At 60.8% G+C, this 136,352-nt stretch overlaps 8 protein-coding genes across 12 annotated transcripts; 4 read left to right on the top strand and 4 right to left on the bottom strand.

Annotated features, from left to right (window-relative positions):
- Positions 1–12,593: 12,593 nt before the first annotated feature.
- Positions 12,594–21,701, bottom strand: CCNE1 (cyclin E1). Its single transcript, XM_081107009.1, has 12 exons — positions 21,485–21,701; positions 20,970–21,017; positions 20,783–20,870; positions 20,503–20,571; positions 16,177–16,322; positions 15,957–16,092; positions 15,129–15,275; positions 14,422–14,517; positions 14,150–14,284; positions 13,935–14,046; positions 13,698–13,855; positions 12,594–13,519 (listed from the first exon to the last, which is right to left on the bottom strand). Exons 2-12 carry the CDS (start codon positions 20,990–20,992, stop codon positions 13,397–13,399), a joined length of 1,233 nt encoding a protein of 410 aa, XP_080963135.1. The 5' UTR covers positions 20,993–21,017; positions 21,485–21,701; the 3' UTR covers positions 12,594–13,396.
- A 24,375-nt stretch (positions 21,702–46,076) lies between these two features.
- LOC308530398 (protein C19orf12 homolog) lies at positions 46,077–51,675 on the top strand. Of its 3 annotated transcripts, XR_013996841.1 has the most exons (4): positions 46,083–46,163; positions 48,750–48,925; positions 49,631–50,714; positions 50,764–51,675. XR_013996841.1 is itself a non-coding variant. In XM_081107010.1 (3 exons), the coding sequence occupies exons 2-3, from the start codon at positions 48,766–48,768 to the stop codon at positions 49,894–49,896; spliced, it is 426 nt and encodes a 141-aa protein (XP_080963136.1). In that variant the 5' UTR covers positions 46,077–46,163; positions 48,750–48,765; the 3' UTR covers positions 49,897–51,675. The 3 variants fall into 3 exon arrangements, 2 of the variants coding, with proteins under 2 accessions (XP_080963136.1, XP_080963137.1); XM_081107010.1 differs by having other exon boundaries at positions 46,077–46,163; positions 49,631–51,675; XM_081107011.1 differs by lacking the exon at positions 46,083–46,163 and adding an exon at positions 46,416–46,458 and having other exon boundaries at positions 49,631–51,675.
- A 6,596-nt stretch (positions 51,676–58,271) lies between these two features.
- Positions 58,272–59,595, top strand: LOC308531397 (protein C19orf12 homolog; the record flags this gene model as incomplete). The annotated part of the gene is made up of 2 exons (XM_081108339.1): positions 58,272–58,569; positions 59,330–59,595. The coding sequence occupies 2 exons, from the start codon at positions 58,272–58,274 to the stop codon at positions 59,593–59,595; spliced, it is 564 nt and encodes a 187-aa protein (XP_080964465.1).
- A 1,923-nt stretch (positions 59,596–61,518) lies between these two features.
- On the top strand, positions 61,519–70,276 carry LOC308531159 (protein C19orf12 homolog). Of its 2 annotated transcripts, XM_081108031.1 has the most exons (4): positions 61,519–61,635; positions 66,016–66,185; positions 67,672–67,886; positions 68,602–70,276. In XM_081108031.1, the coding sequence occupies exons 3-4, from the start codon at positions 67,688–67,690 to the stop codon at positions 68,850–68,852; spliced, it is 450 nt and encodes a 149-aa protein (XP_080964157.1). In that variant the 5' UTR covers positions 61,519–61,635; positions 66,016–66,185; positions 67,672–67,687; the 3' UTR covers positions 68,853–70,276. The 2 variants fall into 2 exon arrangements, with proteins under 2 accessions (XP_080964157.1, XP_080964158.1); XM_081108032.1 differs by lacking the exon at positions 61,519–61,635 and having other exon boundaries at positions 65,990–66,185.
- A 1,906-nt stretch (positions 70,277–72,182) lies between these two features.
- Positions 72,183–78,015, top strand: LOC308531160 (protein C19orf12 homolog). The gene is made up of 3 exons (XM_081108033.1): positions 72,183–72,415; positions 76,846–77,018; positions 77,631–78,015. Exons 2-3 carry the CDS (start codon positions 76,862–76,864, stop codon positions 77,894–77,896), a joined length of 423 nt encoding a protein of 140 aa, XP_080964159.1. The 5' UTR covers positions 72,183–72,415; positions 76,846–76,861; the 3' UTR covers positions 77,897–78,015.
- A 3,830-nt stretch (positions 78,016–81,845) lies between these two features.
- On the bottom strand, positions 81,846–86,552 carry PLEKHF1 (pleckstrin homology and FYVE domain containing 1; the record flags this gene model as incomplete). Its single annotated transcript, XM_081108440.1, has 2 exons — positions 86,428–86,552; positions 81,846–82,715 (listed from the first exon to the last, which is right to left on the bottom strand). Exon 2 carries the CDS (start codon positions 82,704–82,706, stop codon positions 81,846–81,848), a length of 861 nt encoding a protein of 286 aa, XP_080964566.1. The 5' UTR covers positions 82,707–82,715; positions 86,428–86,552.
- A 4,357-nt stretch (positions 86,553–90,909) lies between these two features.
- Positions 90,910–98,477, bottom strand: POP4 (POP4 homolog, ribonuclease P/MRP subunit). 2 transcript variants are annotated; one of them, XM_081108512.1, is made up of 7 exons: positions 98,244–98,477; positions 95,698–95,750; positions 94,307–94,530; positions 93,055–93,132; positions 92,861–92,922; positions 92,218–92,319; positions 90,910–91,354 (listed from the first exon to the last, which is right to left on the bottom strand). In XM_081108512.1, the coding sequence occupies exons 1-7, from the start codon at positions 98,287–98,289 to the stop codon at positions 91,218–91,220; spliced, it is 702 nt and encodes a 233-aa protein (XP_080964638.1). In that variant the 5' UTR covers positions 98,290–98,477; the 3' UTR covers positions 90,910–91,217. The 2 variants fall into 2 exon arrangements, with proteins under 2 accessions (XP_080964638.1, XP_080964639.1); XM_081108513.1 differs by having other exon boundaries at positions 90,917–91,896; positions 98,244–98,462.
- Positions 98,478–108,038: 9,561 nt separating this feature from the next.
- On the bottom strand, positions 108,039–116,595 carry VSTM2B (V-set and transmembrane domain containing 2B). Its single transcript, XM_081107859.1, has 5 exons — positions 116,286–116,595; positions 115,641–115,825; positions 114,752–114,781; positions 113,054–113,516; positions 108,039–108,771 (listed from the first exon to the last, which is right to left on the bottom strand). The coding sequence occupies exons 1-5, from the start codon at positions 116,365–116,367 to the stop codon at positions 108,683–108,685; spliced, it is 849 nt and encodes a 282-aa protein (XP_080963985.1). The 5' UTR covers positions 116,368–116,595; the 3' UTR covers positions 108,039–108,682.
- Positions 116,596–136,352: the final 19,757 nt, after the last annotated feature.

The raw sequence follows: 136,352 nt of genomic DNA on the forward strand, positions 1-136,352 counted from the left end.
GAAAGCAGCCGCTCGGCAAAGTATTCTAAGCTCACAGTGCAGGCCATATGGCATTTCAAAGAACAGAAGTTGAAAGTACAGTACATATTTATCCCTCCACAGACAGCATTAAAGGGGTGGCAGTATTTTATTAAAGCCTCTATGTGCATGTGTGTGTGTGTGTGTGTGTGTGTGTGTGTGTGAAAAGCAAGCGGAAATATACTCGATGCGCAGAAAAAAGAAATGACACAGATTTATTTCACCTCTCTGCCAACCCACCCCATAGCAACAGTGAAAACGTGGTCTATGTAAACTTGAGAAAACAAGAAATATTTTAGCGAGTCGTCTGCACTCAGGGCTATTGCCAAGTCTCTCTCTCCTTTTTTTGAAACAAGAACCGTCTCCTGGGTGTCAGGCCTGCAGGCGGAGGGGAAGGAGTGGCCGCCTGCCTTGCGGCGTCCTGGACCTGGGATTTGGAGGACTTATCGTAGGAGTCTGTGGATTCTGTCCTTAGCTAGCATCCCGCCCCCCACCCCCTCTTGGGAAGAGCCCCAACCTGTTCCTGGGAAGCTCCTTTCTGTCTCTCTGTCCAGGCGACTCTGGGGTCATCGGTGGCCAAGGCTGGCCAATCAGAGCCCGGCCACCTGCTCACTGGTCTTGTGACTGGTTCAGGGGTGGTCACATGACCCAAGACAGACCAATGAGGCTCAGCCCTGAGACTTTTGCTGGCATGACTGGGAAGGAGACTCTCCTTTCCCAAAGTGCTGGCTGGGCTGGGAGCGTGGAGCACAGGGCCAACCTAGTCTTGAGCAGAAACCTAGTAACAGGAGAGTCTAGGGCAGTGCCAGGTTTTCTCGGACACGTGGTGCCCTGTTCAGTGATGTCAGACTTAACCTCTCCGTTTGGATTTTCCTCTGCACCCTCTGCTCCACCCGGGTTTCAGGGGCCAACAGAGTCATGTTGGTGGGGATGTTGGCAGGAGAGAGTTCTTGGCTGCCCAGGGTCATTCCTCTGAGGCTCTGCGCTGGTCCCGGCCAAGGAACTCCCATCTGACCAGCCCTCCCACACGAACTGACGTGGGGCGTCTAACACTTGGGTAGAAACCTTTGCCTACGAGAGTCCTCCTGCTTGAAGAACCCGGGGTCAGGGCAATCAGAGCAAATAAAAGTGACGGTGGGGATTCAAAGAGAGAGAGAGCCACAGAAGGAAGGTGAGTTTCAAACCGACATCCCTCCTGAACACCGACGCAAAACCCGGCACAACATGTTAGCAAATCAAACGCCAAAATATATAAAAGCGGGCGTTATCTCGGGAATTCTGGGTTCGTTTAAAATGCAAAAGTCAATGAATTCGCCGTTACTATAACCCAACAAAGGAGAAATACCACCGGTCATCTCAATGGACCTGGAGGAAACAGGAAGGCAGGAAGCGCAGGGGAGGGTCCGGCCGGGACAGATCAGGGGGAAGGAGTGCGCAGGGGAGTCCGCCCAGGTCACGGCCACTCGGACAAGGGCCTAGCGCGCGCGGGTGCGCTCCCGGCGGGCCTGCGTGGGGGACCCGCACCGGCGCGGGAGCTGAAACGAGGGAGCGGACGGTGCGCGACACCCGCGCTGGGGGGCGGGACGCCGAGGACACCCGACAGGAAGAGCGGCCGGGGAAGCCGGGGGCGCGCCCGGGAGAGGGCGAGGCCCCGCCCAGAAGGCACAGGCACCAGGGCGCGAACGTGCCCTCGCGCGAACATCCGCGGAGTCCGGCTCCGGCTCCGGGACGCGGACGAGCGCGGCCCGCCTACCTGGCTCCTGCGGCTCCACCGCACGCGGGACTGGCAGGCGGGACCACGCCGGCCACGCCCCCGAGGCCGACCGGCCACAGCGCGTGCGCAGGGAAGGCCCCGCCCACAGCCCGGCTCCACCCACTTCCAGGCCCCGCCCTTTCCGCGGGGCGCACGCGGCGGCGGGGCGGGGCCGGGGCCGGAGGGCGGGGCCGGGCAGCGTCACGTGGGTAAACACGCGCACGTGGAGCCGAGGCCGAGCGCGGAGGGAGGGAGGGCGGCGCCGGCCGGGCTGGCGGAGGAGGCTGCTGGCTGCACCGCGCGGCCGCGCCCGCCCCGCAGGCCCGGGGAGAGCGGCTGGGGGGCGGCGGCCCGGCGAGGACCCCGTGCGCCCGCGGAGCCTCAGCCCCCCTCTGTCTGAGCCACCCCTGCAAGGCCGCCCGTGAGGTCGGGCCCAGCCCCGCGGCCGAGCCTAAGGCTCGTAATCAACCTGAGACCCATCGATGCGGCGCGCGTTGCGGACGGCGGAGGCAGGATCGGCGAGGAAATGCGCCCAGAGCCACGTGGCCAGGAAGGGCCGCGCGCCAGGTCCGAACCCCGCAGCCTGGCGCCTCCCTGCGGGGCTGGGGTCCTGCTCGGGCGTCCCGCCCCCGCCCCTTGAGGCTGGGCCTGGCCTGGGACCCGCAGGAAGGGCCTCCATTACCGGATCGTGCCGAGGGGTGACAGGGTGCCCGCCTCCAGCGGAGGCTTAGGGGCGGCGCTCTCCGAGGAGTCGCGACAGCTTCCGCCGGGCGTGACGGTCTTGGGGCTGGAGGGCCCCAGGCCCAGGGTCGCCGCTCGCGGACGGCCCCTCCTCCGGGACCCACCTGTCTCTTCCCGGAGCCCGGGTTCGTCATCGGCCCCAGCAGCGGGGCGGCGCCCGGGGCACTCAGGCCCCTTCTCCCGGCGGACTTCTCCCCAGGCCGCCCTCCCTCCTCCACTTCCTCCTCTTCCTCCTCCTCCGGCCGCCGCGTGACCGGGAGGCGCCGCAGCGGGCGCGGCGGGGCGGTCCGGGAGGATGGGGCCCGATGCGAGGCTCAGGGAAGCGGGGCCCTGGGCCCGGGAGCGGCGCTGCCCGGCTCCCGGGAAAGGTCGCTCTTTCCGGGCCCAGGTGGCCAGGCCGCCCTAGAGACGCAGCCCCCAGAGAGCGGTACCCCAGCCCCGACCCTCATGGGACTTGGGGGTTCGCACGAGCTGGTTAAAGGGGTTCATCACGCTTGGGCGTCTCGTGCAGTGCGCCCTGGGCCATTCCCACCCTCGTGACCTCGGGCATGTTCCTGAACCTCGCGCCTCGGTTTCCTCTTCTCTAAAGCGGGGTGTGGGATTGGACGGCCAGGCTGCGACTGGACACCAGCGCCGCGTGTGCACCACAGCTGGGGGCGCGGGCGGGGCGGGGACCTCCCCTTCCTGCCGCCTGAACCCAGCCCAACCCCTGGCCCCAGGTGCTTCCCCGGCTCTATTTTATGGACTTTCCAGCAGGTACCTTCCAAAGCGACCTCTCTGATGCAGAACACAGGCCCAAGGTGGCCCCCAGCTGCTCCCGCCTCCTGTTAGCGCCTCCCAGCTCACCTACCTGCTGGCCAGCCTCAGCCCCCCTTCCCCCACCCCCACCCCCCCACTAGTGGCCACACCTTTTGGGAACCTCAGCACCCTAGTTCCCTAAAAAGGACAAGCCGCCCAGAGGGGTCGTCTGGGGGGCAAGTAGAGGCTCTGTGTGTGAGGAGCGTCCTGACCTGTCCTCGCCCAGAGCAGGCTGGGAGATGCCTGTGTGCGTCTTGGGAAGAGAAGGGTGGCAGCTGGCACCCAGGGAGACCTGGGAGACAGCAGAGAGGGAACTTGGGGGCTACGGGTGAGGCAGACCTCATGGGGAGCTGCCCCCACACTTGGGCTCCAGGTCCTGTGCTCATGGGGGGACCTGCCTTCAGGTGTCTGCGTGGCTGCCCCGCCCCCAGATGCATGTTCTCTGGACCTGACTTGTTTTTAACCATTTCCCAAGGGCTTGGCATAGAGGCTCTGGGCAAACTTGGGGGGTAGGAATGCATGGGCCAGCCCGACCAGCATGGCTTGGTGCTGGTGGTTGAGCATCGATCTAGGAACCAGGAGGTCAGTCACGGTTCGATTCCCGGTCAGGGCACAGGCCCGAGTTGCGGGCCAATCTCCAGTGTGGGGTGTGCAGGAGGCAGCGGATCGGTGAGTCTCTCTCATCATCAATGTTTCTCTCTCTTCCTCTCTGAAACCAATAAATACATTTTTTAAAAAGAAAGGAAAAGAAATGAATGGCCTATCGGAGCTCCTGGGGCTGATGGGGGTTTGGGGGTTTCAGGAGCCCCCCGAGCTCCCTCCCGCCCGCCCCCTGCCCAGGGCATGCAGGCAGCCTCTCACCCCACTCCTGTGGGTCATGCTCCCCGAGGCCTCGCCCCAACCCTCCCCATTGCATGCGTGACAGCTTGGCCATGGCACCCGAAACACTTCCAGGCACACACCCTGAGCGGCCTGGCTGCTCCCACCAGCACAACAGACGGGGTGCGAACGCTCAGGAGGGGAGCACGCAGGCCGAACGCGCCCGAGACGCAGCGCAACATCTGCCCAGAGAAAAGGGGAGGCCGGCATCGCCAGCCTGTTATTTTTACTCTGTGGTGCGAGGGCCATCTGTGCGGTTCCAGCTCGCCCGCAGGAAACCGGGGTTTGCAGATGAAATCCAAACGCGGGGCTGCCTGGCAGGCGGCGGGGCTGCGGCTTCTCCGGGGGCCGGGGCGGCGCTGGTCTTTCTGGCAGCGAGTGCGCCAGGGTCCAGCAGCTGTTCGGACAAGTGAGCCCCAGGGCCTCCCATGGGCCAGGGTCTCTGCCAAGTCTCCTCGGCCGGCTCACCAGGGCTGCCAGCAGGGGCCTGGCCCACCCGCTGCGCCACAGTCGCAGATCCGTCCTCAGGATGTGCCCGTGGCCCCCACTTCCAGCTGCAGGAAATTCCAGAGCGGCCCTCTGAGGGCTGCAGTGGCAATGGCCCCCCGGGGGCCCCTCTAGAATCTTCCCACAGACCGCGGGCTGGTGGGGGCGCATGTTGGTGTGAATAGGGCAGCGGGGTCATCGAAACCCGGTCCGAAGGCCCTTTCTGGGGTGCGGTCTGGTGGCTGTCCTCAGCGGGGGGCCTCCCCACAAGCCGCCGACCAGCGAGGTTCACGCCCCAGCCGTTCCTGACAAGGCCCCGTGTTGTGGGGCGGGAGGAGGCGACAGGTGTGGGCAAATGGCCCGTGACTGTTTCCGTCATCGCTGTGTCCCCGACACACACACCCTGGTCCACCTCATGCCAAGTAATAACCCAATAGTAATGGCGGGTGTGGGAGAGCCCACCGCCTGCTTTTCTTTTCTTTCTTCAAGGAGAACCCGCAGGTGAGGAGTGTGATTTGAGGTGCACCGGAGGGGTCCTTGGCTCTGAAATACTGCTGGACACACGCACACACACCACACACCACACACCACACACCACACACCACACACACACATGCACACACACACCACACACCACACACACACACACACACATCACACACCATACACATCACATGCACACACACACCACGCACATCACACACACATCACACACCACACACCACATGCACATCACACATACCACATACATCACACACACACACACACACACGGCTGTGACTCGACCCCACGGGACACGTGCCATGCCTGAGCACCGAGGCTGGGATTATTGGAAAGCAGAGTGGAGGAGGCTGAGGCCTGGGCCTGGGGACCCAGCGACTGGCCACTGCCTGCTGCTGGCATTGTCGGGCAGCCAGGGCACAGAGATGCCAGGCCGCGACCCAAACTCGGGCTCCCGGGCCTTGCGGGCTGCAGGCTGCCACGGGGCCTGGCAGCACGGGCACAGAGACCTTGTCTTTTTTTCATTTTTAACAGAAACAAAGGCTGGGATCAAGAGCATCCGTGGCACGTTCAGTGCCCACCACGCAGGTGCCCGGGTTAGGACACAGCCACGTCATGAATAATGCCTGCCCTCCTGCCGCTTTTGTGCTGCCCATGAATTCGTCATTGGTGACGGCATCCAGCCAGCCATGAGGAGCCGTCGCTCCGGTGCCCTGACGGACGGACTTAAGGAGCAGCACAGATCGGCCCTGCCACCTGGGAGCCCCTTCTGTGCTGCAGCTTGCCTCCCTCCTCCTGCCTCGGGGTCCTGGGTCACAGGGAGACGGTGTTCTGGCCGCTCAGCGCAGGGCCCACCCCGGGGAGAACGCAGCCGTCCCCAGGCTGAGGCTCCCAGGGAGCCCAGCGTCCCTCCCCCAGGGCCAGGGCCAGGGCCACCGGCGCCCAGGCTGCAGCCTTTGGGTGGGGACCATTTGGGGGGCAGAGCAGCCCTAGAATCCTGGAACCGCATCTGCCCCACCTCTGGCCTCGCCTAGCCGGGCAGAGGGTCAAAGGTCACCCCCCGGGGGGTCCCTGGAGGAGCAGGGGGAGGTGGGCAGCCGTCAGACGCCCCCAGGCTTGCAGTCCCCCTGCCTGCCAGTCTCATGGGCGCCATCCCTCCGGCTTCTAGAGAAACGAAACCTTCTCATGACAGGAAGCAGGGGCGTTCCTAGAGTGAGGCTGCTGCCCCGCACACCCAGCACCTGTCTCCTCACCACCTGGAAGAGGGGGTTTGCAGAGAAACAGAAACCAGCCCTGTAACGGGGGCGAAGGGGGGAAGGGGAGGCAGCTGGGCTCTCCCGGGGCACGCTGACTCACTCCACCCAGCGGCCATCCTGCCCACAGACTGATGGGGAAACTGAGGCTCAGGGTCATAACTGCTGAGCTGAAAGCCCCACAGACCCCCCCAGTTCAGATACACAGACCCCGTGGGAGCTGGGGGGGGGGGGGGCGCGTCTCCAGGCCGGAGCTTTGTCCGGCGTGTGAACTGTGGTCAGGTACCCTGCCTGCCGGGAAAATGTGCTCCTCGGCCACTGCTCTTGACGCCTTCCTTTCTTCTTTTATATGTTGTTACTGATGTCACAGAGGAAGGGAGAGGGAGAGAGAGAAGCATCAGTGATGAGAGAGAGTCATGGGTTGGCTGCCTCCTGCACACCCTCCACTGGGGATGGAGTTCGCAACCCAGGCCTGTGCCCTGACCTGGAATTGAACCCTGACCTCCTGGTTCATAGGTCGACGCTCAGCCACGGAGCCCCGCTGGCCGGTCAACGCCTTCCTTTTCTTGATCTCACCTGTGTCTTCAGGGACAAGGAACGTGTGTCTCTGAAGAAGCTGGGCACACCTGCGCCCCATCCTCGCGGGCCCTGGACAGAGCCGGGACCTGATGGGGACGCTGGGTCTCTGCCCGGGGTGGGCCCTGCCCTCCTGCTGCCAGAGCTGGGAGACATGTCCCTGCGTGAGCTCCCCCACGGGGTAAAGGTGGGAGCAAGTGCAAGTCCCCTTGGCCTGGCCGGTGTGGCTCGGTTGGTTGTGCGCCATCCCATGCACCCACCGAAAGGTCGCTGGTTCGATTCTTGGTCAGGGCACAGATCCAGGTTGCGGGTTCGATCCCAGTACTGGAGGCAACTGATCCATGTTTCTCTCTCCCATTGATGTTTCTCTCTTCCTCTCTCGCTCTAAAAAACAAACAAACAAACAAATAAATAAATAAAATTAAACAGATTGCATACCGCATAGAAATCTCTAAGGCATAGGCCACGGACGCACGTTTTTGGGCAAACTGCACGTTATTTAAATCATCATGATGCACTTTAGGTGTTGTTTTTCAATAATTATAACGTTTTTATTTACAAAAACAAAGTTCCTAGTACTTTTTTAACGGATGGTACTGCGTAAAACATTTTCCTCTATGAAGAGGGGCCAAACAAAATTTACATAAGTGTCTAGATCCGCTCCTTTTTCCACGGGCGTGAAAACGAGAACACTCGTGAGCGGTCCTTAACAGATGGCACGTGAAACACGAGGAAACTCCTGAGCGGTACGAAATGTGCTAAAAATAAATCAGTAAAACCCCTTTGCAGCCCAAACCCCGGCAGCGCCAACCCGCAGCCCCGCGGGCAGCCTTTACTTCGCCCTACGGGGACCCCACTCCGCACACCAGACAGCCTCGGGGACGGACAGACGAACGGAGGGCACACTTCAGGGGACGCTCCTCAGACCCGGTCATCATCGCACACAGAGAGACACAGAACCTTCTGGAAGACTCCAGCTGTGGGTGCTGGAAGATGTTAACTCTGGATTTCTGGGGCTTTTCCTTCGAAGGTGGTGCGGGCCTTGCCGGCGGGCTCACCCGCCCTGGCGAGTGGCTTGCGCGTCCAGCTCCGTCCGGTGTCGCATCGGAGCCCGGGCCCCTGAAAGTCCGCTCCTCCTCAAGATCCTCCCAGGAATCCGAATGCGATGGTGGGTGGCGACTTTCCTCTCTAAAGAGGGCCTGGCCCGTTCCTGTTGGTGGCTTGTTCTCCATCTTACTGTGGCCTTTGGCAGGTAGGAGCCTGTGTTCTCCTGGAAGAATAAGAAGTTTAATGGGAGTGGCTCCCACGTGAGAACCAACCCAGCCACCCATCCAGTCACGGAGCCCGTCTTTAATGAGCACCTGCTACTCGCCAGGCCCTGAATTCCGGGCTGAGCGAGGAAACCCGTCGGCAGGCACTCAAAAAAAAAGCGACCACAGGAGTGGGTCCGTGTGGGCATTGAAAAGCGCCGAGCGGGAGCCGTGGCTGCAGCAGGCGTTCTGTCCATCCGCGCGTGCGTTCGTGAGCGCAGCGAGCAGAACTGCGGAGCAGCCGCACTGCTCCCCCTCCAACGCCGAGAGCCGTCTCCGGGGATTCTCAGTTTCTGTGTGTTCGTCCTCGTCGTCTGACTTCTTATAGCAAACGGTGCTTCGCTTTCATAATCAGAGAAAAGCCAACCAAGTCACACCGCCGCCCTGTTCCTGGGGAGAGAGAGGGGTGGCGACGCCAAGCACCAGAGCAGGTGGGGGGTGGGACGGCCCTCCCCCGCTGGGAGCGGAAATCTGCACGGTTTGGGGAAGTAGCTGAGCACACGTGGCAAAGGTGCGGGGGCAGCTGCCCGCTGACGGGGGAATGAGCCACACCTGCGCACACGTGTCCGTGGCAGCCCCGTGGGCCGGCGTGGAGAGATTATATACATTGTGGTTCATTCTCCCAGAGAAAGCTCTACAGCAATTTAGGACAATCCCCCTCCCCACCAAGTGCACCAACGGGGAAATATTTTTTTAAATATATTTTCATTGATTTCAGAGAGGAAGGGAGAGGGAGAGAGAGAGAAACATCAGTGATGAGAGAGAATCAGGGATCGGCTGCCTCCTGCATGCCCCCCGCTGGGGATGGAGCCCTAAACCCGGGCATGTGCCCTTGACCGGAATCGAACCCAGGACCCTTCTGATAGCAGGCTGATGCTCTATCCACTGAGCCACACCAGCCAGGGCACCAGGGGAAATATTGAAAACAATGTTGAAAGAGAAGAAAAAGTGGTGGGAGGATGGGCCAGGTTTGAGTGCATTTATGTGAATTTTTCAAATGTTCTGACAATTGATTGCTTGATAAAAGTGTAGAAATGCATGTGGGGGCGGCACACCCTGACCTGGGGGAGGGGGTGGGGGGGGTCTCTGAGGAGGAGAGAGCCTGGGGGCTCCCCCGGGTCTGTAACATTGTATCTCTTCTCAAAAGTGCCCTGCAGCCATGCGCCCAGCACCCCCCTCCCACAACCACTGGCACCTCAGACCCACCTTCCGCTTGATGGTGGAAGCCCTTGGGACGAGGTCTCTGTGTCCCCTTCCGCCTGGGGTCCTCCCTCCCCCGCCCATTGTGACCGCCTCCTCCGGCTGCTCTGCTGCTCGCCCTTCCCCGCCACCACCCTCACCGCCTCCAGCTCCGTGCCCCAGGCCCACCTTCGCCGCGCCCCCCCCCCCCCCCCCCCCGCCACCACCACCACCTGAGGTGCAGGTGGAGGCCTCGGGGAGGCCGCGCATGTGAGCAGGAGGGAACCTCAGACTTGACCCTCACGGCAGTCAGATGCTGCACAAGTTTGGGAGTCGATCAGGAAAATGATTTAAAAGCGGGCAGACCTCAGGAGACGCGTGGATAAAAAGCCGTGGCACACGGACACCCTGGAACAGGATGCAGCCGTGAGAAAGGAGATCGCGTTCCCTCTGAGGCAGCAGGGAGGCCAGGGAGAGCCTCGGGCTCCGTGAAACCAGCTGGTCGGGGACAGGCAAGGGTCCCATGATCACACGTGTGGAATCTAAGGAACAGAATAAACGGATGCTCGGAGTGGATCCAGGGAAGCAGGGAACAGAGTGCGGAACCTCAGAGGGAAGGTGGGAGGGAGAGTGGGTGGGAGTGATCAACCAAAGATCGTGCATGCATCTATGCATGGCCCGTGGCACGGACAGTGGGGTGCTGAGGGCCTGGGGGGCGGGGGGGGGGGGGCTGGAGGGAGCCAATGGGGGAGGAGGGGCACATATGTAATACTTCCAACAATAAAGATTTTTTTAAAAACACCCCCCCCCCCCAGTAAAATAAAATAAAAGCGGGCGGAGGGAGTGTGCATTCAGTAAAGGATGCCGTTGCCCCGTCTGAGGCTCCGGGAAACGGCTGGGAGCTGGGAACCTGAGCACCTTCGAGGCTCCGGAGTCCAACTTGGAATCGGACGAGGCAGGGAAAACGGACGCTCGCAGCCCACAGAATGCAACTGGCTGTGGGCGCAGGCACTGGACTGTCCGCAGCAAACTGCGTGGAAGACTCTGTTGTCACTGGCGGGTCAGCGACCGCGCGGTGCCATGCAGGCTCCTAAGGCTGCTCCTCCTGGCCGCCCGCCGGCAGGCCGCCTCGCGGGACAGAGGGCCGCGTGGCCTGGATGGCGCGTGGGATCAAACGGGACAATTCTTCCCGAAGCTGAGTCCGCGGCGGCAATTGCGACCCGTGATCAGCGAATGAGAGGGTAGCGGCAGGGCTGGAGACGGTCTTCCCACAACGTCCAGGGTAGGAATGTGACTGGCATTTCAGACTGCGGGGGGCGAACGCCGGCCGGGTGAGCCCGACGCGATGCGATCGGATTAGCTTGTCCCTTCCCGTCGCCGCCCAGAGCCGAGGCCCAGTTTGGCCGGAATAAACCCCGACCTGGTGTGCGTGTGGGTCAGAGCACAGACGTGACCTCGGGAGCTCCAGACCCGAAAGGGTCCCCCGGCTGGAGGTGTGGCCCCCAGACTGAGTCCACACGAACCTCAGCAGCCCGTTGCCCACCTGGTATGAGGACCCCCCTGGGCCGGTGAGGGGTCCACACGGGAAGACGCCATCGGTAACCCTCAATGTCAACGCCGCCTCCGGAGGGCAGGTCTCTCCGCGGGCACGGGCAGACGTGAGAGCGGCTCTGGTGGGTCGAGGTGGCGCCCCGCGCTGAGGGCGGTGCGTCGTCATGGCGGGACCAGCTGTCGTCTGTTTCTCGGTCGCTAACACCAGGCAGACACACCGGGGGCCACGGGCCTCCTCCAGCGGTCCTTCTGCTCAGGCCGCGGCCTCGGAGCACCGGTCCGCCCAGGAGGACCCCACCTGCCCTTCCACCGTGTCCGTCCCGGGTGCCTGGCCTCAGCGGGTCTAGCTGAATCGCAGACAAAAATGACTTGGCAGACGGACAGAGAGCCGATCAGCGAGGGGCCCCGTCTGTACTGACCACGAGCCATGGAGGGAGCTCCTTGGGGAGGGAAACCCTGCTCACCGTGGCCCTCGGGTTTCTGGCCGAGCCACAGAAAGTATCTTTTTCTTTCTTGTTAATCCTCACCCAAGGATATTTTTCTATTGTTTTTTAGAGAGTGAAAGGGAGGGGGAGAGAGGGAAATGCCCATGTGAGAGAGACATGGATTGGTTGCCTTTCGCACGCGCCCCTACCAGGCCGAGGATGGAGCCTGTAACTGAGGAATGTGCACTTGACAAAATTGAACCCACGGCCCTTCAGTCCCTGGGCCGACGCTCTAACCATTGAGCAACCAGCCAGGGTGAGTCACAGGCAATACGGATTCCTCCAAATTCACTTCCCACCAGGACGTACCCTTCACTAGCAGATTCAGAGTCGCCTGTAGCACTGCTGTCGTTTAAAAAGACGGACTTCCAGAAACGCAGCATTCCAGCCACTTGAGCCACCCGGCTCTCAGCTCGGCACTCAGGGAGACCCACAACCTGAGGCTGCCAGGTGACCTGGAAATTAACCTTCACCCCAAACCTGCTTTCCGACCCCTGTGACCTCCCTCATGTCAAGCTCCCAAACTTGTAAGAAAACTTTGAAAATAGGAAAGGTTTTGGTGCCATCTTTTTGCATAGAAAATGCCCAATGGAAATGAACCACTTTTAGGATTTTTTGCAAGTCACCCGCAAGCGATCGTGCTAAAATTTCAGCTGAAATGGCCTGGCCAGCGTGGCTCAGTGGTTAAGCCTCAACCTATGAACCAGGAGGTCAGGGTTCAATTCCCGGTCTGGGCACATGCCCGGGTTGCGGGCTCCATCCCCATTGGGGGGCGTGCAAGAGGCAGCCGGTCCATGATTCTCTCTCATTATTGTTTCTCTCTCTCTCCCTCTCCTCTCTGAAATCAATAAAAATTTAAAAAAATTTTTTCACCTGAAATGGAAGAATTGCTGTCGGGGTGTCATTCACAGTCACACAGCGTTGCCTGGAAATTTGGACAGTTTTATCAGGAAATGGCATTAAACTTGTCTCCAACTTCCTTCAAATATGACACATTGGAAATAGCTGTTTTTCCTTCTACCTCGGGCAGATTTTTTACAAAATGAGATAAAAATACCACGTTGGAAACAAGTTGATTTATTTGCTCATTCACCCTCCCTTTTACGAACCCATTCACACGCCAAAGCCTGGTGAGAAAGGAAGACAGTTGTTGAGGCCGCCACGTCGAGCCGGTCAGCACGCGTGACGTGAGCCGCTAAGATCTCCAGACAGAGCCCCTTCAGGCGGGGCAGGCGCGAGCCGGGCACTGTGGGAGGGGGCCGCGAGGCGCTCGGGGCCAGGGGCGGCGTGCGAGGGCGCCCGGAGCTCTGTCGGCGGAAAGCCTGGAGCTCCCCGAAGCGCGAAGTCAGCACCGAGAGCTCGGCGGCCGCGTTCAGTGTTGGCTTCTGAGGCCAATGAGCAGACACAGCGCGTGGAGCCAGCTGTCTCAAAGACAGTGTTACCTTTATTAAAAACGGGCAGACGTAGCAGCACTTAGAACAAGTTCATAAAAGGCATTGTACATTGTCAACTGATAGAGAGCGTGGAGGGCGGGCCCCCGCGAGGCTGGCCGTGGCCCCCATCACGACGCGCCCCGCCCGCCCCTCAGCACCGAGCGCCCCGGACCGGAGGCCGCGCTCCTCAGCTTGGCCCTGGGGTCTGGGAGAGTCAGTCAAGGCTAGCAGCGCCCTCCTAGCAGCATCGAGCGGTCGTGTCTGGAGGTGGCTGGTGAACTTGACCCACTTATCACACAATCGAGGCCTCGAGACGACACTCCCGTCCAGTCCGTCCTCAGGAGCCCTGCTTGCGCCTGAAGCTGGGGCGGCCTCCGGGGCGCGGACGGGCAGGCACTTGGGCACCACTGTCTTTGGTGAGGAGGCTGGTGGGTCACTCCGTCTCCGGCTCGCCGCTCTGCTTCTTGCCGCTGGGCGGGGGGGTGAGGAGGCCGGACGGGAGGGGAGAAACCCTATTCTGTTCCGACAACATGGCTTTCTTGGCTTGTGCTTTGTCCTGCAGACAAGAGCAGAGTGTTACCACGGGAGCAAGTGTCTCTGGACGCCACGACTGTGTCCTGTGGGGGCGAGTGAGGGAAATAGCAAAGAACCAACTAGAAGCCTGTGCGGCGCAGCGCTCAGCGCAGGGCCTGCCGAGCGACTCCCTCCTCAGGGGGGAAGGGCGGGCGACTGACCAGCAGGTCCAGGCTGTTCAGGTGGGTCTGGATGTTGTGGGCGTCCTCGGGGGGCACGCCCCGGAACTGCTTCAGCTTCGAGCTCCCTGCCTCCCTGATGACCATGGCGAAGGGGACCATCCACTTGACGCACTTCTCGATGTCGCACCACTGGTACCCTGCGGAGGACACGCAGCACGTCAGGCGCCCAGGCCGCGGCTGGCCCCTCCGCCCCCGAGCGCCCAGGGGAAGGCGCACCTGAGACCTTCTGCATCAGCTCAGAGGAGGAGAAGTGGTACAGGGCGGACGCGGCCAGGACGCCGTAGGGGAACTCTAAGCAGCCCACGTCCAGCACGCAGAGGTCCAGGAGCTGCGGGGAGAGAGCATTGAGCAGGTAGCCACACGCCTCTGCGGGCCACGGACAGCTGGGGGCCGGGGGGTGGGGGGCAGGCACCCCAGGCCGCGGCACCGACCTCTGCAATCTGGATGAAGACGTGCTGGGGATACTGAGGCAGGAGCACCTCGTACATGTCGTTCAGGTAGGCCACCTGCATGTACACGTTCAGCCAGGACACGATGGTCAGGGGACTTAGCTGCCACTTGAGAGCCTGAGGGAAGAGGAAGGAAGACATTTCTGCCCATTTTTCCTCCGAGGAGCTGACCATGCAGCCGACCCCGGCCACTGGGTCCCGCGGAGGGGCGCCGGCAGACGCACTGGCCGGGGCGGGGTGCTGTGTGCGCCCACCTTCATGATGATCAGCTCCATGGTGAGGATGTCGTCTCCCGAGCAGGCCCCGTCTGTGACGTACGCGAACTGGTGCAGCTTCGGAGGGTAGATTTCCTAAAGGAAGCAGCAGCCACTAGCAACAAGCCCCTCTCTGCCGGTTCAACTCTTAATGAGCGACCGAAGTCATTCTCAGTGTGCCGGCAGGGAAGGAGGGGCTGCACGGCAGGGAAGGAGGGGGTGCCGGCAGGGAAGGAGGGGGTGCCGGCAGGGAAGGAGGGGGTGCACTCCTGGGATAAATGCAGAGCCACTTCGGGGGTTCACACTGCGTTAACGGGAAAGAAATGAAACACCCACCCTCACCAACCAGTCAATCAACCCATCAAACTTCGCGCTGGGAAGAGTCGGAAGCGTTCATCGTGCCCAATACTTTGAGCAGCAGCTTTGGAAGCTGGGCCCGTCCACTCTGTCCTCACACCCCGACTGCAATCCTCTGCGGTCAGGGCTAACCCCTCCGCTTATCGGACTGCGTGACCCTGAGCATGTCACGCGCGCACCGCTTCTCGCCCTTCCTGGTTCATTTTTAGGGTGTGTGTGGGGCTCAGCTTTACCAGGCCTCACGTGGGGAAATGTGGGGTGTGCACGCAGACAAACAGTGGGCCTCGCCCCAATCTCGGGGGCTCTAGGGGCCGCGTGAGCCCCGCCCCCGGCGCCCGCAGACCACGCACCTCCAGCTTGGCGGCGATGAATAAGGACGAGATGCCGATGAGCTGCAGCAGCGTCTTGACGATGTCGTGCTGCGTGGCCATGTAGCGGTCGAAGAAGTCCTGCGCCAGGTAGAACGTCTCCCTGTGCAGCTTGTACACCTCGCACACCTGCCGGGACAGGGCGTTCACACCGGCTGCTGAGGGAGCAGGAAGGACGGACGGAGGGAGACGTCTGCTTCCCTGAAAGGACCCCGCTCGCCCTCAGCTCAGGCGCAGGAAGGGGACGCGGAGGAGCGAGCTGCCATCGGCAAGAAGCTCGGAGCGCGCCCAGGCCGCCAGCAGCCTGTCACAGTCCCGACTTGACAGCACCGCTATTTCCTCACAGCGGGCGAGCTCGGTCAGCCGAGGGCACGTTTGGGTCAAGTCTACACGTCCCGCCCCGGCCGGAGCTCAGCTGGTTGGAGCGTCACCCCCACACACCAGGGCGGGTCCCAGGCAGGGCACATACAAGAACCAACCAATGGACGTATAAGCAAGCGAATAACACGTCCATGTCTCTCCCTCTCTCTCTCTCGAAATCAGTAATACATTTAAAGACAGAAAATAAAAATAAAAAATAAGAAACACTACGAATGTCCACGCTCTCCTGCAGAAGAGGCAGAGCTCTGGACAGCGGAGTGAAGACTCCAGGCTGCGGTTAGGCTCCCGCTCGGACAGACGGTCTCAACTACAAACGCGGACAGTGCCAGCCTCGCCTCCTCCCAGCCTCGGAGCCTCGGCCTGTGCCAGCGGACGGAGGCCCGGGCTGGGAGGCCCGCACAGAGGCCCCGCCGGCCGGCGGCGGCTCACCTCCATCAGCCAGTCCAGGAGGATGGCGCGCATCTTCGGCTGCAGGAGAGGGTGCCGCTGCAGCAGGTGCTGGTCCCGGAGGTACATCTGCTCCTTGTTTAACATGATTCTCCAGACCTCCTCTCGGTTGGCCCAGCTACAGGACACACACAGTGAGGACAGACGGGTCAGTGGGCACCCGCCGCGCCGCGTGGGCCGGGGGCGCAGGGCAGGCACTCACTTCAGCAGAGGCAGGGGCGAGGCTCTGGGGGGCCTGGCGCCGGGGGGCTTGTGTGCGGAGATGGGGTACACCAGTTCATTGTCGTCCTTGTCCGGCGTGGGGATCAGGGAGCACGGGTTCTCACAGGCTGCGCTGCCGGGCCAGGGCTGGGAAGGAGAGGCATGTTGTAAGCACTGGCTGGGCCGCTACTTCCACAGGCGGGGAGTGTGGACGCGCCAGGAGCCCACACGTCTCCCCCCGGGACGGCGAAGGAGACACGCCCGCTAGGGCCCCAGCGTTCTGTTCCCTCGGCACAGCCTGGGAGCCTGTGGACACGAAGTCCGCGTCTGGGAAAGTGAGCAGGTCAGCAGCATCTTATCCTCCGACCATCCTTCTCACACGAGGTCTGAGCAGCGAAATGATGCAGGAGGCATGAGACACAACAGATGCCTTACGTTTTCACCAACGAAAAGCACAGACCCACGTGCAGCGAGCAAGGCGCTGGGCATGGCCACTGCAGGGCACTGTGGCCACTCAGCCAGGAGTCAGAGGTTTGTTTTTTTAAGCAAGTACAACTCAGCTACGAACACTTCTTAGAAGGGGAAGGGAGTTTCCGATGAACATTTTGACAAGACCACCCCCTTTCACAAGCATAGACAAGAAGTGTAAATCGCCATCTACAATTAAAGTCTCCCCGTTTTCAAGCACAACGTCACCTCAAACGTGGCATCTCCATGGGCTGCAGGGCCCACGCACAGTAAGTCACGGGGACCTTGCTTTCCTCAACTCAAAGCAGAGCACAAAGCTACCTGCCCAGCTAGACCCAGTCCAGCCGCGGTCGCAGGTCACACTGAGAAGCCCGCGGAGGTGGGTGGGGCCCAGGGACCCCGCAGACCCAACTCCTGCCCCAGGCCGTGCACTGGGGAGCGAGACCCAAATAAGGGGAAGTGAAGACGCCATCATTAGACCCCAAACAACAGGCGCTGCTTTGAAAGATGCCAGAACTGAATTTTACTCAGCTTTCGATATCTGAAAATACTCAGGTCATCTGCCATTGAGGGAATTTTCTTTTTAAAACTGTCATCCTATTCTCAAAAAGCCTACGACTGATTAAAAATGTTTGTTAAATGTCTTGGGGTGACACTGGTTAGTAACTTCACGTAAATTTCAGGCGTACAACGTTCTGACACCTGCCTGCCCATGCGCGCTCCCTACCCAAAGGCTAGATCCGTGGTCGGCAAACTCACTAGTCCACAGAGCCAAGTATCAACAGCACTTCTTCAAAACAGACTTGCCCAGGCCAAAAACCGACTTCTGCGCATGGGCCACGAAGTTTCAATCGCACTGTACGTGCGCCTGCACGTGGTATTTTGTGGAAAAGCCACACTCAAGGGGCCAAAGAGCCGCATGTGGCTCGCGAGCCAGTTTGCTGACCACGGGTCTAGATCCTCCCACTGCCGGTCAGGGCCTGTGTTTGCCCCTCACACTTGTCCTGCTCCCCACCCTCCCCCTCTGGTAGCCCCCATTCTGCTGTCTGTACACGACTGATTTCCTCACTCATGAGGTGGCGATTTTGTTGAAGATCCTGCAGGTGACGATGCTGCGGGCACGGAGGCCTCGGGAAGCCTGACCCTCCTGGTGTTCAAGGCCGAGACTGTTAACGTCGACCAGAGGGAGAGACACCCGAGGTGCCTGTAAGTGAACGTGGAGCGTGCGCTCCCGGTCTCCCCGTCACAGCCCACCCGCTGGCCGCTTTCACAGGAAGCCAGAGCACTTTCAGGGCAGAGCCCTTCTCCCCCAGGGGCACAGACAGGCATGCAGATGCACTGCGGCCTTGCCACAGCCCCCGAGGCCACCCCTCTCCCGCCGGCTCCAGGGTGCTGGGGGTCTTTCCTTCGCTCAGAAAGGGTTTGGCTGCTCTTCCTCCAGGAATGAATTTGAGGTCCGAAGGCAGGAGCTGGGAGCCGCCCCCACCCCGGTGCTGGAGCAGCCGAGAGCGGGCCTTTGGACATGAACCGGCAACAGTTTCCGACCTGCAGCTCAAACTGGTGACAAGCGGACACACGGCTCGCAAAGGTGGCCTCTGCGGGAGGCAGGGCCGGGAGCAGAAAGCGGTCTGCCCTGAAACGCCAGCACCTTCCCGGCCGCAGGAGGCAGCCCAGTCTGATGCAGGAAGGAAGGGGAGCACACGGGCCGCTCCTGACGGCTCCAGCTCCTAACGGCTCCAGCACCCGACTCCTTGGGCCGCTTTCAATTAAGAACAGAACTCCCGGTGCAGAATCATGTTCTGAGAACAGCCAGAAAGCCCGGGTTCCACTTCCATACCAGTCGCTTCACGTGCAAAAGATCAAACATCAGAATGGACACGTGAAGTGGACTTAGGCAGAGTCCACTGTCATCAGGCCACGGTGGGAGTGGGCGGTTCCCGTGGCCCCAGGAAGCGGTTGCCCGGAGTTTAAGGTGATGGCACAAGTAGCTCGAGGCTGTTGTCCTGGGCTGACCTAGGACACCCTGTGATTCTGTGTAATTCATGGGCAAAAGGTTCTGTGTTACCCAAAAACTCCAGCTGCGTAAATCGACCCCGAGAAATAGCGAGACATCGATTGCTCCTAAGTAGCCGGATAACTTTCAAGCTATCTACTCTCCAAAATGTGCACAAACTCGTTATCATTCATCTCTGGACAAGCATGAAAATGCCTTCTGGTGAGAAATAATATGGCGATTCACAGAGCACAACTCCCAGCTCCCCGCAGCGGGCACAGGCCACCGCTCCGCATCGGCACCCAGGCACCGCCCAGGGGCCTTCAGAGCAGAAATCCTCTGCAACTCCAGGCAGCCGGCTGCAGCCTCAGCTGAGAATCCCCATCCGAGCAAAGCACCATCCTGAGCCCACCAGGCAGAGACCCGCATCGCAGAGCCACACAGGTCCCCACGCCCGCCCTGCTGGTGTGCTCAGTGCTTAGAGGTTTGGCGCAGGAACCGGAGGGTCTCGGGCTCCATTCCGGTCAAGGGCACGTGCCTGGGTTGCAGGTTCCCGGGGCCACGCAGAGGCAACCAATGGATGTGGCCCTCTCACATCAACGTTTCTCTCTCCTCCTCACCCCTCCCTTCCACTCTCTCTAAAATCAATGGGGAAAATACCCTCCAGTGAGGATTAACCAAAAAAGAACCCAAACAAACAAAACACACACAACATGCCAACTTGCCTGAAGATTTAAGGGGAGAAAAAGGGAAGAACTTGGGATGCACTGTGTTACTTCCTGTCCTAAAATGAACTATTTCTTCTCCTGATAGAGAAGGATGTCTTCCACCCCTGGTTCACTATTCAGTGGAGTCGGCCCAAAAATGCTCACTCCCGGGCTCCTGTGCTGGGGCACTGTGAGGGCACTTTGCAGGCCGGCGCTCTCCCACGCCCAGCTGCTGGCCCAGGAGTGACGCGCTGCCCCCGGCTCACCTGGCCAGGCCCCCTGCCCTCGGCTCAGGTGGGGTTCCCGCTCAGCTTGTACCTGCGGAGGGGGTGTGTGGAGACAGGCAGCTCCCCCGGCTGCAGCCAGAACTACAGTCCGCAGCCATCTCTGAGGCGGAGAGATAATCCACGCCTGTTCTGCCAGGAACTTCTGATATTATAGTGATATCATGCGCGTGCAGGCCATTTGGCGGGAAGTCCGCGAAGGAGGGGCGAGAGACACGGGCCAGTCAGTAAGAAGTGTGTGTGGAGACACACTTACTCCACACGGCGTTCCCCTAACCCGCTGGCCTCCGCGGCCAGGCCGAGCCCCGGGCTGCAGTGACCACGACTGGCAACGGCTAGGTGGGCTGGAAGACCTTCCAGAAGGAAGGTCACAGGTTAAACCTGACCTACAGACAGACAGAGACAGACAGACAGAAGGGGCCGGGAGGGCCTCAAGCCCCAGGAGGCGCAAGCACAGTGCGAATGGGAAGAAGCCATTGATGGACCCACGCAGACCATCATCACAGCCACCCAGAGAGGGAGTCAGGAGCCCTCCCCGGGGCACGGGCCCACAGACCAGCCGAGGCCCACCCGCCCCTGCTGCACAGGACTGGGGGAGGCTGTGTCCTCAGGGCAGAAAGGGCGGACTGGGTCACTCCACGTCCATCCTGGTTCTTCCACACGCGCACCATGAGGAACACAAGCCCCCCCCCCCCCGAAACTGAGGCCGCAGAGGCCCGTGTCCCCGACAGCAGGCACTGCTCAGCCCCAGGAGGCGGCCACCGCGAAAGCCTGCGGCCACCGCGAAAGCCTCCGGCCAGCGGCAGGACGGCACGAGACCCACGCACCCGGCCGGGCAGGCGGCCCCGGGAGGCCCCGGCAGCGTGGGAACCTACCTGATCGCCACACGGGCCCCGCACGGTCCTGTCGATCTTGGCAATTTCTTCATCTGGATCCTGCAGAAACTACCGGGGCGACCCCCACCCCCAAGGAGACAGGCGAACAGCCCGGAGACAAAACACACAGAGAGAAGGGAAAGGGAGCCGGTGAGGTTGTGAGCTTCTGCACCCGCCGACCGCCCTGGGGGCACCCCCCTCTCCACACACACAGGGCAGGGCCCAGACCGGCCCCCAGGTGGGAGGGGCCGGCGCCCCCACCTGCCCCCTTTGTGCTCACCACGGCCACATTGGCCTTCCTCTTCCTGGAGTGCGCCGAGGCGTCGGGGCCGCTCTCCTCCTTCACGGTGTCCGGCTCCTGGGCATCCCTGCGAGGCCGGCCAGGGGCAGAGTGAGGGCCAGCCGTCCCCAGTGCCGCCCCCTCCCCCACCGCCGCGCCCCCCTCCCGCAGTGGCCGGGCCACTCACCTCTCCCGGCTCTCCCTCGGCATGGCGGGGCTCGGGCGGACCTCAGGCCTGGGGGGCGCGAAGCGGGCAGCGGGGTGAGGACGGCCCGCGGAGGGGGCCGGGGCCAGGGCCGGCGGCGTGCCCCGGACACCCCTCCCCCTCCCTCGCGGCAGACACGGCGGCGGGAGCCTCCCGGGCCGGCCGGGAAAATGGCCGATGGGCCGGGGTGGCTTGTCACCCGTGGCGCCCCCAACAGCCCGCGGATACCGGGTCCGAACTCGGGGTGGGGGGGGGCCCGACGCCCCCCGAAAGCTCTGCCGGCCCATCGCCGCCCTCGGGGCCCGGGCTGCCTCAGTCTCCCCCTGGACACCTCCCCCGGCCCTCCCGGAGCCACCCTGCCCGGGCACCCCGCGCTGACGCCCCCCGGGACCCGGCGACCCGGCCGCGCCCCACCCCCACCCCACCCCGCCGGGCGCGGCCGGCCGGACCCGGGCGCCCTCGCCCGCCGCGCCCTCCGCCGCCGCGCGGGGCCTCACCCGAAGCGGGTCCGCGACAGGCCGGCGGCACGCGCCGAGGCCGCAGGCGGCGGGCGGAGGGCGGGCGGGAGGCCGGCAGCGGGGCGGCGGCGGGCGAGCGCGCGGCGGTGGCGGGATCCGCGCCTGCCCCCTACACCGCGCTGGCGGTCGAGCCGGCTGCTCCTGCGCCCGGCGGAGAGCGGGACATTTAAAAATCTCTGCGCGCGGAACCGGCCCCCGGCCCGCCCTCGCGCCCTCCCGCCACCCTCCGCCCCGCCCCGCCGGCTCCGGGCCGGCCCAGCGCCGCCGTCCGCACCGCCCTCCGCGGCGCCGACTGGCCGAGAGGCCCGACCGTCGAGGGGCGTGGCCGGCACGAGGCGGGGCCGGAGGCGGGGCCAGTGCGGTGGGGGCGGGGCTAAGCGGGGGGCCTGCGCGGAGGGGCGGGGCCTGCGCGGAGGGGCGGGGCCTCGTGACAGGGCCTGCGCGCCGGGGGGGCGGGGCCCAGTGACAGGGCCTGCGCGGGGCGGGACGCGGGAGGCCGGCTGGCGCGCGCGGCGGAGGGCGGAGCCCCGCCGGGTGGACGCGGCCAGAAGCCGCGTGGCCGGCGCGGGGGGGATGTAAACACGGCGGGTGGCGGGGGTTCGGGCCCGGCTGCAGTCCCGCCGGGTCGGCCCGTGGTTGGGGCCCGGGTCCGGTCCGCGAACGACCCGCCGTCCGCCCATCCATCCATCCGCCGGCCCTGCGCGCGCACTGTCCCTCCTTGCACGTCCTCCCCGCCCCCGAGACGCAGGGTTCCGGGCCCGGAATTGGGGCGGGGATGTGCCCAAGGTCACCGCGCCAGGTCGCTGGGCCTGGAGCCAAGGCCTCCCGCAGGCCTCGGGGTCGGGACCCCCTGAGGATCCGCTCTTCTTCCCGGACAGACCTCCGCCCACCCCTGCACGCGCCCATCCACCCATCCATTCATTGCACGGATCGTCCCGCACCTCCACGTGCGCCCCTGTCCCAGCAGCTGCGCAGCTGGAGGCCGCGCTGCCCGGTGGGCGTCCACGTGGCCCGCCCTAGCGGAAAGCATCGCGAGCGCTTCCATCAGCCTCCGGATCCCGGGTCCCATGCACACTCCCCGCCGGCCTCCAGGAATCCCGGGAGCTGGCACAGCCCCTCAGCCCCCGCGCCCCCCCTCCGCTTTCCCACCCCCGGCCCTGGGGCTTGCTGCCCCAGCTCCGGCCCAGGGCTCCCCCTCCTTCCGGAGAACTAGGAGGTTTCAGGGACCATTGACTCTCCAGCACCCGGCTCGCCAGGCGGTCTCCCCCCTCATGGCCCTGCTCTGGTTCCCCCACTCCCTATGCCTCTTGCCCCTTGGCTGTAGCCTTGTTGGGTGTCCCTCTCCCTACCTTGTCTGGCTCGTTCACCGTGGTGTCCCCCAGATCTTGGCATAGTGCCTGGAGGAAGGGAAACGCATAAATCCTATTTGTGAGGGAATGCCTGGAAAAACATACGCGGGTCAAACTTTCGAGGAGCTTACAAGTTAGGGAGAGAGTTAAGTCTAGATTTGAACGACCCTTTCACAGGGGTCGCCGAAGACTATCGGAAAACACATATATCATTACATATTGTTTTTGTGATTAATCACTATCCTTTCATTATGTTCAATTTGTAACAATGAAAATACATCCTGCATATCCGATATTTACAGGACGATTCATAACAGTAGCAACATTACAGTTATGAAGCAGCAACGAAAATAATTTTATGGTTGGGGGTCACCACAGCATGAGGAACTGTATTAAAGGGTCGCGGCATTAGGAAGATTGAGAACCACTGGCCTAGAAGAAGCTAGCAGAAGGCTCCTGAGCCCGCTAAGCCCCTCCTGAAGAGTCTCCGTCCTGTGTCGCTCACCCCCCTGCAGTCGCCTGGAAGTCTGAGCCTGGGTCTTGAAGACTAACTTGTGCCACCCCCAGGAGCCCCCTGCTAGCAGGTGGTTGACCTTTCAGGAGCTCTGAGGTCAAGGCTGCTGAGGTGACCTGCTCGGGTTGGCTTAGCTGGGCATGGGACCCAGGCCCCTAACCTCCTAGCCCTGTGCCCTTTAGTAATGACGGTAACAGGCATCATAAATCAGAATTCCAAGATGGCAGCGTTGGACTAATCCTTCAAAGGGTTATCTCACCTACATAATCCTATAACGCTGAGACCAGGATTGTCCTATTTCGAGAAGGTGATTAAGCCAAGGTAATTAAGTGAGGTAACGCAGATGCACCACTGAGGACGGTGCCCGGCACCGAGTAGATGCGCAATAAATGACAGTTATTGGAACAACGGTAGACACGAGTTTTCCTCGGTGGTTGTGGCCGTTGACGCTCGCGCCAGCAGAGAATGAGAGTTCCGGGTGTTTCATATCCTAGCCGGTGTGTCCATCCACTGGGATAACGGAGAAATGAACATGGAATATTCATGCAAGGGGACGCTATGCGAGAAGAAGAAGAAAAACCGCAGAATCAGGCAGCAAGGGGACGAACCTTACAGACATAATGTGGAGGGAGAAGCCGGACACCAAAGCGCATTACTGTGTGGTTCCATTCGATTAAAGTTTCATAAAAAGCAAAGCTGTGGCCACAGTGGTCAGACAGTAGTTCCCTCTGGGTGGTGTTAATGACTGGGAGGGGACCAGGGGACTTCTGGGTACTGCACATGCTTGCGTGTTTTTTTTTAGATATATATTTTTATTGATTTCAGAGAGGAAGGAAGAGAGAGAGAGAGAGAGAGAGAGAGAGAAACATCAATGATGAGAGAGAATCATGGATCGGCTGCCTCCTGCACGCCCCACACTGGGGATCAAGCCCGCAACCTGGGCATCTGTCCTGACCTGGATTTGAACCGTGACCTTCTGGTTCATAGATCGATGCTCAACCACTGAGCCCCGCTGGCCGGGCCATGCTTTATTTCTTGATCTGAGTGGTAGTGACAAGGATGTGTAGATGCATACAGATTCATTGAGCTATCCACGCCAGCTTTGTGCACTTCACTTAGGGTACGTTATACTTCAATAAGCAACTCCATTTTCTTTCCAAAAATATAATTAAAGCAAAGTAAAGCCAGACTTTACTAACCCCTACCCACTTGGGAGCTGGCAGTCAGAGCGATAAGGGCCGAGATGGGAAAATACTGGGGACGTGACTTCACATGGAGTTGGGGCATCCAACCTACTCCTGGGTGCCAAGAAGTCTGCCTGGAGGAAGGAAGGTTGGAAGGACGAACCGGTTTGGTAGAGGCAAAAGAAAAGGTATGTCTGAAGCAGCAGAAACAGCTCCTCAAAGGCTTGGAGTAGCCTGGCCGGTGTAGCTCAGTGCTTGAGCGTTGACCCAGAAACCAAGAGGTCACTGGTACGATTTCTCGTCAGAGCACATGACCAGGTTGCTGGCTTGATCCCTGGTGGGGGACGTGCAGGAGGCAGCCGATCGATGTTTCTCTCTCATCTTTGATGTTTCTCTCTTTCCCTCTCCCTTCCTCTCTGACATCAATTAAAATATATATATTTTTAAAAAGACTTGGAGTATTCCGAAGTTACCAATGGCCACTCGTCCGGGCAGCTCACCTGCGGGTTGTGAGTGCCCAGGCACTGGCTTAGCGTGGAGGGGGACGTGGACCGGACTGGAGGTGGCAAACCGGCTGCTGGCGGGAGGGCAGCACCGTGGCCATGAGATGTTGGGAAAGTTCCTTAACCTCTTGGTGCCCCAATTTTTTCACCTGTAAAACAGGGTGATCCGCCTTGACCAGTTTGGCTCAATGGATAGAGCGTCGGCCTGCAGACTGAAGGGTCCCAGGTTCGATTCCGGTCAAGGGCATGTACCTCGGTTGTGGGCACATCCCCAGTAGGAGGTGTGCAGGAGGCAGCTGATCGATGCGTCTCTCTCATCGATGTCTCTAACTCTCTATCCCACTCTCTTCCTCTCTGTAAAAAATCAATGAAATATATATTTTAAAAAAAAAAAAAAAAACAAAAACCCACAGGGTGATCCACCCTCCAGGGTTGCTCTAGGAGCACCCATAATGCATTTGCCATAGCATCTAGCACAGAGTAAGTGCTCAATGTGTATTAACAATTATTCATAAAATTCAGGGGCATTTGCTTAGCTTTATACATGACTCAGGCCCCGAGGATGGTGGACGGGTCAGGACAGAAGCCAGGACACCAGACTTAAGGAGAAGTCAGCTCATCAGAGAATGCTTCCCAGGTAGGATTCCTTAACAAGGGACCCCAGACAGACTTAGGCACTCTAACCACTGAGCCTAACCAGCCAGGGCCAGCCAATACTCCTTCAGAGGCTCTGGTCAACTTAGAAAACTCCAGTGAAGCCCTAGCTGGTTTGGCTCAGTGGATAGAACGTCGGCCTGCGGACCAACGAGTCCAGGGTTTGATTCCCATCAAGGGCCCTCAGTTGCAGGCTCCTCCCTGACCTGGGCCCTGATCTGGGCTCGTACAGGAGACAACCCATCGATGTGTCTCTCTCACATCCATATTTCTCTCTCTGTCTCTCCCTCTCTCTTCCACTCCCCCTAAAAATCAATGGAAAGCCAGCCTCAGGTGAGGATTAACAAAGAACAACAAAAACTCCAGTGAAGCCCTGCGGTGTGGCTCAGGGGTTGAGCATCAACCTATGAACCAGGAGGTCAGGGTTCCATTGGCGTCAGGGTTCCATTCCCATCAGGGCACAGGCCCAGGTTGTGGGCTCCACCCCCAGTAGGGGGCGTGCAGGAGGCAGCCGATCCATGATTCTCTCTCATCATGAATGTTTCTCTCTCGCGCTCCCTCTCCCTTCCTCTCTGAAATCAATAAAAATATAATTTAAAAAAACTCCAGTGAAAGTTGAAATTGACCTTTAAAGTTAGCAGATGATAGAGCCATGGCTGACATGTATGGATTCGGTGCTAAACTCAGGGTTGTGGGGAACAGAGGCTAAATTGAAGACACTTCAAGGAGCTGGGGGGTGTCACTAGGTGGGGGGGCAGCTCTGCAGCAACACGGTACCCCTGCAGCCTGGGCTAAGACGCAAGAGGGCCCCCCTTTTGCTTAAATGTCCCTATTCTGGGTTTTCTGGAACCAGGCACAGCTAGGAGACATGCAGGTGCAGGGGCGAGGGGGTGGGGGTCTGAGAGAGGAGACCTTGCCACCACCCTGCTGGGCAGGGACTCCTGCTTCCCTTTAGGCACCTTGATGGGCAGGGGGTCTTGGCCAATCAGAGCACCACATTCCTGAACCTCGCAATTGGTTCAGGGGAAGACACGTGACCCGAGCTGGGCCAATGAACATCCTCCGGTCTGCTAAGCGGGCAGAGAAGTGGGCCTGGTAGCAGGACGCCATCTTGCCGCTCAGGGTGATGGGAAGCCGGCTTCTGATTGGTTGGGTTCCACTCAGGCTCAGGACTGGAGTCCTGCCACGAAGTTCCCGGATGCTGGAGCCAGTGACTGGTCTCCTCGTGTGTCCCGGGCCTGTCGGGCTGGGTTTCTCAGGACTTGCAACCAACAGGGTCATGAGTGAGTGACAGCGGGGCGACCCTCCACCTTGGACCTGCAGGCCCCGTGGGCGCAGCAGAAACAGCCTCCTTGGCGGCTTGGCGTTGCCTGGCGGGTGTCGCTCCTCCATGCCCCGGCTTCCCGACCTCCCCCGCGCCAGCCTCCATCACCCGGGGGACCCAGGAGCCCCCGCGGCCCACACCCTCGGGACACGTGGGCGCAGCAGGACTGGGACTGCAGAGCTGTCACTGCGGCCTGGAGGTGCCAACACAGCCCCCGCCCCGCAGGCAGGTGCCGGCCGCTCTCCCCCAGGGCAGGCCGCTTCCTGCCCCCTCACCTCCCGGTCAGGCTGGAGAGGGGCGGTCGCAGCCCGAGGCCACCCCGCGACCCCGAGGGCCCTTGTGCCGAGCGTGCCGAGCCCTGGGGTGTCAGCCACCCCCCAGGCGGCCTGTGGTCTGTGCCAGGGCTCAGGCTGGGGTGCAGGGGCCCTCAGGGTGGCCTGGGAGAGAGGCCTCCTGCGGCCTGTGGAGCACGGCTTCGGGGAGCCGGGCTGGAGGGAGGGGAGCCGGGGAGGGGGGGGGGGAGTCGGGGGGACTCGGCCTGGTGGGAGCTGGATGGCTCTTGGGAGTGACATGAACTCGGCTTGGGGAGCAGGTTGGGCGGCACCCAGAGGCCAGTTTCCGACCCTCCTGTCCCCCTCGGGGCTGAGGTCCTGGGCGCTCGGGTCTGAAGGAGCAGGTGCTGCTGCGGGGGACACTCTCCCCGACTCCCTCCATCACGTGCACCGACACCCCGACGGCCTCACGGACACAGCGTCACCCGCTGCTAGGGTTCCGCTGTTTGCTTTTCCTGCTCTTTCCACTCACACACTCTCACATTCACACTCAGACTCACACACACTCACATTCACATTCAGACTCACACACACTCACATTCACACTCAGACTCACACACATTCACACTCAGACTCACACACACACATTCACACTCAGACTCACACACACTCACATTCACACTCAGACTCACACACACATTCACACTCAGACTCACACTCACATTCACACTCAGACTCACACACACACTCACATTCACACTCAGACTCACACACACACTCACATTCACACTCAGACTCACACACACTCACATTCACACTCAGACTCACACACACACTCACATTCACACTCAGACTCACACTCACATTCACACTCAGACTCACACACACTCACATTCACACTCAGACTCACACACACACTCACATTCACACTCAGACTCACACACACTCACATTCACACTCAGACTCACACTCACATTCACACTCAGACTCACACACACATTCACACTCAGACTCACACTCACTCACATTCACACACACACTCTCACACATTCACACAATTCACTCACATACACACTCTCTCAAACACACTTTTTGCTGTGCACTTGCAGACATCAGGACATGTCACCCCCAAATTCTCCTACGTGTGCTCCCCAAGAGGAGAGGCGTTCTCGATGAACAGTGCGTCTGCACGGCAGGTCCTCACGATGACCCTGCACCATTTGCCGCCTCACCCACACCCAGGGGCCCCGCTGGCCCGGCTGTTACAGGGTCCGACCAATCCCTGCTTTGGGCCTCTTTCACTGCAGCAGCCCCGCCCCCGCCCCGCCCCCGCCCCCCGCCCTGGGCTTTGGACACATCCCGCCCAGTTATCTCCAGGACATGCTTTGCTCTGGATTTGCCTGGGAGTTGCAATTCTTTTGCTTTCTTCCTCCTCCTCCTCCTCTTCCTCCTCCTCCTCCTCTTCCTCCTCCTCCTCCTCTTCCTCCTCCTCCTCCTCTTCTTCCTCCACCTCCTCTTCTTCTTCTTCTTGTTTTTAAAACAGCTTTATTGAGATACAATATGCATACCAGATAGTTCACCCAATAAAAGTGAGCAATTCAGCCCGGCCAGTAGCGCAGTGGTTAGAGCATCAGCCCATGCATGAAAGATCTCGGGTTCGATTCCTGGTCAAGGGCACGTACCTGGGTCACAGTTTCAATCCTTGGCCCCGGTCGGGGCGCTTGCGGGAGGCAATTGATCTCTCTCTCTCTGTCTCCCATTTCTCCTTCCCTTGCACTCTCTCTGAAAATCAATGGAAAGAATACCCAGGGTGAGGATTCACAAAAAGGAAAATACTCATAAAGTGAGCAATTCAATGGCTTTTGGTAAATTCACAGATAAGCACACCCTCGGCCCGATGCCTTCACAACACGCCCATGGCCTCGGAAGGAGAGCTGTTAACTCTCACCCACTGAGCCGCCCTCCCCAGCCCGAAGCCACCACTAATCTCCCTTCCCGTCTCCCCAGCTCATCCTGATCTGGGTTATCAGACGCCTGGGATCACGTAGCCGGGCTGCTGCGTTCCTTCCTGCGACTGAGCGATATTCCAGGGTCCCCTGCGCCATGGTGTGCTTATCCATGTGTCCAGTGGGGGCATCGGTGTGTTTCCACCGTCTGGTGACCAGGGATAATGCTGCTGTGAACACGTGGGTACACGTGTCAAGGACATATGCTTTCATTTCTCTCAGGTCCCTGCTTAGGAGTGGATCTGCGGGGTCACATGGCAGTTCTATGGTTAATCCTCTCCCTGCTTGTAACTTCTCTCTCCCAACCCCACACCCATGACCTGGTCAGCTGCAGGAGAGCAAGTTTCTTTCTTAAAAATATATGTGTTTATTGATTTCAGAGAGGAAGAGGGAGAGAGAGAGAGAAACATCAATGATGAGAGAGAATCATGGATCAGCTGCCTCCTGCACGCCTCCCACTGGGGATGGAGCCCGAAACCCGAGCCTGTGCCCTGACTGGGAATTGAACCGTGACCTTCTGGTTCATAGGTCAACGCTCCACCACCCAGCCACGCCCTCCAGGCAGGAGAGCAGATTTCAGTACCTGCCCTGAGCGTGTTGGCACTGCACCCACACCAAAGGAGCCCAATACATGTTCATTAGATGGATGGGCTCTAGGACCCTCCCCGTTTGGCCCATTTTGGAAAGAATCATCATGGTTCCCGGATTCAGGGGGCTGGTACCCACCTGGGGGAAGTCCCACTAGGCTGGTGACTCTCCCTTCCAGGGACCCCTACCTGTGGTGGCAAGCAGGGGAGCCTGCAGATGGCAGTGACAGAGCTGAGCTTCCTGGGGCCCTGCCCTCTGTTAGCTGACCATCCTTCCATCCATCCATCCTTCCATCCATCTATCCATCCATCTTTCCATCCATCTCCCCTTCCTTCCCTCCCTTCCTTCCTTCCTTCCTTCCTTCCTTCCTTCCTTCCTTCTTTCCTTCCTTCTTTCCTTCCTTCTTTCCATCCATCCATCCATCCATCCATCCATCCATCCATCTTTCCCTTCTTTCCTTCCTTCCTCCCTCCCTCCCTCCCTCCCTCCCTCCCTCCCTCCCTCCCTTCCTTCTTTCCTTCCTTCCATCTAGGCTCCCCACAGGCTCCCCCGCCTCACCATCCTGCCTGCATGGTCTTGGGCCTCACCTTCTCTTTCTCCCCACCCCCTCCCTGCTCTGCTCTCTTTCTCATCTCCTCCCCTTTCTCCTATCATCTTCCCCATCCTCTGTACAGCAAGTGGCACACAGTAGGTGCACAGTAGATATCTGTTGGCTGATTCAATTTATAACATTACCCTCTTGTTGGAAAAGAGCTGGAGATGCCCCTCCCAACCTCCCCAACATCTTCATCCCCAAAATTCCTGACCCAGAGCAGCTTGGCACCAAGTGTCAGCTGGCCCATTCTCCTTCACTTGTTTCATCTGTTCACCCACTCATCCACCCACCCATCTATTCGTCTACCTGTCTGTCTGTCTATCCACCCATCCATCCACCCATTCATTCATCCATCCACCCATTTATCTATCTATCTATCTATCTATCTATCTATCTATCTATCTATCCATCCATCCATCCATCCATCCATCCATCCATCCATGCACCCATCTATCAATCCATCCATCTATCCAGCCACCCACCCACCCATCATTCCTTCCTTCCATCCATCCATCCTTCCATCGAATGGGCATGGACTGGCCCTGGATGGGTGACGCAGTAGACAGGGCGGTGGCTGGAGGAATGAGACACCCAGCTGTATGTGACATGGGGACTGTAGATTCAGGCGCTGGCAGGAAGTGAAGTGGGCAGAGTGTAGGACAGCAAGGCATGGTGCCAGCACAGGTATGGAACCTCTTAACCCCCTCAGCTGCCATCGCAACGCACCTCCTCAGCCTGCTCACCGTCTGCCGCTGCCAGTCTGCGCATCCAGCCTGGAGCTGCCAGCAGGAAGCTCAGCCAAGGGAGTGAGGTCGTGTGGTTGGGCAGGAGGGAGGGCACTATGGAGGGCTTCCAAGAAGAGGAGACATTTGAATGGGTCCTGAGGCCGGAGGAAAGTCCACCGCCCAGGGCAGGGGGCCTGTCAAGGAGATGGAGCCAACACATGGTGCGGCTCATGTGCTCTGGGGCCTTATTTCCTGTCCCCCTCCCCCCACCCTTCAACGCAAGGCCAAAGGACAGCAACTACCATTCCTCTCCCCTCTCTCCAGAGCCCAGTGGGACTGTGGAGACACACACGTGTGCACACGTAAGCACACACACACACACACACACACACACACATGAATGGGAACCCTGGGCATCGGTCTCGTCTGTGTGTTCACTACTGCAGCCTGGCACCCAGGGTGGGAGCTCAGTGAATGCGGGTTGAGTGGACAAAGGATAGGAGAATGGTGCCTTTTGCATCGAGTGAGTCAATGAGTGAGTGAATAAGTGAATGAGTGAATGCATGAGTGGTGAATGAAAGAATGAGTGAATGAGTGGATAAGTGAGTAGATGAATTAATGAATTAAGTGAGTGAATGAATGAGTGAATGACAGGGACAAAGGAGCCGGACTTCAGCATGGTCGGGTTGGGTGGACTGCCGTCAGGATGGTGGGAGCAAACACCAGCTTATGCTGCTTTTCCTGTCTTTTAAAAGGATTATTAATTTTTAATTACAGACGCATGCGTGATGCATCCTGCGGGTGAGAAGAATGTGGACCTTACTGATAAGCTGAACGTCCCCTTCTCTCGGCTCCAGACCCCTCATTCCAGAGGTGACGTGGCTGCCGGTGTGGAGAGCTCCGGTCCACAGCTTTCTCTGCATATTTCACATACTTGTGCGTGCGCGCTTGTGCGTGCGTGTGTGTGTGCGCGCGCGCCCCTGTGTGTGCCTGGTCACAGTGTACAGCATAGTCTCGTAAGGTTAAGAATATACAACATTGTGTGTGTTGTTTGTTCCTTAACTTATTTTAACTTTTTAGAAAACAACAACAAACATATCTTTATTGATGTCAGAGAGGAAGGAAGAGAGAGAGAGAAACATCAATGATGAGAGAGAATCAGGGACCGGCTGCCTCCTGCAGGCCTCCACCTGGGGATCGAGCCCACAACCCAGGTGTGTGCCCTGACCGGGAATTGAACTGTAACCTCCTGGTTCATAGGTCGACGCTCAACCACTGAGCCATACCAGCCGGGCTAAACTTGCTTTCTTTTTCAGGAATAACGTTGCCCGGAGCTGCCCCCACGCGAGAGCTCCCCCCACACCTCTCCCTCGCTGCTCTGTGGCCCCACATGCAGGGCTCCTTCTAGCCATGCCCCCGCTGTCCCTGAGCTGGTGCCCCGTGTCCACTCCTGTGCCCCGGGTCATTGCCGGCTCAGAGAGGGGGTGATGGTGCCGATCATAAGTGCGTCCCTGCTGCCTCACTACCACCCGCCCGTCCTGGGCAACTCGTGTCCTGAGGCCAGGAGCAGGCCCTGGAGACCCAGGAGGCTGCCCAGGACAAGCGGGCATCAGCGCGAAAGACCCTCTCCCCAGAGGAGGGGTCCCCTGCCCAGGCCTGGACTCAGCCTGGGGTGCTTCCCCAGGACCCACTAGGCCCCCGGCCCCCGGCCCCCGGCAAGGCCTGGAGTAATGCTGGCGGCCTGGTCCTGCTCATGGGCTCCCAGGCCACCCGGCGTTTGCACAGGTGCTGGCCTGGTCCCAGGTGAGGATGGAGCGGGGAGGGATGCCTAGAGCGACTCTAGGACCACAGAGACCAGGCACAGCAGGGTGGATGGTCACGTGGCCCTCCTGCCAGCGTCCGGGCAGCCTGGGGGCCAGCTCCCCACCCCCTCCCCGCATGGCCCAGCCGCCACCAGCCCCAGCCCTGCGCGCCTCCTGTCCTCTGCCCTCGCTCCCCCAGCGCCGGGCATCGCCTCTAACTCCTGTGGGTGCGCCACGCGCAGCTCCTCCTCTGGCAAGCGGCAAGCTGGGCACAGGTGCCGCCGACCGTCATTCCACCCTCCCCGCCTGTCTCCGCCGCCGGCACCTGCACGGCCCCATCAGAGGCCCGCCGATGCCAGGGCTGGGCTGTGTGGGCTGCCCTGCGCGAGCCACCTGCATGCCGTGCCGGGGGGCCACGGGGGACATTCCCAGCACAAAGACCGTGCGGGGAGAGCGAGGAGAACCGCGCCACAAACGTCAGAAGCGATCAAAACGTCCTTCCCATCCAGTCCCGGCCTCACAACTGAGAGCAGGTGTGCGCACAATGGCGTCCGCCGGGAGGGGTTGCTACAGAACTCCGCTCCCGCTCCTTCCAGGGACAATTCAGAGCAGCACTTTCTGGAAATTGTCATCATTGTCTGGGAAGGAAAGCTCATTTATCCTGAATATGGAGAACAACCACCACAGAGCAACCCTGTCCTGGTCACTGATCCCCAGACCTGCACGGCGGGGTCCTGAGCGCCCGCGAGGATGCCTGGTGGGCTGAGGTCAGCGCAGCAGGAGGCGTTTAACTCCCTGGGGGCCAGGGCCAGCGGCCACTGTGAGAGGGCTCTGGGCAAGGAAAGACCCCGATCTTCTCTGGGAGGAGGTGGGGGTGGCTGCAGTGACGTGTGTGGGGAGGGTGAGGTGCAGGTAACCAGCAGGGGGAGGTGGTTGGCAAGGCCTTGGAGGCTGTGCTCCTCATTCATTCATCCACTCATTCATCCATCCATCCATCTATCCATCCACCCATTCATTCATCCATCCATTCATTCATTTGTCCATCCATCCATCCATCCATCCATCCATCCATCCATCCATCCATTCATTTATTCATCCATCCATCCATCCATCCATCCATCCATCCATCCATTCATTTATCCATCCATCCATCCATCCATCCATCCATCCATCCATCCATCCATTCATTTATTCATCCATCCATCCATCCATCCATCCATCCATCCATCCATCCATTCATTCATTTGTCCATCCATCCATCCACCCATCCATCCATCCATCCATCCATCCACCCATTCATTCATCCATCCATTCATTCATTTGTCCATCCATCCATCCATCCATCCATCCATCCATCCATCCATCCATTCATTTATTCATCCATCCATCCATCCATCCATCCATCCATCCATCCATTTATCCACCCATTCATTCATTCACTCATTCATTCATTCGATGTGAAGGGCCCCTCTCCCCGAGGCCCTGTGGGCACATCCACACTGAAATCTGTTCCCGTGGGGAGAAGCAGGCAATCAACAAGGGGCGAAGGGAAAGGGGGATCACAGTGTCTGGAGGGGCAATGGTAAGGCCCCCGGGGAGGTGAAAGGGGTGCTAAGCAGCTCCCAAGAGGAGCAGCTGGGAGGGCCCAGCCTTGGGGGGGGGAGTGCATTCCCGCTGAGCTAAGTGGGAGGCCTGGGGGTGAACAAGCCGCTTGTTTCCAGATAAGAGCACAGGCCAGTGCGGCTGCGCCCAGCGAGGAGGGGCGAGAGCAGGGGCCGAGCTGGGCCACGAAGGCGCCAGCCTGAGACAACCTAAGGGCATGAGGAGGCACTGGATGGGTGTTTTTTAAAAATATGTGTTTATTGATTTCAGAGAGGAAGGGGGAGGGAGAGAGAAACATCAGTGATGAGAGAGAAGCATGGACCGGCGGCCTCCTGCACGCCCCCCACTGGGGATCGAGCCCAAAACCCGGGCCTGTGCCCTGACCAGGAATTGAACCATGACCTCCTGGCTCATAGGTCGATGCTCAGCCCCTGAGCCCCGCTGTCAAGACTAAAAGGGATTTAAACATCATTTTGGCAGCTCTGCTCAGCTCACACGGGCTGAGCGTGGAGAGGTGCAGGGAGCACAGGGGAGGAAGCCCGGGCCTGGCCCTCCATCTCACCCCGCCAGGGCGGGGGCACCTCCCGGCACCGGACAGAAGCCCGCACGGGCGACACAGGCGTGGGGACAAGGCCGGCAGCAGCCCTGCCTGCCACAAGGAAGGAGGCCGACAGCTCCCACCTCTTTCCTGGAATGTCAGGAATCTGGGGCAGAAGGCGCTGAGGCGGTCCCTGCAGCTACTGCCTCCTCCTTCCCACCTGCAAAATGGGGCCGTGCCCTCCCTCCCGGGTGCCCCGAGGCTGCGGCCGACCCCACGCTGCCACGTGTGCCCAGCGGAGCTGGGAGAGGCCAGGGCGGGCCGAGCTGCTCTTCCCATTACTATGACACAGAACTCTGGGGAAAGGAGTGGATCTGCAGCCCGCAGGGCGCCCCTGCCTGGGGGAGGCTGGGGCCCGGTTAGGAGCCTCTGGCAGCCTCCCGCCCGCCCGGCAGAGGCTCTGGAAGCGCCGGGAGCAGCGCTGCGTGGGCCAGGAAGTCTTTGATTACCTACATCTGTTTTTATGGAAACTTCTGGGAGGCTGGGGGGAGAGGAAGTATAAACAGCAGCTTGTTGGTGGGGAACGGCCGGCTCCCGCGTGCCCGCCGCCCGCCGGTCTGCGGCAGGAGCCAGGAAAGGACATGAGCGGCGAGCGGGACGGGCCACAGAGCGGCATCGGGCCTTACGCCCCTCGGTTCTGCGCCGGAAAGAAAATATCCCCCTTAAGTGCGAATTAATTGGCTCCGTAATGGGTGCTTGGCGCTGCCGCGGCCTCAGGGCGGGGGAGGGAGCAGGAGCCAGAGGCCACGTGCAGGATGGGGGTCCCCGCAGGACCCTCCGCTGACGGATGGCGTCCTGCTGCTGGCCCCTGATGCAGGAGGCTGGTCCTCGTCAAGCACTGGGATGGGGGCACCCACTCTTTAAAAAAATAAAATATATATATATATATATATATATATATATATATATATATATATATATATATATTGATTTCAGAAAGGAAGGGAGAGGGAGAGAGAAACATCAATGATGAGAGAGAATCATGGACTGGCTGCCTCCTGCACGCCCCACGCTGGGGATGGAGCCTACAACCCAGGCTGTGCCCTGACCGGGAATTGAACCGTGACCTCCTGGTTCCTCCTGGTTCCTGGGTCGATGCTCAGCCACGGAGCCAGGCCGGGCAGGCGCATTTAGGGCGGTTCTTTTCCCGCGGTGCCGGTTCGGAACCCAGGAGACCCGGAGGGGGCGCGGCTGCTGGTCCTCACCCCCCTTCCTGAGTTTATGGAGCATCAGGTTTGAGAAAAGGGGGAAGGAAAGCTGTGCTTTCCCACGCGAATTCCCCCCGAACCCCGAACCAGGGCGACTGAGAACCAGCAGACGAAGCAGAGAAGGTGCGGGCCCCTCCCAGGCCCTCTCCCTCCCGGGGGAGCGCGGGCCGTGGGGTTCGCTCCGCCACCCGAGCAGCAGGTACAACAGGCTGGCCGCCGCCGTGTTGGGGAAACAGCACGCATCCCGGGCCGGCTCTGCTGCCATCTGCACGCGCGACACTGTTTCTCATACCAGCTGACGGCGCCGCTCGCACAGGCAGGCTGCGGGCTCTGTTGATGCACGCGAGCGAGCGCGGCTCTGGTATTTGTGTTAAAATAGCATTTGAAAACTCGACAATATTGCTGCTTCTTCCTTCCTGGATCCTTTGCCACTTGACAAGCTGGGGAGCAGCGTATGTCTCCCAAGGGCTAAGTTTTCGAGGGGGGCCTGGGGGGGAGGGGGCGGCAGGGGGGGGACAGGCCAGCCGGCACGGCCCGGGGCAGGGCCTAGCGGGTGCTTCCAAGGCGCCCAGCTCACGGGCACCTGGGCAGACCTGCGGTGAGTCAGGGGCATTTCTAACCTGGAGGAAACGACACGGTGTGGTGGGTCTTCAGAAAGCTCCACCTGCTGCGTGTAAAGGCCTCTCGTTCTGGCTTTCTTCCCTTTTCGATGTCAAAATCCCCTTTGCCCGGCCGGTGGGGCTCAGCGGGTGGGCATCGACCTAGGAACCAGGAGGTCAGGGTTCAATTCCCGGTCAGGGCACAGGCTCCATCCCCAGTGGGGGGTGTGCAGGAGGCAATCGATCCGTGATTCTCTATCATCATTGTTTCTCTCTCTTCCTCTCAGAAATCAATAAAAAATAGATTTATAAATGTTTCCTTTCTTTGGCGGTTGAAGGGACCATGGCTGGGAGGATGTTCTTCTAGATTAGCTTTCCTGAGAAACATCGCAAGTTCTCTAGTTGGGCTTTTTGGGGGGCGGGGGTGGTTTTACTCGTCTATGAAACCCACATATCGGGGGCCACTGTGCAAAGCTGGGGGTGCTGAACCCCTCTGCTGGGTCCCACACTCCGCCGCGGCAGGCGGGGCTGAGATCTGGGGTGGGGGTCCTCGCCGTGGGGGGCTCGGGGCGGGCGGGGCTGAGATCTGGGGTGGGGGTCCTCGCCGTGGGGGGCTCGGGGCGGGCGGGGCGCCTGCTGCCGGCTGGCATGCTCACGCGGCCACGCTGCAGGGATCCGGGCAGCCGCCACAGATGGTGGAGGGAGCGGCGTTCAAACCGGAGGCTGTTTTGGGAACACGTTAGAGATGGACGCGCCTCTCCTGGCCCCGCCGACCGTGGCCGGGTGAGGTTTCTCCCAAAAAAGATCAAGGAGAAGAAGCAGCGGCCTGTTTGGGGCCAGGACTGGGGCGGGGGCGCTGGGCAGCCTGGCACGGCTCCTCCTGTCCCCCCTGGGGCCTGAGACGGCCCAGGGCCCGGAACGCAGCCCCCTCTCCGGCTCCCACACCCTCGGCCTCCTGAGCCCTCCGGCTCAGACACGCAGCCCACCGCCCGCCCTGGCCGCTGTGCCTCCTCCCGCAGGGGGGGAGGCTCCTGACACCTGTGACTGAGGCTCGGCCAAACCCAACCACATACATCTCCGCTCACAGCGACCAGAGCCATGCTATGCAGCCCGTGCCGACTTCATGCTCAGCACTTCCCTGTGCGGCCCGGCGAATCCCCCCAGGGGCGCTCCGTTGTCCCCACTTCACAGGCGGGTAAACTGAGGCACAGAGACATTAAGCAACCTGCCTGAGGCCACACAGCTGGGCCGTGGGGTTTGAGTCCAGGCAGAGGGGTCCAGAGTCAGTCTCTAGCTCCTACAGCAAAGCGCAGCCGCCCCCGCAAACCTCCAACGTTTTTCCCAGCCAACAAGCCCTCCCTCCCCCTCCCCCCAGCACCAGTGGGGTGCCTGCACCCATGCTCTCCAGCCTGGGCCCAGGGACAGAGCAGGGGTCCTGTGGGTCTTCATGGGTGGAGATGGGCTCTGAGGGGTTTAACTACAATTTTTGCAAAATGGGGCACCAAGTGGGGCCCCCGTGAGGGAGGGTGAGCGCATCACAGGAGTGACTGCAGACCGTCTGGCCAACGGCACCCACAGCTCCCGTCACCCCAAAGTGGGGGAGCGGGGAGAGGCCCACCCAGAGGCCTGGGGTCCCGTTTCCTTCTTCTTTAAAAAAAATATTTTTATTGATTTCAGAGAGGAAGGGAGGGGGACGGAGAGGGAGAAACATCCATGATGAGAGAGAATCATGGACTGGCTGCCTCCTGCACGCCCCACATGGGGATCGAGCTGGCAACCCCAGCCTGTGCCCTGACCGGGAATTGAACCCTGACCTCCTGGCTCCTAGGTCGTCGCTCCACCCCTGGGCCACGACGGCCGGGCCCTGTTTTCTTCTTGAAGATGCTGGGGGCAGGCTCCGGGGGATGGAGACCCTCCCTGAACCAAGGCCTGGCAGGCCCGCTCTGCAGCGGCCTCTGGTCCGGGCGCCCTCTGATGGTCAGCGGCGGTAGTGCAGCCCGGCTCCGCCCTGGGCCAGCGCCAGGGGAAGAAGGGCCTTCCGCCGGGCAGAGGAGGGCCAGGGGCAGAGGTGGGCACCTGCCCTCATCATGGCTTCCCTGGGCTGCCCACCGAATACCCAAGCCCCTGCCCGGCTCACCCCGGCGCCCTCTGGGTTAGCGACAGTGGGGGCCATGACACAGGCCCGGCCGGGCAGGCCTTTACAGTTTTCAGACGCTGAGCGGGGACCAGACCCCGGAGATTCCAGAACACTGGTATTCAGGGAAGGGAAGGCCTCCCCGCCCCGGCCCCGGGCAGGAGGGCGCCGGGCAGGCGGGAGGGAACTGGCCGGTCAGGCTGAGCTGGGTTCCTCATGCAAATCTGACCCTGGGCTGCCTTATCTGTGAAGTGGGCCCTGGGTTCCTCATGCAAATCCGAGCCTCAGCTGCCTTATCTGTGAAATGGGCCCTTGGTTCCTCATGCAAATCCGAGCCTCACTGTCTTATCTGTGAAATGGGCCCTTGGTTCCTCATGCAAATCCGAGCCTCACTGTCTTATCTGTGAAATGGGCCCTTGGTTCCTCATGCAAATCCGAGCCTCAGCTGCCTTATCTGTGAAATGGGCCCTTGGTTCCTCATGCAAATCCGAGCCTCAGCTGCCTTATCTGTGAAGTGGGCGCGTTGGTGACCGCGGAGATCACCGCTTTGTGTGTGTGGCCTCAGATTCCAGGGACCCTTGCCGCAGGGTGATGCTGGCCACGCACCCACTGGGCTGGAAAGGGGAGACTGCTCCGGTGGGCACAGGGGGGCAGGGGGCCACGTGGGGGAAGGCCCCCACAGGGGGCAGCCTGGGACTCCCCAGAGCTTCACCCCGGCGCCCCAGGCCCCCGCCCACAGTGCCCACCGCCTCCCTCGCGTGCCCCCTGAGGGCCAGCGCCTCTAGCTGCTTCAAGCAAATGGTTTGGGAGTGGACGGTGCCCAGCTGCCCCGGGGGTGACATCCTGCTCGCAAGGCCCAGAGGCAGGGCAGGCTCAGGGCTGGGGGCGTGGGGGCGGCCTGCTGGGGGCGCTCCGGCCACCCCGCCGCTCACTGCCCGCCCTCCCAGCCGCTCAGAACAGCTATTCTGCCACCTTCCATGCTGCTCCAGAGAACAGCAACCCAAAACAAACACCCAGCTCAGCAAACAGACTTTCGACAGCTTGAACATAAAAAAAGCCGCCAACACATGTTGCATCGCAGCAACCCCTCCCCGCGTCCCCACCGTGCTCCGTGGGGGGCTCCCCGCTGTGGTGGGGTGTGGGGGTCTCTGTCCTCGGAGGCCCCGCCTGCCCAGTGGCAGCCCAGCCGGCCTGGCTCCTGGTGGTCTGACACCTGCCCTGCCCGCCCAGTGGGGCCTGGGTGCCACCCTGGCGGGGTCCCAGCCAGAGCCGGGGGCTGGCAGGTGAGGTGGGGACGCCGCCCGCAGTGCCCTGGAGGCCGGGAGGGGGCTGGGGCCAGGCTGGTGGGCGTCCTGGGGCAGATCCTGGGGTGACAAAGGCTGCCCCTGAAGCACGCCGGGCGGAGAGCAAGCTTATTGATTTCATAGGTTTATTCTTTTGACCGGTCCGATAACCATTACCGCTCACGGTTTGGTCTGGGGGGGAGGGAGGTCTGATGAATCTATCAGGTTTATTTCTGGGGCAGATATTCACGGGAAAGGGCTCCCCTGGAACCCAGGCTGAAGGCGACGGAGGGGTTAGCGGGGCCCCTTCGCCTCCTGCAGGCGGGCGCACGGTTCTCAGTTCTCAGAAACCCCGCGTCCCTTCAGATGCCGGCACCCGAGGAGGACAGCTGGAAGCCTGCGTTTGGACCAACTTTCCCTCAACGCCCAGACAGACCTGAAGGGCTTAGAAGAGGGAGGGAGGGAGGGAGGGAGGCTCAATGACCCCCACCCCCACCCCCAAATGTCTGGGCGAGTTGAGAGGACCAGCCTGCTGGCCAGCCCGGCGTAACTTGTTCGCTTCTGTGAATCCTGTTTGGCTCCTGATGGTGCGAGCGACGGCACCAGGCCCAGCTGGCGGGCGCGGGGAGAGATGCTGAATTTTTAGCAGCTCGTGTCTATTTTGAGCGTCTCGGGGTATCTTTAGCTTCCCCGCAAACGGATCCATCAGAAGGCCGACCATGAAATCATCAGAAGTGAAAACACGGAGCAGAAATCTGAGGCCCCGACCAAGCTGTGCCACGAACCCCCTCCCAGCCCAGGCCCGACCGCAGCAAGGAGGAGGGCGGGGCGGACGGGGCAGTGGCCTGGCCTGGGGGACCTGGGAGGGGGTCTGTGGGAGGATGTGGATGAGGACGAGGATGTTGGAGAGCGGGCGGGAGGGGTCACGGCCGGGCCGGCCTCGCTGAGGAAGGCGGGTTGGGCCTCGGCTTCTCTGGACTCTGAGGGCCGAGGTCCTGTTCCTTGAGGCCCCGCCCAGCGGAGGCCCTGAGGCTGGAGGTCGGAGGGACTCATGTGCTGGGCCCACTCCTGACCCAGCCGGTCCGTTCCCACGGAGACCACGATTGTCCTGGAACCTGCTGTGCATCCAGGCGCCGGTGAAGCAGAGCAGACCTGCTCCTCACACTCGGTGTCCCCATAACGCTGACGAATCCCCAAAGACGACTATTTACATATGCAACGGGCCCTGTGCTGGCTTTGGGGGTGACACACCCTTTCAAATGGTGCTCAGTCGCTGCCCTCCACAATCCATCCATCCATCCATCCATCCCCCATCCATCCATCCCCCATCCATCCATCCATCCCCCATCCATCCATCCATCCCCCATCCATCCATTTACTATCCATCCATCCATCATCCATTCATCTATCCATCCATCCATCATCCATCCATTTATCCATCCATCCATCACCTACCCATCCATCCATCTGTCACCTATCCATCTATCCATCATCCATCCATCCATCCCCCACCCATCCATCTATCATCCATCCATCATTCATTCATCCATCCACCCATTTATCAATCCATCTATCCACCCACCTATTTGTCCATCCCTCCATCCATCCATCCATCCATCCCTCCATCCCTCCCTCCCTCTTCCATCCATCCATCCACCCACTATCTGTATCACCATCCTACTATCATATCACCCCGTTGGACTTTCTCCCATTCCCATAGGTTATCTGAATGACTTCCTTATCTCCCTGGCCGCCTCTCTCCGGCAGGGCCCTGTCTGTGGTTCCTGCTCAGATCTGTGGTGGGGCCGGGCCGGTGCCTGTGGCAGGAGCTCTGTAGGCATCCGTGGAATGAAGGCGAACGAAGGAAAGACTCGCTGCAGAGACGGGCCTTGCTGAGCACGTGGCTGAGACCGGGAGCCCAGCGCCAGGCCGTGGGGCCTGCACGGGACGCGGTGGCCGCCCACACCCTGTCGCCCCCGAAAGTGTTCCGTTCCGATGGCCACGCTGAGAACAGCCGCGTTCCCTGAGGTCCAAGCATGGGTGGGAGCCATTTCCAAAACGTGTTGTCATTGCAGTTGCCTCAGTTCGCCCACTTTCTGGGCCCCTGGGGCCCCGTCTCGCTTCCCCATCCTGGTCCCGGAGACCACCTTGCACGTAAGCTCCCTTTGCCCACTTTGTTCCTCCGGCTCTGCTTTGGGGAAAGACCCAGGTCATGCCAGTGTCTCCAAACTCCGACTTCCCCGGAAACAACCCGAAGTGGAGCCCGGCCGGCGTGGCTCAGTGGTTGGCTGCCACGGTTCCATGCCCGGTCAGGGCACAGGCCAGGCTGGTGGGCTCCGTCCCTGTGGGGGGCGGGCAGGAGGCAGCCCATCCATGATTCTCTCATCGTTGATGTCTCTCTCTCTCCCTCTCCCTTCCTCTCTGAAATCAATAAATTGTCCCCCCCTCCGCGGGGGACACCGGTGCCCCACGGGGCCCCCGCAGCATGACGTCACCGCAGCAGGACCGCGGAGACCGGGACGACCGCGGGGCGGGGCCCCCAAGCCAGATGCTGGGTGTGAACATAGAGCGGTGCCGGCCGTGGCTCTGATCTCGGGCCTCCGGCGCCCCCTGGCGGCAGCGTCCCTGCCGGTCCCCGCGCAGCAGCAGCAGCAGCAGCAGAGCCTGGGACGTGCCCTGGGGCAAACCCGCTAGTTCCTTTCTCAGGCCTTTCTCCCAGGAGCCGCCCTCAGGCCTCTGAGTCCCGGAGGATGAACCTTAAGAAAGCAGCCCGTCTTGTGCCTGGTTTCCCTCCAGCAAACCATCCTGGCGCTTCTGTGTGGCCCGTGGAGGCAGCCGGCAGCCCGGCCGGTGTGGCGCAATGGTTGGGTGTCGACCTAGGAACCAGGAGGTCACGGGTTGGATTCCCAGGGCACAGGCCCGGGTTGCAGGGTCGATCCCCAGTGGGGGGCGTGCAGGAGGCAGCCGACCCATGATTCTCTCTCATCATTGATGCTTCTCTCTCTCTCTCTTCCTCTCTCTTCCTCTCTGAAATTGATAAAAATACATTAAAAAAAAAAAGAGGTAGCAGGCCGAGCCCAGGTTTCCATGGGGCGTGCTCACTCCCACAGGTGGCCACAAAGGAGGGGGGCAGGCCAGTGTCCAAACGGGCGTGTGCAGGGGAGACAGGGGGCTGAGTGGTGCTCGGGGACGGGCGTGGGGACACAGGCCTGCACAGCTGCCCCCGCTAGTGATTTCGGTGCACCGAGCGTTACTGTCCGACCCGCCCCCTAATGAACCGCCGCCGTGGCCTCGGTGCGGGCTGAGCTCCGTGTGGGCGGGTGAGGTTTCAGACTCTGGTCACGGCGGCTCAGTCATCTGAGAAGACGTCCGGTTTTTTGTTTTGTTTTTTAAAATATATTTTTATTGATTTCAGAGAAGAAGGGAGAGGGAGAGACAGAAACATTAGTGATGAGAGAGAATCATGGATCAGCCGCCTCCTGGGGATGGGCCCGCAACCCTGGCCTGTGCCCTGACCGGTCAGCTCACACCCTGCGATGTGTACGAGAACCATTATTTCTATTTATTCTTAATTTTTTGTTGATCCTCACCTGAGGATATTTTTCAGTTGATTTTAGAGAGAGTGGAAGGGAGGGGGAGAGACAGAGAGAGAGAAACATCGATGTGAGAGAGACACATGGGCTGGTTGCCTCCCGCCTACGCCCTGACCAGGGCAGGGGATGGAGCCTGCAACCGAGGTACATGCCCTTGACCAGAATCGAACCCGGGACCCTTCAGCCCACAGGCCGAGGCTCTATCCACTGAGCCACACTGGACAGGGCAACGAGAACAATTGAGACCCCACGCATGGCCTCCTGGGAGCTCCAGCACAGCCCCAGGGCACCAGCATTTTCACTGCCTTTTCCCCAATGAGGAAACCGAGGCTGGGGAACGAATGACTCCCCCAGGGCCACCGGGCCGGTCGGGGCTGTGCGGCGCTGTGCGCTGGGGACCCACGCAGGAGGCCCCGCCGCCGCGGGAGGGTGCGGTGCCACGTGTCACAGCGTTTCGTGGCCTCAGACCCCACGGGCTGAAGGGGCGCGGGATTCTCACCGCCCTCCTTCCCCAGAGCCGCCCAGAAGCCTCCCGGGTCCTGGTCCCCTCTGCCTGTCTCCAGGGAAGGAGGGAGCCGCCGTGACTTCATGGGCCGCCAGGGGGCGCTGCCCGCAGAGAAACCGAACCTCTCCCAGGCCCAAGCGTGGGCTCCCATCTCCTCCCCACCCCGGAGCTGGGCTCACCCTAACCTGGGCTAGGGCGCAGCCTCAGTCACCCCAGCTCTAGCTAAAGCTCCCGGTCAGGGGCGCATGGGGTTTGTCCCTGCAGACGGGGGAGCCCTGGCTCATGCTTCAGGCCCTCCCTGTAGGGGGACAGGGGAGGCGGAGAGGGGAGGACAGGGGAACAGAAGTATAAGTGATGACAGGACAGTTTCGGGCAGTCTTGTGGTTGTGCACACGCCCCGGAGTGCACTGTCGCTCCCGGCCACACGCCTGCCCAGCGTGTCACTGTGCCGACCTCCGCAGGCCTCTGTAGCGCGGTGGGAAGTACTAGTATTTGTGGGTCTACGCCTACCAGTGCACAGAACAGGTCAAGTAAAACTATGATGTAAAAGGTGCTCCAAAGGCAGGGCCAGGGTGCAAGTTATGTGGTTACATTGTTGCTGACGTCACTGGGTGGTGAGTTATGTTGTTACATTGTTGCTGACATCACTGGGTGGTTAGTTATGTTGTTATATTGTTGCTGACATCACTGGGGGGTTAGTTATGTTGTTACATTGTTGCTGGCATCACTGGGTGGTTAGCTATGTTGTTACATTGTTGCTGACATCACTGGGCGATTAGTTATGTTGTTACATTGTTGCTGGCGTCACTGGGTGGTTAGTTATGTTGTTACATTGTTGCTGGCGTCACTGTGTAGTTAGGCCTAAACCAGCTCGAACTGAACAGGTGCAGACGTGGTTTTCCTGTCATGATTCCCTAAGCGGACAATGTACCGCTACTCACTCAGCACTTAGTGGTATTTGTATTACAAACAATCTCTAACTGGGGGATTTGGGGATCTGCGGGGCCCTGTTACCCACACTCCTCAGGCCCTTTGCATCCTCCAGGCTCCCCACAGCCGCTTGGTCCTGGAGCCCCAGGAGTAAAGCTGCCCTTGGCCTGTCCACGCCCCTGCCCCCCCAAACCCGCGCCCAGGCCCGGAGGCCCTGCCATTAGACTCTGGCCTGGGAGTCACCAAACACTAACTCGGCCCCTCACCTCCCAGGCCCTGTGCTCTGGCGCGCGGGGCTGGGAGGAGGTGGGTCCCTAGGCCGAGGGCCACAGACAGGGGCTCCGTGATGGGCGGGTGGAGGGCAGGGGTGCCCTCGGGGCCACACAGCAGACCGGGGGCGGGGCCGGTCGGAGGGGTCCTCCCGAGAGGCCGGCGACCAGGGACCCGAGCGCGGTCGCTGCGCCCCAGGACCCGGTCCCGCGGCTCCGCGTCCGTGGCGGCTCCGCGTCCGTGGCGGCTCCGCGTCCGTGGCGGCTCCGCGTCCGTGGCGGCTCCGTGTTCCGTGGCGACCCGGAAGGTCCCGGCGCCCGAGCCGGAAGGCGGGAGGGCGGGGCCTGTGCGGAGCTCGCGGTCGGGGTGACCCTCGGGCCGAGTCCGCGGGCGGCGGCGGTGACGCGGCGGCCCCCGCAGGTGAGCGCCGCGCGGGCGGGGAGCGGGGAGCGGGGAGCCGGGAGCGGGGAGCGGGGAGCGGGGAGCGGGGGGTGGGGGGCGCGCGTGTCCGGGGCCCGCGGAGCGACCTGCACCGGCGGCGGCCCCGGCGGCTCATTCATCCTCCGGATGGAGACGCGGAGCGCGGGGCGTGCGGTCCGCCCGGAGGAAGCGGAAGCCGAGCGCGGGTGGCCCCGGGCGCCTGACCCCGGCCGCACGCACCGCCCCGCGGGGCCCCGGCGCCAGGCCCGTCACTCGCCGCGCGGCCCGGGAAGCGGTGCGTGACCTCCCGGGGGCCCGGTGCCGGCGCGCCCTCCCCGCCCCCCGGTGCCGCGTCCCCGCCCGTCCCCGCCGCGGGCGTGTCCTGCCGCCGGGCCGGGGCGTCGGGGCGGGCGTTCGGGGAGCCGCTCAGTCCGGGCGGCACCTGCGAACCGGCGCGCACCTGGCCTGCCCGGGGGAGGAGGCTCTGGGCGGGGGGTTGGGGGGACCCGGGGGGGGGTCTGTCCGCGATGTAGGAGGGGGTTCCTCTTGGTCGGGCCTGGGGGCAGCGTTAGCCTTTAAAGGGTGGCCGGAGGCGCACAGGCAGGCGGGGCGCAGCGGGCAGCTCCGGCCTCGGTTGCGGGGAGGCGGGTGGGCGGCCGGCCCTCCCTTCCGATTTGGCAGCGGAGACGGGCTCAGGTGCCTGTGCGCTCCCCGATTGGAATGCCAGCAGCTGCTCCCCTAGAAAGAAAAGGCCGTTCGAAGGCAGAGGCCACAGCGCGGGTCCGAGATGAGGAGAACGGATATCGGGGGTGGGGGGCACTGCTCCGGGCGGCACCCCAGACCGTGTTGCGAGGAGGGGACGGGGCAGGGGCGTCTCCGAGGCGGGAGGGAAGAGTCCACGGTGCAGAGGAGCTGACCCCGTGACCCGGTCTCCGGCGTGTTGGCCTTTTCAGTCCCTGCTCATCCGCCAGGAGTCACCCCTGCTAACTCTGCACACAGCTCTCTGGGACGCAGGGGGGTCAGGAGGGGTTTGGGGGTCCGGGACTCCTGGGAGTGGAGCGGGCCCAGCGCCCCCCACCCCCCGCCCTCCGCCCCGCCCACATACACACCCACCAGTGCCTGGGCCAGCGCCCCAGGGCCCGCCCTCCGCTGCCTCAATCCCCACTTGGCAGACTGACTCCTCTGGCTGATGCTGTTTTGCAATTTGACTCGAGGGGACGCTGGGGTCCCGGGTCAGGCCCTTCAGTCTTGCCCCCCCGGGTGCGGCTGGAGACCCTGGGCTCGCTGTGAAGGCAGCTCCCCCCACCAGGCTGGGGAGCTACCGTGACCTTCAGTGACCTGTGTGTGCCCTTGGGGGCCGTGATCTGGGGAATGTCAGGGCCCAGCCTGCGTGGTTGAGTGCTTGAGGGTCGATCCATGAACCAGGAGGTCAGGGTTCGATTCCCGGTGAGGGCACAGGCCCGGGTTGTGGGCTCCATCCCATGTGGGGGGCATGCAGGAGGCAGCAGATCCGTGATTCTCTGTCATCATGGATGTTTCTCTCTCTCTCCCTCTCCCTTCCTCTCTGAAGTCCATGTAAAACATATAAATATAAAATATATAAAGAAGGGTCCCAGGCACTGGCCTGCGGGGCCGCAGCTCTCCCGGGACAGCGAGAAGGGCCGAAACCCTGCCTGTGGGTGGGGCAGCTCCCAGTTCCCCCCGGGACCAGGAGGACAGTTGCACAGAGGAGACGGGTCCGGGTTGCCCGCGGTTCAGAAAACCCTCATCAACCCCAAGACATGGAGCGAGAGGCTGCCCTGTGCCCTCGGGCTCCTTACAGCTGCCAGCATGAGTCAGCCCCCCCCCCCCCGCCCCCCAAGGGGTGGGGGAGGGAGGTGCTGGGCTTGGCTTGGCTGCAGCTCAAGCTGGAAATAGCTCAGCTTTGATTTACTTCCCAGCCCTGCCAGGCGGGGGCGCTCCATCCCCAGGACCCTGGGCAGAGCCTGCCCCGCCCTGCCATGTCCCACCTGCCGGCTTGGCCAACAGTTCCTGACCCCCAGAGACTTGCTGTAACGTGGTTCCCAAAGTGGAGTCCTGCTCCGTACGATCCACGCGTCCTCGGGTCCTTGGGATTGTGTGATTCTTTTATTCTCTGGCTGTTGTGTGTTTCTGCCGCCTCCCGGCCCACAAATGGGGGTGGGTTGCCTTTCACGGTGGTGGATTTTTATTTTTTTATTATTTTTCTTTTTCTTGATTTCAGGGAGGAAAGGAGAGGGAGGGAGAGAGAGAGAGATCAGTGATGAGAGAATCATTGATGGGCTGCCTCCTGCACTCCCCACACTGAGGATCGAGCCCATAACCAGGGCCTGTGCCCTGACTGGGAATCGAACCCCGACCTCCTCAACCACTGAGCCACACCAGCCGGGCCTGTTTGCTTATTGACTACCGGAAGCCCCGCTTTCTCGGTGACAGAGGACTTGTCACGTGACGATGCTGTCCTCTCGCCCACCGCAGAGCTGGGGTCCTGGAGCAGGGGGTCCGCCCTGGATACGGGGACGAGCGAGCTTTGGGCGGGAGCTGACGCGTGGGACCCTCCCTCCGCAGGTCGGTGTGGCACGCGATGCCCCTGATGGTGGAGGAGGCCATGAAGCTGCTGTGCTCCCTCTCGGAGGCGAGGAAGATGAAGGCGGCCGTCAAGCACGCGGGGCGGGGCGCCCTGGTCACCGGTGCCGTGGCCTTCGTCGGGGGCCTGGTCGGGGGCCCACCGGGACTGGCCGTTGGTGAGTGCAGTGCCCCGTGGGGTGGGGGACAGAGGCCCTGAGTCCCCAGGGGCCTCACAGGAGCCTGTCACCCGCGTGAGGGGCTGGCGAGCTGAGCCTGAGACTCGGCCTTTGTGTACAGACGTGTCCAGAGGGACACACGTGTCTGTGTCTCAGAAGCGCAGGGCGCCCTCCGGTGGCTCCGCGCCTGTGGACTGGAAGGCGCCCTGCCCCGGGGTGTGCCCTGTGTCCCCTGGGCAGGCCAGGTCCTGTCTTCACTGCAGGGTCAGGAGGGAGCTGGGATTCCAGGACTCTGGCCGCTCAGAGAGCGCCCGGCCCGACCCCAGTCCCCAGTCCCCAGTCTGTGCAGGAGAAGCGCCCACGATTGCCCACATACACCTGCCCCTGGTCTCACCCCTGCTCCCATCTGAGGACCAGTTTCTGCCAATGAGGGAGGTTGGGCTGGTTCCATGGTCCCTTAGAGGTCGCGTGAGTTGCTCCCTCTAGTCTGGGAGCAGCAGGTTCCCGGGTGACCCCACCGCGGGCTTGACCCGGACCACGGGCTGTTACCTGGACCACAGGCTGGGCCTGAACCACGGTCTGTGACCTGGACCACAAACTGTGGCCTGAGCCATGGGCTGCCACCTGAATCCTGTGACGTGCTCCCAGCGAGCTCCGAGCCGGCACTGTGAACAGCCTGACTCACCAAACCTTCCTGTCCCCCAGGGGGCGCCGTCGGGGGGCTCCTAGGGGCCTGGATGACCAGCGGGCAGTTTAAGCCGGTCCCTCAGATCCTCATGGAGCTGCCGCCCGCCGAGCAGGAGAAGCTGCTCAACCAGGTCACGGCCATCGTCAGGCACCTGGAGTGGACGGACGCCGTGCAGCTCACCATGCTGGTCATGGGCAGCGAGGCCCTGCAGGAGCGGCTGCTGGCGCTGCTTGTCGGCTACGTCACCAAGGAGCTGCAGGCCGAGGTGCAGTACGGAGACTAGGCTCGGGCGCGGGCACCGAGCTCGGGGAGCGCCTGGGGGCCCTGTGCTGGGGCCTGTTCTGGAAAATGCTGATGAAGCCGCCGTGGGCGCGGCCCGTGGGGAGCTGCTGCCTGGCCGAGGCGCCTGTGGCTGACGCGGGGACAGGTTCTGCGTCCACTCTCCTGACGCGGAGGCAGAGGGCTCAGCCGCTCGGCTGTGAGGGTGACTGCTGTCCGGGCGCCGCTGGCAGGACGGGGACCCTCCGGGCCCAGGGTCTCAGGGCCTGGCCGCCGGCCCTGCTGGAATCATGCGGCCCCCGGAGAGCGCCCCTGCCCCCCTCGTCCCTTCCCAGGAGCCTCATGGGGGATGAGGGGGGCACCAAGGGCACCGGCCCAGCAGCCCAGCCTGACTCCCCCTCCGGGTCCCGCTGGTGAGGCCGCTGCTGCAGGAAGAGGGGCTCCTGGTGAAGTGGGGGGTCGGGAGGACCTCGAAGAAGTGACCGCCCTCAGGTCCCCACTCACTGTCCTGCCTTCAGAGCTGCAGCTCCCCGTCTGCAGAGCCCACACGGTTTCTGAACAGCCTTCCCCTCCGATTCCTGGAAAGATCTCTGATCCGGGAGGCGGGCACACCCAACGCCAGGGACAAAGGAAGGCAGGGGGTGGGTGACTGTAAACATGGAAGGAAGCTGGGCATTTCCTGCCTGAGGCCACCTTTCCAAGCTGCTCCCTCTCCCAGAGCCTCCAGGGGGCGCTGCTCCCCCTCCCAGAGCCTCCAGGGGGCGCTGCTCCCCCTCCCAGAGCCACCAGGGGACGCTGCTCCACTCCCAGAGCCTCCAGGGGGCGCTGCTCCACTCCCAGGGGGTGCTGCTCCCCCTCCTTGTGCCTCCAGGGGGCGCTGCTCCCCCTCCTTGTGCCTCCAGGGGGTGCTGCTCCCCCTCCCTGTGCCTCCAGGGGGCGCTGCTCCACAGCTCTGGGTGTGTGTGTGGGGGCGGGGGGGGGTGCCCTCCTGCCCAGGATGGTCAGACCCCGCACCTCCATGTGCACAGAAAACTGGGGAGTGGATTGAACCCCAGGTGCCTCAGGAAGGACGGAGCCTTTGGTCTCACAGACACTGCCCTCCAGCAGCCTGGGCCCAGGGTGGCCGCCTGCCTCCATCCCTTCTGTGCTGCTCCAGGGCTGGGCAGGGTGGCCCATCTGGATGGTTCTCCTATCAGACAAGGTGACGGGGTTACCCATGTGGGGTGGCCCTCTGCCAGGCCCAGGGGCACAGGGGTCAGAGGTCCCACACCAATGGCCCCTAAAGCTTCCCCCCCACCCCCCTCAGCCAGCCTGCCTTTCCTCTGGGAAACAGTGTGGGGAGGAGAGGGCCCCACCCTTGACCCCGGGGGCTGGAGGCCCCACGTGTACTGAGCTGACGCCCATAACAAGCCGGGTCCTGGGTACTGGCAGTGGCTTTGGGCCCAGAGCCCCCCTCGGCAATGAAGGTACTTACCTGGCCCCCCTCAAGCGTGCTCAGTGCCTGAGCTTATTTCCTTGTAAAAGACCTTCACTTATTTATTTTTGAAAAGGCCTCCCCAGGCTGGTACAAATCAGGTACAAGCATAAGAGGGCTCCCTCCTCCGCTGCCCCCTGCCCCGCCCCTCTTGTCAATCAATGTCCTGTGCATCCACTCGGTTTAAACATGGTCTTTGAAAATGATTCCTTTCCCTTTATTTGTCAATGCCGATTGCCAAAGACTTGGAAAAACACAGGCGAGTATATATAATAAAAAGTGCTACGGATTCCAGCACTCAGACAACCACCATGGAACGTGGTATATTTTGTGCACATCTGGTAATGCCGTGTGTGTGTGTGAGTGTGAGTGTGTGTGTGTGTGTGTGTGTGTGTGTGTGTGTGTTTCTATCGCGTTTGCACCCTTGCTGTTTAGGCCACTGTGAACCCTTTCATGGATGAACGCTGGGGCTGTGACCCGGAATTCCCGCCCGCTTTAGGGAGATCCCTCAAAGTGAAGCTGCTGGGTTAAGAAGTGGCAGTATTTTTACTATATATTTTTTTTTTATTGATTTCAGAGAGGAAGGGAGAGGGAGAGAGAGAAACATCAATGATGAGAGAGAATCATGGATCAGCTGCCTCCTTCACGCCCCACACTGGGGATCGAGCCTACAAACCCGGGCCTGTGCCCCGGTGAGCCACGCTGTCCGGGCCATTTTCGCATTTTAAGAATGTGGGTCATTTAAAGCTGGATACAGGGCATCGCTGTGGCAGCCGGAGGGGCAGGATAAGCTGAGAAAGAACTGCGGGCAGACGAGGCCCCCGCTCCCCCTGCCGCCTGGGTACCCCGGGCAGGCCGGGTCTGGGAAAGCCTCCTGCTGGAGTGGGAGCCCCTGGCAGGGCCCGCAGCCCACGCTCCAGGGACTGGAACTTCCCCTGCTTTTTGCCCAGAGAGTCTGGCTCTGTCCGCCCACCCCGTGCTCCCGGGGCCTGCCTTTCTGCTGTCAGCGCTGGAACATTCTGGAACTGGCTCCTCGATGTGAGGGTGGGGTGGGAGCCAGCAGGAGATGGGTTCTAGGAGGGACTCAGAACAGGGCTCTGGTCCCTGCCCGGACCCGGCCGCCTGCAGACCTCGCTCCTGCCCCAATGACTGCTGCCCCGGACCAGGGACCAGGCGGGGGAGACCCTGGGTGTGGTGAGCTGGCACGGCCATGGCATACTCAGCCCCAGGGCACCTTATGTGCCGCACCAGCTCAGCCTAGTTCAGAGACCCTGAGAGGGGGCGGTGAAGGATTAGAAAAGACAGACAAGAGAAGAAAGCTGGGTCTGGGTGGGACGCTGCTCCCGATGGAGAGACAGCGCCATGGGCTACAAGCCGTGTCTTTATTTTATAGCAGATGCCACAAGGCAAAGTCAGGGCGTGGCCAAGATGTTTACAACATTCTCGTGGTTTCAATCCTACTCAACTACGTGCACCTGAACTCTATCAAGCCCACCTCACTCAGGCATGTGGGGCCACGCGTTTGGACCATACGGTCAAGCTCACAACCACAGCTGTTGGCTATAATTGTGCTGGGAGGGCCCTGCCCTCCAAGCTGGGACTCGCACGTGGCCATGAGAGGCCTGTGCCCTCTCCTCAGTCCGAGGCTTGAACCTGTCCGAACGCTGTGGCCGCTCCCCACACCTGGGGAGGGACTGAGACCTGGAGGCCGTGGCTGGGACTGAGCACCCCTTGCCCAGCACCAGGCAGGGTGAAGGGACCGGCTGCCTGGCCTCCTTGCTGGGAGGACACCCCATGTGGCTTCAGGAAGTTGCCCCTCACACCCTGATCTGTCTGCCCAGAGCCCTCTGTCCAGGCAAAACCAGCCAGGACCAGTTTATGTGGCCCAGCGAGGCCCAGGCTTGTACACAAACCAGTCGTTGGACGCACCTCTGCCACCTCCTGTAGTAGAGCTCGGGAAGTATGTCTCAGCGCTGTGGCTGCTGCAATGGTGTGAGCACACTCCACCATGACATGCTTCCTCCGCACACCAGGAAGTAGCAACGCCCGCCTGAACTAACTCCTAGAGCCACATGCATAGTACCCCAGCCTTTCAGCCATTGGCCGCCTATAGCAACGTGCCTCCCTCTGATTGGTCGCCTATAGCAACGTGTCTTCCTCTGATTGGTCGCCTATAGCAACGTGTCTCCCTCTGATTGGTCGCCTATAGCAACATGCCTCCCTCTGATTGGTCACCTATAGCAACGTGCCTCCCTCTGATTGGTCGCCTATAGCAACGTGTCTCCCTCTGATTGGTCGCCTATAGCAACGTGCCTCCCTCTGATTGGTCGCCTATAGCAACGTGCCTCCCTCTGATTGGTCGCCTATAGCAACGTGCCTCCCTCTGATTGGTCGCCTATAGCAACGTGTCTCCCTCTGATTGGTCGCCTATAGCAACGTGCCTCCCTCTGATTGGTCCCCTCATGCTATATATACCCCTGTAGTTCCTCAATAAAACGGATCTGCGTCAATGAACCTGGTCCCCGGAGTCGTGCATGCAGACGCCCTAGCGTGTTGGGGCTCCGTCGTCCTCACCCCCGAGGGATCCCCTGCTTCAACCCCCCCCCACACACACACACACCTGGTCGGTCCGTCTGCCCCGTGAGGAAGGCCTCACAGGCCCTGGGAACCTTGCTCTCTAACCCCCCCTCCCCTAGTGGTGGCTGCCTTCGAGCAGCAGGCTGAGCCTCTCCGCCTGGAGCCAGGCCCCACCTGCTGAGTCAGGGACACACTCTAGGGGGACATTTGAGACCCGGCTATTTTTAGGCGGCTGACCGGGCCGTGTGCCGCATGCAGACCTCGCTGGTGCTGGGGACAGCCCTGCTGGGACCATCGCTGACCCTGCCCTCGGCGCATTAGCCAAGTGCACATTAATGGGAATTTCATCTCTGAGCCCTGACCAATCAAGTCAGATTTCAGAATGAGGGGCAGGAAATAAAACCGAAAGGGAATACCCATTCCGTGTGCTGTGGCCCAGGGTTCCCGCGGGAGGAGCACCCTTCCCGCAGCCGTCAATCTCCTGGCCGATCCAGTTCCGAGTGTTCCTTTCATTCCTGCGACATCGTTGACAGCATTTCTAACAGGTGGGTCAGACAGGTGTGGGCGAGGGGGGTGCCACCGTCCAAGTGCTCTCCCTACCCCTCTCTAACCCCTCTAACTCCCACCCTACCCCGCGGAAGGGCCATCTCTCAGCCTCGCCCTGCCCTGGGCTTCCCAGAAGGCCCGCCCCCACAGGAAGAACAGGAATCTATCTACATAAAAGGCTAAGCTGTCAGCCAGAGAGGCCCAGGCTCATGCTGCTGTGGCCGAGGTACAGTTCTGTGGTTCATGTTAGTTACCGTATAGTTACTGTGGAATTAGTGCCACCTAATGTATGTTACCAAAAAATAAATATATCTAACCCCCCACCCCCCCAAAAAAGGCTAATGTGCTAAGTGCCCATTCAGGCAATGACATCACGTAGCAACGCCCAGCTTCCTCTCCCTAGCAACGACTAGCCTCCTTGCAGTGTCTTCAGCCCTGGCACACGGCTTGCTTTATAGCCAAGTGTGCAAACATTTCACACTTTTTAAAATATATATCTTATTGATTTTTTTTACAGAGAGGAAGGGAGAGGGATAGAGAGTTAGAAACATCGATGAGAGAGAAACATCAATCAGCTGCCTCCTGCACACTCCCCACTGGGCATGTGCCTGCAACCAAGGTACATGCCCTTGGCCAAAATCGAACCTGGGACCCTTGAGTCCACAGGCCGATGCTCTATCCGCTGAGCCAAACCAGTTAGGGCAAACATTTCACACTTTAACCAAATGTCTGTGAAGCATTTTCCCTGCCTCATCTCGTTTGATCCTCACAGAAATCCTGGAGTAGGCAGATAGGAGACTCAGTGGAATCCTATTTTCTTTCATTAGCCAGAAAACAAAGATTTAGAAAGCTTAGAAACTTGACCCGACTGAAAAGAAGTAAGAAATGGTGGACGTTGACAATAACTTCAGGCTTTCTCACTGCACAGAATATAGTCAGACACGGCTGCAGTTAAATATTTTACCCTTTGTTCTCCCTGTGTGATCTACAATAATAATCTGCTTTGTGTTGATATTTACTGCTGTGTTGCTGACAAATACATGAAAGAGAAGTTGGGGTGCTTTGCTGGGCTGGGAAAACTTTAGCTAAATCAGAAAGCAGGTCTAATTAAGCAAGTTTATTATCTACACTAATAAAAGACAAAGATGCTAATTGACTGTACCTTCGCTATGCCCTAAGCCATGCCCACCAGCCAATCAGAGCGACCTTATGCAAATTAACCCAACCAAGATGGTGGCCGGCAGCCACGGAGCTGGAGCAAGCAGGAGGTTTGGTTGCCCTAGTGATAGAGGAAGCCAAGCTTCCAGCCTGCCCTGAGCCAGCTGTGGCCTCTGCTCATGGCAACAAAGTTTCAATTATAGAAGACAAATAAATCCAGATACCTGCTTCCAGCCAGCCTCCTCTTGGAGCTTGGGTGGCTGGGGGTTGTGGCCAGCCTGCAAACAGCCATCAGCCCCTCACCGAGGCTGACCACACCCTCATGGGGTGAGGGTCCCCACTGGGGGGCTTAGCCAGCCTGAAAACGGCCCTCAGCCCCTCACCCAGACTGGCCAGGCACCCCAGCAGGACCCCCCACTTTGAAGGGGCTGTGGCCAGCCTGCAAACTGCCCTCAGCCCCTCACCCAGAATGGCCAGGCACCCCAGGGGGGACCCCCCACCCTGAAGGGGCTGTGGCTAGCCTGAAAACGGCCCTCAGCCCCTCACCCAGGCTGACCACACCCTCATGGGGTGAGGGTCCCCACTGGGGCTTTGCCAGCCTGCAAACTGCCATCAGCCCCTCACCCAGGCTGGCCAGGCACCCCAGGGGGGACCCCCACCCTGAAGGGTTTGTGGCCAGCCTGCAAACAGCCATCAGCCCCTCACCCAGGCTGGCCAGGCACCACAGTGGGGATCCCCACCCTGAAGGGGCTGTGGCCAGCCTGCAAACAGCCATCAGCCACTCACCCAGGCTGGCCAGACACTCCTATATAATAAAAGGTTAATATGCAAATTGACCCTAACAGCAGAACGACTGGGAATGATTGGTCACTATGACACACACTGACCACCAGGGGGCAGATGCTCAATGCAGGAGCTGCCCCCTGGTGGTCAGTGTGCTCCCACAGGGGGAGCTCTGCTCAGCCACAAGCCAGGCTGATGGCTTCCAGTACAGCGGTGGTGGTGGGAGCCTCTCCTGCCTCCTCAGCAGCGCTAAGGTTGTCTGACTGCAGCTTAGGCCTGCTCCCCACTGGCAAGTGGACATCCCCCAAGGACTCCTGGGCTGCCAGAGGGATGTCTGACTGCCAGCTTAGGCCCAATCCCCCAGGCAGCAGACCTAAGCCAGCAGGTGGTCATCCCCTGAGGGGTCCCAGACTGCAAGAGGGCACAGGCCGAGCTCAGGGACCGCCCCCCCCCCGCCCCCGAGTGCACAAATTTTTGTGCACCGGGCCTCTAGTCCTATATAATAAAACCCTAATATGCTAAGTGTCCAGTTGACCAGTCGTCCATTCAACCAATCAAAGCGTGATATGCTAATGATATGCTAAGGCTGCTCAACCGCTCACTATGACGTGCACTGACCACCAGGGGCAGACAGTTGACCAGTTGCTATGACATGCACTGACCACCAGAGGGCAGATGCTCCAACCAGCAGGTTAGCTTGCTGCTGGGGTCCAGCTGATGGGGACTGAACAAGATGGGCCGGACACACCTGGGAGCCCTCCTGCAGTCCTCCCCGGCTGGCCAATCACCCACATCCCTCCCTGGCCTCACACTGTAGATCGTACACCGATGGGGTCCCTCGGCCTGTCCTGCACCCTCTTGCAATCCTAGACCCCTTGGGGGATGTCAGAGAGCCAGTTTTGGCCAGATCCTGCAGGCCAGGCCGAGGGACCCTATTGGTGCATGAATTCATGCACCGGGCCTCTAGTATATATATATATATAAAAGGCTCAGTCTCGCAAATGGGCAGTACATATAAAGCTCTCGCTGGTGCAAATCGCGCGCCTGTGTTTCCGTCTGTCATTGTCGATTGTAAAATTGGTTGACAGTTCTATTATAGAGAAAGGGCAAATAGTGATATTAAAATATTTCTTCTAATTAATTTCCTTTCAACGTGCACAATCCGTGCACTGGGCGACTAGTAAGGAAAATAAGCCACAGGTACTGCCAATGCGAGCTCACAGCTCACGGGGCACAGGGCACAGTGGGACGCGCATTGCGAGTGTTATCTCCCTTAATCCTCACCGACACCACTGGCAGGGCCCCCTCCATCCTCGGAGTCACTGCCCAGGGTTCAAGCAGAGTGACGGGCAAGCCCAGCTCTAAACTACCCACAGGCTGCAGGCTGCTCTTCTCTATTTATGCATTTATTTTTAAAGATATATTCCCACGGATTTCAGAGAAGAAGGGATAGGGAGAGAGAGAGAGAAACATCAGTGATGAGAGAGAATCACGGACAGCTGCCTCCTGCACGCCCCCTAGTGGGGGTGGAGCCTGCAACCCAGGCATGTGCCCCGACCGGGAATCGAACTGTGACCACCTGGTTCCTAGGTCGACGCTCAACCCCTGAGGCATGCTGGCTGGGCTGTTTGCTTATTGACTAACTGCATCCCTGCTTTCTCGATGACTTTTCACATGACGGTGCTGTCCTCTCGCCCACGGCAGAGCTGGGGTCCTCCTGGAGCAGGGGGTCCACCCTGGACACTGGGAAGAGCGAGCTTTGTGTGGGAGCACTGACGCATGGGAACCCTCCCTCCCGCAGATCCAAGAGGCAGGAGATGTCCCGTAGGTTGAAGGACACCATGAAGTCCTCCGAGACGTCCCTGACAGAGGAGGAGACCATGGACTCATCCGAAATGTCCCTGACGGAGGAGGAGACCACGGACTCATCCGAGACGTCCCTGACGGAGGAGGAGGAGACCACGAAGTCGTCTGAGGCGTCCCTGACGGAGGAGGAGGCCATGAGCCTGCTGTGCTCCCTCTCGGAGGCAAAGAAGATGAAGGTGCCCGTCAAGCGCAGGAAGCAGCGCGCCGTGGGGCTCGCCAGCACCGGGGCCTTCGTCGGGGGCCTGGTCGGGGGCCCAGCAGGACTAGCCTTCGGTGAGTGCAGTGCCCTGCGGGGTGGAGGGTGAAGGCCCTGGTCCACAGGAGCCTGCGACCCACGTGAGGGGCTGGGGAGCTGAGCCTGAGACTCGGCCTTTGTGTACAGACGTGTCCGGTGGGACACACGTGTCTGTGTCTCAGAAGCGCAGGGCGCCCTCCGGTGGCTCCTGCCTGCGGACTGGAAGGTGCCCTGCCCCGGGGGTGTGCCCTGTGTCCCCTGGGCAGGCCCGTTCCTGTCTTCACTGCAGGGTCAGGAGGGAGCTGGGATTCCAGGCCTCTGGCCGCTCACGTTGGCTGTTCAGAGAGCGCCTGGCCCCACCCCCATCCCCGGTCCCCAGTCCCCAGTCCCTGGTCCCCAGTCTGTGCAGTAGAAGCGCCCACGGTTGCCCACATGCACCTGCCCCTGGTCTCATCTCTGCTCCCATCTGGGGACCAGTTTCTGCCAATGGGGGAGGTTGGGCTGCTTCCCATGGTCCTTGGAGGTCGGGTGAGTTGCTCCCTCTCATCTGGGAGCAGAAGGTTCCCGGGGACCCCCCCACGGGCTGTGACCCCACCACGGGCCGTGACCTTGACCACCAGTTGTGACCTGGACCACAGGCTGGATCTGAGCCAGGAGCTGTGACCCAGACCACAAACTGGCCTGAATCGTGGGCTGGGGCCCGAGCCCTGGGCTGCCACCTGAATCCTGTGACGAGCTCCCAGCGAGCTCCGAGCCGGCACTGTGAACACCCGACTCACCGAACCTCCTGTTCCCCAGGGAGCGCCGTCGGGGGGCTCGCAGGGGCCTTGGTGTGGAGCGCGAAGTTTAAGTCGGTCAGTCAGATCCTCATGGAGCTGCCGCCCCCCGAGCAGGAGAAGCTCTGCAGCCAGGTCTCGGTCGTCATCGAGGACCTGCAGTGGACGGACACCAAGCACCTGACCAAGCTGGTCAAGGGCAACAAGGCCCTGCAGAAGCAGCTGCTGAAGCTGCTCGAGAGCTACGTCGCCCAGGAGCTGAGGACCACCGTGCAGTACGGAGCCTAGGCTCGGGGGGGGGGGGGGAGGGCGGGGGCCTGTGCTGGGTCCTGTTCTGGAAAGTGAAGGTTAAAGAGAATAAAACGGGGCCGAGAGAAACTCACGGTGCTGAGCAGATCCCTGCAGAGCCTGCAGCCCTGAGCCCCGCACAGCGCAGGGACCAGAGGACCCCGGGCCGGGGAGGGACGCGGGGCGCAGCCTGAGCTCAGCCGAACCACGAGCAGCTGCCATCGCTGACGAGTCTCCCCTCCTGCCCACCAGCACTGCCTTTCCCCTGGGAAACAGCATGGGGAGGAGGGGGCCCCGCCCTGACCCTGGGGCTGGCGGCCCCACCCTGACCCTGGGGCTGGCGGCCCCGCCCTGACCCTGGGGCTGGCGGCCCCGCCCTGACCCTGGGGCTGGCGGCCCCAAGCTGTGCTCAGCGGTTGCCCATGACTATCTGGGTCCTGGGTGGCTGGCAGTGGGCTTTGGGCCCAAGAGCCCCCCTCGGCAATGAAGACCCAGCTGGCCCCACCCACATTGGGTGAGAACCAGACCTGGCCAGCCCCACCCCGTCAAACCCTGCCAAGCGGGGGGTGCAGCCTCAGCTCCCTGCACCTGGCGCTGGGGCAGGTAGCGCAGCCTCAGGTTCCCCAGCCCGGTCGGTGCCATGCAGCCTCAGATCCCTGCTGATTGGTCCTTGTGTCATCATGGTGTGACATCCATTTGCATATTAGCCTTTTATTATGATGACGCTGATTGCTGAAGATTTGGAAAAACACAGACGAGTATATATAATAAAAAGTGCTGTGAATCCCAGCACTCAGACAACCACCATGAAACTTGATATATTTTGTGCACATCTTGCAATGCCGTGTGTGTGTGTGTGTGTGTGTGTGTGTGTGTGAGTGAGAGTGAGTGTGTGTTTCTGTCGCGTTTGCATCCTTGCTGTTTAGGCCACTTTGAACCGTTTCACGGATGATCACTGGGGCTGTGACTTGGAATTCTCCCCACGTGAGTGGTGGCTGCAACATTCCTTGGTGGGTGAGCTCTGGGGCTGCCTTGAAGTCCCCACTGACCAGAGGGCCCGTGGGCGTGGCCTGGAGGAAGTGAGCACAGGGCCTGGCCAGGTCCCAGAGGCTCCCCTGGCATCCACCCACCTCCCCATGACCGTAGCTTCACACCCTGTGTGACAGGACCTGGGGGTTTTTCTTGGTAAAAATAGCAGCCCCGCCTCCTCCTGCCTCTGCCACCCCCATCCCTCCCTCCTTCCACTGATGGAGGACAGCGCTGAGCCCTGGCAGAGGGGTGTGGGTACATTCCCAGCAGGGAGCGGCTGCCAGCCCTCAGAGGCGGACTTCCTGGTGGGAGGTGTTTCCTAGAAAGAGAATCAAGCAGGTCAGTGCTGGCCGCCAGGAGGAAGGCTGATGTGCCCGGCAGGGCTGGGTGGTGCCAGGCAGGATCGGGGACAGTCACCTGGCACCCCCTGCACCCTGTGGGGGAGCCAGCCCTGCACAGCCCAGAGGGGAGCATGTCTGGGCCCAGGGAACAGCTCAGGGACCCTTGGAGGCCATGGAGGGAGGAGGGTGAGGTCAGGTCAGAGGGGCCACGGGGGCTGTCACAGGCCCACAGCCAGGAGGAGGAGTCGGGGTGTCTCCCCGTGCACTGAGGGGGGGCGGGGGGAGGGGCGGGGAGGAGAGTGAACCAGGGATCTTTCTGTCAAAGAAAGGAGCTCGCTGCCATCTTAGGCTCTGCTATTTTTGATATGACCTTCAGACTGTCAGGGGGCGCCAACTTAGGCTCCGCTTTACCCTCCCCTTCCTCGGAATTAGCCAATTGGGCGTTAATGGGAATCCGATCTCTGAGCCCTGACCAATCATGTCAGAGTTCAGAGTGAGGGGCAGGCAGACCCAAGGCCAGAAATAAAACCGGAGGGGACTTCCCGTTAGGGGTGCTGTGGCCCAGGGTTCCCGCGGGAGGAGCACCCTTCCCGCAGGCGCCAATCTCCTGGCCGATCCAGTGTCAAGTGTTTGTCTCATTCCTGCCACATCATTGACAGCATTCTGACAGGTGGGTGAGGCGGGTGTGGGCGAGGGGGTCCTACTGTCCAAGTGCTCCCCCCAAAAACCTCCTCCCCCACCCCCACCCCCGCCCCGAAAGAACAGGGATGAGGAAAATAAACCACAGCTCACGGGCACAGCGCCCAGCGGGACGCATTGCAAGTGTTAGCTCCCTCAGTCCTCTCTGAAGCCACTGGGAGGCCCCCTCCATCCTCAGAGTCCCTGCCCAGGGTCCCAGCGGAGGGACCGGGAAGCCCAGCTCTGAACTACCCGCGGCGGCTACGGGCTGCTGTTTTCTATTTATTCATTTTTAAAATAGATATTCCCACTAATTCAGAGAGGAAGGGAGAGGGAGAAAGAGAAACATCAACGATCAGATAGAATCACTGATCAGCTGCCTCCTGCACACCCCACACTGGGGATCGAGCCCACAACCCGGGCCTGTGCCCTGACCAGGAAATGAACCCTGACCTCCAGGTTCATGGATCGAGGCTAACCAGTGAGCCACACCGGCTGGGTGATAACATCTATCTTCAAAATGATATGAAGTTGTCTCATGCGCTCTATTAAGAGGTTGTGTGTGGGGTCGGGGGGGGGGGGGCGGGCCTGTGCCTGGGGTCACCCAGCCTTGGGTCTGGGTGAGCTTCTCCCGATAGAGCCGTGTGAGGTAGGTGCTGGCTCGCTCAGCCTCTGGGAGAGCGGGGTGGGGGTGCTGGCCTCAGGGGACCCCATCTGAGTTCTGGCTCCGGCTGGCTCTGTGAACACAGCCTCGCCCTCAGGGGTATTGTGTGGCTCGGGGAATGGGGTGCAGTGCGGAGGGTGTGGGGGTAGCTCACGGCCTGTGATGTGAATGAGAACAATTATTTCGATTTATCTTTATTTTTTTGGATAATCCTCACCTGAGGATATTTTTCAATTGATTTTAGAGAGAGTGGAAGGGAGGGGGAGAGACAGAGAGAGAGAAACATCGATGTGAGAGACACATTGATTGGTTGTCTCCCACACACACACCGCAACGAGCTGGGGCCAGGGATTGAGCCTGAAACTGAGATACGTGCCCTTGAAGGAAATCGAACCCCCGACCCTTCAGTCTGAGGGCTAATGCTCTGTCCACTGAGCCAAACCAGCTCTGTGTTCACACACACATACACACACACGCACACGCACATGCACACACACACGCACACGCACACTCGATTGTAAAGAGGGGGCGGCAGGGAACCTCCCGAGCTGACAGATGTGCCGATGGCCTTGATGGTGCTGATGGTTCATGGGTGTGCACTTGCCCCAGATAATCGAGTTTTAGATATTAACTATGAGCAGCTTTTTGGGTGCTGATCACAGCTCGGTAAAGTGGTTGAAACTCTATATCTGTGCAGCCACGTGTCCCTTGACGATGGGGAAACACTCCGGGAAATTCGTCACCGGGCAGTCCTGTGGTTGTGCACACGCCCCGGAGTGCACTGTCGCTCCCGGCCACACGCCTGCCCAGCGTGTCACTGTGCCGACCTCCGCAGGCCACCGTAGCGCGGTGGGAAGGACTAGTATTTGTGGGTCTACGCCTACCAGTGCACAGGACAGGTCAAGTAAAACTATGATGTGAAAGGTGCTCCAAAGGCAAAGCCAGGGTGCAAGTTATGTTGATACATTGTTGCTGACGTCACTGGGTGGTTGGTTATGTTGTTACATTGTTGCTGGCATCACTGGGGGGTTAGTTATGTTGTTACATTGTTGCTGACATCACTGGGTGGTTAGTTATGTTGTTACATTGTTGCTGGCGTCACTGGGTGGTTAGTTATGTTGTTACATTGTTGCTGACATCGCTGGGTGGTTAGTTATGTTGTTACATTGTTGCTGACATCGCTGGGTGGTTAGTTATGTTGTTACATTGTTGCTGACATCACTGGGTGGTTAGTTATGTTGTAACATTGTTGCTGACATCGCTGGGTGGTTAGTTATGTTGTTACACTGTTGCTGGCGTCACTGGGTGGTTAGTTATGTTGTTACATTGTTGCTGACGTCACTGGGTGGTCAGTTATGTTGTTACATTGTTGCTGACGTCACTGGGTGGTTAGTTATGTTGCTACATTGTTGCTGACATCACTGGGTGGTTAGTTATGTTGTTACATTGTTGCTGGCGTCACTGGGTGGTTGGTTATGTTGCTACATTGTTGCTGACATCACTGGGTGGTTGGTTATGTTGCTACATTGTTGCTGACATCACTGGGTGGTTAGTTATGTTGTTACATTGTTGCTGGCGTCACTGGGTGGTTAGTTATGTTGTTACATTGTTGCTGACGTCACTGGGTGGTCAGTTATGTTGTTACATTGTTGCTGACGTCACTGGGTGGTTAGTTATGTTGCTACATTGTTGCTGACATCACTGGGTGGTTAGTTATGTTGTTACATTGTTGCTGGCGTCACTGGGTGGTTGGTTATGTTGCTACATTGTTGCTGACATCACTGGGTGGTTGGTTATGTTGCTACATTGTTGCTGACATCACTGGGTGGTTAGTTATGTTGTTACATTGTTGCTGACATCACTGGGTGGTTAGTTATGTTGTTACATTGTTGCTGGCGTCACTGGGTGGTTGGTTATGTTGCTACATTGTTGCTGACATCACTGGGTGGTTGGTTATGTTGCTACATTGTTGCTGACATCACTGGGTGGTTGGTTATGTTGTTACACTGTTGCTGGCATCGCTGGGTGGTTAGTTATGTTGCTACATTGTTGCTGACATCACTGGGTGGTTAGTTATGTTGTTACATTGTTGCTGGCGTCACTGGGTGGTTGGTTATGTTGCTACATTGTTGCTGACATCACTGGGTGGTTGGTTATGTTGCTACATTGTTGCTGACATCACTGGGTGGTTGGTTATGTTGTTACACTGTTGCTGGCATCACTGGGTGGTTGGTTATGTTGTTACATTGTTGCTGACGTCACTGGGCGGTTAGTTATGTTGTTACACTGTTGCTGGCATCACTGGGTGGTTAGTTATGTTGCTACATTGTTGCTGGCATCACTGGGTGGTTGGTTATGTTGCTACATTGTTGCTGACATCACTGGGTGGTTGGTTATGTTGTTACACTGTTGCTGGTATCACTGGGTGGTTGGTTATGTTGTTACATTGTTGCTGACGTCACTGGGCGGTTAGTTATGTTGTTACACTGTTGCTGGCATCACTGGGTGGTTAGTTATGTTGCTACATTGTTGCTGACATCACTGGGTGGTTGGTTATGTTGCTACATTGTTGCTGACATCACTGGGTGGTTGGTTATGTTGTTACACTGTTGCTGGCATCACTGGGTGGTTGGTTATGTTGTTACATTGTTGCTGACGTCACTGGGCGGTTAGTTATGTTGTTACACTGTTGCTGGCATCACTGGGTGGTTAGTTATGTTGTTACATTGTTGCTGGCGTCACTGGGTGGTTAGTTATGTTGTTACATTGTTGCTGGCGTCACTGGGCGGTTAGTTATGTTGTTACATTGTTACTGACATTACTGGGTGGTTAGTTATGTTGTTACATTGTTGCTGACATCACTGGGCGGTTAGTTATGTTGTTACATTGTTGCTGACGTCACTGTGTAGTTAGGCCTAAACCAACTCGAACTGAACAGGTGCAGACATGGTTTTCCTGTCATGATTCCCTAAGCGGACAATGTACCGCTACTCACTCAGCACTTAGAGGTATTTGTATTACAAACAATCTCTAACTTGGGGATTTGGGGATCTGCGGGTCCTGTTACCCACACTCCTCAGGCCCTCTGCATCCTCCCGGCTCCCCAGCCGCTTGGTCCTGGAGCCCCAGGAGTAAAGCTGCCCTTGGCCTGTCCACGCCCCCGCTCCCCCAAACCCGCCCCCAGGCCCGGAGGCCCTGCCGTTAGACTCTGGCCTGTGAGTCACCAACACTAACTCAGCCCCTCACCTCCCAGGCCCTGTGCTCTGGCGCGTGGCGCTGGGGAGGAGGTGGGTCCCTAGGCCGGAGGCCCACAGAGCCCAAGGGAGACGGGGGCTCTGTGTGGGGCGGGGTGGAGGGCAGGGATGCCCTTGGGACCACACAGCAGACCGGGGGTGGGGCCGGGTCCTCAGAGCACAAGTCCTGCCCAGGGTCCTCCCGAGAGGCTGGCAACCAGGGACCTGAGCGTGTTGGCTGCGCCCTGAGGACCTGGTCTCGCTGTGCCCTGCTCAGTGGCGACCCAGAAGGTCCTGGCGCCTGAGCCTGCTCCTGGATCTCAGGGTCTGGGTGACCCTCGGGCACATGGCCCGTGTTCCTGGGAGGCAGCAGTGACCGCACGTGGTGGGCGGCTGGGGAGGGGCGCGTGTGTCCGGGCCCCGCGGAGCTGACCTGCACTGGCCATCAGACCCGGGCAGTTCATTCATTTTCCAGATGGCGCTGCAGAGCACGATGACAACAGTCCTCCAGGAGGAAGAGGAAGTGCCAGCGAGTTAGGTCCACCTGGAGCGAGAGGAGGCACCGGCCTTTGACAGGGTTCCCAGAACTGGGTGCGAAAGCCACCGCCGCCCCTGCCTGGAGAGGAAGCCTGTGACCTCCCACAGGTACCTGTGTCCCCTCAGACCCCGCCTGGCAGACTGACTCCTCTGGCTGATGCTGTTTTGCAATTTCTGACTCGAGGACGGAGTCATGGACACCGGGGTCCCGGGTCAGGCCCTTCAGTCCTGCCTCCCAGGTGCGGCTGGAGACCCCTGGGCTCTCTGTGAAGGCAGCTCCCCCCACCAGGCTGCGGAGCTACCGTGACCTTCAGTGACCTGTGTCCTTGGGGGCCGTGATCTGGGGTCAGGAGACTGTTTGTCAGGAGACTGTGTGGTTGAGTGCTTGAGGGTCGACCCAGGAACCAGGAGGTCAGGGTTCGATTCCCGGTCAGGGCACAGGCCCGGGTTGGGGGCTCCATCCCATGTGGGGCGTGCAGGAGGCAGCAGATCCGTGATTCTCTGTCATCATGGATGTTTCTCTCTCTCTCTCCCTCCCCCTTCCTCTCTGAAGTCCATGTAAAACATATAAATATAAAACATATAAAGAAGGGTCCCAGGCACTGGCCTGCGGGGCCGCAGCTCTCCTGGGACAGCGAGAAGTGCCGAAACCCTGCCTGTGGGTGGGGCAGATCCGCCGATTGGATCTGACAGCTCCCAGTTCCCCCGGGACCAGGAGGACAGTTGCACAGAGGAGACGGGTCCGGGTTGCCTGTGGCTTAAAAAGCCTCATCGACCCCAAGACATGGAGCGAGAGGCTGCCCTGTGCCCTCAGGCTCCTTACAGCTGCCAGCATGAGTCAGCCCCGAGGAAGGGGAGTGGGAGGGAGGTGCTGGGCTTGGCTTGGCTGCAGCTCAAGCTGGAAATAGCTCAGCTTTGACTTTACTTCCCAGCCCTGCCAGGCGGGGGCGCTCCATCCCCAGGACGCTGGGCAGAGCCCGCCCTGCCCTGCCATGTCCCACCTGCCAGTTTGGCCAACAGTCTCCTGACCCCAGAGACTTGAAGCAACGTTGTTCCCAAGATCGAGTCCCGCTCCGTACGATGCACGCGTCCTCAAGTCCCTGGGATTGTGTGATTCTTTTATTCTCTGGCTGTTGTGTGTTCCTGCCGCCTCCCGGCCCACAAATGGGGGTGGGTTGCCTTTCCTGGTGGTTGCTTTTTATTTTTTTATTCTTTTTCTTTTGATTTCAGAGAGGAAAGGAGAGGGAGGGAGAGAGAGAGAGATCAGTGATGAGAGAATCATGGACCGGCCGCCTCCTGCACTCCCCACACTGAGGATCGAGCCGCAACCAGGGCCTGTGCCCTGACCGGGAATCGAACCCTGACCTCCTGGTTCCTAGGTCGATGCTCAACCACTGAGCCACCTGGCCGGGCCTGTTTGTTTATTGACGAACGGCAGCCCCGCTTTCTCGGTGACAGGGGACTTGTCACGTGACGGTGCCGTCCTCTCTCCCACAGCAGAGCTGGGGTCCTCCCGGAGCAGGGCATCCGCCCTGGACACTAGGAAGAGCGAGCTTTGGGCGGGAGCTGATGCATGGGAACCCTCCCTCCGCAGGCCGGCGTGGCACGCGATGCCCCTGAGGGTGGAGGATGCCACGGAGCCGCCCGAGGTGTCCCTGTCGATGGCGGATGTCCTGAAGCTGCTGAGCTGCCTCTGGGAGTTGAAGGAGGTGAAGGTGACCATCAAGCACACGTGTCAGGGCACCCTGCTCACCGCCACCACCACCCTATTTGGAGGCCTGGTCGGGGGCCCAGCAGGAGTGGCCGTTGGTGAGTGCAGTGCCCCACAGGGTGGGGGACAGAGGCCCCAGGTCCCCAGGAGCCTCACAGGAGCCTGTCACCCGCGTGAGGGGCTGGCGAGCTGAGTCTGAGACTTGGCCTTTGTGCACAGATGTGTCCAGAGGGACACACCTGTCTGTGTCTCAGATGTGCAGGGCGCCCCCCTGTGGCTCCTGCCTGTGGACTGGAAGGCGCCCTGCCCCAGGGTGTGCCCTGTGTCCCCTGGGCAGGCCAGGTCTTCACTGCAGGGTCAGGAGGGAGCTGGGATTCCAGGACTCTGGCCGCTTAGAGAGCGCCTGGCCCCACCCCAGTCCCCAGTCCCCAGTCTGTGCAGGAGAAGTGCCCACGATCGCCCACATGCACCTGCCCCTGGCCTCACCCCTGCTCTTGTCTGGGGACCAGTTTCTGCCAATGGGGGAGGTTGGGCTGATTCCCATGGTCCCTTGGAGGTCAGGTGAGTTGCTCCCTCTAGTCTGGGAGCAGGAGGTTTCCGGGTGACCCCACCTCGGGCTGTGACCCCACCACGGGCTGTGACCTTGAACAACAGCTCTGACCTAGATCACAGGCTGCGCCTGAGCCAGGGTTGTGGCCAGACCACAAACTGTGGCCCGAGCCATGGGCTGTCACCTGAATCCTGTACGAGCTCCCAGCGAGCTCCGAGCCGGCACTGTGAACAGCCCGACTAACCAAACCTCCTGTTCCCCAGGGGGTGTCATCGGGGGGCTCCTGGGGGCCTGGATGACGTGGGGGAAGTTTAAGCCGGTCCCTCAGATCCTCATGGAGCTGTCGCCGGCCGAGGAGGAGAAGCTGCTCAGGCAGGTCACGGCCATCGTCAGGCACCTGCAGTGGAAGGACGTCGTGGAGCTGACCAAGCAGGTCAAGGACAGCCCGGCCCTGCAGCAGCTGCTGTGGGTGCCGCTCAAGGAGCTGGGGGTCACAGTGCAGTACGGCGACTAGGCTCGGGCGGGGCAGCTAACCTGGGGAGCGCCTGGGGGCTGTGCTGGGTCCTGTTCTGGAAAGTGAAGGTTAAAGAGAATAAAACGGGGCCGAGAGGAACTCTCTGTGCTGAGCGGATCCCTGGCAGAGCGCCTGCAGCCCTGAGGCCCGCACAGCGCAGGGACCAAGGGCACCGGGCCTGGGAGGGACGCAGGGCGCAGCCTTAGCTCAGCCGAACCACGAGCAGCCGCCATCGCTGACAAGTCTCCCCTCCTGCTCTCTGCACTGCCTTTCCCCTGGGAAACAGTGTGGGGAGGAGAGGGCCCCGCCCTGACCCTGGGAGCTGGAGGCCCCACCCCTGACCCTGGGAGCTGGAGGCCCCACGTGTACTGAGCCGTTGCCCATGATGAGCCGGGTCCTGGGTACTGGCAGTGGCTTTGGGCCCAGAGCCCCCCTCGGCAATGAAGGTACTTACCTGGCCCCCCTCAGGCGTGCTCAGCGCCTGGGCTTATTTCCTTGTAAAAGACCTTCACTTATTTATTTTGAAAAGGCCCCCCCAGGCTGGAACAAAATCAGGTACAAGGGTAAGAGGGCTCCCTCCTCCGCTGCCCCCTGCCCCGCCCCTCTTGTCAATCAATGTCGTGTGCATCCACTCGGTTTAAACATGGTCTTTGAAAAGGATTTATTTCCCTTTATTTGTCAATGGTGATTGCTGAAGACTTGAAAAACACAGACCAGTATCTATATATATAAAACCCTAATATGCAAATAGACCGAACGGCAGAACAACCGATTGCTATGACGTGTTCACCAGGGGGTGCACGCGAAACATGGCGGGCATCAGCTGCGGGGGGACAGTGGAGCAGGTGAGCGGGGCGCCAGACCAAGGTGGGGCACCTGTCGCTGTCAGAGGGGCGAGCCTCTGGTGGTTACTGAAAATTCTTTGCTCCCATGTGCCACAGTCCCACCGGGTGCTGGCACCTGCTGCTGGCACCAGAGCCACCGCTCACATCCGCTGCTGGAGCCCGGCACCGGGTGCCAGTCCTGATCACTTGGTGCCATCAGCGAGTGCGAGCAGTGGCTGCCGGCCCTGATGGCCCCTCAGGGCTTCTCCACCTCCCCCTGCTCCTAAGGGCTATCGGGGCAGCAGCCACTGCGTGCACCCACTGCTGGTGCCAGCCCCAATTGCTCCAAGCCGTCCGTGGGTGTGAGCACGGCTGGTGCCATCAGCGCGTGGGAGCAGCGGGAGCGGGGCTGCCTGCAGATGGGACCTGGGGATGCGACGGGAGGGTCTGGGTGGGGGGCACAGAGGATGGGCCGAGACCCACCCCTGTGCCCACCGCAGCCTCGAGACCCACAGATCCTTTCAAGAAGCATGAATTCGTTCACTGGCCCCTAGTATATAATAAAAAGTGCTACGGATTCCAGCACTCAGACAACCACCATGGAACGTGGTATATTTTGTGCACATCTGGTAATGCCGTGTGTGTGTGTGTGTGTGTGTGTGTGTGTGTGTGTGTCTGGGTGTGTGTGTGTATCTATCGAGTTGGCACCCTTGCTGTTTAGGACACTCTGAACCCTTTCACGGATGAACACGGGCTGTTACTCAGAATTCTGTCCACGTGTGTGGCGGCTGTAACATTCCTTGGCTCTTAGCTGCCCCTGCCCCGTGCGGCTGCCTGGGGGTAGGAGGGGGGTCCTTAGAATCCTAAATGCTCGTGGGCATTTTGGTGTTAATATCCCCTGTATTTTGGCTCATGATAGATGATCTTTAGGGAGATCCCCCCAAAGTGAAGTTGTGGGGTTAAGTGGCAGTATTTTTACTATATATATATTTTTTTTTTATTGATTTCAGAGAGGAAGGGAGAGGGAGAGTAGAAACATCAATGATGAGAGAGAATCATGGACCGGCTGCCTCCTGCACGCCCCACACTGGGGATGGAGCCTGCAACCCGGGCCTGTGCCCTGACCGGGAATGGAACCCTGACCTCCTGGTTCATAGGTCAACACTCAGCCACTGAGCCACACTGGCCGGGCCTTTTTGGCATTTTAAGAATGTGGGTCATTTAAAGCTGGATACAGGGCATCGCTGTGGCAGCTGGAGGGGCAGGTTATGGGGAGAAAGAACTGCAGGCAGACGAGGCCCCCGCTCCCCCTGCCGCCTGGGTACCCCGGGCAGGCCGGGTCTGGGAAAGCCTCCTGCTGGAGTGGGAGCCCCTGGCAGGGCCCGCAGCACACGCTCCAGGGACTGGAACTTCCCCTGCTTTTTGCCCAGAGAGTCTGGCTCTGTCCGCCCACCCCGTGCTCCCCGGGGGCCTGCCTTTCTGCTGTCAGCGCTTGAACATTCTGGATCTGGCTCTTCGAGGTGGGGGTGGGGTGGCAGCCACCAGGAGATGGATGCTGGGAGGGCACCCTATTTATCTTCAGTAAGTTGCCCCTCACCCCCTGACCTGTCTGCCCAGAGCCCTCTGTCCAGGCAAAACCAGCCAGGACCAGTTTGAGTGGCCCAGCGAGGCCCAGGCTTGTACACAAACCAGTTGTTGTTGGATGCACCTCTGCCACCTCCCCCGTGCCCCCCCGGCCCACACACCTGGCCAAGGCAACTGCCCACCTCCCCAGGACTGTAGCTTCACAAACTGTGTGCCAGGACCTGGAGGCTTTTCTTGGTAAAAACAGCAGCCCTGCCTCCTCCTGCCTCCCCACCCCCATCCCACAGCTGATGGGGAGGCCTCTTCTGTTTGCTGTTCTCACCAGAAAATGAACCTCCCTCCCTCCCTGCACTGAGGGAGGACAGCTCTGAGCCCTGGGAGAGGGCTGTGGGCACCTGGGAGAGGGGTGTGGGCACCCTCCCAGCAGGGAGCGGGACCAGCCTTCAGAGGCAGACTTTCTGGTGGGCGGCGTTTCCTAGAAAGTGAACCGAGCAGGTCATTTCTGATGCCGAGTGCTGGCCGCCAGGAGGAAGGCTGACGTGCCCGGCAGGATCGGGGACAGGCACCTGGCACCCCCTGCACCCTGTGGGGGAGCCAGCCCTGCACAGGCTGGAGGGAAGCACGTTCTGGGCCCAGGGAAGGGCTCAGGGACCCTCGGAGGCCGTGGAGGGAAGAGGGTGAGGTCAGGTCAGAGGGGTCACGGGGGCTGTCACAGGCCCACAGCCAGGAGGAGGAGTTGGGGTGTCTCCCCGTGCACTGGGTGGGGGGGGGCGGGGGGTGAGAGTGAACCGGTGATCTTTCTGTCAAAGAAAGGAGCTCGCTGCCACCTTAGGCTCTGCTATTTCTGATAGGACTTTCAGACTCTCAGGGGGCCGCCACCTTAGGCTCCGCCTTACCCTCCCCTTCCTCGGAATTAGCCAATTGGGCGTTAATGGGAAAACCAGCTCTGAGCCCTGACCAACCAAGTCAGAGTTCAGAGTGAGGGCAGGCAGACCCACGGCAGGAAATGAAACCGAAAGGAAATACCCTTTAAGTGTGATGTGGCCCAGGATCCCAGCTGGAGGAGCATCCTTCTCGCAGGCGTCCATCTGCTGTGCTGGTCCAGTTCCGAGTGTTTGTCTCATTCCTGCCACATCGTTGACAGCATTCTGACAGGTGGGTGCGGCGGGTGTGGGCGAGGGGGGTCCTACTGTCCAAGTGCTCTCCTCCCCCACCAATCCCCCCTCACCCCCGATCCTACCCCACAGAAGGGCCGCCTCTCAGCCTCACCCAGCCCTGGGCTTCCCAGAAGGCCCCCCCTCCCCCCCCACAGAAAGAAGAGGAATCTATCTACGTAAAAGGCTAATGTGCTAAGGGTCCATCCAGGTAATGATGTCAGGTAGCAACACCCGGGTTCCCCTCCCTAGCAACGACTAGCCTCCTTGCAGTGTCTTCAGCCCAGGCACACGGCTTGCTTTACAGCCAGGTGCAAACATTTCACACTTTAACCAAATGTCTGTGAAGCATTTTCCGTGCCTCATCTCATTTGATCCTCACAGAAGTCCTGGAGTAGGCAGATAGGAGACTCGGTGGAATCCTATTTTCTTTCATTAGCCAGAAAACAAAGATTTAGAAAGCTTAGAAACTTGACCCAACTGACAAGAAGTAAGAAATGGTGGACCTTGACAATGACTTCAGGCTTTCTCACTGCACAGAATATAGTCAGACACGGCTGCAGTTAAATATTGTACCCTTTGTTCTCCCTGCGTGATCTACAATAATGATCTGCTTTGTGTTATTTACTGCTGTGTTACTGACAAATACATGAAAGAGAAGTTGGGGTGCTTCACTGGACTGGAAAAAGTTTAGCTACATCAGAAAGCAGGTCTAATTTAGGAAGTTTATTATCGTATACTACAGGCCCAGCGCACGAAATTCATGTGCAGGTACGGTTCCTAGGCCTGGCCTGCAATCAGGGCCATTTCCCTGGCTGCCTATAGCTGGCCCCGCCTGCCACTGGCACTCACCCCTGGTTCCCCTGTTGCCATCGGGCGATTGATGACTGACAGCCAGGGGAAGGGATTGAGAGGCAGGCTGTTCCCGCCCGCTCACCACCCCTGCCCCTGTCATGGGTTGACCTCTGTGTGTGGGGTGACCAGTGGGGTAGGGGTCTTGGCCTGGTGCCACCCACATCCCCTGACACCCAGCCCCGGTTCCCCGTTCGCCATCAGGTGATTGGAGCCTGCCAGCCGGGGAAAGGGACCATAAGGTAGTCACTGTGTCTCATACTGCCTGGTCCAGCAGTCATTCTGATCGATCCGCCTTTAGTGTCAATTTGCATATTACCCTCTTATTATATAGGAATAGAGGCCTAGTACACAGGTGGGGGCTGGCTGGCTGCCCTGTTGGGGGCCCCGGGCCTGGGTGGTGGGTCCCCACTGGGGGGCCACAGCCAGCCAGGGCAAGGAGCTGCAGGGGCTTTGCAGGCCGGCCACACCCCCATCAGGGTGGGGTTCCCACTGGGGGTGGGGCCAGCTTGGGGGAGGGGCTGCAGTGTTTTGGTCTCTGGTTGTTCTGGTCATGATGCCATTATGATTGCTGGCTTTTTATATCTATAGTTAATAAAAATCTAATATGCTAAGTGTCTGGTCAACGGGTCATCTATTCAACCAATCAAAGTGTAATATGCTAATGATATGCTAAGGCTGCTCAACCGCTTGCTATGATGTGTACTGACCAGCAGGGGGCAGATGCTCTGACCAGCAGGTTAGCTTGCTGCTGGGGTCTGGCTGATTGGGACTGAGTGAGATAGGTCAGACATGCCCTGGAGCCCTCCTGCGGTCCCTCCCAAGCTGGCCAACCTCCCGTGTCCCTCCCTGGTCCCAATTGTGCACTGGTGGGGTCCCTCAGTCTAGCCTGCACCCTCTCACAATCTGGGACCCCTTGGGGGATGTTGGAGAGCCGGTTTTGGCTCAATCCTGCAGGACAGGCGAAGGGACCCCACAGGTGCACAAATTTGTGCACTGGGCCTCTAGTCTTATCTAATAAATTGGGAGTATGCTAATTGACTGCTCTGCTCTCAAAGATGGCGGTGCCCACAGCCACAAGATGGTGGCGCCCCGTCCCCTCAGGCCCCCAGCTGCCCAGGACCACCCGAGGCTCAGGTAGCCAGGTTCAGCTGAGGCTTGCGCTGCCGGCGGTGGCGGCAGCAGTGGTGTGATGGCGCGTCACCTTCCCCTGATCACCAGGCTGCCTCCCCCCCATGAGGGCTCCCAGAGTGTGAGAGGGGGCAGGCTGGGCTGAACGAGCCCCCTCCAGTGCATGAATTTTCATGCACCTGGTCTTAGTATAAAATCCCAGTGGCCCTAATGCCATAATGACCAAAGACCTGTAACCAGGACGCTGTGTGCGTGGCAAGGTGTGCACGGGTGGGCAGGACTGCGTGCGCGGCAAGGTGCAGGTGGTTGGGCAGAAACTTGACTCTGGGTCACGTGGTGCAGCGGGATTCAGGGGAGTCCTGTGGCATGGTGAGGTCTGGGGTCCCGGGTCTTGCGTGATTTCTTGTGCTGGGTAACTATCCTATCTAATAAAAGATAAAAAGGGTAATTAACCATACCTCCGCTACACTTCCCATTGGCTAATCAGGGCGATATGCAAATTAACTGCCAACAAAGATGGCGGTCAGCAGCCACGCAGCTGAAGCGAGCAGGAGGCTTGCTTGCTCCAGTGATGGAGGAAGCCAAGGTTCCCCGCCTGCCACGGCCTCTCTAAGCTTTGAAAGCAACAAAGTTTCAATTATAGAAGCTAAACAAACCCAGGTACCTGCTTTCAGCCAGCCGCGGCCTCGGAGCTGTGAGCGCCAGTGACAGCAACAAAGTTTCAATTATAAAAGGTAAATAAATCCTGGAATAAAAAAAAAGAAAAAGAAAAAAAGGAGAGGCTGGGAGCTTTAGTCGCCAGCCAGCCTGAAAATGGCCCTCAGCCCCTCACCCAGACTGGCTGGGCACCAAAGCGGGACCCCCACCCTGATCTGGGACACCCTTCAGGGCAAACCAGCCAGCCCCCAACCGTGCACCAGGCCCCTATCCTATATAGTAAAAGTGTAATATGCAAATTCACCCTAACAGCAGAAAGACTGGGAATGACTGGTCACTATGACACACACTGACCACCAGGGGGCAGACGCTCAATGCAGGAGCTGCCCTCTGGTGGTCAGGGCACTCTCACATGGGGGAGCTCTGCTCAGCCACAAGCCAGGCTGATGGCTGCCAGTATATCGGTGGTGGTGGGAGCCTCTCATGTATCCTCAGCAGCGCTGAGGACGTCTGACTGCAGCTTAGGTCTTCTCCCTGCTGGCAAGTGGGCATCCCCCGAGGGCTGCTGCGCTGCCAGAGGGATGTCTGACTGCCAGCCTGGGCTCGATCCCCCAGGTAGTGGGCCTAAGCCAGCAGGTGGACATCCTCTGAGGGGTCCCAGACTGTGAGAGGGCACAGGCCAGGCTGAGGGGACCCCCCCCATCCCGAGTGCACAAATTTTTGTGCACCGGGCCTCTAGTTAGATATATAAAAGGCTAAGTTGACTCAGGCATGCGCGATACCTATAAAGGTGTCTCTGGTACCAGTTGCACATGTGTATTTCCATCTGTCATTGTCAATCGTGAATTTGGTTGACACTTTTTTATGGAGAAAGGGCGAATAGCGATATTACAATATTTCTTCTAATTAATTTCCTTTCAATGTGCACAATCCGTGCACTGGGCGACTAGTAAGGAAAATAAGTCACATGTACCACCGACTGCGAGCTCACAGCTCACAGGCACAGCGCACAGTAGGACGCGCATTGCAAGTGTTACCTCCCTTAATCCTCACTCAAGCCACTGGGAGGCCCCCTCCATCCTCGGAGTCAATGCCCAGCGTCCCAGTGGAGTGACCAGTAAGCCCAGCTCTATACTACCCACAGGCTGCAGGCTCCTCTTCTCTATGTATTCATTTTTTAAATAAATATATTTTATTAATTTTTTTACAGAGAGGAAGGGAGAGAGATAGTTAGAAACATCGATGAGAGAGAAACATTGATCAGCTGCCTCCTGCACACCTCCCACAGGGGATGTGCCCGCAACCAAGGTACATGCCCTTGACCGGAATCGAACCCGGGAACTTTCAGTCCGCAGGCCGATGCTCTATCCCCTGAGCCAAACCGGTTTTGGCTATTTTTTAAAATATATTCCCACTGATTTCAGAGAGGAAAGGAGAGGGAGAGAGAGAGAAAGATCAATGATGAAAGAAGAATCATGAATCAGTTGCCTTTTGCACTCCCCACACTGGAGATCGAGCCTGCAACCAGGGCCTGTGTCCTGACTGGGAATCGAACCCTGACCTCCTGGTTCACAGGTCGATGCTCAACCACTGAGCCACACCAGCTGGCCTGTTTGCTTATTGACTACCGGCAGCCCCGCTTTCTCGGTGACAGAGGACTTGTCACATGACGGTGCTGTCCTCTCGCCCACGGCAGAGCTGGGGTCCTCTCGGAGCAGGGGGTCTGCCCTGGACACTGGGAAGAGCGAGCTTTGGGCGGGAGCTGACGCGTGGGAACCCTCCCTCCCGCAGGCGGGCGAGGTGTGCGATGTACCTAACGAAGAAGGACGCCATGAGCCTGCTGTGCTCCCTCTCGGAGGCGAAGAAGATGAAGGTGGCCGTCATGCACCGGCGAACCGTGGGGTTCGCTGGCACCGGGGCCTTTGTCGGGGGCCTGGTCGGGGGCCCGCCTGGAATAGCCGTTGGTGAGTGCAGTGCCCCGTGGGGTGGGGGACAGAGGCCCTGAGTCCCCAGGGGCCTCACAGGAGCCTGCGACCTGCGTGAGGGGCTGGCGAGCTGAGTCTGAGACTTGGCCTTTGTGCACAGACGTGTCCGGAGGGACACACGTGTCTGTGTCTCAGATGTGCAGGGCGCCTTCCGGTGGCTCCGCGCCTGCGGACTGGAAGGCGCCCTGCCCCGGGGGTGTGCCCTGTGTCCCTTGGGCAGGCCTGTTCCTGTCTTCACTGCAGGGTCAGGGAGGAAGCTGGGATTCCAGGCCTCTGGCTGCTCACGTTAGCTGTTCAGAGAGCTCCCGGCCCAGTCCCCAGTCTGTGCAGGAGGAGTGCCCACGGTTGCCCACATGCACCTGCCCCTGGTCTCACCCGGCTCCCGTTTGGGGACCAGTTTCTGCCAGTGGGGGAGGTTGGTTGCTTCCCATGATCCCTTGGAGGTCGGGTGAGTTGCTCCCTCTAGTCTGGGAGCAGGAGGTTTCCGGGGGACCCCACCATGGACTGTGGCCTGAATCGTGGGGAGGAGCTCCCAGCGAGCCCCGAGCCGGCATGGTGAACAGCCCGCCTAATGAAATTCCTGTTTTCCAGGGAGCGTTCTCGGGGGGCTCTTAGGGTCCTTGACGTGGAGCATGGAGTTTAAGCCGGTCAGTCACATCCTCAAGGAGCTGCCGCCTCCGGAGCAGGAGAAGCTCTGCAGCCACGTCGTCGCCAAAATCGGGAGCCTGCAGTGGAGGGACGTCAAGCACCTGACCAAGCTGGTCATGGAAAGCGAGGCCCTGCAGGAGCAGCTGCTGAAGCTGCTGGAGGGCTACGTCACCAAGGAGCTGAGGACCACCGTGCAGTACGGCGCCTAGGCTCGGGGGGCACCTAACCTGGGGAGCGCCTGGCGGGAGGGGGGCGGGGAGGGGTGGGGGCTGTGCTGGGTCCTGTTCTGGAAAGTGAAGGTTAAAGAGAATAAAACGGGGCCGAGAGGAACTCTCTGTGCTGAGCGGATCCCTGCAGAGCCTGCAGCCCTGAGCCCCGAACAGCGCAGGGACCAGGGGACCCCAGGCCGGGGAGGGGCGCGGGGCGCAGCCTGAGCTCAGCCGAACCGCGAGCAGCCGCCATCGCTGGCGAGTCTCCCCCTCGCTCTGCGCGGCTCCTGTCTGGGGCTCAGCCCGGCGGCACCGGGGCGCCTGAAGCAAAAGCTTGTGGATGCATCACAGCCGGTGCCATAGGAGCCCCACCCGGCCCACTCGGAACCTTCCAGAAAGAGCTCTCAGAGCCGCCCTGGGCGCGGCCCGTGGGGAGCGGGCGCCCGGCCGAGGTGCCTGTGGCTGACGCGGGGACAGGTTGTGCGTCCACTCTCCTGACGCGGAGGCAGAGGGCTCAGCGGCTCGGCTGTGAGGGTGACTGCTGTCCGGGCGCCGCTGGCAGGACGGGGACCCTCCGGGCCCAGGGTCTCAGGGCCTGGCCGCCGGCCCTGCTGGAATCATGTGACCCCTGGAGAGCACCCCCTGCCCCCCTCGTCCCTTCCCAGGGGCCTCATGGGGATTGGGAGGCACCAAGGGCACCGGCCCAGCAGCCCGGCCTGACTCCCCCTCCGGGTCCCGCTGGTGAGGCCGCTGCTGCAGGAAGAGGGGCTCCTGGTGAAGTGGGGGGTCAGGATGACCTCGAAGAAGTGACCGCCCTCAGGTCCCCACACACTGTCCTGCCTTCAGACCCGCAGCTCCCCGTCTGCAGAGCCCACACGGTTTCTGAACAGCCTTCCCCTCCGATTCCTGGAAAGATCTCTGACCCGGGAGGCGTGCACACCCAATGCCAGGGACAAAGGAAGGCAGGGGGTGGGTGACTTTAAAATGGAAGGAAGCTGGGCATTTCCTGCCTGAGGCCACCTTTCCAAGCTGCTCCCTCTCCCAGAGCCTCCAGGGGGCGCTGCTCCCCCTCCCAGAGCCTCCAGGGGGCGCTGCTCCCCCTCCCAGAGCCTCCAGGGGGCGCTGCTCCACCTCCCAGAGCCTCCAGGGGGTGCTGCTCCACCTCCCAGAGCCTCCAGGGGACGCTGCTCCACCTCCCACTGCCTCCAGGGTGTGTTGCTCTGCCTCCCTCGGAGTGTGTGTGTGTGTGTGTGTTTCCATCGCGTTTGCATCCTTTCTGTTTAGGCCACTGTGAACCCTTTCACGGATGAACGCTGGGGCTGTGACTCGGAATTCCGCCCACGTGTGTGGCGGCTGTAACATTCCTTGGCTCTTAGCTGCCCCTGCCCCGTGCGGCTGCCTGGGGGTAGGAGGGGGGGTCCTTAGAATCATAAATGCTGCGAGGGCATTTTTGTGTTAATATCCCCTGTATTTTGTCTCATGATAGATGGTCTTTAGGGAGATCCCTTAAAGTGAAGCTGCTGGGTGAAGAAGTGGCCGTTTAAAGTATGTATTTTATTGATTTCAGAGAGGAAGGGAGAGAGAGAGAGAGACATCTATGATGAGAGACAATCATGGATCGGCTGCCTCCTGCACGCCCCACACTGGGGATCGAGCCTACAAACCCGGGCCTGTGCCCCGGTGAGCCACGCTGGCCGGGCCATTTTGGCATTTTAAGAATGTGGGTCATTTAAAGCTGGATACAGGGCATTGCTGTGGCAGCTGGAGGGGCAGGATAAGCTGAGAAAGAACTGCGGGCAGACGAGGCCCCCGCTCCCCCTGCCGCCTGGGAGCCCTGGACAGGCCGGGTCTGGGAAAGCCTCCTGCTGGAGTGGGAGCCCCTGGCAGGGCCCGCAGCGCACGCTCCAGGGACTGGAACTTCCCCTGCTTTTTGCCCAGAGAGTCTGGCTCTGTCCGCCCACCCCGTGCTCCCTCCTGGGGCCTGCCTTTCTGCTGTCAGCGCTGGAACATTCTGGATCTGGCTCCTCGAGGTGGGGGTGGGGGTGTGGGTGGGGGAGCCAGCAGGAGGTGGATTCTGGGAGGGCTTCAGAACATGGCCCTGGTCCCTGCCCAGCTGCCTGCAGACCTCGCTCGTGCCCTGATGAGCACTGCCCCGGTCCAGGGACCAGGCGGGGGAGGGGCTGAGACAGGAGGCTGTGGCTGGGACTGCGCACCCGCACCCCTTGCACAGCACCAGGCAGGGTGAAGGGACCGGCTGCCTGGCCTCATTGCTGGGAGGGCACCCCATGTGGCTTCAGGAAGTTACCCCTCACCCCCTGACCTGTCTGCCCAGAGCCCTCTGTCCAGGCAAAACCAGCCAGGACCAGTTTGTGTGGCCCAGCGAGGCCCAGGCTTGTACACAAACCAGTCGTTGTTGGATGCACCTCTGCCACCTCCCCGCCCCCCCAAACACAAACCTGGTCTGGTCCCTCTGCCCCGTGAGGAAGGCCTCACAGTTCCTGGGAACCTCGCTCTTTAACCTCCTGCACCCGTGCTTCCACCACCCCCTCTCCCCCGCCCCCCATGGCTGCCTGTGAACAGTAGGCTCAGCCTCGCTGCCTAGAGCCAGATCCCACCTGCTGAGTCAGGGTCAGACTCTAGAGCAGCGGTTCTCAACCTGTGGGTCGCGACCCCTTTGGCGGTCGAACGACCCTTTCACAGGGGTCGCCTAAGACCATCCTGCAGATCAGATATTTACATGACGATTCATCACAGTAGCAACATGACAGTGATGAAGTAGCAACGAAAATAATGTTATGGTTGGGTCACAACATGAGGAACTGTATTTAAAGGGCCAGAAGGTGGAGAACCACTGCTCTAGGCGGACCTTTGAGACTCAGCCAGAGAGGCCTCGTCTCGCAGGGACGGGAACCTGATGGTGGGGTCTCGGGCACCGCGCCTGCCTCTCCCGGCCCTAAGGCACCCGTCCAGATGGCAGTGAGCCCGCCCTGCCACAGCGCCAGGCGGTGGGCAAAGGCGGCAGAAGCACCCACCGGAGACGGCCGGAAAGGGCCCAGGGCTCCGGGGCCAGGCGGGCATCCTCATGCTGCCCGCCGCTCGGGGACTCAGCACATGACCTGCTGCAGGTGCCGGGGCCCTGACGGGCGGGTGTGTGCATGGCAACCACCCCGATCGGTGGGAACCCCTGAGCCCACGGCTGCCCGCGTCCCCAGCCTGGTGCAGGGTGGACTGCGACCCCAGCACAGGGTCAGCCTCTGGTGGGCACAGCCCGGGGGACACCTGGCCTTTCAACCACAGCCGCCGTGAGCTTCCTGTTTATCAGGAGTCAGCCTGGTGAGGCTTCTGTACCGGAAGTCAGTCCCCACAGGAAACACCGCTTCCCCGGCCACAGGAGGGATCCCTGAGGGACCGCCAACACCGGGACAGTGCGAGGCGCAGCCTGGGCAGGCTGCCCTGCACCCGGAGCTCAGGCTGCAGCCCCAGCCTGGTGGGCACCGCCGGACAGAGCCCAGCTGACGGGCAGGCGGGCACCAGCCAGGGGCGTGGGCAGGCCTGGTTCCCGGAGCCACATGGTCCCTGTGGGCGTCCTGGTCGCGGGTCCCGTGCTGCGGATCACGGCCTCCGAGAAGCAGGACTCGCTGTCCCATGAGGCGCCGGGGCCTGTCCCTCAGGCAGCACAGCTCTCAGGGCTGAGCAATGGCCTTCGGCCCAGGAGGCCTGTGCGTGGGGTTTGCTACCTGGAGAGAGAACCCGAAGTGGACAGAGATGCCCATGTGCAGAGGAGGGTCTGGGCGTCGGGAGGGCCCATGCCTCTCCCACCGCCACCCACCAGCCCAGCACGGGGTTCTGGGGGCGCCGGGCAGCTTCGGGGGCTCTGCACCCTCAGGAGAGGAGGGTGTCCACGCGGATGCAGAAGTGACTGGGGCCCCACCGGCAGCCGAGGCCGCCGTCAGCTGTGGAAGGAGGACCAGGAGACCCCGGAGTCGTAGAACCTGACGCGGCTGGGCCAGTCGCCCTCCCCGCCGCCTTCCTTGTCCTCGTCCGAGTCCTCATCGTCCTCATCCCCACTGGACACCCCGCAGCCGGCCCCGGCCCCAGAAGGGGACCCCGCGCCCGGGCCCCCCTCTCCTCCCCCCTCGCCCTCCCCCTCCCCCTCCCCCTGGCGCCTCTGGGCGGCCAGCTGGCGGTAGCAGAGGCCGCAGACACGCTGGGGCTTGGGCGCCAGGCGCGGCAGCAGGACGCGGGCGCGGGAGCAGTCCCCGCAGACCACGAAGCCGCACTGGCGGCAGTGGTGGCGCCGCGTGAGCGCCGAGAAGCGGGTGTGCGTGCAGCGCATGCAGATGTCCGTGGCCTTGTCGGGCACCCAGGGCGCCGCGTGCTCCGTGCTGGGCGCGCGGCCCGAGGCCCGCAGCTGCCGCCGCACGCCCTCCTCGATGTGGCCCATCCACTCCTGGCGCTCGGAGGCCGAGGCGGCCGACACCACGAAGGACTTGCGGGCCGTGCGGATGAGCCAGCGGTGCCGCGCCTGCCGCGTCTCGGGCAGCGGCTCCAGCGTCACCTCCTCCAGCGGGATGACGCGCTGGGCGCGGTAGCGGCGCCCGCTGAGCACGATGCTGCCGTAGACCAGGACGTCGCTGAAGAGGAAGAAGACGCGCGGCTGGGCCCTCTTGCGGCACTCCTTGGTCAGCACGCCCTCGCCCAGCAGCACGCGGCCCGGCAGCGCCAGCGGCTGCCCCGACGCCCCGAAGCAGCGCTCCACCTCGGCGATGCGCCGGCGGTTGATCTCCGTGTGCGCCAGCTGCTCCACCATCGTCCCGGGCTGCGGAGGGCGCACAGGGCGTCGGCGGGCGGCCCCGGGGCGGGACCCCACTGCCCAGCCCAGCCCGTCTCCAGCCCCCTCCTGCCCAGAGGCCCACCCTGAGACAGGAGTCACTGGGAGGTGAGGGGTCCCCCGGGGCGGGGCGTGTGCGGAGCCAGGGATGGGGAGGCCGCAGGAAAGAGGGTGACATGGAGAGCATCATGGGAGGCAAAATAAGCCAGTCAGAGGGCAGTGAGGATCACAGGAGCTCACCCCTACGTGAAGTCTAAGGGACGGAATACACGGATGGCCGGTGGGCGTGGCTCAGTGGCTGAGCATCGACCTATGGGCCAGGAGGTCACACGATCGGTGTTTCTGGGTCAGCACCTTGTGGTTCCCCCGCCACCACCTGTGGGAAGTGGGGCAGGGCCCTGCAGGGAGGCGGGTGCACTGCACAAGGGGCTCAGCCCTAGTCACCGAGCACTGGCCTCCCGCCCGCAGGCCTCCTGAGAGGCGCCCACAGCACCTTCTGTAGGAGCGGCGGTTTAGGCGTCTGACCGGGCCGTGTGCCGCATGCAGACCTCGCTGGTTCTGGGGACAGCCCTGCTGGGACCATCGCTGACCCTGCCCTGGGCGCCACCCCAGGGCCTTTAGGCTGAGCTGGGGCCCTGGGATGGAGGGAGGAGGGCTCCTGGGAGGAGCTCAGAGAGCAGCGGAGGGAGACACACCAGGCAGTGACCTCAGTCCCCACAGCGAGGACCACGGCGACCCTGGCAGCGGGTGGGGGTGAGACGGCGGGTCTCACACATGGGATGGCGTCTGCAGCTGCACGTGCTCCAGACCTCGCAGGTCAGCAGGACGGACACCAAGTGCTGAGGAGCCCGGCCAGTGTGGCTCAGTGGTTGGACATCGACCTAGGAACCCAGAGGTCATGGTTCGATTCCCGGTCAGGGCACAGGACTGTGTTGCAGGCTCCATCCCCAGTGTGGGGCGTGCAGGAGGCAGCCGGTCCATGGTTCTCTCTCATCGTTGATGTTTCTCTCTCTCTCTCTCTCTCTCTCTCTCTCTCTCTCTCTCTCTCTTCCTCTCCTTTCCTCTCTGAAAGCAATAAAAACATATTTGGGGGGAAAAGTCAGGGGAGAGTGGCCTGCGTGGGCAGGGGGGGCTGGATGAACCCGGAAGAGGGGAGCAGGCAGGCCCTTGTCTGCACTATTTTATTTCTTTTATTTAAAAAGCGCAGCAGCAAACGAGACGGCATCCCGCCAGTGGATGCGGGAAGTGGGGACGTGCCCGGCTCGTCTCTCTGTCTAAATGTAAGTCTCAGAGGCGAGCTCACAGGACCCTGTGTGGGTGCAGAGCGCTGAGCTCTCCTGGTCGGGGCGCCCGCAGGCCTGGCATGGGCACCAGCAGGGGCCTGGGCCACCCTTGCCAGGCACACTCCTGTGTCAGGCGCCGGGCAGGCGGGTGGGAACCCAGGCTGCAGCCAAGGACCGAGACCTGTGACCCCACAGCTGAGGGGGACGGGCCCGGGGCTGAGAAGAGCCAGAGCGGCCCTGTGGGTGGGTGAGCTCCGGGGCTGGCTTGCAGGTCCCCCCTGACCAGAGGGCCCGTGGGCGTGGCCTGGAGGAAGTGAGCACAGGGCCTGGCCAGGTCCCAGCGGCTCCCCTGGCATCCGCCCACCTCCCCATGACCTTAGCTTCACACCCTGTGTGACAGGACCTGGAGGTTTTTCTTGGTAAAAACAGCAGCCCCGCCTCCTCCTGCCTCCCCACCCCCATCCCCCAGCTGATGGGGTGGCCTCTTCTGTTTGCTGTTCTCATGAGAAAATGAACCTCCCTCCCTCCCTCCCTCCACTGATGGAGGACAGCTCTGAGCCCTGGCAGAGGGGTGTGGGCACCCTCCCAGCAGGGAGCGGGGACCAGCCCTCAGAGGCAGACTTTCTGGTGGGCGGCGTTTGCTAGAAAGTGAACCGAGCAGGTCATTTCTGATGCCGAGTGCTGGCCGCCAGGAGGAAGGCTGACGTGCCCGGCAGGGCTGGGTGGTGCCAGGCAGAATCAGGGACAGTCACCTGGCACCCCCTGCACCCTGTGGGGGAGCCTGCCCTGCACAGGCCGGAGGGAAGCATGTCTGGGCCCAGGGAAGGGTTCAGAGACCCTCGGAGGCCGTGGAGGGAGGAGGGTGAGGTCAGGTCAGAGGGGCCACAGGGGCTGTCACAGGGCCACAGCCAGGACAGGAGTTGGGGTATCTCCCAGGGCACTGGGGGTTGGTGGGGGATGAAGGGGTGTGGCTAGGGTGGTGCCACTGACCAAGTGCTCTGCCCGATGCAGCGGGGCCGCCTCTCAGCCTCGCCCAGCCCCGGGCTTCCCAGAAGGCCCTCCCCCCAGAAAGAACAGGAATGAGGAAAATAAACCACAGCTCACAGGGCACAGGGCACAGCGGGACGCGCATTGCAAGTGTTAGCTCCCTTAATCCTCACTCAAGCCACCTCCATCCTCGGAGTCCCTGCCCAGGGTCCCAGCGGAGGGACCAGGAAGCCCAGCTCTGAACTACCTGCGGGCGGCTGCGGGCTGCTCTTCTTTATTTATTTAAAAAAAATATTCCCACTGATTTCAGACAGGAAGGGAGAGGGAGAGAGAGAGAGAAACATCAATGATGAGAGAGGATCCCTGATCGGCTGCCTCCTGCACGCCCCACACTGGGTGGCAATGGAACTCACAGCCCGGGCCTGTGCCCTGCCTGGGATTCGAACCCGTGGCCTCCTGGTTCACAGGTCGATGCTCAACCAGTGAGCCACACCAGCCAGGCTGACGGCTGCTCTTGACCAAAACCAGAATCAGATCTTCACCCCTGATCGTCACCCCTCCCTGACCTCCCAGGTCATGGGGCCGCTGGGGGCAGGTGGGGTCGGGCAGGTCCTTCAGCTCAGCTGGGCCGCCTCCCCTCTGGGTCTTGGCAGCCCCAGGGCTGACGTGTGCGGGACACGGCTGAGGTCAGTCATCGCTGGGCCTGCAGACCCCAGTGGGAATCGCTACCAGGAACACCCCTCCCCCAAGTGGAAACGGGGCGGCAAGAGCGGCCCCCGCCCCCCTTCCTGTGAGCCGCTTCGCTCAGATTCCGGACATTGCCCTCGCCGGCAAGTGTGGGCGATGGGCCTCCATCCCCCCCTGCACGGGGCTGGCGGGAGAGGGAGGGGATCGGGCGGATCCCAGGCGGGCAGGAGCGGCCTCACTGACTTCTTCCGTGAAATGGGCGCCCAGCCTGCTTCCTTGGACAGCCCCCCCCCCCCCAAGTCACAAACTCCGCGGGTCAGAGGGCAGGCGGCTCCACAATGAGGGGCCGGGAGGCCCGGGCAGCCACGCACCCCGACTCCCTCCGCGGGGGCAGCGGTCCCCCCTTCTCCAGACCCCACGGACAGGGACCAGGAGGGAGGCCCCGACGGGGGGGGGAGGCCGGGTCTCTCCCAACAACACCCCGGACAGCGGGCGCCCCAGAGCCCCCTCCGTCCACACGTCGCGCACCCCGAGGACCCCTCCTCGGCCCCGCGCCCCTTTTCCTGTCCCCCCTCTCTCCGCGGAGCCCCTAAGCCCCCACCCCGCCGCCAGCCAGGAGCGCCTGCTCCGCGCCTCCGCTGCTGGCCAGAGTCCGAGCCGCCCTGGCCGCGCACCCACGGGACCCGGCGGTGTGGGTCGCGTGGGCAGCGCGGGGGCCCTGCCCTGCCCCGGGGGGCGCTCACCTCTCCGCCCCTGCCCTGCCAGGGGGGCGCTCACCTCTCCGCCTGGACCCTGCGAACCCGCACTCCGCGTCCCGCTTGCCCGCCGCTGCCCGGCCCGCCGCGCCCACGCCGCGGCCGGACTCTCCGGACACGCCCCCCGGCGGCTCCGCCAATCGGAGGCCAGGCGCGCGGCGGGGGCGTGGCCTGGGCGCCCAGCCCGCAGAGCCGAGTCCCAGCGATGTGCGCGGGCGGAGCGGCCGAGCTGAGTGCGTGGGTCGTGCGCCCGGCGGCCGGGCCTGGGCGGGGCGTCCTGCTGGCCGCTGATGTGGTCATCTCCGCTAGAGGTTAATAATCACTTTAACAAATCAGCAGCATTTTCTCTATTTTTATTAATTTTTAAATCTATTTTTATTGATTTCAAAGAGGAAGGGAGAGGGAGGGAGAGAAAGGAACGTCAATGATGAGAGAGAATCATTGATTGGCTGCCTCCTGCGCGCCCCATACTGGGGATGGGGCTGCACCCCGGCAAATGCTCTGATCGGTGACCTGGTTCAGAGGTCGACGCTCAACCACTGGGCCACACCGCCTGGCGCATTTGATCTACTTTAAACCTTTAATAGCGGAAATTGTCAAACATGCACAGAAGGCCAGCCATGGTGCCCAACTCCAGGCAGAGTTGTGCCCGCAGACAGGGGTGGTTTCCCGGCCACTGCCGCCCCCACAGAGCCCCGTGGATCCCTCTCGCTCAGTTTGCCCACTGACGCCCCTGCAGTTCAGGAAGCCTGTGGGTTTATGGGTCCTGATGGGGCAGCCAGACCTCCATACAGAGGGGGAGACAGCCCCCAGGATCCCAGAGGCCGAGGCGTAAGCTCAGAGGTCAGCTGGGACATGGCGACTCTGGGAAATGCCATCCCAGCTGTACACACTTTTTATGCCAAGGGCACAGCTATGTAGCTCGCTACCACAGCACCCTGCCTGGCACCCAGCACTGTGCCAGGCCCAAAGCAGGTGTCTGGAGAAGGAGGCGTTTCCATGGTTCTGGAAAACTGGGGAAAGGATGTTGGTCCTGGAGTCAGGAGACCCCAACAAGCCTCCTCTCACTGTTGGTCAGGGGTCCACTAGGACCTATGTCTCCTCGTCTGCCCTTCCTCCCAGCTGTGCTGTTCTGGATGGAGCTCCGGAGAAGGCCCTGGAGGCGGCGCAGACTCCGTCATGCAGCTGCCTGTCCCTCCCCATGGGGCCCGCGTGGTCGGAGGAGACCTGGGCGGAGGGCCATGCTCCTCCAAGAAGAGGAAAAACTCGTGACTCACGGAGGGGCAGAAGCTGAGTCAGCCCGGCCACAAGCTGTGGAAAAAGCGAGGGCTCCCTGAGGACTTTTCTGCTCCTTCCTGGCTGTGGGGCTCAGGGCTCAGGGTGTCGGGATTGGGGAACAAAAAGAAAGCTGGGAAAAACATAATGAAAAGGAAACAGCCGTGTGTTTGAGCCAGGAGCACGCACACATCTCAGTCACACCAGAGGGCGGAGGCTGCTTCACCACTTTAGACAGAAGGACCCTGAGGTGTCCCCAGGTCCCTTCTTCTTCTTCTTCTTTTAATATATTTTTATTGCTGTCAGAGAGGAAGGGAGAGGGAGAGACAGAAACATCAATGATGAGAGAGAATCATGGATCAGCTGCCTCCTGCACCCCCGCCCCTCCCCCGCCCCCACCCCCCCCCCGCCCCGCCCCCTAGGGATCGAGCCTGCAACCCAGGCATGCGCCCCAACCAGGAATCCAACTGTGACCTCCCGGTTCATAGGTCAATGCTCAACCACTGAGCCAAGCCCAGACAGCTGGATTGGTGCTTCCATCTCCCCCAGCCTCGGGGTGGCTCCCTCCCTCCCTCCTGCCAGCCAGCAGCTGGGAGCTGACTGTGGGGAAAGCATGGTGGGGTTGCTGGTCGCTCCTGGGAGCAATCATCTCATCACACTGGGCTGAGCTGAGGCTCATCTGGACTGAATTGGGGGTGGTTTCATGAGGCGGCGCCAGGCCCCAGCAAGTCTTAGTGCTTCATTAAACACCAATTCCCGAGTCACTTATTTTGTTGTTTTGTATTATTTTTATTGTATTTTTTGTGCCGCACAGAGGGTGAGGGAGGAGCTGAGACTCACAGCTCGGCTGGGTGCAGGCCCCTGGGGGCAGACAATGGATGCAAACCCTTCTGCAGTTGCCCTGTGGCTGGGAGGGGCCAGAGTGCGGGCAGCTGGTGGGATGTGGGGTGTCACCCCTCAGCCCCCTGACCTGGGTGCCAGTGCTCCTGTTCTGGGCTGCAAGGGACCCTCAAAAATGCCACCACCCTACCTGGGGCCTTACCTCCCAGCCAGGGCAGGGCACACCTAGAGGAACCCAGCTGGGGTGGGGCTGGGCACCCTGCCCTGTCCTGCCCTCTACTCCCAGGATGACTCTGGCCACCGGCTTTTGCTCTCTGGGCCTCAGTTTCCCCAGCCGAGTCCCACGTGCCTCACCAGGTGTTGGGGGGGTAGAGTGGGCAGTGGCGCTGGGGAAGCTGGGGCGCCCTCTCGGGGGAGGGGAGGAGGAAGTTCCAAACCAGGAGACAAGAGTCCCGGCTAATGAGGCTGCAGGGGGAGACCTCTCGCCCTTTGTACCTCTCCCCCTCCACCCCTTGGCTGTTTTGTTTTCTTCTGGTCGCACAACAAATATTTAACTGCGCACTCACTGTGTGCACGGCCGTGTCTAGGTCGCCCGAGGTTACCATGTGATGATGGTGGAGACAAGCCCGGCGCCCCGTCATATTCGGTAAAGGAGCAGGCGCGGTGGTGTGGCGAGTGCAGGAGGGTCCTGTGGGAGGTCCAGCCGAGAGGCCGAGCAGGAGTGGCGGTGGCACCGTGTGCGGAGGCGGCAGGACACGCGTGGCGGGGGGTTAGGGGCTGAGAGAGGGTGGCAGGGGCAGGCCGGGCTGGGTCAGAGCGCCTGTCATTCTCAGGGTCCTGGGAACTCGTGCGTGGGTTTGGGCAGAAGATGGGTGACAGGACCTGAGTCACGGGTCACAGAGGTTGCCTGGCTGTGGCCAGGGCCACGTAAGGAGGGAGGTGGTGGAAGGCTGTGGCTGAGATGCTGGGCGGGGGTGGGAGCTGCGGCCTGGGAGGTGGAGAGGGCGAGGGGAACCACTGGGACTCAAGGAGACTGGTGGGGCTGTGAGCGCGAGATCCACGCACCTGCTGGTAGTTAGCGAGCCCGCTGGGTGAGGCACCATCTCCTGCCTCTCCCTCCTCACCACCCCCTCGCCTCACCCAGGACCAGGCCTGGGACCGCTTCCTGGGAGAGGCACGCAGGGGCTGCACTTCTGTGGGCAAAGCCGCCAGGACAGCCAGCCTGGCCCTGCGGGACGCCAGCCCGCACCCAGCCGTCTCCACGTCCACGCATCCACTACGTCACGCTCGCCCTTCACAGCCCAGGAACGATCACCAGGAGTGTCACGACTCGTTTTAATCTGTCTCCCACTCTCGGTAATGACGCCTGTTTAAGACACCCATTAAGGGCCCATGCGGGTAATTAAATGGACAATTCCAGTACAGTCCTACTAGAAGCCCCTCGATTAAGTTAATATCAGAGGCACTTAACAGATGTCTTAATTAGGCATTACAGCGATGAAACGCAGCGCCACGAGAACGCGCCGCTGTCCAGAGAGCTCTTTCCATGCATTTACGGCTGCGGCGTCCACGTTTACTCTGAGCCCACATGAAGCTGGGACCTTTCCCACACCCGGAAGCGCCGTCCCAGCCCAGACGCCCGGGCTGGAGGGACGTCAGACACCATCTGGAGCCCACGGTCCCCAAATGTCTGACAGAGGAGCAGCTGGGCCTCAGAGGACGCGAAGCTTCCGGGGTCCCTGGGGTCCCCCTGCAGCCCAGGACCTGGATGTGGTCACGTGCACCCCGCGATCCCGGGGCAGTAAGTCTCAGGTACCTTTCCAGGAAACCCCCATCGTCTGCTGGCCCCACTGGACAGAGGGTGACACTGAGGCCCCGGCTTCGTGGCTGGCGGAATGCCCCCTGGCCCACGGGCCGGAACTTTCCAGCAGCTCTCCCTCCCACTAGGCAGCAGAGCCTCCGCGTCTCCTGGGGGCCGGGGACTGGCAGCCAGAGCCCACGCCTCTGCCCGCCTCTCCTCCTGCCGGCCCGAGCCCAGCGGGCAGGTGACTGCCCGGGTCCTCGATGGCTCTGCGGGCCCTGCCCTGAGCCTGGGGGTGACCACCTTCTTCAGATCCCACAGCTGCTCGGACCTAGAGCCCCCTCCAGGGAGCCCCCTCTGCCACCCAGGCCCCAGAGGGAGGGAGGGTGGAGGAGCTCAGCTGTTTGCAGAAACTGTGGTCCAGACCGGTCACAGACCAGAGCTGGGCCCCGCGCCTGTGGGCGGTGTCTGCAGAGGAAGCTGAGGCCTGAGGCGGCCCTGCCCAGGCCCCACCCTCCCCCACCCTCCCACCTGCTGCACCACAGGAGACTGGGAACTGGAGCCGAGGCCCAAATGCTTTTATTATCACAGACAGCTCGCGTCACAGAGCAGCAGACGCAGGACGGGCGGCGGAGCCCCCACACCCACGAGCCAGAGGGCCGCTCGGTGTCTCCTGCCCCCCTCTCCCCGGGAGGGAGGAACACGCAGGCCCCCGGAACTGTGCACCCTGCTCCCCGACACCAGGCGTTTCTTCCCAGGTGTCCTACCGACCGGGGTGGTCTCCCCGGAAGCGCCTGCTGTCTCCCAGGAGCTGGGCTCGGGCCGGCGTTCCTCTCGGCCGTGACCCCGTGGGCCGCAGCGCTCACAGGTCCATGGTTCCCTTCGCTTTGAACTTCTTGGCGGACCGCTCGCTCGACCGGAGCTGGAATTTGCTTCCGTGAATGTAGGAAACGAAGCCGCCGGTTTCCACGGAAAACACGCAGCCCAGCTTGGGGATCACTGCGGAGGGGGAGACCGCGTGGGGACCCGCACCGGCCCGCCCGCCGCAGCCCTGCCCACGAGGCTCTAGAAATGAGCTACCAGGAAACCGGGCCGGCGGGGTCCCCCTGCACAGCCAGGTCACTCACGTCCTCAACAGAGCTCAGCCCCCACGGTCAGGGCCCAAGGTCAGAGCCCACCTCTCAGCACCAGGACCTCCCAGGGCAGCGCCAGCCCAGGTCCCCCACAAACAGCTTTCAGGTGGCTCAAGGCTCTGCGCTCGGGGAGGAAAACTGACCACGCTCCGAGGTGAAAACTAGAGCGAAAGAGCCGCAGGGAGACGGGTGGCAGCGGCAGGAAAAGCCAGCTCAAACATTAAAGCAACCGCCGACCGGCGTGGCTCGGTGGTTAAGTGTCGACCCATGAACCAGGAGGTCAGGGCTCGATTCCCGGTCAGGGCACCTGACCAGTCGGCGGGCTTCATCCCCAGTGCGGGGTGTGCAGGAGGCAGCCAATCCGTGATTCTCCATCAATGATATTTCTTTCTCTCTCTCCCTTCCTTTCTGAAATCAATTAAAAAAATATTTTTCAAAGAAAAGTAACATTTATAAAAAAAAAAAAAAATTAAGGGAATCAAACCCCCACGTGTGGTTTGAACTTCCTGTGCCGGCGCGGCTCACGCCTGCACCGTGGCTAGAGGGGGAGCTGGAGGGGGGCTCGCAGGCCTCCCGGACCCACAGGCTCACCGCCAAGGGCGCAGCTCCCGCGCCCCCAGGGGCAGGTGCTGCCCTGCCTCCTGCCTGTCGGCGTCCAGCTGCTCCTCAGGGAGGTGTGGGCTGAGCCAGGGGCAGGTGTAGCGCAGTGCCCGCGGGGACAGCGCGTACCTTTCAGGCGGTCTTCTTTGGTGATGATTTTGAAAACGTGCTTTGTTTCCTGCAGGAGGATCCCTGTGACGCCCACGTAGGAGGGGCACTTGGATTTCGTGACTGCAAAGGAGAAGTGCTTCCAGCTCAGGCCTTGCCCAGTGGCGAGGGAGTGCCCCGGGGGCCGGGCCTGAGTGCACGAGGACCCAGCTTCCCCGCCCGCGGCCTGTGACTCTGCGATGGCCGACAGGGTGTCCTGTGGGGCCCGCAGGCCAGGGTGTGGGCAGGATTCGGAGCCAGGTCACAGGTGTCCCACACCCTCCAGGCGGCAGTCGGGGCACGTGGCGAGGGCAGAGACCTCCTAGCAGTGGTCGGCAAACTGCGGCTCTTTGGCCCCTTGAGTGTGGCTCTTCCACAAAATACCGACTTCTGTGCATGGGCCACACAGTTTCAATTGCACTGTACGTGCGTGCCTGCACGTGGTATTTTGTGGAAGAGCCACACTCAAGGGGCCAAAGAGCCACATGTGGCTCGCGAGCCGCAGTTTGCCGACCACGGTGATGTTTCTCCGCCCAGTGCCGACCTGGGGACATCCCCGGCAGGAGCACTCTCACACCCTGACCCCACAGTGCCGCCCGCGTGCCACGTGCTCTCAGGCCCTCACCTGAAACAATGGCGCCATGGAGATCTGCCTTCAACAGCTTGGCCTGGATCGCCTGGGGCTGCCTGCAGGGCAGACAGAAGCCTCACCGTCTTCGCTGGGGAAGCGGGTTCCCAGGCCGCACCCACAGCCGTCAGGGTCTGGGTCCGCAAGGCATGGGTTCCCCCAAAGGGCAAGGCTTCAGAAACTCAACTCACGTGTCTGGCCTGAGGCCATTGCAGAGGTCCCGGATGTACTGTTTCCAGAGCTCGTGCAGGGGGAGAAAGAGGTCGTATCTGTGGGAAGTCAGAGGGTGGAAGCGAGGCCCATGAGCTTGATGACACCGTCCAAAGCACAGCGCTCAGCTTCCCACCAAGGACGCCTGGGGCCACCATCTCCATTCGCCTGCTTCCTCCCCTCGACCCTGTCTCCTCACTGGTGGGCCCTCCAAGGCCACGTTCCTGCTAGTGAGACGAGGAAGGTGCGCCTTCCGGGCCACTCCCCTCCCTGCCACTGGACACAGCTGTGACACCTGGAGCACAGGCAGCCGCCCGAGACCACGGGGCAATGTCTAGAGCTGCCGGAGCAGCCGGACACACCAGGCCACGCTGCCTGGGCCTGAGGGCGGTGGACCCGCCTGCACGGCGGCCAGCACACGCACACTTGGACTTCTCCTCCAGGAGAAACCCACTCCAGGCTGCTGATGCCTGCACTCTGAGGCCCTGCGCATCAGGGCGCTGAGCTAGGTGAGCCGTGTTCAACCCGAGCTGCTGGATGTCACGCAGGACCCGGGGACGGTGACAGGTCTGCCGGGCAGGGGAGGGCGCGGAGGAGAGGACCCCAACTGTGGGTTAGAGGATGGAGAGACTCGGCTAAAACCTGAAGAGGGCCGTAGCGGTGGGGACACCATGAGGTCCCTGAGACAGACAGCTGCACCCCCCGGCCCCAAACCCAGCTGGTTTCTCGAGAGGCCATGGACAGGGTGACAGACTGTCCAGTGGGTGTGGGAGGCTCCTGGCTACAGGTCTGGAAGTGAAAGTCTACAAACAGTCCCCAGGCACCCACACCCAGAGCCGGCCGAGGGCGGCGTGGCAGGAGGGAGCCCCTCCCACTAGGAGTGCCATGTCCCTGCGGAGGCTTCCCAACACGCGGGCAGCACGCTCCCGGGCAGTAACCGGGGGTGACTCTGCCTGTGCTATTAGAAGCTTAGGGAGATGCGTAGGAAGAAGTCTCAGTTGCTCTTTTCTGAAAGAGCTGGAGGACAGCCAGCCTGTTGTCATGGGCAACAGACGCACTAGAGGCAGGTCCTATTAGGGTTGGGACAGACGCCAGCCACTCACCAGCCTCCCTATTAAAAGCCAAACCCAAACCCAAACCCAAACCCAGTCCTGGTGGGTGAAGGAAGGCTGCCCCCTGGCGGCAGAAGCGGGAGGCTCCACCGGCCAGGAAGGCAGGCAGGAAGGCCGGTACCTCTGCTGCTCCGGCTTGATGTCGAAGAGCCGCAGCGCCCTCCTCTGCCGCGCGGACAGGCCCCGGGCCCGCCTCCTCGGCTCCCTGCCCCTCCGGCGGGTGAAGTACTCCAGCACCACGGCCTTGCGCTGCAGCTGGTCCTCGCGGGCGCGCTGGCTCATGTGGGGCGTGCAGCGCCGCAGGAAGGCCTGCAGGAAGGCCTCGGCGCGCTGGGCTCCGGGGCGCTGGGGGGACAGCCAGAGGGGGGCTCACTGCTCTGCGAGGCACAGTCACCCCGGGCCCTCGCGGGCGGCTGCCTCCCCCACAGAGGCTCACACCGCCTCAGGGCGCTGCCTGTTCCCCACCCACCGCTGTCCAGGTGCGAAAGCCACATCCTGACGCCAGTCCGCCAGTCCGTGGCCGTCACACAGACAGCCAGGCCAGACACCAGGGCCACCCTGCCCCTGAGGCCATCCTGGTGACAGATCACACCTCTGTGTGGAGGAACAGACTCCCTGGTCTTTGGGGGGAGGGAGAGGGCGGCATTTAATCAGTGGTGACTGAGGCCAGCGAGGCGGAGCCAAGCTCTGGCCTGAAGGAGAGGCCTCTGACCCCAGGAGGCGGCACAGCCGGCCCAGGAGCTGTATCTGCTCACGGTGGGTGTCGCAGTCCTTTTACGTGGGTTTCCGGCTGTGGGTGCATCACCTGGGGAGGAACTGTCAGGCATCTCAGCACCACCCCCTCCCGCCTCCTGCTCACTCTCTGGACACACAGCAGAGCCTCACGTGACCCGGACTGAGCACAGGTGCCAGGGGTCAGAGCAGCAGTCACAGTGTGTAATTCTGGAGGGGCCTCCGAGCAGCACTGCCCTGAAACTGCAGCCGCACCCCCCCCACCCCCCCAGGCCAGGTGGCACTGCCTCCCGAGGTCCTGCCTCTGGGAGGCCACTTCCTGGACCTTCAGAGAGGGGACTGACATGACTGGACTGTCTTGAACACCTACGTGGCCCTCCATGGAGAAACCAAATAAAGGCCTATCGGTCTCAAAATCTTGATTTCTGTTATCTCCCTCCTCATGGGGGAGCTTCTGCCAAATGGGCAGATCACAGAAGAATCCATAAATCTCACAAACGTGGTCTCTCTGCCCTGTTGGGGATGCAGGGGAGCCAGTGACCAGGTCAAATGACAGCGTCCACCAGGGCAGGTTTCAGGTGGACACAGCCCAGTGTCCCCACACGGTGGGAGATGACACAATGGGAAAGGAGACCCACATGTGGAACAGCCGTCAGGACAACAGGCCCTGCTGGAGCCCCGTGGACGGGGGAGACGAGGAGTGGGACGTGGAAAGGCTCTGAGGCCACCAAGCATCTGAGTCATCCCCCATCGCTCCCAGACCCCCTGCCAAGCACCTACCTGGACATCCAGCTCCTTGGCCTCTTTCTGGGAGAGGGCGTGGTAGATTACACCTGGGGACAGAAAACGGACACGAAATGATTCCTGCTGGGCGACAGGCCCGAGGCGTTCTCTACTCTGAACAGAGCAACGCTCATTCAGGGACAGGAGGCGGGCTACAGAGGGCACAGCTGCAAAGCCTTCATGGAAGCTCTCACCCTGCCCACGCATCGCGTCCATCACAGAAACCCCAAGGGCTGGCTTCAGAGGTGCTTCTCGGACATGAACGTGCGGAGGGACCTCTGGGGCTTATTGGCATGTAGCCTCTGGGCCCATCCCCACATCCTGCCTTTCTAGCAAGTTCTCAGATGGAGCTGCAGGCCAGCAGACCACACTTGGAGCTGCACGGGTTTAAAACACTGTGGACGAAAAGGGGCCACAGACTCACCCTGAGGAGCTCAGGGGAGGCCTGCGGGGTGGCCTTACAAACGCAGAGACCTACAGTCACCACACCGGATGTTCTGAAATGAAAACTTTTGTAACTAAAAGCAGTTTATGGCGGGTAGTCAGGTTCTAGGCTAGAACCTTCCCTGAAAAAAGTCCATCTGTACCTTAAACGAGCCTGTCTACAGTCTTTTTGCGTCTACGATAACAGACCTTTGGAATGTCAGTCAACTCCTTCCTCCAGACCCAGACCTCTGGAATGTCAGTCAACTCCTTCCTCCAGACCCCTCAAAGCACAAGAGCTGAGCCAGAGCAGACTGCAAATCTCCTTGTTCCTACTGTAACTGTGTTAATCGCTGACTGTTAACTATCCTGTACCCACCTCGGTAAAATGTTTTACTCTTTATCCAATCCCAGAGATCCCCTAACCCTGCTTTCTCTCTCCCACCTCCCTCACCTACCACCAGGGGACTTCACGTGTCCCACTTATGCCTCCTCTTTTGATCCTAATGTACCAAACAGGGTGCAAACTGCCATTTTTCGATCCGTTGAGATTTTGCTTCCCGGCAGTAGTCATCATTTTGGCTCACATAACTCAACAACTCTCTACAGCGGTGGTTCTCAACCGCGGCTCCACCCCGTAACAAAGAAATAGAATTTCCGGAGGACGAGGCCCAGAAATCAGGATTTTAAAAAGATTCCCAGGTGATTCTAATGTGCAGCCGAGGTTGAGAACCTCTGCTCTACAGGTGTGAATGTTTCTTACGTTGACAATACCACAGGTTAGGAGCTGAATTGCTGCTCAACTTGTAATGAGGGAACTCATTTAAAAGTTATGTGATGCAGGTGGTTCGGGATACTACATTTTGTTAAAAAGATTCTCCACGGTTTGGCGTCTATGAAATTGGATCATATAATTGATAGTGTCCTAAAGTGATAGAATACAGGTCTTTCTTCAAGCTCAATATATATGTATATGTATTCACCAACGTGGCTTCACCTTCTCAACACATCCACGCCCGTTTCTTACTTGTTTGTCTGAAGAAAACCGGCGGCACTGGGATGTGGACAGAATAAGAATGAGACAGAGCCCTGATTCAGGCGCCCAAATATTGGAAAGTTTGGTTCACACTACACTCTGTAAATCTCATCCCTGCGCACATTTGATCAAACAAACCAAAGTGGTTACAAGTCTTCTATGCGGGGTCTAATCCTCCCTCAAATGTAAGATGGGGGAGTATAACCTGTTTGTAGAGAGCAACGTGCAAGACCCCAAGCCCCAGGAATGACTGCTCCACCCGGCCCGGTGCCGAGACTTGGGAGCCTTTTCGGTCACAACACACATCTAACGCCTATGGAGCCCGCAGTACTCGCCATGCACCTCATTAAAAGCTTTACATATTTTATCTCTCTTTTTTTTCTAATATATTTTTATTGATTTCAGAGAGCAAGGGAGAGGGAGAGAGAAACATCCATGATGAGAAAGAATCATGGATCGGCTGCCTCCTGCATGCCCCCGCACTGGGGATCGAGCCTGCAACCGGGGCACTTAACCCCTGACCGGGATGGAACCCAAAACCCTTCGGTCCGCCGCTCTACCCACTGGACCACACCGGCCAGGGCAGCACGTTTCATCTCATCATCCCTTCCGCAGGATCCGGTGCCGTGGTCACTATTCCTGCTCTGCACCCGAGAGCACGGACGTTCGGATACGCTGAGACGCTACCCTGGGTCACACAGGCAGGCACCTGCAGCGGGGGACTCGGAACCGCACGCAAAGCCGGTGTCAACGGTGTCCACACTCCCCTGCCTGCAGCGGCCCGGGCACAGCTCTCCGCCATCGCCGCGGGCGGGGGGGTATCGTTCACAGAGCGGCCACGGCCACCCGGGAGGCAGCGGCCAGTCGGGCGAAGGCCTTGGCCGGTCCCGTAGCAGCCACGCCACTGAGCGGCCCCCGAGAACCGGGCTCAGACTCGGGGCCGGGCCTCAGTTTCCCCGAGGGAAGGGGGGGCAATTTCCACAACAGCCCCGCTCGCACTCCGCAGCGACCCGTTCACTCCAGGCGCCCCGCACCCAGTGCCCGAGCCCTGACGCCCCAGCCCGGGGCCCTCGCCCCCACTCACTCCTCATTCTGGGGCCGCTTCCGGTGCGCTCTGATGACGTCTCCATCGGGCGCCGCTCGCGCTTTTCCCCCCTCCACCTCCTTCCGCGGCCCCTGTCGTCGGAGTCGGCGGTGGAGAGGGTCCTAGTCCCCGAGCCCGCGCGGCGCGGAGTCCGCAGACCGACTCGCTCGCTCGGGCTCGCAGCCGCGGTCGCAGGCGGCCGTGTGTGGCGCCGCCGGTGACGTCACTAAACGCGCCTACTGGGGTCGGCGCATGCGCTTGGGAGCCGGCGACGCCGCGGGGAGGGGCGTGGCTGCCCCTGCGGAGTCTGCGCAGTGGGGCTTCTTTTTCAGCCTCGTGTTTCCTAAGCGGCGAAGGCCACATGCCGTGGGTTTGCGGCTAGCGCGTGTGGAATCCTTAATATTTTTCTTTTTAAAAATTAGCTCCGAATGGTGAACTTTCAAACGTGGGTACAGGTGTTCTCCCACTTGTGATTTTGTGAAAGTGATTTTGTGGAAGATCCATGGGAAGTCGATGGTATTGCAGTTAACACCCCCCCCCCCCCCGCCCAGTTTATTATAAAAATCTTCACATAAACAGGAACATGGGAGGATTCTTCAGGGAACGCCCGTATGCGCTCAGTTTCTGCAATTAGCCCCGTTTTCGTTTTTTTTCCGATGGCTGCTCTAAGACAGGCTGAGGCCGAGGACCAAGGGAAGTTTCATAGCCGAGCTCGGAAGGACTGAGCCTTGGCTGCTACAGAAGCACGTTTCTGTGAAAATGAGGGGATTTCCTGCCATTCCGTTAAGTCAAAGCAAAGGTCCCGATTCCGAACACCAGCAAACCTGCACCGAGAACAGGGAAGGCTTCGTGTTCAGTGACAGTTGTCCTCCAAGTTTAAAATAGAGTCGGCTTATTGTTTTATAGTAGAGGCCAGTGCACGAATTGTGCACGGTGGGGTCCCTCAGGGCGGCCTGCGGGGTTTGGGCTGAAACCCGCCGTCCAAAGCCACCTGCCGCCCCTGCCTGCTGCTCCCGCTCATCCGGCCCCACTGCGCTTGCCACGGTCTCGCGCCCAGTCAGTCCTGATCGGGAGAGGCTCGCGCTGCCCACAGCCGCGCTTGCCAGCTGTGAGCCCTGCGTCTGGCGCCCATCCCGAAAGGGGGTGGGGGGCGCCAGGACGCAATGGGCCCTCGGGTCGGGCGGTGGGACGCCCTTGCCAGCCTGGGATCCGGATCCCTCCGGCCAATGTTCCTGCCGGTTGTCGGGAGCAATCTGGTGGCCGCTTTTATATCGGTTCTTCCTTGTGGAGCGTCTAGGGAGGGGAAGCGGCCACAGTGCCCGAGGCTGACTTCCAGGAGGCCGGCTGCGCTGTCAGGGTGTTGCCGGCAACGCTGGTCCCTCAGTGCCTGGCCCGTTCTCCGGAGATTGGACCTGCAGGACTGCTGAGGGCGTGAGTGGCTACCGCTGGGCTGCTGGGCCATGGGGACAGGTCTGTCAGCTGAGCGGAGCTCCCACTGTGGGAGCGCACTGCCCACCAGGGGGCTGCTCTTGCGTTGAACGTCTGCCCCCTGGTGGTCAGTGCGTGTCATAGCTACCGGTCAACCGGTGGTTTGGTCATTCAGTCTCTTAAGCTTTTAGATGTTTCACATGTACATACATGTATATATGCATACATATGCGTATGCATGCACACCTACACACCTGTATCTATGCATGCATGGGCCTGTATGTACCCACACAGAAATTTTTCCTCCTTCTGTGTTTCTTTTAAATGAAGAAACCCAGTGTGTGCAAGAAGGACGCTTTTCCTGACAGGACGGCCTGTTTGTGACCTGGCGTTGGCAACAGGACCTGCTTCCCAGGGTTGCCGGGAGCCCTCAGTCGGGGGGCCTGGGACCAGGCTGGAAAGCAGAGACCTGGCTCTGTGGCATTTGACTCCCAAAGCCCCACTGGAGGTAACAGACAGATATTTTTTAAAAAATATATTGTTACTAGAGTCCAGGTGCACAAAAATTTGTGCACTGGGGGGAGGGGGGGTCCCCTCAGCCTGGCCTGTGCCCTCTCCCTGGCCTGTGCCCTCTCCCAGTCTGGGACCCCTCGGGAGATAACGACCTGCTGGCTTAGGCCTGCTCCCGGGTGGCAGAGGGCAGGCCCAATCCCTAGGTGCAGCCCCTGGTCGGGCTCAGAGCAGGGCCGATTGGGGAGGTGGGGTGCCGCCCCCTGTCACGCACAGAGCAGGGCCAATCAGGGGGTTGGGGCACTGCCCCCTGTCACTCACAGAGCAGGGCCCATCAGGGGCATTGGGGCTCTGTACCCTGTCACACACAGAGCAGGGCCCATCAGGGGGTTGGGGCACCACCCTCTATCACCCACAGAGCAGGGCCGATCAGGGGGTTGGGGCGCCGCCACTGTCACACTCAGGACAGGGCCGATGGGGAGGTTATGGCTCTACCCCGTCACACACAGAGCAGAGTTGGGGGGGGGGGGGCGCACCCTGTCACACACAGAGCCGCAGGGTGTTTGGGCACTGCCCCCTGTCATGCTGATCCCGGTGCTGGGAGGCATATTACCCTTTTACTATATAGGGTAGAGGCCTGGTGCATGGGTGGGGGCCGGCTGGTTTGCCCTGAAGGGTGTCCTGGATCAGGGTGGGTGTCCCCACTGGGGTGCCTGGCCAGTCTGGGTGAGGGGCTGAGGGCTGTTTTCAGGCTGGGGGTGACTGAAGCTCCCATCTCCTCCTATTTTTCTTTTTCTTTTTTTTTTTTATTCTGGGCCAGCTTTAGCTCTGAGGCTTGGCTCCAGCTCTTAGGCCTCTGCTGCTGAAAGTAGGTTTCTGGCCTTTGCTTACAATGTTGCGATCCTGCTGGCTGAAGCCCTGTGGACTAAAACAGGTTTCTGGGGTTTTGTTAAGCTTCTATATTTGTTACAATGTTTCTTAAACTGCAGGCTCAGAGGTCTGCAGCGGCAGGTGGGGAACGTTGGAGTCCTCTGTCACTGAAACAAGCAAGCCTCATGTTAGTTTCAAGCTGCCTGGCTGCCGGCCGCCATCTTGGCTGGCAGTTAATTTGCATATCTCGCTGATTAGCCAATGGGAAGGGTAGCGGTTGTATGCCAATTACCATGTTTCTCTTTTATTAGATAGGATTGATTTCAGAGAGGAAAGCAAAGGGAGAGAAACATCAATGACGAGAGAGAATCATGGATTGCTGCCTCCTGCACGCCCCCTACTGAGGATCGAGACTGCAACTGGGCCTGTGCCCTGACCGGGAATTGAACTGTGACCTCCTGGTTCATAGGTTGACACTCAACCACTGAGCCCTGCCGGCCGGGCCACACTTCAGATTTTTGATGAAGGGCAAGTCTGCAGGGGGACCTATTTCCCTGTGTAGTGAGCTTCCTCAGCGCCCAGAGAACTGGCTCTCATATTAACTCGGACGTTTGGACTCTGCGCGGTTGCACTGGCATTCATTATTTATTAGTTCGATTTTATCCCGGGGGTGGGCGTGGGAGGGGGGGGTCTTGGAGCGTGGAACCTTGAAGCTGCCCGCAGCTGCAGCAGGAAATCGGGTCTGTCACCAGATGGCACCCTAACACAGGGCTGAGCCCCCCCGCCCCCACCCCCGCGTATGGGAGCAGTTCCCTGTGGAAACCCCGCTTCAAAGGGTTGCAGCCTTGGCACGGAAACCCACAGCCGCCCGGGAGTTGGCTTGTTTCTCTATAAACAGTGGGGCTGGGTTTGATCAATGCCTTTCCTGACAGAGGAATGGTTAGGAGTCCAACAGTTTAAGATCGAGGTTAAAAGGAGAGACAGATGCCTGGCCAGCGTGGGGCAGGGGTTGAGCGTCGACCTATGAACCAGGAGGTCCTGGTTCGATTCCCGGTCAGGGCCTGGGTTGTAGGCTCCATCCCAGTGGGTTGCGTGCAGGAGGCAGCCGATCCGGGATTCTTATCATTGATGTTTCTACTTCTCTTCCTCTCTGAAAACAATAAAAATATACATATGTTTGTTTGTTTACAGGAGAGAGGGGTGATGAGAGCCGGGGCGGAGGCGGGGTGTGATGACATTCAGAAGGTGATGGCGGTCACCGAGGTGGCGGAGGGGACCTGTCGGGGTGTCAGGTGGGGCTGCTGCAGGAGGCGGCGTGTTTGCTTTGGGACGTGCCCTTTCCCCTTTCCCTGTGAAATGATTTTTCTGCCCAGCGACCTTGTTATTACAGGGAAAGAGACCGTCATGCCCGCCGAGTAAATATTCCACATTGGCACGCGCTCGCGAACTCCCTGTGACAAGCGTCCTTTGCTGTGTTTGCGGAGGTGGGAATGGAGACCGTGGGGCCGAAGTTCCTTAGCAGAATCGCTGCCAATTAAGCTGTATTTATTTCCTCGGCGTTGGAGAGTGCCTGTGACATTTACCCGTGACATCTGGGTTAGGAACCGCTTGGTGGCAATTTCCCCTCCTCCTCGTCGAGGGACAGCGAGTGCCTGTGGCAGAGAGGACGAGGGGACGGGGAGCTGCCCACTGTGGTCACGGTGCTGCCTGTCACCATCCCGCAGCCACAGGATGCCCAGACTCGCAGAGACGAATGCCTGAGACCCGCTGGAGGTGGAGGGCTGCCTGGTGCGGGTGGAACAGAGGGCTCCCTGAGTCCCCAGCGGTGTAGCCACGGGGCCCAGGGTGCCGGGAATTCCAACAAAGGGGCTCATTTTATCAGGAGGGGCCGTGCAGGAGGCAGAGGACCGATGTTTCTCTCTCATTGATGTTTCTCTCTCTCCCTCTTCCTTCCTCTCGCTGTAAAAATCAATTTAAAAAATCTTAGGAAAAAAAAAAAGATGGCAGTGGACTCCATCCAGCACAGAGAACTCCTGAGAGGGTCATATGTGGAGCCTGCAGGCACCGGGGTGAGCACTCCCCTGGCAGCAACCCTGACCGAGGAGGCCCTGGGCGCAGGCTGGGGCCTGGGCACAACCGGGGACCCGGGGCTGACCACCCGCCTGATGACTCCACGCTGTGCCGCACGGTGGGAACCTGGACGGGCCATCCTGGGAGCTTGGCTTCTCTGTTGGGTGTAACGGGGGAGAAGAACGTCGGCTTCCTTCTTTCTTTTTAAATATATTTTATTGATTTCAGAGAGAGAGAGAGAGAGAGAGAGAGAGAGAGAGAGAGAGAGAGAAACGTTGACGCTCAACCACTGAGCCACGCCGTCGGGCATATTCCTTCTTTCTTACTCCCCGGTACCCCCTTGGCTGAGCATCTGCACCCACTGCGCAGGCCGGTGGGGGAGCCCTGGGCGCCGACACCTGCTTGGTCCCCGGTGGCAGGCACCATGCTCTGTGCACCCTCAGGAGCCTGACTTCCCTCCTTCCCGCGGTCACCAGTGTCCCCCCAATTTCTCACTGTGCGTGGAAGGTCGCTGTCTTAACACAAAATCCTGAACAGAGAACCCGTCCCGAGAGACTCGCGGGCCCATGGGAGGCACATTAACTCACCAGGCGCCAGGGGCCCTTCCTTTTCTTTCCTTAATTAGGTCATTGATCAGCAACATTGATCAGCACACGTGATGCCTGGTGGGCCGTTCTCTCGGGTGAAGATCGATGATGCTCACTTTCAGGCCATCCATCCCGGCCGACACTCATGGAGAGGGACAAAGCTGGGCAGGGGTGGCAGGGGCGGGGGGCCCAGGACAACTCGCCCTCACAGGGGGCCCAGGAGGCTGGAGCTCCCCAGCCGACTCCACAGATAACGGGACGAGAACTCGCGCCGACAACAGAGGTTTCAAAGCTGTTCCAACCTCCAGCTCGATCCCGGGCCTCCGTCTGAGAGGGAGCAGGGACTGGCCAGAGCAGGGACAGAGGGAGGCCTCCCAAGGCCCAGCCAAAGGCCACTTCCACGCATTCCAGGGACGCCTGATGGGCCTGCTAACCCTCCCCCACACCTGTCACAGCTAATTACCCCTGCGGGGGAGGCCCTTTCCACTCCACTGCTGGGCTTATCACGGTCAAACCTGGAATCATGGATCGGCTGCCCCCTGCACGCCCCCTAGTGGGGATGGAGCCTGCAACACGGGCATGTGCCCTGAGGAGGAATTGAACCGTGACCTCCTGGTTCATAGGTTGGCACTCAACCACTGAGCCATGCTGGCCGGGCCAGAGCCAACGCCTTTAGGCCACCCTTTGGTGGGGGGAGGGCGTGCAACTCATCCACCCAGACAGGCAAGCTCCTGCCTCGTCGTCTGCTCAGAGCCTCTGCCCACAGAGTCAATGTGCTTCTGGAAACCGCTGGAAGGCCCACCCTTACTCATGGAATTTCCCTTTTGTTTTTGGTAAAATGGCCTTTTCTGTAATTAAGAAATATTTTATCGCTTTTATCTTATTATAGAAGTAATAGATGTCCACCCCAGAGAAGTCAACGCTCACAGGCAGGCGTCCAAGTGCCCCCAACCCACCTGACCCAAGACATAACCTTCAACATGAACCTTCAACACCTTGGGGCGCGACCCCCCAAATTTTTGTGGGTATGCATGTGCGTGCATGTGTGCCTGTGTGCATGTATGCGCGCGCGCTTCTCTTCCTCCGTGTAATAAATCGGGATTCAAACCCTATTTTATTCTTTCCTTTTCATTGGGTTCATTGGGGGGAACTGCTTAGGATTCCACAGGCCTCAGGTGCATTCCACATCGTCCGCCCTGTGTTCTGTGTTCGCCACCCAGACCAGGTCTCCTGTCACCACTTTCAAACCTGATTTTACAGGTGCTGCTACTTCACAGCATGCGAAAGGGATTCCTTTGGGGACGTGAACGATTCCCCCGGGAGGTGTAGTGTGCTGCCGGCTCAGGCAAGATCTGGGAGTCGGCAAATATTGGTGGTTGGGTGGGTGTGAGTCTGACAACCTTGGAAAATGTCTATCTCTGTCTCTGCCTCCGGGTCCATCCATCTGTCTTGCCATCTGGTCATCCATCAATCCACTCATCCACCATCCATCCGTGACCCATCCATCCATCTACCCCTCCATCATCCATCCTTGACCTGTCCATCCATCCATCCATCCATCCATCCACCCACCCATCCATCCATCATCCATCCTTGACCCGTCCATCCATCCATCCATCCATGACCCATCCATCCATCATCTGTCCTTTATTAGCCTATCATGGATCTCCTATTGGGGTTGAGACATGACACAGAGAGGCGGTCAGGGAGGCCCATGCTGGCTGGCTGGAATGCCCTCCGCAGGGAGCCTGGAACACTGGGTCCACGTATTTATGGGGGTCCCCAAGGACCAGGTCAGGAGCTCGAGGGGTACCCCCCTCCCGCCGCACACACTGAAACCACTCTGCTATGTGCAGCTGCTTGCCCAGGCCTTCCTTCTTTCTGTGCCGCCCCCTGGTGGTCAGCGCATGTCATAGTGAGTGGTCAAACTCCCTTGAACTCCCGAGGGAACAATTTGCATATTAGCCTTTTATTATATAGGATTATATAGGATTGATTTCAGAGAGGAAGGGAGAGGGAGAGAGAGAAACACCAATGATGAGAGAGAATGATGGGTTGGCTGCCTCCTGCACACCCCCTACTGGGGATCAAGCCCACGCCCTGGCTGGGAATCCATCCCCAGACCCTTCAGTCTGCAGGCCGAGGCTCTATCCACTGAGCAAAACCAGCTAGGGCTCAATGAAAATGTATTTAAAAAAGAAAAGGTGTTTTGGGTGGTGAGTTTTGGGTGGGTTCTTGTCCCTCTGGTGTGCAGGTGCCCCTTCCATCCCATGCAGGCTGCCCACTCTGGCCTCGGAGTGCTGCACGGGGGACCCAGGGAGCATGCATGCGCCCAGGTGCCCAGAACTCCACTGGCTTCCCCCCTTCATCTCCAGGGACCGAGTGAGCAGGGGCGCTGGTCCACAGGGCTCCCAGCTCAGAGGGGTTTGCTCTGGCCTCATGTGGACCCTCATCCTCCTCGGCCTCTTTCAGATTTCCATACCTTCAGTTCGGGGGGTTTAGGCTCCACTTTAGGGAACTTGCCCCGCAGGCCTCACCCACAACTTCCTTCCCGAAATCCTTGGTCCCCAGGAGGAGACGGAGGGCTCGTTCCTGTGCGTGCGAGGGGCTGCCTGGCTGTGCAGAATTCAGGCAGCCCAGGGCGGGCAGCCCCCCAGAGCACACCTGCTCCTCTCCGCGTGGGCGTGAGGGCCAGTGGTTTCCCGCCAGGAGCCTGGAGGATGGCTGTTGGCAGGGGGCTGGTTTGTGGGGTGGGAGATGGCTCCCCAGCTCTGGCCCCTGAAGGGATCTGGGTCAGCCGCACCCCCTCACAGACCGATCCTCGGGCGCCCCCTGGCGGCGGGGGAGCGCCTTGCTGGCTCCATGCACACTGGGCCCGCATTGGAGTCGCCGATAGCCAGCTGGCCGCAGTATTGAGCTGTCCTTAATTCTGAGATGATCCTCTGGGCAGAGCCACTCTCCACCAGACAGAACGATTGAATTTACAGCTCGATGGGTGGCGATCGATAGAAATGAAATATGAGACCACTTACTGTGTCCACCAGAAACAGCAGGCCCGGGGCGCCTCCTCACGCAGCCCAGCCCGCCAGCTCCCACGGGGGTCTCTGCACAGGTGGGACGGTCCAAATGCACTTCCGTTTTCTATTTGCCCCAAATAAGTACCGCATCCTTGTGGGGCGGGGCCGGTGATGGTGCGATAATGAGCCGCCCCAGCGGCCAAGGCTGGCGCCTCGCAGGCGCAGTTCCAGTACCTGCCAGCAGGGGGAGCGCTGCACACGCTGGAAACGCGGGACGCGGGGCCGGCCCAGTATTTGCAGCGTTGAATGTTGCTCGTCCTCTTTCAGACGAGCCAGCTCATGCCTGGACTGGAAGCCACTGCCCCTTCCTGCACCCCTCACTGGCCAGAGCTGTTCCGCGGCCGCCAGGAAGCGGAGTCCCAACCCTGAGCAGCCAGCGGGGACTGGAGGTACCGGTGAGCAACACCTGTGACCAGCTGGTTTAAGGACTGGCGGGGGCCCTCCTAGCTGGTTTGGCTCGGTGGATAGAGCATCCGCCTGCGGACTGAAGGCTGGCTGGGTTCTGAGCAAACCCAGGCGATCTGGCTGCTTAATGCAATCCCGTCCACATGAAGACCAATAGCCCCTGAGGCATGTCTATCTCTTTAAGGCGTGTGTGACCTGCCCCAAACACATGCATTTCAGAGGCTAAAGCATTCCCCATGCACCAGGAAAGGGCATGGCGGCCCCTCTCCTCCCCACATTCGCCCTCCACTGGCAGGGACTCCAGGAACAGTGAGTACAGCTGGGCACGTCACCTCCCAGGGGCATGTAGGTTTATTAGTAGAAAAAGAGGCTGGCCCAGCCAGTGTGGCTCAGTGGTTGAGCGTTGACCCAGGAACCAAGAGGTCATGGGTTTGATTCCCACTCGGGGTACATGCTGGGGTTGCAGGCTTGATCCCTAGGAGGGGGGGGGGTGTGCAGAGGCAGCCGATCCATGTTTCTCTCTCACCAATGTTCCTATCTCTCTCTCCCTCTCCCTTCCTCTCTCAAATCAGTAAAAACATTAAAAAAAGAGAGATTGATAGCACACCTCTCCCCAGCGACTCCTCTCCTCGAAGACCCAGGCGGGGGGCTCCCGTCCCCCCGGCTCCCTGAGGTGCCCTGTCCCGAGGGGAGGCCGGGCAGGTGCTCCTGTCTGCCGTGTGGCCTCGCAGGGGCCCCGGCTGTCCTCCAGCTGAAGGGACCGCTGGCACCAGGGACCAGGAGGCCATGGCATCAGGGCTGCCTGAGGCCCGAGGCTCACCCTTCACACAGGCTGGTAGGAAGCTCACTTCAAAGTCATTTTTTTATTCAACTGCGACTCAGCAGTATACAATCCAGTGTAGAAACAAGTGTCTGACCTTGTTTCCCGTGTTTATTTAAAAATAAATATTATTGACAGTGAATTTAATTATGATAAGATGTATCTTTTTTTAATCCAAATGTCTCAAAAAGAAATAATTTACTTTCATAAAAAAAAAATAAGCCCCCAACGGAAATTGTGAAATTAAAAAAACAACAACTCCTAAACACAATCATCTACAAAAAATACGTTCCTTTGTCAGGAAGGCTGTGACCCAACATTTTCACGCCGTCTCCTAAGATAACGGTTCGGCAGTTCGTGCAAAACGAAGAGCTGGAGGCGAAGCGGAGAAAAGAAAAGTTCGCAGAAGTAGAGACTCATGGGCCGGAGCGCACGGCACGGGCCCGCCTCCATCTCGTTTGGAAACTGGATGCGTGGTTTCGGGTTTCTACTGTGTAACTCCCCCCACATATGATTTGGTTTCCACGTGGACTTTGTCATGCTTCTCTCAGCCTCTCAGTGTCCATCCGGCGACCCGGTCCTCGCCCGGGTCTGGGTCTGGGTGGGCGGTGTGGCCCTGCTGAGGCGTGCAGGCACGGGGGCGGGGGGCGGGGGGGCGATGGGGTGCAGCTGTCAGTGCCCCACCAGCCGGCCCAGGAGCGTGTGCAGAGCCAACAGGAGCAGCGACAGGAGTGGGTCCCCGGAGGAGGTGGGGCCGGTGCCTGCAGGGGAGGGAAAACAGTTAACACCTGATTCACAGGATCCCAGTGGCCTGAGAGCGGACAGGCCCATGGAACATCCCGGCCTGGGCCTCTGGACCGACGGCTTCAGGAGCCGGCTGAGGTCAGACACGGGGTGCTGGCTCCAGCGGGGGTGCTAGGTTGGGGGGCTGGAGTCCTAGTCATTGTTTGTTGATTAAAAAGACAGGGGACTCCTTTGCCGCTCTGGCTGGCACCCAGCCCTGGGACGGACGAGGGAGGATGTGGTGCCGGATGAGTAGCCGGCCGGCCGGGTGCCTGCGGAACTCACTCGGGCTCAGGTGCTCCCCAACAGGGGAGAGGCCCAGACGCAGCACCTGGGCCCGCGTTTCCAGGGGCCACATGACCAGCAGCTGTGGGACTTCTCAGACGAGATCCCCCTCACTGCTCCCCAACCCCACCCTGGGCCCAGCGTGGCTGCCAGCCTGGCCCGGCCCCTGTGCACCATCCAGCCTGGCTCGGGGCCGCCCGAGTTTGCCATCACAGAGCCACTTCTGGCACAGGAGCAGGAGGCCGGGCTTTGGTCCCTCCTCTGTCCTACGTCGCTGTGTGATGTGGGGCCCGTGCTCCTCGCCCTGACCTCCCTGCCGGCCACCCGCGCCTCCCACCCCCCACCCCGGCTCTCTGCCCACCAGACACTGCACCGGGCGGGCCAGGTGGCCCAGCCGCAGCCGAGTGGGAAAATGTCACCTGGCGAGGCGGCTGCTTCCCTTGCCGGCGTTTTAATTAAAGCCTCTTCGTGGATATTTATTCAGGGGAGCCGGCGAGGAATGGAGCCAACAGAATCGGAGAGGATTAGTTTCTGCCGTAAAAGTCATGTGTGCCGGTGACGCGGGCCGAGGCTGGGAGCAAACGCCATTGGGCTTCGGAGGGAATAGCGATCTTGGAGAGGAAGCACGCGGGGTGCGGGTCTCGTCCTGTGCGGTCTGGCCTGTGCCCACCGCAGCCCCAGGCAGCTGCCCCTGGGGCTGAAGACCAGCCCTGTTTACATCCAGCTCCCCACCCCCCGCACCCCACCCCATGGCTTTTGTGTCCCTCAAGGCGGATGTACCCCAGACCCCTCTGGTTAGGCCAGCAGTGGGCTCCACGGAGGCTGCTCAGTGTGTGGGTCCCGGCCGCAGCCTTCCCGTCCGGTGCTCGGCAGAGCCAGGCCACGCAGTCTGGGCCACGCAAAGGCGGGAATGATGCCCCAGGCCTGAGGCCGGGGAGGCATGGCTCCCTCCTGTCGGCTCCCGTGTTATTACTGCCTCGCACATTTCCGTCACTTTCATCTTTAATGCGATGAGTGACTCGTCTGCCCACCTGGAGATGTAATTTGTGAAATGCTCGAAAAAATATGCATCTCCACTAACTTTGGCACGGGTAATCATGCCCCATGGCCTGGCCGCCTCCCCCGTGTCCAGCAGAGGGGGCCCTTGCTCCCGCCCTCGCCAGGGAGCGACGGTGGGGCCGTCTGAAGGCGGAGGGGAGCAAGTGGGGACTGGCTGTGTTCCCTGGTGCCACCCTCCCTCCTCCTGAGGCTCGGGGCCTGCAGGCAGACGTGGCTGCGTGGGATTCTGGGCCAAAGCAGTCTGTGCCACGCCGCCCCCCGGGACCTCTCCCCGAGACCCCTTCCTGGGAGATTCGGGCTCCTGCTGGTGGAAGGCGGGCTCAGTGGGGCGTGGAGGGGCGGAGGGTCCTGGCCTCCAGACTCTGCGTGCAGCCCGCTCAGGCTCCTGGCATCTCCCCTGGTGGTGTTCGTCCTGCCTTGTCCCCATGCATCCCAGGGGGCCAAGCCCCGACCGGAGCCAAGCCTGCAACCCCCACCTACGTGCCCTTGACCAGGAATCAAACCCATGGCTCTTTGGAGCAGGGTCTACGCTCTAACCACTGAGCAACGCCGGCCAGGGCTTGCAAATGTGTCTTAAAACCGAGCTGGCATCTCCACACTGCTCAGGGTAGGCCACAGCCAGGCCCTGCGTCTGGCCGCATGGAGGAGAACGAATCGATATCACATTACAAGGGCACTCGACCTCGCAGCCTGGGGACCCCATTCACACCCCGAGCTGTGAAAAGGGGCACCTGGCGGGTTTAAGGAGCAGCTTCTCGCTGGGTTTGGCTCCCGGTGACATTTAGAAGGGCTGGCGCACCACCCGGCTCGCTCGTGGGGGCTGCCCCCAAGCTGGGGCTGGGTCCGGCTCTGGAGGGAAGCGTTCGGGGACGTGAGGCAGGAGGATCAGGCTGAGCTGCGGAGGCGGGAAACCACGAGACATGCATGTGGCAAAGGCAAGTTCTGAATCATTCCCCATCAGGGTCCACGGTGCCGCTGCTTTGTCCCTAAGCTGGGGTCTCCCTACGGCCAAAAGAATGGCTACGCGCGAGCCGCCTGGCCACTCCGTGGTGGACAAAGGCCGCTCACTCCATGGGGTTGACTTTCTCATCCCACAGGGTACAGGGTGGGGAGGGGAGGCGAGTCTCTCAGAAGTTTTCCCAGGACAGACCTAAGCAGAGAGGCCAAGCCCCCGAACTCACACACCACCCACAGGAAGCCTCCCTGGATTGCCTCACTGGACAGGGGCCATCCCTGCTTGGGACTCCCCCTGACACAGACGGCTCTGCCCCGGCGCTCCCCGGGTGCCCTGACACTCCGGAGCTGGGTCCGTTGCTGGTTGTGCTCATGGCAGCCATGTGACCGGCTGGTGAGAGGTTGGCACGCGCCCTGTAACCACCCACGCTGGCCACCGGGGGGGGGGGAGAGGGGGGAGCCGGCATCTCCTGCCAACGGTGAGGCCCAGCCGAGTCCTTTATGAAACCCTTTCCTCGTTCAGAGGCTCAGAGAGCCTCGCCCTCTCTCCTCTGGGAGACTTCCGCCAGATTTATTTCTCCTTCACGGCGGTCCTCCGGTCACATCGGAGCAGAGGGAAGAGCGGACGGTTGCTGTAAGGTGGTCGTTCCCGGGTGCTTGTGGGTCTGGGGAGGTGGGAAGCCCAGGGCACAGCGCCTGGCCCTGCCGTGCCATTGCCGCCAGCTCCGTCACCACCGAGGGCTCGGGTCAGAGTGAGCGACTTCACCTCATCCAGAGCCCCCTCTGCTCCTGGTGTACGGTTGCCATGGCGACACCCCAGGATGCTCCCAGCAGCCACAGCCTCTCCAGGCCGGCACCCCATGGCCTCGGCCGTCTTTCTCGCGTTGGTCATTGCAATACGGAAGGCCAGCCCTCCGCGTGGGCACCAGGCAGTGTGCGCCCATGCAGCTGGCTCTCCGGGGGCCAGGCGCCTCTCCTGCAGCGCAGCCCCCAGGCTAGTGAGGGGGTCACACGCCGCAGATACAGTCCCTGCAGAGGGCATCCTCCAGCCAACATACCCACTGCTCCCTGTATTCGTCTGCAGCCGATCGGCCCCCCTCTGCACTTCCCTGTCAAAGGGCTTGTCTGGAAGGGCCTCTGCTTTGTTTATTTTCTCTTTATCCCCTGCCCCTCCCCCGCGAAATGGTTCCACCAACAAAGTGCTCAGGAGAAATGGGTCAGCACTCAGATGAATGAGGAGCCGGATTTACCGAGGCGGCTAAGAAGGGCCCGTCCCCTGAGCTGGCGCTGCTGCGCGGATCCAGCCCGTGTTGGACATCACAATCTCTTGACACAAACATCACTCTCTTGACAAATGAGATGTGAAACCGATGAGTTTTTGCACATAAACTTCCAGTGCAGAAGATGTGTCTGGCGGCGTTGGGCAGAGGGACGCAGGAAGGGGGTCTGGCCAACAGTAAAGGCAGGAGAACAGCAAAGAGAGCCCGGGGGGAGGCTGCCCAATGCATTACGGGGCCCACAAGTTACCAAATCATGAGGATGCATGTGCAAATGAACCAAACCGAAGGGAATGTGGGAAATTCCCCGCACGCACACCCCCCCCCCCCAATCCCGGGACCTTTTTCCAGTGCAGGATGACAGCCTGGGCTCAGCTCCACGCCCACCAGGCATCATCCCGGGGCTCTCCTCCTACACTTCCCGGGCGCACACCTCCCCCGGGCGCACACCTCCCCCGGGCGCACACCTTCCCGGACGCACACCTCACCGGGGCGCACACCTCACCGGGCGCACACCTTCCCGGGCGCACACCTCACCGGGCGCACACCTTCCCGGGAGCACACCTCACCCGGGACGCACACCTTCCCGGGCGCACACCTTCCCGGGCGCACACCTTCCCGGGGCGCACACCTCACCCGGGACGCACACCTTCCCGGGCGCACACCTTCCCGGGCGCACACTTACCGGAGCCATGCCTCTGGCGCAGAACCACCTGGCCGGGTGGCGGAGCTGAGGAAGCAGCGGTTGCAGCAGCGACAGTGGTGGTGGCTGCGTGGGTCGCGGAAGCGGCGGCCTGGGGGACTCCGGGACCGGGGGACGCCGGAGGGCTCCCCGGAGGAGGCAGGCTCTTGTGGCTGCGGCCGGGCTGGGCTGTGGGGCGGCCCGCGGTGCCGGCGGCGCCCATGTGGTTGGCGCTGGAGGCGTGGCGCCGGGGCCCGCTGCTCTGGATGTGGGACACGGCCTCCGCAGCCTGCATGCGGGGCGGCGCGAGGCGGGACAGCACGCGCAGCAGGGCCCGGGCCGCGTGCTCCTGCGTGTCCTCCGCGCCGTAGTCCGCCACGCGGCACTCGTACACGCCCTCGTCCTGCCGCCGCACGCCTGACAGGCGCAGGCGGTGCGAGATGTCATTGCCCTGGACGCGCACCGTCTGCGGGAGAGGGGCTGGGTCAGGGCAGGGAGGGGCGCGGTCCCACCCGCATGGGGCTCCCAGCTCTGACTGTGCCGGGTGGCCCCGCCCATGGCATTGTGTCCGGTTCCCCGTCATCGGCACAGAACCCGGGCTGGGCACTCGGCAGCCTGGGCTCTGAGGCCCCGACTTCCTCCGCCTCCACATCTCACACTAACATTTCTTTATTCTTTATTCTTTAAAAAAATATTTTTTAATTGATTTCAGGAGGAAGCGAGAGGGAGAGATAAACATCAGTGATGAGAGAGAATCATGGATCAGCTGCCTCCTGCACGCCCCACACTGGGAATTGAGCACACAACCCCGGCATGTGCCCTGACCGGAATCAAACCCGGGACCCTTCAGTCCGCAGGACAATGCTCTATCCACTGAGCCAAACTGGCTAGGGCGCCACTACCACTTCTTTATCTGGAATCTGGAGGCCTGAGCGGTATCCCCTGCCCTCGGAGGACACATGTATACCTGCCACATCCCCTGGCCCTACAGAGCTGCCCCTCCACCGTCCCAAGCAGGCAGGCGGGGATGCGGCCTGGAGGGGACATGGGGAAGCACCGGGTTTGCAGTCCTCACCGTGCACTCAGGGAGCCCTCACCTCTGAACCCGGCGCGGGAGAGGCCCTGCTAGTCTCCAGGCCTGAAACTTGCACATTCCCGCTGGGAAAGCATGGCCGCATCTCCTCCCTGAGTCACACACCCCAGGACCCCGGCTCCTGCAAGCCTGGCAAGACGGCCCCTCCCCACCCCCATTCCCAACACCCTGCGCTGCGACCCAGGCGGGGGAGAGGGCTTCGCGTGGGGCGGGGGTGGGGCCCACCATGCAGAGCCGGGGTTCGGCCAGGGTTTGGAGCAGCGGTTCCCCCACCCACCCCCCAGTTGCTGGGAGAAATGCCAGCAGAGGAGAGCAGGCCTCCGCGAAGGGCCTGAGCGCGCGCCATGGATGAAGGAGAGGTTTACAGGTGAGCGCACAGGGGAGGAAGGAGACGCGAGCCTGGGACCCTCTGCATATAAAAGAGAAACCGATCCCGCTCCTGGCGACAGATGGCGCCCCCCCCCCCCCCCCCCCCCCCCGACACGATGCGGGGTTGCAAGGAAGTCCCGACCTCTCGCGCCGCTAAGCCTTTCTAACGGGGAGGAAGGTGCGGGGCGCGAGGCGGCCAGAAGGGGTCTCCCGCGGCCCGCGCAGGGCTCCACACTTACGCTGATTTTAGTCGCATCCTTATTTGTTACCTAAAATGCAAAGAGCAAGAGAGGGAGACATTAGGCTCCTGGCCTCCAGGTTCGGGGTCTCAGATGCGCCTCCAGCCGGGGACCCTCCGCAGGTGGGCTGAGCGCAGGAGGCGGTGGGATTCCCAGCGGGGCTCCCGGAAGGACGCGGTGCCTGGCCCAGGAAGGGCCGCCCAGCACACCTGCCAGCCAGAGGGGAGGCTGGGATGCCACCAAGTGAGAAGGGAGGCCGGTCTCCACTCCGGGGAGCTCCCCGTCAGTCCGCGTTTTTCTAAACTTTGCCTAAAACTGGGTGGAAGGGCCGGCATATCTGGATAGGACCCAGCAGGAGGTGGGAACAGTAACTGGGTGGGACTCTGGGTAGAGGGGAGGTGTGCGTGCGTGTGTCTGTGTGTGTGTGTGAGTGTGGGGCCCACGCCTGCCTGTGCTGGGAATACATAATGGACTGTGGGTTAAGAGGCACAGGGCCGTGGGCGCCCTCTCTCTGATCCTGTGAGGGTTGGAGGTGGGGGGGGGGGGGGCGTTCCCTGGACACGGTGCTGTGCTGGTCGCTGGAACCCAGGCCCAGGGGAGCTGAGTTGTTTGGCCCAGTGCCCCGGGGACCGCAGAGTGTCTGAGGGCAAGGCGAGCTGGGAGGACCACGTGTCTTCCTTCACCAGCAGCACCCGCCAGACCTGGGCCCGCAGGCGGCCAGCAAGAGCAGGCGCACTGGATGGGGGGGCTTTTTAGAGGCTGAGTGTGGCCTCCCGGGAGGTCTTGGGAGAAGGGACGAGTGACCAGGATTTGGGGGTACCTGTTGCTGAGGATGCTGTGGAGATGGGAGGGTGGGAGATGGGTTGCCGCGGGCCGGGCAGCTGGTTACCTTGCTCCGGGCGCCGGGCGCGCTCAGCGCCAGCTCGTGCAGCAGCTCGCGGGGCGGCGCCCGCAGGTGCCACCACTGGATCTCCAGCGAGAACGCGGGGGCGCCGCTGGCCCGGAACGCGCAGGGCATCTCGATGTCGTCTCCCTCCCGCACGGTCACATCTTTGGGGACTTCGGTAAACGTCGCTGGGGGCGGGGAAGAGACGGGCGTGACCCAGTGCGGGGCGGGGGCCCGTGCTTCCCACCCCGCGGCTCCACGCGCGGTCCGGGCACCAGCAAAGTTCGCCCGAGCAGTTGCCGGCCCGCCGCAGAGACCAGCTCCCGCGCAGGCGGTTTCCTCCGGGTCGCGGGGGGCCACGGGAGGCTTGCGCTTCTCTCCCGCGCCCACCGCACCACCCGGCTGGGCTGGGGCGCGCCGGGTCCGTCCGAACGCCTCGGGTGCCCTGGTGGCGACCCTTCCCGCTCTCCCCCTACCCCTCCGGGCCGGCTGCAGCCGGGATTCTGGGGACCGTGAATCCTTCCCCTCCTCCTCCTCCTCCTCCTGCTCCTCTTCCTCCTCCTCCGCGGCGACCCGGGCAGCTGGCCCTGGCGGCCCCGCAAGGACTCCCCACCCTGAACCCCCAGGCAGCGAAGTTCCTGCGCTCACCGTCGGCCGCGAGGAGCAGCAGGGCGTGCAGCAGCAGCGGCGGCAGGTGTCCGAGGGCGCCGAGCTGGCTCCGCTGTTCCATCTCCCGCGGGGGGCGCGGCGGCCCGGGCGCGGAGAGGCGGCGGCGGCGGCAGCGCGGGCTCGTATCCGGCTGGGCTCGGGCTAGGACCCCTCGGAGCCTGCCCTGGCCCCGCGGCGCCCCATCCTCCGCCGCCGCCAGCGGCCGCCAATCAGTCCCGCTCCCTCGCCCGCTGGCCCGCGCGGCTCCGGCGGGGGGCGCTGCTCCGGGTGCGCAGCGCGCGAGGTCCGCCCCCCCGGAGGCTGCGGGCGATCGGCCCGTGCCTCACTCTATGCCCGCGTCCGCCGGACGGTGGGGAACCGCAGGTTAGTCTCTGCGCGGCGGGCCGGGCAGGGGCTGGGCCGCGCCGGGACCCATCCCCGGCCGAGGGAGCGCGCGCCTCGCCTCGGAGCGGCGAGTGGAATCCCGTCTCCCGGGCTCCGGTGGTCTGGCTCCGGCTGCCGCCTCCTCTGGCTCCCGCCGCGCTCTCCCGCCGCCGCCCCCGCCGGTGCCTCCGCTGCTCCCTCCGCAGGACGAGTGCGCGCTCAGCCGCGGCGCGCAGACCTGGCGCCGGACCTAGTGCGGCGCGGGGAGCGCGGGTCCGGCGTGGTTGGACCCGGAGCCGGAGCCGGAGCCGGAGAGAGGCAGGGAGAGGGGGAGGGAGGGCAGGGGGGAGGCGGTCAGTGGAGGGTGCTGAGCCGCCTCCTCCGCGGCATACCCCGCCCTCCCTCCCCTCCCCACCTCTCGCTCAGCCGGCCCCGCCCCGCCCCCGAGCGCCCCTCCCCGCCGCGGGGGTCGCCGGCTGGAACCGCGGTCTCTCGGGGTGGAGCTCAGCCCCGCCCGGCACCGGCTTCGGTTGGGTCCTCCCGCCCGAACTCTCCCGGCTTCTGGCAGCTTCCCGATCCCCATCGCTCGGGGCGGCCGCTCACCCCTGCGCGCCGCGTGCCCGGCCCCCTCTCCGCAGACCCCCGCCCCTAACTCCTTACCCGGGTTTGGGCAACGAGCCGCACCGCTCTTTGTCCCAGGCCCAGGCCTCGGAGGGTGGGTTGGCGCCCGCCCGGGGCCGCGGAGAGAAGCGGAGCGCCCTGCAGGTCCGGGCCGAGGCGGGTGGCGGCGGCGACGCCGGGAGTCTGCGGTGCGCGAGCGAGAAGTGAGCGCCGGGCGCGGGGCGAGCAGGTGCCCGCGGCGCGGAGAGCGCACGAGAGAGCCGGCGAGCGGAGGCCGTGAGTGACGGCAGAGGCGGCGGGGGTGGGGGGGGCGGGGGAGCGCCCGCACGACTCAGGCCCACGGAGGTTTCCGGGCGGGCGGGCGGGGTTGGGGTTCCTGCGCCTCACCGGCAGGCCCCTCCGTCCTCACTCGTTCTTTGGCGGTCGCGCCCCCCAACCCCGTTTACTGTGTATTAAGGGGGACCCGCGGCGGCGGCAGAGGAGCCAAAGGTCTTGTCATCTACAGCCGCGTTTCGGAGCCCATGCCCCGCCCGCATCCCCGCCCCGCGGCCCTCTGCGGGAGTTCGGTCTGGTCCCCGAAGGGCGGGAGGTGGTTGGGCTTGGCGCACAGGTCTGGGGACGACTCCCACACCTTTGGCTCCTTTCCCCATGGGAGTCAGGCAGCGCATCCGACATCTGGGCCCCTGATCCCCTGCCCCTAACCTCTCAGCTCTGGCCCAAGCTGGGGTGAGAACACCCCGTGGACTCCGTCTGTTTGCCCTGCTCACTAGCCCTCCGGAGGCACCACGTGCGGGTCCCAAAGGGCCAGCCCTGGAAGGAAATGGAAAGGGCAGATCCTGCCCGCAGCCCACCTGGTCCAGGAGGCCTTGGCGCAGCCTCAGAGAAACCGCAGGCCCTTTGAAGCTGTGTCCTACCCCCCACCCAGGGACTGGACTGTGCCCTTTGCCCCCCGGGGCCTGGGTTTCAGTATCCTCACCTGTGGCCAAGGAGTCATCCCCGTGCCCACAGGCCACCTACTGAGCCCTGTCTGCCCGGGTCTCGGGCCAGGACAGGGAGGGATGTCCAGCGCCTCCCCTCTCCGCAGTTCCTCTCCGGGGCCCAGAAGGCGGTGGCCAGCTGCTGTCTTTCCTTCCACCCTGCTGGGCCAGGAGCTTTCCTTAGCAATCCCACCGCCGTGGGCCCGGGCTGGTTTGGCTCAGTGGATTGAGTGTGGGCCTGTGGACTGAAGGGTTACAGATTCGATGCTGGTCAAGGGCACATACCTTGATCCCCAGCTCGGGATGGGCTGGAGGCAACCAATCAATGTGTCTTTCTCACATCAATGCTTCTCTCTTTGTGTCTCTCCCCCTGCCTTCCACTCTCTAAAAATCAATGAAAAATATCCTTGGGTGCGGATTAACAATAATAACAAAAAAAGAAAGAAAGAAACCGCTGGGATTGTGACTGTAAGACCCTGCTGGGCCCCATTGCCGTCCTCAGCCTCGGAAGTGGGGGGCAGACTTGCACTGTGCTCCCCGAATTAGGCCCTGGAGGAGTCCAGGGAAGCAGATTCATGTGGGGACTGGTTCTGAGCAGGATTCTGTGGTCTTGGGTCCTGAGCTGGGGTGGATGGCCAGGGATAGGGGTGCACAGCGGGGAATTCCTGCTCTAGAGGGAGTCCTGCCTCGCTCACCTTTAAGGTCTGTGAATCCTCCAAGCCCAAGTCACCCTGTGGGGTTCGGTGTTTCTTGCCCCGGCCCTACCCGCTGCCTGTGTCCCCTGGGGCTCCCACAACAGCGACCTGTTTAGGACAAAGCCGGTTTCCGGATGACGGGCCTCTGGGAACATTCCAGGACTGTTGGGTCTCCCTCCCTAGTGTCCAGCAGAGGTAGTTCAGACAACCTTTGGGCTACGAGGCTTCCCCCTCGCCCCCTCCACTGCAGACTCTGAAATACTATAGGATCGCTGTGCACAGGGACCTGGAGGGGACCCCTGTGCGTGATCACAGGTGGAAGTCTGCCTGACCCACCCATTCGCTGTGCCCACCCACAGCCCTCTCCCTCCTGCCGCCAATACTCTGAGTTGTCATCGTGGTTGGGCTGTGAGTTCGGGTCTTCACCCCTTGGCAAGACCATTTTGCAGATGAATTTACTGAACTCTCAAAGGCATGTCCACAAAGCGCCCCTTAACAAGCTGCCTGGCCTCTTGTGAGAACAGCCCCGCGGGGATGTTTTTCCGGGAACGCACTCTCAGAATGTATTTTTTGTGACGCTCAGGTCCTCTCGGAGTGTTGGTTTCGACATTCTTTTCTCGGCTGACCTTTCCTGTCCTCTCCCCGCTGCCTACGGCAACATTGATTCGGGGTAATGTGTTTTGAGTTTAAGATGCCGGCCATCCATAAACTTTTCTATCAGTAATCCTGGCACACTATGTGTACCCGACAGCTTAAAGGGAAATACCAGATTTATGAGGGCTTTCATTTTGGGCCAGTTTAGTCATTCGCTCGCCCTCAGTGTCAGGGGATAAAGGCCCGAGTTGGCCCCAGGAAGACACCTCCTAGGGTTCACGTCAGGTCGGCTGCCCCAGCTCAGGGCCGGGGTGGCCGAGGCCCTGGATGTGCCCTGGATGGTGGGGATGGCATTGATGGCTGACCACCCCTGAGACGTAAGGGAGGCAAGTGGAAGAGCTCACAGCTCGGGGTCCTGCTGCCCTCCTGGCCCTGCCTTCCATCCGAGGAGGACAGCAGGCTGCTGCCTCGGAATCGCAGGAGACAAGAGAGGGCCTCTGTCTCAGGGCCATCAGGAGGCCGCCTCCCTGCGGGGGCACCCCCAGAACAGGCCGGGTGGCAGGCAGCTTGTGCCTGGCTGGCAGCAGTCAGGGACTCAGCTGTCAGGCCACAGGGTCTGCCTGTCATTGCAGTTCCGGGTCACCAGGCTGTGTCCCCCGAGCCTGGGGCTGTGGGAGACGGGATTGATTGGGCCTGGAGACGTCTGCAGAGGGGAGAGATCCAGGCAGAGCTGCTCCACCTCGGACATTTACTCAGACACCTCGTCCCGAGAACATGATCATCCGTGCGTCCAGCACACGTCTGTGGGTATGACTCACCACGTGCCTGATGTGGGGACCCGCAGGCACTGCATTTCAGCCCAGAGGGGCCGGGACACACCTGCCCAGAGGAACAAAGACCACGCCTGATCATCGCAGGCAGTGAGGCTGACACGCAGCATGCACACGGGCAGATGTGCACACAGACACGCGCACGCGGACACATTCGCGCGACAGATGCGCACGCATAGACGCACGGACAGCACACATGCCCATGCACACGCACACAGACACGCACAAGCGCACATAGACACACAGAGCACATGCACACAGATGCACATGCGCATGCGCACAGACACAAACGCGCATGCGCGTACCCACAAGCCCCTGGGGCCAGGGCAAGACCTGGCGGAGGAAGCGCGCTTCAGGCACAAGGCCGAGGCCGAGGCCAGGGGTGAGTGAGGCGGCCTTCCGGAGGGCAGAAGGCGGCGGAGCGTCGTGAGTGACGGAGTCAGGGCGGGCGAGGGCACGGGGGTTCCGTGCACAGAGTGGGCTCCACGCTGGTCGTGGGCCCGGAGCCCACGGGGGAAGCTAAGCAAACGCAGAGTGGCCCGGGCCTGGCCGGACCTCAGGGAGGTGGGTCCCAGCGGGGAGACGTCCCCCGGGCGGCCTGTGAGCTCAGCCCTGGGGACGCCGGCATCCAGGTGAGCCGAGCTGCGCCCTGTGGGGGCCGGGGAGGCGGGACTTGGCGAGTTGAGGGGCAGGAAAGGCGGCCTCGGAGTGGAGGGGCCCGGGAGGAGGTCCGGCCCTGATGGCGGCCGGGGTCGGGGCGGGAGCGGGACCTGGGGGCCGAGGGGGGCGGAGAGGGGGGCAGGGTTGCCACAGACCCTCCTGGGTTGGCCCAGCTCCCAGGTGAGGCCTTTGCAGAATCCTCCCCTCCCGCCTTTCTCTCCTCCCCACCCGCTTGTCCGTGACGCGGGCCCTGACTCTCAGCAGCACGACGGGCACGAGGAAGGGCTGAGGGTTCCAGGGCCCGAGTGCCTCGCCCCGCCCTCCCTGGTTCCTGGACCTGCCTGAGGGGCCTCCGGCTGCTGGGTTGGGTCGGGAAAGCCCGGAGCCTCAGTTTCTCCAACTGCAACGTGAGATTTTAATCCCTGCCCTGCTCCCCGCCTTTTTTCTCCCCACGTCCCATGGAGATGCTCAGAAGACACTGGGTCAGGGTTGGCAAACGTAGCCGGTGGGCAGACGCCAGCCCCCAGGAGCCTGCAGGCCCTGCCTTGCCGCCCCCCCCTCCCCGCCCCGCCCCCTCCCCGTATGTGGCTCCTGGCAGCAAAGCTAAGGGGACCACGGTGGTGTCCAGGGCTCCGGTTCCCACCCTGGTCTTGCCTTGGCCTCTGGTAGTCTCGGTTTTCCCATCTGTAAACAGGGTACCTGCTGTGCCCACAAAGAGGGTGAATGGGAGGCTTGCCTGTTTGTTTGTTTTTTAAATACGTTTTTATTGATTTTTAGAGATAGAAACACCAATGAGAGAGAAACATCAACATTGATCGGCTGCCTCCTGTATGCCCCTTGCTGGGGATCAAGCCCACAACCCGGGCATGTGCCCTGACTGGGGATCGAACCGGTGACCTCCTGGTGCACAGGTCAGTGCTCAAGCCCTGAGCCACCCTGGCCGGGGGGAGGCCTGGATTTGAGATCACCTGTGGCCTCGCAGGGGCCTTCCGGCTTTGCTGTGTCGAGGACGCAGGCGGGCTCTTCAGGGTGGTGTCTGGCCGGCGTCCTTGGATCTGAGGGCTGGGGTGGGGGGCGCGGGGGGGGGGGCAGGGGGACGGTGTTATTGGCGGGAGGTGACCCGTGGCGCTGAGTGTGCCCTAATGGATTTTCTTACCGCCTCTGTGTGTGCTATTTATTTAGTCATTTGCCCGAGTAAATCTTACAGGCCCGCGGAGAGTTTATTTTTTAATTTTTAATATTCCCAGTACACTCAGGGGTTTATTTCCCACTAGATCTATTCGTTTAATTTAGTGGAGGACAGACTTTGTACTTAACCCAGAATTGCTTTGACATTATGGAGAATTAAGAGGCTGGAGCCAGACGGATCGGAGCGGATCGATCTGTTTGAGAGAAACCTCTGTCATTTCCCCGCCTGCTGTCTTCACCTTCATGGTGAGGATGGAGATTAGCATATGGACTGGCTAAGCCCAATCCGTGTGGCTCAGTGGGTGAGCGTCGACCTATGAACCATAAGGTCACAGGTTCGATTCCCGGTCAGGACACATGCCTGGGTTGCTGGCTCGATCCCCAGTAGGAGGCGTGCAGGAGGTAGCTAGCTGATCAGTGATTCTCATCATTGATGTTTCTCTCTCTCTCTCCCTCTCCCTTCCTCTCTGAAATTAATAAAATATATTTTTTAAAAAGAAAGAAAGAAAATGAGCTGTCTGCGAACGCCAGAGCGTGGCCGGAGTGTCAGGGTTCTCGCTCCCGTGTTCCCCAGGGACCCCGGAGAGGTCTCCCCTTGACGAGATGGCGGTGGAGGTCCCAGGGCAGGTGCTGTGGAGGCAGAGGTGTCTGTAAGCAGCCGGCCAGCCTCTGAAGTGTTGCCTCATGGGCCAGGGCACCAGCATGGGTGCAGAGCGCTGGGCCCTGGCGCTGCGAGTGTAGGCAGCGCCCGGTGGCCCACGCCTGGGACTCTTGGTGGATTTCTCCAGCCTCAGCGCCCTGTCAGAGGGCCCCGCTTCCCCGGGGCCACAGCGGGTGCAGCATGGAGGGGACGGGACAGGCTCGGGCTCCGGCGTTAGCATCCTCTCTGGCTGCGGAGCCCCAAGTACCTGGGAGGCCCCGGAGATCAGCGCATCTCCCCCGATGGGCTCCCCTGGCACGGCCCTGCCTCTTGGAGCCAATGTCTGGTCCTGGGAGAGGCTGCCTGGCGTTGGCATTTCCGTGACCTTCACGCCTCACTTGCCCCTTTGGAGCTCCTCCTGCCGCTGGACTGGCAGCTGCCAGCGCAGCTCGGCTTGTGAAATGTCAGTGGTTTCATATCAACCCTGGGGTTTTATGGCCTCCCCTCCCCCCCCACCCACTTTTCCAATGGGATTTGGTCCAATCAAGGCCGAGTGACGGCAGATTCCTGTTCCAGTCGAAGTTGATGGCAGGTCACCGTGCCTGGGGAGCCGGGGGCGACCATGGCTTTGCACACAAGTGATTACCTGGTCCCCCCACCCCGGGCCCTGGAGCCAGGCCCTGCCTCCCCCAGGACGGCAGTTCCAGGTGGGTGTGGGCGCTGACTGGGGCCCGCTGGCTGCGGGCTTAAGCCGGGCCGTCGCCAGCCACAAAGTGCCCTGGTTTTGTTTGCAAAATGTCTTTGATGCTTCGGACCTAAGGTAATTTTTCACAGGAATGTTTCAAAAATGGTTTCAAAATGTCGTTTTTCCTTTTCCAAAGAAAAGAAAGAAGCTCGTTGAATGGGAGTCTGTGCTGGGAAGAGGCCCCAAGGTTCGGAGAGCCCAGGCGGCAGGCACGCTGGGTCAGCCCCCGTCCTCTGTGGTTCGGCCCCTGCCCTCCCCAGAGAGCCACACCCGTCCTGCCGGTTCAGCCCAGGGCTCCGAGGGCGGAGGGGGGGGGCATGAGGCTTTGTCTCGTTTCGATCTCTCTTGTTGGCTTTTAAGACATGATGTGCAGGGACTCAGCCCCGCTGGGCAAGCCTCCAGGGGCACCTGCTGTCGGGGGGCTGCGTGGGCACGCTGGGGGCAGTGTGGGAGCTCCCTGGGGGGCCCTGGGAAGACTGGGTGAGGTAGGAGGGGCCTGGGGTGTAGCCGTGGCTTCCAGAGCCCACCCAGCCGGGTGTGGCTGGAGGGAGGCCAGGTGGCCAGGTGAGGGTGGCACCTCTGTGGGAGGTGACAGAGCTGGGGGCGCTTCGTGGGAAGAAGGACAGTGGCAGGGTGCACCTGTTACACCTGGGGGAAGCTGCCTCCCACACTCGCTGCTGTCTCTGGGCCCGGGAGGGACCTGGAGGAAGGCTGCGCTGTCCTCCCCGGCTGTGCCAACCCTGCCTCTTGCTCGTGTGTGTTGTCTCCTGAAGGGTCTGGGGCGGGCACCTGCTCACACCGGCCCCCGTCTCCTGCCCCCGCGGGCCAGCCTTCCAGGGGAGCTCACAGGACACGGGTGGAGTGTGTTTATGTGCCTGTGCATGTGCTGACAGCACTCCTGGGTGCAGACGCATGCCTGTGTGTGTGTGCACAGACAGTGTGTGCGTGTACGAACAGTGAGTGGCAGCCGGTGCGAGCAGGCAGTGGGGGTGGGTGGGAATGTGCGTGTGTGCATGGACCATGTGCCTGCACGTGGCATGTGTGTGCAGGCTTGAGTGGTCCACACAAAGGCAGGGGGGCAGGAGGCACCCTGAGCCTCTTACGGGCGAACAGGAAAGGTCAGACTCTGCTCTCTGCCCTCCCCTCCCTCACTTCCTCCCCCTCCCTCACTTCCTCCCCCTCGCCCTCCTCAGCATCATCACCATTTGTTGAGTGTTCATTGTGTGCCCAACAGAGCAGACCTGCAGGGACCATTGCTTTTTTTAAAAAAATGTTTTTATTCATTTTTTGTTTTTTTTCAGAGAGAGAGAGAGGACGGGAGAGGGATGGAGACATAGAAATATTGATGAGAGAGGAACATCATCGATCAGCTGCCTCTTGCATGGCCCCCACTGGGGATGGAGCCCGCAAACTGGGCATGTGCCCAGACCGGGAATCGAACTGGTGACCTCCTGGTTCCTGGGCTGACGCTCAATCACCGAGCCGCCCAGCAGTGGAACCACTTCTTGAACAGCTGAGCGGATGAAGGCAGGAGTGCGCAGCCGTTAGACTGACCCCGTTTGCAGGTGGAAGTCTGGGCGCTGGCACAGTTTAGTGACAGAATCACAGGACACAGCCCTGGCACGGGGAGGCCAAGGCGAAGGTGTCCCACCAGCCAGCGGGGCGCCACCCAGGGTCCCCACTCAGTTCCGGGAGCCTGGGACCCCGTCATCTCCCCGTCGGGGTTTCCCCTCTGAGCGGCTCGGGTTGGGGGCCGCGTCACACGCCAGTGGTTCGTCAGCACAGAGCAACTGGCTAATTATTTCCAAAAATATTGACTCATCATGGAGAGAAAGCTCTTCTCCATGCCGCCCGTCAGCAGAAAATTGCCTTTGGTATTAACATTTCATCAGCCACATAATGCGAATGGATGTAAATGCATAATTAGAAATAATAGCCTGGGAAAACTCACTTATTTGTAAAATTGGGCTTGTTACATTACAACTGGAGCTAACGGCATGCCTGTCTCTCCTTCGACAGGCCCGAGGCTGGGCCTGCCTTGCTTTGTGGGGTGCCCGGCTGCCTCCGCCGCTCTGTGGGGGGACCCTGGAGAGGGGATGCCCTCTGAGGAGGCGTAGGCTCACCTGTCCCAAAAGGGGCTCTCTTGGTCCATGAACAGGCCGCTCAGAAACCTCCTCATAAACATGTCACAGATGACAGTCCCTGAGGACAGGAGTCTGGGTGACAACTTCCTCAGCCCTCGGTCTTTCTGTGTGTGTGTGTGTGTGTGTGTGTGTGGCGGGGGGGATACAGTCCCCCTGATCCGGGGATGTGGTGGGAAGACACCGTGAGTGCAGGTGCCTGGGGCCGGGGCTGCTCTACGAATGCTGAGTTTGCAGAGGGTCGTGAGAGCAGAAACCTCGTCAATGTCATTGTCATTGCCAGCATTTATGTCACTCACCAGCCAGGGGTGCGGACATGGCGAAGGAAGGTCTCTGAGTTCTGGGGCCTTGCCATCTAGGGCGGGGGTGGGGGACCTTTTCCTGCCAGGGCCAGGTGTTGTAATATCATTCGCAGGCCACCCAGTTATCAACTGCAAGGTCACAGACTCCCCAGCCCCAGGCCAGGCCCCGCCTCCCACGCTCCCGCTGGGGCTCAGCATTCTGCCTGCTACCCTGGCAGAGTCCCAGCAGTGTCTGCCCAGGTCTTTTTTTTTTTTTGTAATATATATATATATACACTATTTTTTATACTTTTAAAAATATATATCTTTTATTGCTTTTTTAAAGAGAGAGGAAGGGAGAGGGATAGAGAGATAGAAACATCTACAAGAGAGAAACATCATCAATCGGCTGCCTCCCGCACGCCTCCTACAGGGGATCGGCCTGCAAGCTGGGCGTGTGCCCTGACTGGGAATCGAACCCTTGGCCTCTTGGTTCCTGGCTCAGTGCTCAACTGCTAAGCTACACCAGCTGGGCCAGGTCTTTTTTATTTTTAATATGTATATTTTTTATTGATTTCAGAGAGGAAGGGAGAGGAAGAGAGAAACATCAGTGATGAGAGAGAATCAGGGATCGGCTGCCTCCTGCATGCCCCCTACCGGGGATCGAGCCCACAACCCAGGCCTGTGCCCTGACCGGGAATTGGGCCGTGACCTCCTGGTTCAGGGGTGGATGCACAACCACTGAGCCACGCCGGCTGGGCCTGCTTTGGATATTTTTAATCTGTTTTCAGGGGGGCTCTGAGGCCCCCATATTCTGTGATGATGCATTTGGGCTCCGGGAGCGGAATCTATCTCAGCCCCACCTTCCGTGCCTCCTCTTGGGGGACCACACTTGGGGTTGCTGCCCACACCGCTCCCTGGGCCCTGCTAGCCGACCTACGGGCAGACACGGTCCCATCGCTGGGCTGCTCCTGCCCCTCTTCCTCGGGTCCCAGCTTTCTAAGAAACAGCCCTTGAAAGGATCACAGGGGCAGTTCTCCAGCTGCCTCCTGAGTGAAGCCCGAGCCTCAGGGGGGATGGGCTGCCCAGGGTCCCACAGGGCTTGCCTGCTGGGGGCTTGCTCAGCACCCCCCGCCGCCTTCCCTGCTGGCCCACCTCGCCCTCCAGGGCCCGGGGAACCGAGGAGGGATGCTCACAGCCCAGCCTGGGCCTCCCCTGCCTCCCCCTCCGCTCCTTCCCCAGGGACACAGGTCCCCTTTTCTCGGGGGGTAGGAAGCTGACTGCTTGTCTCCAGGAACAGCTGGGCCTTGTCCCCTCAGCTGTGCGGGCGCCTGGGTGGCTGGACAATCCCGGCTGTGTGCTGGGGAACCAGGGGCCAAAGGAAGCAGCTCGGCTGTGGCCCAAGAGCTGGGGGAGGGAGGAGGGTGATGAGGCTGGGGGCGGGGCCTCTGCTCTCTCTCACAGCCCAGCGGCAGACTGGGCCTGTGCTCTCGGGGTCCCCCCCAGGCTCTGGAAGGGGTGCCGAATGGAGGCTGCAGGGAAGTGCCTGCAGGTCCTCTCTCACATGCCTCCTTCTCCCCAGGGGGTGTGAACTGTGGTTCCCCCACCCCCACCCCAGCAGCCTCCCCAAGCTCAGACTCCTGTGGGGCAGGCTCCAGTCGGGGCCTTCTGGTGGCAGTTATTGGGCTCCTACACCATAACCTGGGGGGCTGGGCACCGGCACAGCCAGGCCAGTCTCTGCTCCCTCTGCCTGGGAGAAGGGCTGGGCAAAGGCCCTGGGGAGACTGGGCAGGGCTCCCGGAGGACAGGCGTGCTGTGGGCGTGCTGCTGCAGGAGTGGCCGAGGCACGGGGCACACAGGACACTCGGTTGCTTCTCAGGCCCGAGGGGAAGCCACCATGGGCGTCATCACTAGACTCAGCTGTCCTGTCTGGACTTGGGCCAGCAGGCCCCTGCTACCAGGTCCAAAAGCTGGAGAGGAGTCGTGACGATGCGCCCTGCTGTCCGTGGCCCCTGGAGCAGGATGGGGCCTAGAGTGGGAGGTGGGTTTTGGGTGTTTAACCTCATCGACATTCCGGGAGGAGAGCAGTTGCTCTGTGAGGTGGTGAGCTGCCCGTCCCTGGCAGAGCCCAAGGGCAGCTTAGCTCGGAGTCAATCTGGTGGGAGAGCCGACCGTCAGAGCAGAGGGGTCTTGGGGGACAAGGGGGTGGGGCTGGCAACACCGGGTCTCCCTCGGTGGTCTCTGTGCAGCGTGAGTGTGGAAGGACATCTGTCCTGGAGAAAGGGGCATGCCCCTCAGACCCGGGTCTTGGGGTGCTGGCTCGGGGCAGCGTCGGCCGCAAGCTCTGGCGGGAATGCGCCTGGTGCTTGTTATACTTTACAGCCTCGGTGACTTCATTCCGGCCCGTCGGGAAGGGAAGGGAAGATTTCTTGATTTGCAAAGATGGAATGAGGAACAGATGTCTTTTCGAGCTATTAATAGGCGGTCGGGGGAACAATGAGCCTTATTTTGAAAGGAGCCTCGGCCTGCGGCGGCCGTGTCCATTTGAATGTTCCGTGTTTGAGCGTGTCCTGTGCTTGGCGGTGGAGCGTCATTGGCAGTCAGTGGCTGAGTCCCTCGGATGCAGTATTCAGGCCCTGAGACACAGGGTCTAAATCAGCGGTTCCCAGCCTTTTTTGACCATGCCCCACCTAAGCCTCTCTACCATCCTGATGCCCCTGTGACATGGAATTCTTATTTTTCACAAAGTGAACTCCTATTCACATGGAGGAAGCCTAAAAGGCCATGAACTTGGTCTAAACAAGCTTCCAAGGAACATGAAAGAGAAAAATGAAAGAACAAAAGGACAGTGAAAGTTCTGAGGAAGAAATCACTAAGAAATTGTTAAAAAATAATAATATGAAGTGATAGGAAAAAATAGCAAATAAAGCTTCAAAACATAATAGAGAACTGAAATGCATACCTGTGTCACAATATATATTTATATGCTGCATATGAGGCCCCTAGACCCGTAAGAAATGCAAAATTCACTGTTAATAACTCATTCTCGGATTGCCCCCTTGAACATCAAATTGCCCCCCTGTGGGCGTGTGCCCCACGCTGGGAACCCCTGGTCTAAATGTAAGCCCTCCCCCCAGACCTCCCGGCAAGGGCCCCAGAACACGCCAGGCTTCTGAGACACGGGAACAGCACGGAGACGGGGCCGTGGGAGGGACCCGCGTGCACAGCCCGGCCGGGCAGTCGGTTCTTCTGTGTGGAAGTCTGGGCTTGCGCTTTTGGGCAAATGCATCCCAACCGCCCGGGCAGCTCCTAGCAGCGCTGTGCACAGGCCCTTTGCTGAAAGTGGAGTGTCCATCACCCCGTGTATGTGTGTGCGCTTCCATCTCGATCTCAATTTAAATTAACCCCACTCAGCTCATTACCAGTAACACTGAGGCGGGAAGCGGCTTTCCTGTAGGAAAAAGACCCAGCATCTGTGGCCATGCCTTCTCCTGGAGAAAGTTCATTCCTCTGCCTGCCTGATCACCCCCTAGCACTCCCCTGCCAGTCTGATCAAAGCCTAACTGCTCCCCTGCTGGCCCGATTGCCCCTAACTGCCCTCCCCTGCTGGCCTGGCCTCCCCTAATTGCCCTCCCTTGCAGGCCTGGTTCCCCCCAGCTGCCGTCCCCTGCTGGCCATCTTGTGTGTTGGAGTAATGGTCAATTTGCATATTACCTCTTTATTAGATAGGATAATGATCTGTTGTCAGTTTGTTACTCTTATAATGTTTTGTCAGATTTGGAATCAAGGTAATATGGGCATCATAAAATGAGTGAGAAAGTATTAATTTCTTTTATATTCTGGAATAGGGTTATCATTTCTCCCTTAAGTGTTTGCACAGCATATAGTCCCCCCCTCCCCCCAACACTCAACTCCAAACTAACAATCTCTGTCTTTTACTTGGTATGTCTAGATCATTTACATTTAATAAAATTATTAACATGTTTGGATTTGGGTCTAGCATTTTATTGTTTGTTTTCTGTGTGTTCTGTCTACTTTTTGTTCCTCTCTTCTTCTTTTCCTGCCTGCTTGTGTATTCTTTGGAGTTTTGGGGTATGTTTCACTTTAACTAATTTATGTAATCTTACTTTAGTGGTTGCTGTAGAATCAATAACCCTTCAAAGTCCTCAGGCAATGGCTTTTGTATTTCGTCCAGAATGTTTAGTTGTGATTGGTGGGAGAGAGAGGCTATCCGGGCTTAGTCAGTCTTGGTTGCTCACATGTTGTCTTTTCAAAAGGGCAGTGCGCTATCTTTTTTTATCTGTTTTTCTAGACATCTATCTGCTTTATCGTTCTTCTAAAATAACTGCGTTTTGTTGACTTGCGCATCTTTCTTATGCTGGTGTTCGTTTCCTCCCTGAGTGAGATTCTGCAGGGGCTCTGCTGGTGCCCTTACCAAGCACCTTTGCCCCCCATTTGCCAGCTCAGCATGCCCAGCTCCCAGCTCCCGTGGCCTTTGCTGTTCAAGGTGTGCCCTTGACATGTTCCAGTGACTCCGCTGGGCACTGGAGCCGCCTGCTGGTGCGGAGAGCTGGGCATGCCCGGGGTGCACATGCCTCGCCCTCCAGCAGCTCCAGCCGTACCGACTGGTGTGCGAGAGCGGGTCCCACTCTGCCCGAGACGGAACAGACTTCCCCCCTCACGGTGTCCCCACCTCCTGGCTGGAGTCTTCTGGGCATCCTTCCTCACCAGACGCATTCCAGTCCTGACCGCAGGTAGTTTTCTACCTTTTACCTTTTTTCTTAGTCTTCTTTTCAAGACGGATGACTAACTCATTTATTTTCACCATCACCCCTTATTCTTTATGTAAATGAATTTATCAAGTACTGTATTGAGTTGATCCCACAATGGATGGCAAGTAGAACTTTTGTTTCATTTAGTCCTAAATGTTTTATTTGGGGGGAAGGATTTCCACTTTGAACACAAGTAATTTAGGAGTGTCATTTTAAAAAATGTTCTATAGTTTTGTCCTAGAGGTCTTCTTTTTTTGAAATATATTTCATTGACTTCAGAGAGGAAGGGAGAGGGAGAGAAAGAGATAGACGCATCAATGATGAAAGAGAATCACTGTTTGGCTGCCTCCTGCACGCCCCCTACTGGGGACCCGGGCACATGCCCTGACCAGGGATCAACCCGTGACCTCCTGGTCCATAGGTTGACGCTCAACCACTGAGCCACCCTGGCTGGGCTCCTAGCGGTCTTTAAATTGTCGTTTCCGATATAATTCCATGGGGCCTGAGTGCCACTTGCTGGTGTCCCAGTCTCTGGAATCGTGTTCTCAAGGTGGTTACCTGTAAATATCCCTCATTTTCTGGAAAATAATGCATCCTTTTCTGTTGGTTGACCGCGTGGTTCTTTATATATCTGTGAGCTCAAGCTCGGCACAGAGCGGTACGAAGTTCCGTGTCCGCAGTCACTGTTGTCTGCAGGACAGGTTCTGCTACCGTGAGATCAAATTGGCCGTGATGGTGGATTTGTCGGTTTCTTCTCGTCCTTCGGTCAGTTTTGCTTTGCGTGTTTTGGGGGCCGTGTTGCTGTGAGGTACGTACAGTTCATGACTGTCTGACCTGCTTGGCGGGGCTTTCCTGTCCCAATCACACAGGGTTCCTTATCTCTAGGAATCCTTTTGTCTCAGTTCCGTTCTGTCTCCACTCGTGTCCCAGCCTGTTCCCTGCTGTGCGGGAATGCCCTGTGCATCTTCCTGTTGTGGCTTTTCCGGTTGAGTGTCCGGCAGCAAACACCCTGTCCCTAGTTGAGGACTGACAGTCTGTTAGGCTCTGTCCTTAGTTAGTGACCCACGGCTGCTTGCGTTTATCACGCCTGTTGACAGGATGGGTCTCTTTGGACTGACATTCTGATCTTATTCTGTAGATTCCCTGTGCCTCAGTGCTTCTTTTCTCTCCAACCCCCTTTCTGCTCACATTCCATCACTAAGGCTTGTATCACTTTCCTCTCTTGATTGGGAGTGTGGATTGTGTTTGTTTTCGTTTGGCATGCTCAGCCATTTTTTCAGTGTGTGGAAGTTGCTTGTGTTCCATCTTTGTATAAATTTTGTTCCGTCTGTTGGACTTCCTTCTTCGGCAACACCAAGCATTCCTAAGATAGACTGTCTTTTTGATAGTCAGTGTCTTGCGAATGGTTTCGATTTCTTTTCTATACACACTCATTGTTATGGCCCCAGCTAAGCCTTTCCTCTCAGTCAGTAATCAGATTGCCAACAGGTCCATTCTGTTCTCTGTAATGATGCCTTTGGGGCTCTCATTTTCCCCCTGAATGTTTCCAATCTCCTTTTCTTCTTCTTTATGTTAATCCTCATCCAGGGATATTTTTCCCATTGGTTTTTAGAGAGAGTGGAAGGGAGGGAGAAGTGGGGAGAAGAGAGAGAGAGACAGAGAGACAGACAGATAGACATTGATGTGAGAGAAACATATTGATTGGTTGCCTCCTGCATGCGCCCCAACTGGGGCCAGGGATCCAACCTGCAACCCAGGCACGTGCCCTGGACCTGGAATCAAACCTGCGACCCTTCGGTGCACAGACCGATGCTCTAACCACTGAACACTGGAACCAGGGCTAAGGTACATGCCTCCTAACTGTGTTTCTGGGGCACGTGGCTTTGTCATTGCTATGGGGCGGCTGATGAATCATGATGTTTGAGAGCCCGTTCTGGGCCAGGCACCGTGCTGTGCGCCTGACGGTGACTGTGCCATCGAATCCCCTGACACCGGGTCTCCACTTGCTTCCAGGTGAGAGATGGGGGCACAGGAGGTAACGGAAAGGTAACCGCCAGTGAGTGCGGGGCAAGGGCGACCAGCTCCATGCCCCCAGCCCCGCACTCTCACCAGCCCGTGTCCCCGCTCCCTCCCTCGCTCGCTCCGTGATGCCTGGCGTGTGCTCTGCCCCGTGCCCAGTATTCACGTGTGTTGGGCTGGTTCACTGGCAGGACAGCGGCGCCCTGGAGTCTGAGAGCCCGCCCGGCAGGGCCCCGGGCCCGTGATTGGCAGAGGGGCCAGGAGACGGTGTCTGTCCTGTGGACACTGCAGATCAATGTAACGCTCCCTCCCTGGCGCCGGGCGCTTTGTGGAGTTTGCACCGTGTTTGCATTGAACCATAACAAGGGCTGTGTTTGATTTTCAGCAAATATTGACCGAGGCCCCCAAGGGCTCCTGAGCCCAGTGAGGGCTGCATCGCTAATCGTCGGGTGTGGGGGCATAATTTCTCACGGGGGGCCCACGCCGGGTTCTGATGGTCACCTGGCATGTGCTGGACCTTCTCCCGTGGGAATGACATCATTCCCTGAACTGTCTGTCCAGCGAGGGCTCAGCACACCCTCCCCTCATTGCCTGGGGTGGGGCAGCCTGAGTGCGCCTCCGTTTTACACAGAAGGAAGCCAGGGTTCAGTGGGTGAGCCTCGCGGGCAGTCAGAGCCAGGCCCGCTGGCCTCTACACGCTGGTCGCAGGGTCGCTGCCTCCTGACTGTCTGAGCCGATAGCTTGGGTGTCAGAGGATCCCCAGCCCGGGCACCGGCCTGCCCTCAGTGGGGGAGGGGTCTGGGCGAAGCACGTCGCTGGGGTCCCCTGTGGGCCAGCCTGACAAGCAGAGGGCTTCGATGTTGGAGAGGGGCGGCAGGGGAGGCTGCACCTGTCGGTCCGCACCCTGCAGGGGCCTCGACACGTCCGGCAGGCCAGCCCACCTGGCACTTGGCTGTGACACCAGGAGATGCGATGGGTGCCTGTGCTAAGCCAGATGGAAGGCCACCCCTCGGCCACGTGGGAGATGCAGTGCAGACCTGCGCTCCCCTACAGAGGCTCCCTCGACAAGCTGGCACGGGTCTCAGTAACGACCATGGTCCCAGGGTTGGGCTGTAACACACCTGTGCATGGCGGCCGCGGGGCTGGGTGGGAGACCCTGCACCTGTAACACACCTGTGCATGGTGGCTGAGGGGCTGGGTGGGAGACCCTGCACCCGTAACACACCTGTGCATGGTGGCCGTGGGGCTGGGTAGGAGACCCTGCACCGATAACACACCTGTGCGTGGTGGCCGTGGGGCTGGGAGGGAGACCTTGCACCCATAACACACCTGTGCGTGGCGGCCACGGGACTGGGTGGGAGACCCTGCAGAGCTGGGCCTTCTCTGGGCCATGTGGTGCTGGGTGCCTCCACGCTGTCCTGTCTGGCCACGGCCAGCACATTGGGGCTTCTCTTTGGAGAGCCTGGTGCCGAGAGGGCCATCCAGGTCGCGGCTCGATTGGGCACAGCTCTGCGTCTGGTTGGATTCACTGTGCACTGATGGCAGGCGGCTGAACTGTGATCGACTCCCCGCCACGTCACTCCTGCCCCGCGAGGAGCGGCCCCGTTAATCCCGGTCTGCAGGGGGCTGGCGCCTTGTCAAACCCCCGCCCCCAACCATCTCGCTCTCCTTTCAGCTGCTCTTGGCTTATAATCAAATATGAAATTCACGCATTTTTTAATAAGTCCTCGGCTGTTTTGCCACTGAAAGATTCATGGCGTTACGCAGTCCCCTTAAATAATGTTTATTCATTAGACATTTCTCCTCTGCCTGTGGGGTGCTGTCTGCTCTCACTGACAAGCTGAGCACTGTCTGGGGGGCTGGGCCGGGCCGGGCCATCTGGGCGGTGGAGGTGGGTCTTCTCCGCGGCAGTGAGCGCTGGGCAGCTGCTTCTCCCCTTGGTGTCTCCCTGGGGCCATCTCTGCCCCGTGCTCCGCCTTCACACTGTCGTCATTTCCCACCCGCCCTCTGGCACGCACTGTGCCTGCCTGGTGGTGGCATCTCCCTCCGCCTCAGCTTCACTGTGGGCCAGATGTCGTGGCGAGCATGAAAGCCTCTTCTCCCGAGATGCCCCGCCCACCAGCACTTCCGCCCAAACTCTGTCCTCCCCGGTGCCCTGTGCGGTGCAGCGCTTCCCACAGCTACACAGACCCGCACTTCAGTCCGGTGCTGGCGTGCGGCCCCTGCAGGCTGCCCCGGGCATGGGAGCCCATTGCCTGCAGGACCCCATAGGAACCCTGTCCTGGCCATGAGGGCTCAGGGACAGCCCCCCGGGCCTGCAGTGACGGGCAGGGCATGAGGGCCAGAGGGGAGCTGCCATTGGTGGAGCATGCCTGGGCGGGGCGGGAGGCCTGGCCGGGGTGTAAGGTCCGGCTGCCCCGGTGTAAGCTGGCAGGGGCTCTGTGTGGGGAGGCGGGCACATGGCGGGTCTGGGAGGGGCCTGGAGGCCGCTCCGCACCCTGAGAGCACGGAGCGCCCGAGGCAGCCCCGCAGAGCTGTGTGGCCAGGCGGCTCCCCGGCCGGCCTGGCCTCGGTGTCCTCATCCTAAAGCAGCCGCATCTCATCGCCGGCCTCGCAGAGCCGGCTGAGGGTTCGGGGCGGGCGTGGGAGGGGGCTCAGGTGAGGGCCTGGGCAGGGCACTCCCAGGTGATGCTGTGGCCATTCCCGGGGCAGGGACGGCTGGGGCACGGGGAGGGGAGAAGGGATTAGAGAGGATAAAGGGCGATTAGAACCCAAATGCCCAGTGAAGGCTTTGGGGGTTTATCTACCTTCTAATGTGACTGTGAGACGAGCAGTGACATGTTTACTGTTCGCGGCTGAGCCAGAACTAAAAACCCCATCGAACAAACAGGCACGGTTTGCTCTGATGGGGTCTCCTCCGCGAGGGGCGGGCGGCAGAGCCTAGCACACCCACCGGCAGGCCACGCTCGGGACCCGGCACGCCATGCCAATCTCCGACTGCGTGCACAACACTGCGGGTCTCAGTGGTTGCAGGGGGGCCGGGGAGGGAGGGCCAACACCTCCCTTGGCCAGCACCAGCACATCAGGAACCCCCCCCAGGGGTCTCGGGGCTCCCAGCGTGTCCTCCCCACCGCAGTGTGTTGTGGGGACTCCTGTCTTTGGAGACCAGAGCAGGCAGGGCAGGCCGCACGGGAAGCCCAGGAGTGGGGCCAGCCGAGGAGAAGGGGTGTCTGCTGGCCTGGGTGCGGGTGAGGCCACCTGCTCCTCCACCGTGGCCGACAGTACCTTCTCGGTCCCTGACACGGAGGTCTCAGAGCTCCCCAAAGCCCGGTGCCTGTGGCCCGTCACCTCACTGCCCGAGGAGGAGGTGATAATGTCAGAGATGGCCGGGTGGGGCCCGGAGCTAGAATCAAGTAGGAGGCTGCCGCCGTGGAAGCCGCGTGGGGCTGGCTGGCGGGAGGGTGTCCCTGGAGCATGTCAGCAGGGTGGGCTGGGAGGGCTGCCCAGGCCCCTGGTCGCC

This window comes from Myotis nattereri, assembly GCF_964212035.1.
Source record: "Myotis nattereri genome assembly, chromosome: 15".
Taxonomy (NCBI): domain Eukaryota; kingdom Metazoa; phylum Chordata; class Mammalia; order Chiroptera; family Vespertilionidae; genus Myotis; species Myotis nattereri.

Excerpts from the sequence above, each read along its gene's own strand:
- CCNE1 (XM_081107009.1), bottom strand. The coding sequence starts at position 20,992 with ATGCCGAGGGAGAGCCGGGAGAG. Across the intron at positions 20,572-20,782 it reads GGAAGGCCAATGTGGCCGTG|TTTCTGCAGGATCCAGATGA; the intron begins GTGAGCACAAAG and ends TCGCCCCGGTAG. Across the intron at positions 14,047-14,149 it reads TCTTCATCCAGATTGCAGAG|CTCCTGGACCTCTGCGTGCT; the intron begins GTCGGTGCCGCG and ends CTCTCCCCGCAG.
- LOC308530398 (XM_081107010.1), top strand. The coding sequence starts at position 48,766 with ATGCCCCTGATGGTGGAGGAGGCCATGAAGCTGCTGTGCTCCCTCTCG. Across the intron at positions 48,926-49,630 it reads CCCACCGGGACTGGCCGTTG|GGGGCGCCGTCGGGGGGCTC; the intron begins GTGAGTGCAGTG and ends CCTGTCCCCCAG.
- LOC308531159 (XM_081108031.1), top strand. The coding sequence starts at position 67,688 with ATGCCCCTGAGGGTGGAGGATGCCACGGAGCCGCCCGAGGTGTCCCTG. Across the intron at positions 67,887-68,601 it reads CCCAGCAGGAGTGGCCGTTG|GGGGTGTCATCGGGGGGCTC; the intron begins GTGAGTGCAGTG and ends CCTGTTCCCCAG.
- LOC308531160 (XM_081108033.1), top strand. The coding sequence starts at position 76,862 with ATGTACCTAACGAAGAAGGACGCCATGAGCCTGCTGTGCTCCCTCTCG. Across the intron at positions 77,019-77,630 it reads CCCGCCTGGAATAGCCGTTG|GGAGCGTTCTCGGGGGGCTC; the intron begins GTGAGTGCAGTG and ends CCTGTTTTCCAG.
- POP4 (XM_081108512.1), bottom strand. The coding sequence starts at position 98,289 with ATGGAGACGTCATCAGAGCGCACCGGAAGCGGCCCCAGAATGAGGA. Across the intron at positions 95,751-98,243 it reads AAGCGGCCCCAGAATGAGGA|GTGTAATCTACCACGCCCTC; the intron begins GTGAGTGGGGGC and ends TTCTGTCCCCAG. Across the intron at positions 93,133-94,306 it reads ATCAAGCCGGAGCAGCAGAG|ATACGACCTCTTTCTCCCCC; the intron begins GTACCGGCCTTC and ends GACTTCCCACAG.
- VSTM2B (XM_081107859.1), bottom strand. The coding sequence starts at position 116,367 with ATGGAACAGCGGAGCCAGCTCGGCGCCCTCGGACACCTGCCGCCGCTG. Across the intron at positions 114,782-115,640 it reads CGCCCGGCGCCCGGAGCAAG|GTAACAAATAAGGATGCGAC; the intron begins GTAACCAGCTGC and ends TTTGCATTTTAG. Across the intron at positions 113,517-114,751 it reads AGGATGCGACTAAAATCAGC|ACGGTGCGCGTCCAGGGCAA; the intron begins GTAAGTGTGGAG and ends CCTCTCCCGCAG.